This window comes from Cyprinodon tularosa, unplaced genomic scaffold (genome assembly GCF_016077235.1).
Source record: "Cyprinodon tularosa strain WSP-4 unplaced genomic scaffold, ASM1607723v1 ctg73, whole genome shotgun sequence".
Taxonomy (NCBI): domain Eukaryota; kingdom Metazoa; phylum Chordata; class Actinopteri; order Cyprinodontiformes; family Cyprinodontidae; genus Cyprinodon; species Cyprinodon tularosa.
Genome location: NW_024039485.1, coordinates 1,904,389 through 2,036,074, shown reverse-complemented (window position 1 = coordinate 2,036,074; position 131,686 = coordinate 1,904,389). Strand labels below are relative to the sequence as shown.

The 131,686-nt window shown below is 38.4% G+C and overlaps 9 protein-coding genes and 1 long non-coding RNA gene across 14 annotated transcripts; 2 read left to right on the top strand and 8 right to left on the bottom strand.

Annotated features, from left to right (window-relative positions):
* Window positions 1-3,512: 3,512 nt before the first annotated feature.
* On the bottom strand, window positions 3,513-21,250 carry LOC119772822 (ataxin-1-like). Of its 2 annotated transcripts, XM_038269478.1 has the most exons (4): window positions 21,173-21,250; window positions 14,050-14,129; window positions 7,677-9,723; window positions 3,513-7,491 (listed from the first exon to the last, which is right to left on the bottom strand). In XM_038269478.1, the coding sequence occupies exons 3-4, from the start codon at window positions 9,474-9,476 to the stop codon at window positions 6,802-6,804; spliced, it is 2,490 nt and encodes an 829-aa protein (XP_038125406.1). In that variant the 5' UTR covers window positions 9,477-9,723; window positions 14,050-14,129; window positions 21,173-21,250; the 3' UTR covers window positions 3,513-6,801. The 2 variants fall into 2 exon arrangements, with proteins under 2 accessions (XP_038125406.1, XP_038125405.1); XM_038269477.1 differs by lacking the exons at window positions 14,050-14,129; window positions 21,173-21,250 and adding an exon at window positions 13,056-13,411.
* Window positions 21,251-37,935: 16,685 nt separating this feature from the next.
* Window positions 37,936-42,435, bottom strand: LOC119772793 (protein FAM8A1-like). Its single transcript, XM_038269436.1, has 5 exons — window positions 41,971-42,435; window positions 40,204-40,324; window positions 38,914-39,037; window positions 38,669-38,808; window positions 37,936-38,572 (listed from the first exon to the last, which is right to left on the bottom strand). Exons 1-5 carry the CDS (start codon window positions 42,413-42,415, stop codon window positions 38,428-38,430), a joined length of 975 nt encoding a protein of 324 aa, XP_038125364.1. The 5' UTR covers window positions 42,416-42,435; the 3' UTR covers window positions 37,936-38,427.
* Window positions 42,436-45,210: 2,775 nt separating this feature from the next.
* On the bottom strand, window positions 45,211-46,301 carry fabp4b (fatty acid binding protein 4b). Its single transcript, XM_038269553.1, has 4 exons — window positions 46,140-46,301; window positions 45,867-46,042; window positions 45,668-45,769; window positions 45,211-45,326 (listed from the first exon to the last, which is right to left on the bottom strand). Exons 1-4 carry the CDS (start codon window positions 46,210-46,212, stop codon window positions 45,273-45,275), a joined length of 405 nt encoding a protein of 134 aa, XP_038125481.1. The 5' UTR covers window positions 46,213-46,301; the 3' UTR covers window positions 45,211-45,272.
* A 4,679-nt stretch (window positions 46,302-50,980) lies between these two features.
* Window positions 50,981-57,218, bottom strand: LOC119772831. The gene is made up of 3 exons (XR_005279312.1): window positions 57,081-57,218; window positions 51,129-51,504; window positions 50,981-51,029 (listed from the first exon to the last, which is right to left on the bottom strand). It is a non-coding gene; the product is annotated as an uncharacterized LOC119772831 (long non-coding RNA).
* Window positions 57,219-60,780: 3,562 nt separating this feature from the next.
* LOC119772829 (hairy/enhancer-of-split related with YRPW motif protein 1-like) lies at window positions 60,781-63,534 on the top strand. Its single transcript, XM_038269490.1, has 5 exons — window positions 60,781-60,941; window positions 61,102-61,177; window positions 61,291-61,374; window positions 61,509-61,590; window positions 61,680-63,534. Exons 1-5 carry the CDS (start codon window positions 60,856-60,858, stop codon window positions 62,288-62,290), a joined length of 939 nt encoding a protein of 312 aa, XP_038125418.1. The 5' UTR covers window positions 60,781-60,855; the 3' UTR covers window positions 62,291-63,534.
* Window positions 63,535-66,895: 3,361 nt separating this feature from the next.
* stmn2a (stathmin 2a) lies at window positions 66,896-70,596 on the bottom strand. Its single transcript, XM_038269491.1, has 5 exons — window positions 70,438-70,596; window positions 67,981-68,076; window positions 67,653-67,825; window positions 67,378-67,569; window positions 66,896-67,276 (listed from the first exon to the last, which is right to left on the bottom strand). Exons 1-5 carry the CDS (start codon window positions 70,454-70,456, stop codon window positions 67,214-67,216), a joined length of 543 nt encoding a protein of 180 aa, XP_038125419.1. The 5' UTR covers window positions 70,457-70,596; the 3' UTR covers window positions 66,896-67,213.
* Window positions 70,597-74,703: 4,107 nt separating this feature from the next.
* On the bottom strand, window positions 74,704-79,581 carry upp1 (uridine phosphorylase 1). The gene is made up of 8 exons (XM_038269449.1): window positions 79,393-79,581; window positions 79,106-79,159; window positions 78,053-78,164; window positions 77,662-77,820; window positions 77,443-77,557; window positions 76,413-76,622; window positions 76,174-76,320; window positions 74,704-75,714 (listed from the first exon to the last, which is right to left on the bottom strand). Exons 2-8 carry the CDS (start codon window positions 79,144-79,146, stop codon window positions 75,563-75,565), a joined length of 936 nt encoding a protein of 311 aa, XP_038125377.1. The 5' UTR covers window positions 79,147-79,159; window positions 79,393-79,581; the 3' UTR covers window positions 74,704-75,562.
* A 1,946-nt stretch (window positions 79,582-81,527) lies between these two features.
* Window positions 81,528-91,380, bottom strand: gra (granulito). 2 transcript variants are annotated; one of them, XM_038269556.1, is made up of 7 exons: window positions 91,301-91,380; window positions 83,515-83,636; window positions 83,382-83,434; window positions 83,080-83,137; window positions 82,827-82,933; window positions 82,680-82,742; window positions 81,528-81,878 (listed from the first exon to the last, which is right to left on the bottom strand). In XM_038269556.1, the coding sequence occupies exons 2-6, from the start codon at window positions 83,594-83,596 to the stop codon at window positions 82,680-82,682; spliced, it is 363 nt and encodes a 120-aa protein (XP_038125484.1). In that variant the 5' UTR covers window positions 83,597-83,636; window positions 91,301-91,380; the 3' UTR covers window positions 81,528-81,878. The 2 variants fall into 2 exon arrangements, with proteins under 2 accessions (XP_038125484.1, XP_038125485.1); XM_038269557.1 differs by lacking the exon at window positions 91,301-91,380 and adding an exon at window positions 89,886-90,014.
* Window positions 91,381-95,150: 3,770 nt separating this feature from the next.
* Window positions 95,151-102,165, bottom strand: rbm12bb (RNA binding motif protein 12Bb). Its single transcript, XM_038269540.1, has 2 exons — window positions 102,033-102,165; window positions 95,151-97,358 (listed from the first exon to the last, which is right to left on the bottom strand). Exon 2 carries the CDS (start codon window positions 97,334-97,336, stop codon window positions 95,423-95,425), a length of 1,914 nt encoding a protein of 637 aa, XP_038125468.1. The 5' UTR covers window positions 97,337-97,358; window positions 102,033-102,165; the 3' UTR covers window positions 95,151-95,422.
* A 2,362-nt stretch (window positions 102,166-104,527) lies between these two features.
* Window positions 104,528-131,142, top strand: setd2 (SET domain containing 2, histone lysine methyltransferase). 3 transcript variants are annotated; one of them, XM_038269551.1, is made up of 23 exons: window positions 104,528-104,708; window positions 107,836-107,957; window positions 110,169-110,190; window positions 110,295-114,172; window positions 114,262-114,393; window positions 117,054-117,182; window positions 117,332-117,455; window positions 117,538-117,615; window positions 117,712-117,809; window positions 117,932-118,064; window positions 118,203-118,337; window positions 118,438-118,566; window positions 120,015-120,582; window positions 120,679-121,301; window positions 121,387-121,435; window positions 121,518-121,776; window positions 121,978-122,695; window positions 122,980-123,105; window positions 126,342-126,478; window positions 126,561-126,672; window positions 128,831-128,905; window positions 129,003-129,104; window positions 129,836-131,142. In XM_038269551.1, the coding sequence occupies exons 2-23, from the start codon at window positions 107,929-107,931 to the stop codon at window positions 129,995-129,997; spliced, it is 7,818 nt and encodes a 2,605-aa protein (XP_038125479.1). In that variant the 5' UTR covers window positions 104,528-104,708; window positions 107,836-107,928; the 3' UTR covers window positions 129,998-131,142. The 3 variants fall into 3 exon arrangements, with proteins under 3 accessions (XP_038125479.1, XP_038125480.1, XP_038125478.1); XM_038269552.1 differs by adding an exon at window positions 108,862-108,950 and having other exon boundaries at window positions 120,015-121,301; XM_038269550.1 differs by having other exon boundaries at window positions 120,015-121,301.
* The last annotated feature ends 544 nt before the right edge of the window (window positions 131,143-131,686 follow it).

Sequence of the window (131,686 nt, the reverse complement as noted above, 5' to 3'; positions counted from 1 at the left end):
TTACTCTTTAAAATTTATTTGCATTAAAATGGCATTAATGTTGATCTAATGGCACACAAAAAATGCAAATATCTAGTGGTAGAAATTCCTTGAGGCTCCTTTAAAATTTTAAAATGAATTATCATTGAGAAAACTTCAGGCTGCATTTTTCTTCATACTCTTTATTTCATTGAATATATGTGGGGGAAAAAAGTCAAATTAAACATTTTAAGGAGGAATTTAACAGCAAATCTCAACACCATCAAAATAAAGAAACATTATTGGTTCTTACTACATACTGTACTGATAGGACACACCGCATCTTACAAAGAGATTCATCCAAACACACTTCAACTACAAAAACATTTTTAAAGTCTTTGACTCCCGTTGCTTCCTGGGTTGTTTGAGCTGGTGCAAAAGAAAACATCTTAGATAAAAACACTTTGTGTTTTATTTAAATGAACAATGACTATTCAAATGATTTCAAAGGGTCTGTACAAGGGGATCAGAGTCTAGCAGGAATAAAAACAGACCGACATTATAACGGAAGACGTTTGGCTATTTACATTTTTTAACATGTCAAACAGGCAAACTGATGTTTCTCTTAGGTTTTCCATATAGCAAAGTGCAGTTTCAAAAAATCCCCACGATGTGGCACTTTTATTCCGTCCTTCACTTTGTACTGAAACACTGTAAAATTACTAATTTACTGGAGCCAACTTTGATGTGCTTGTGAATATAGATGGTTCCTAATTTATAATAAACCTGCTCTATGCTGGTGTTTGTTTTCAAGCCGTTTCACATTAATATGCACCACCTTAAATGATTTTTATCTGTTCCTTTTTTATATCCTTTTCCAATCTGAAGACTTTACAGCTGCTCACTTTCACTGGTCAGTTTTAAATCCCAGTAGATGTGAAGTTGTCAGCATCAGCTGGGGTCCTTTCATATTAGCCTGGAGAAAAAGTTGTTTTACTGAAAAGAAACTTAATTAGAAAACTTAAGCCAGCAAGCAATCTCTCAGCAAGTAAAAGCTCTGTAGCTTTCTTACTTTTTACACAGGGCTGTTTATATTTAACATTTCATAACAATTAACAGCGTATTAACTCGTGGACCTAAAACCTGCCCCTAGTGCAATGTATCAGAAGCTATAATAGAGGCATCCATTACTCCACAAATGTGGTCATGCACTGACAGAAAAACAAAAGTTGAGTCAGTTTTATTCTCTGGATAAAAAAATCCCATTCAAATTAATAAAAAAAAAAAAAAAATGCTTTCAAAGAACTCAGTAGTGAAGCAGTAATTGGGACCACTAGCTATACATATATGCAGATATCCTAGTTTTATACATCCCGGAATTCTCAGTTTTTAGGTTGATAACTGCATCCTGACCCTTTAGATCATAAATATATCATGATAAAATGCCCAAATGGGGAGGGAGCTGTATGTCTCTAATGTGAAACCAGTTAAAATATACAGTGTACACCTAAGGTCAAACTTTTTTTTATACCTCTGGTAGATTTTGATATGTTTTCCAAAAAGGCTTAATATGACTGAAGGAATCATTATCAGGTAGAGTTACTAAGGTAGGTTGTCCTGATAGAGTGTCTGTAATAAGTGACCTAATAATTAGAGCAATGGCAAGGAGGCGTTCCCAACCTCGAAGACTTGGAGCTCATTACCAAAGATAAATGTTCTTAATACCAATGGAAATATATAAATTATCCAGCTGACAAGAATATAAAAAGGGTTTGAATACTGTGAGACCAATAAAGATTTCTACACTGATTACTGACAATCGGCCAATATATTTCAACATGCCATATTTGCCTTTAAAATGAAGCATTCTTTACTTTTTTCAAAATTTGCAGGCCTACTCCTTGCACATCATTTTACAATCTTTTTAAAAGATTCCATTCTCTAATAGAATGTAGAATTGAATAAACATTTTTAGATCTAAATCTATTAGGGATAACATTTTTTTGTTGTTGGTTTTTTTTTTTTTACCATATATATACTCTGATGCGTACAAAATGTATCACAGACAGTAACATAGTTAGGAAAACTGCAATGTGATTTGTTCTTGACGGCTCATGTTTATATAATCTTCAAACTTTATTTATCAATCTATTTGGAACATATCACAATAAAAATTAAACCACAATGAAAAGAAGAATGTCCAAAAACTAAATTACTTCATTTTTCAAAACAAAAAGAAAAAAAAATACAAACATCTGTAATCAATTTCTAAAGATTTGTATTACAGTTTATTTCAGCTGACAGAATAAAGCATGGATTTGTTTGCTGGCAGAAAACTTCCAGTAACAGCAGACGATGTAAAAAGGTCAACATAGCATCTTGATCCAAAACTCAAGGCCAATGCCTGAGGTTTGATTTGAAATGCAGATGGTAAAAAAGTGTAAAGAAAACTGTCTAATCATAAGAAAGGCTGGATTTCCTTTATAAAACATAAGGTCGGTCATGGAGAGTTTACTGGCTATGTTCAAACCTTATTATTAGTGCAAGTAAGAAATGTCTTGACTTTTTTATAATAAATACAAAAAAAAACTTGATTTACCATAGATAAAAAGTTTTCTGTCAGTATTTACTTTCAGCTCTAATGATGTTAAATTATGAAACGTTCTTTGCTGCAAACATTTATGCAGGGACTTAAGTTTTCTAGCTTCTGTTTGTAAAATCCATGACTCAGATTTTCTAAAATAGCAACATGTTTAGTTTTTACATGACTTTGAAGGAATTTAATAAAAATTGCAAATAAATTAACCAAATGACATTGAATGTGACATAGAGATAAAGCAGTCATTTTTTTTTTACCTTACAGGTTTTCTGCTACGGACAAAATAATTATTTGAATGTATTTTAAACTGATTATAATTGATCTTTATTAATGCATGAATCATTTGTAACAAACATAATTTATATCATGGTATTTCTTTTAATAAAATTTATTTTTCATCATGTGTGGTTTAGCTGGTTAAATTCATTTCATTTGTAGTCAGTGAGCCAATTTCAATGTTTTGTCTCACAGAATATATATTGGCTTGTGCTTTTCATTTCCTTGTATTGTTTTTCCTGCAGTTGTTTGTTGCAAATGAAACTATATATTCTTCAGATTCTAAAATCATAGATCCAGAAAAAAAAGTGAGGAAATTTTAAAAAGGGGCCATCAGCATTTCAATTCCAGAGTCACAGGTTTATGGAAAACACAAAACAACAACTTATTTTTGATGCTACATCTCACTTATTTCACATCAGCCCATAAATGTGTCCCTAGAATTTTCATTTAGAAATAAACACCAGGTCTAATGTATTGGTCCTTATCATAACGGGTCCGCTCTGTATCTAAAAAACAATTACGTTTTGAAAACTACATAGGTGAGCCATGTGAGGAAGATAAAATAGCTATTAAGACAAACAGTAGTTCCTTTTTGTAACAGTGAAGGATATAACACCACATAGTTACAGGAGAACAGTCAGAGGGCAGTGTTGTTTTTTTTAATATATATATATATATATATATATATATATATATATAGCCTGAGCAGTCACACACAAACAGAACAGTCTGATTTCTGGGTATACAATAAACCCCTCCCATAGGAGTTAAATGGCTATTAGGATAAAACTGCAATCCATTTTTCACACCAACTAAACTCTGAGGAGGCCCACCGTAGTGTTGTTCCCACATTCATGAACATTTGATCAATACCAGAGTTGAAACAAACAAGAGCAGAAGTTGTAGGTATCAGTGAGTCAATGGAATGATTGAAGAAGGAGGCGTTGTGGCACATACAGTACATTAAAAGGTTAGATTACACTCTGTACACTCTCTAAGATACAATTTCACTGTACATGACTAGCTTGCTCTATAGCATCTCTGCCTTTCGCTTAATAGTAGCTCTATAAATCCTCAGAAAAATAAAGTTTGTTTCATGTCTGTTTACATTCTATATTGGTTTCTCTCTGTGATAAACCTGCAAAACAGTGATAAGAAACAGTCTCATATCATTATATCTAAAAACTGTGAGAGAGGTTCACCATTGCCATCAAGTTCCAACTGCATGTTCCATCAAAGTGCTGCTTTTCAACACACATAAACATCGATCCACACACATACACGTGACTGATGACATGGAAATACTATCTCAGGCCTTCACTTACACACACACATACATAGCTCAAATACAATCTGTTAACTACGTCCCCTTCCTGAGTATGAATGTAGTATGAATCTTTTTTTTTCTTCTAAAATGGAAACAAGGAAAGTTTGGTGTTTAGATCACAACGCCATTGCTCTAGCATATATCAGGTGTCGACCTGAGAAAGGCAAATTGATGTTAAAATCTCAATGTAAAACCCACTGTACTGCTGTAAACTTCATGCATGCTAAATATCAAAGCCTTGGTGTTTGTTAAAGAGGTACCAATGAGATTAGTCGCCCAAAATGCTGAAATCTTTGTCTTTTTTTAGGTAGCACACACTGCTTTTCTTTGATGTCATTTTTTGGTTAGAACAAACTATAGCAGCAGCATCTTTTTCTCCAGTTAAAATCACCAAATGAAGTACATTTTAACCTTTTTAGAGCTTAATAGAGACAGCAACTGAACCCATTAAAGAAATGTCCTCAATTCACTTAATACAATATTTATCTTTCTATGAAGTTTCCACATGATATGGAAATTAGGAAATAAGCAGTCCAATTAATATTTACCTTGACCACTATTTGGAGTTTCAAGCTGAATTTCATTAGCAGATAAATGGATATAAATATTAACATCATTTCTCATTTTATCATTACAAGATTTGCGTTATTAGCCAAACGTTTTTTTTTTTGCAATTTTTTGCACTGCTCATATTATTTGCTAACTTGATCTAATATAACTTATACTAACCTCTGCTATTAAAAAGTTTGCCACTGTGACTAAATGAATAACACATTAAATGCTGTAAAATTGTTTTAGACTTGTGGTCCATCCGGGTGCAAACCCAACTAGCAAAATGTCAGCTTGTTTAAAGGCTTATTTTTTGTTGCCCGATTTCTGACCCACTGATTGCCTTACTCTTGCAGCAACGACTTTTGCCAGTTTTACACCTACCTTTACTAAAATTCTGCAGCGCTTTGAATATTAATGCTTTATTTTATTTTGTAGGCAGCAGTCAGATTTTTTTCTAGCTTCTTTTCAAAAAAACAAAACAAAAACAAACTTATAAAAACTAGCTAATCACAGAAATATCTAAAATTGGAACATGGTTATGCTTAGTACACCTTTATTACCAGATTTGAGTTCTGACTTCTGAGGCATATGGGCTGCAGTATAATCCTGGTTTATGTAAACAGGAGGCAAAGACACAAGCAAGACCTTTTTTCAAATACAATTTTTTTTCAGAACAGGTATCTATAGAATATGCTATATTTGCAGGTGTTTTATTTATAAGGTGTAAAATTTCTATTTATTTAAAGTGCTAAATCCCTGCTCAACTATAACAAAGATTGGTGGTCAGTATTGATTACATTTTCCTCAGTTTTAAAGCCAAAGATGGCTTGATGTTATTATTTCAAGTGTTTAAGTAGGGATATGACTGTTCCATTATTTCTTCAAGGTCAAAATGGTTGTTCTTAGGTTATTTTATAACATCAGCCATTTTTTTATGATACAAATTGCCCTAGACTATTATAATAAAAGTGAGCTGAATTATATGAATGCTGAGCTAAGGCTCTCCAGTGCAACATAAAGTTGTTCTATAATGGTTAAGAGTCATGGGACATTACTTTCAAACAGTTCATCTATCCATGATAATAAACATAATGCCATAGGAGCGGTGTGAAGAAACCAGACCCCACAATATATTGTACTTCAGGGCTGCTTTAGTCTACTTTTTTATCGTTTTAATTTATTTAGTTGTATCAAAACATAAACACACTGGTAGAGATGCATTGGACTGCAGAATAGCCCATTGTAAGCAGTTGTATGTGCTCAGGAAACATTTAGTCAAGTTAGTAAGCCATATTTCATATCCCTGTAAAATGTTCATATAGCTGTAACTGAACTCATTTATTGGTATTTAGTGGAAATACTGTAGGGATGTATCTACATATAACTGTTAAAACCAGCCTGTTGCGATAGTATTGCATCACACTCAGAGCGATATTCTCATTTTACAAATCGGGTTGTAACAAACAGCACATGCATGACTTGGTGAGTCACTATTTAGGGGATTACATTCAAGCCTTCTTAGTCATGAATTTCACAACTTGAACAATTTTGCAGCTAACAGTATCATCTCACATCCTGTGCTCCATTTGACAGCAAGAACAAAACAAGCATACATGTGAACAGGCAAACACACAATCATATAGAGGAATAAGGCCACCCGCTATCATGATGGTGTGAAAATTATAGATGAAAATACAAATCTCGATTCAGACTGAGACAAAAACCATTGTCATTAAAACACCAAACATCTCTTACTCGACCTTCCACTTATGCCTCAACACACCCCTTTAAACACAACGTCCTGTGCTTTATTATTTTGTAAGAAAACTCATTTCGGTCCCGCATTATTCCGTCCTACAACAGACGTTCCCCGTTCATGATCAACATTTCATTTGCATTCATTGTTGCTTTCAGCAGAAATTGCACTCATCTTGCGTCTTACCACATCAAGGTGCTCTACTTTACTTCTTCCTTGTTTGAAAGAAAACATGTAAATCCTGTAAAAAACTCTATATTACAGTAGTCAGGATTGAGTGAAAAAAGAGAGGCTGGACACAAAGCAAATAACGGGTACTTCAAAGTTCTCCTAACAGTCAACTCTTTTCTTCAAACATCTTTCACTCCCAGCACTCGAGTGGCCCTCTATGCTGATTTTCACCTCATGTGGTAAAAAAGAGGGCTTAGGCAGAGTCACAGGAGGTTCCTCTTCAGCTTTCTCAGTCTGGTCTCGCTCCGGAGCCGACCAGCGTCTCTTGCGAACAAAAGGTCTCTCTGGATCATTGCACTGTGGTTTAGAGAGTGCGGATATGTCTGTTTTTATTGAATCTTGTCTTATTTCTCTCCTCCCAGAACCTGCCACCACTGATGCACCTTTGTACATCCCCTCCACCCTTTCTGGAGATGGTACCAGCCGAATAGTTTCTCCATCTCCAGATCCAGAAATGTTCAGTCTCTCCACCCTGTTGGCAGTGGAAGCCTTCATGAGGAGAGTACCATTACTGCCCGGAGGGTTGGGATTTATAGTGTCTGTCATATTGGGATCAATGCAGTGGGGTGGGTCAGAGAGTGAACCCATTTTCAGCTTGGTTCCCAAAGCCTGACAGTCTGTCAGGGAGCCATTCCTTAAACTGCGTAGGGTCAAGGACACACAGACGTCACCGACGCAAAGCTTGGCACATGACAACTCAAACAGTTGTGTGGTTCTGTCAGGACAGCAAGATGACCAGCCCTGGCCGAAAACAAAGAACGGATACTCCACCAGCACCTCGACACACACCTAGACAGGAGTATAAACACAAGGGAAACAGTTAACCTTTTTCTAAGAGCACACAGCAAAACACACATTGTGAAAATCTGTTTTTAATCTTGTCTGACATGCTTAAATCTTTCTGATATGAAATTACACACATTTCTGTATAATGTTTATATATATCCCAAATAGATAACTTGTTAATGACTTACCTGGGCTTTGAGCTCCCCTACTGAAAACTGAATGAGCACTGCATTGGGACTTTGACCACTGTCTATGCGCTCCACAGTGCTGGAGTCTATCTTTAGTTCACTGCTGATCTCAGCGCTCTGAATAAAGTCTTCTGTCTTGAGGTCCTCTACACGCTTTAATTCCCCATCAGCTAGCTGGATGATAGATCCTCGCATAAAGAATGGTGGAAGAGCCACGGGAGAAGATGGGGAAGAGATGGAGGGGGAGGCTTGGATTGAAGCCGGGGAAGGAGTAGGAACAGAAGTGGGAGTTTGGGAAGGAGCTGCAACCACTGTGGCGACTGGGTTTGTGGGCAGTGATGGTAAGGCTGTGGCCTGTGGTTTGACAGTAGGGGGTTGATTTACGTCTGGGCCAAGAGCTTCACATTTGGACAAAGCTGTTGCCAAGTAGGCATGTGGCATGGCAGTGGATATTTGAGGGGTAGTAGTGGCAGTAAGAGCACTGACAGTGCGACTGACCTCTATTTCTGTGCCATTGTTGGCACTGCTGACTGGTATGAGGAGGGACTGGCCACTTGGGATGACCAGGTGCTGAGGCAGTGCTGCATGGTAACTAACAGTGTGCTGGTTTGCACTGGTAATGTAGCCAATGATAGGAGGCTGGGTGGACGAGTAGAGACTGGCTGGCAGTTCCTCGGCAGGCAGACTGGTCTGAATGACAGCATGAGGAGCAACAGACTTGACCACCTCTGAGGAAGAAAGTGAAGTGAAAGAAGAGGCCCTGGATACAGGCTTCCCAAAACAGATGCTTCCTTTCTCTGTTTGGACCAAGGAAATTTTATTTGAGCCAGCTTCATGTTCCACTCCATGGTTTGGCTGGGCAACAAGCACCAAGGAGGTCTGCAAACCTGTAGGGTTTTGGCCATAGTCAGCAGGTAGGAGGATATGCCTGGCCTCATAGCTCTGTATGGGCTGATGGTTGGCTCCTGAAACTTTGGCTTGTTTGACTACTTCCACTTCTCCATTCAGTACACCCTTAACATGGCCTTCTGGTTTCTTTGAAGCTGAACCATCTGCATACTGAACCAGAAGCTGCGATGGGGCAAGTGTAAGAGTTGGTGGGAGGACAGCTGCATGAGGGTGTAGCTGAAGGTGACCTGTAGATGATGCTACAGCATTTCCGCTTACAGTCAATGGTGCTCTGCTGTCCAGATGGATGTACTGATTAGTTACTTGGGGGGAACCTGGAAGTGTAACTGGAGCCAATTCTGTAGGAGAGAGTCCAATTTGAAACTGCTGTTCTCCTTTGGTGTTGGGAGATATTAGGGCAGTGGTGTAGCCATCTATCTGGGTGCGCTGTCCTACTAATGCAGAGCTGTTAGGGGCAGAACTAGCATTAGCTGGAATGATATGGGAGGAAATATAGCCAGCATAGGGCCCAGAGCTGATGAATTGCACGTTTGGTCCCAGTTGAGCAAACTGGATTGTCCCAGGCTGTTGGGGAAGGGTAGCTGGATAAACTGCTGGCAGAGAGGCCAGGGGCACAGCCGAAATGGGAGTTGCTGGGGAGGGGATAGACGTGGTAGGAGAAGAAGAAGAAGTTGAGGGAACAGGACATCTTGGACTTTCTGTTTCTCTGGACTTGCAGCGTTCACTGGCCACACTTGCAAGCCATGCTAAGTTTTCTGTGTGGGTACTATCAGTCGGCACCACAGCAGGAGGAGTAGCAGCGGCTACTACTACTGGCCTCTGCTCCATTGCCAGGATCTCACGTTTCTTGGGAGGCAGACATCCATTACTCCGCTCTTGATTGGCTTTCATTGTGCCCAACAAGTCTTAATGTTCCTATGTACTAAGGTCTTTCCCTATGAGAATATTTTCTCAGTGGTATTTTTCTGGGGCTTCCAAGAGTTCTCTGTGGCTCTGACTCTTTATGTTGTTACAAATGGACAACTTCAGCTGCCACACCAAAGAAGATGAAGTCCCTCCAGTTCTGAAAATGTGTTCCGCAAACTTCATGAGGAATCATCTTTGATCAATCTGCCTCTTCCACGGTCTCGAAAAAAATCTGAAAACAGAGTAAACTTAATTATTACATTATGTATTTCTAGAACTACTTCTTACATTATTATCTATTAATAATATCCTAAATGTTAAAATGCACAGCATGCCTGTTATAGAAACAAAGTTGTTTGTAAAAATATCTTAAAATTCATCAAGTCTGAAAATCGATCACAAAAAAAAAGGCTTCTACCCTGGGGGTTAGTTCATCTCTCTATACCGCTAGGTAACACCAAGCATCGAGACATTTGACAGTATTTTTTTCATGCACAAGAATACAAGTTTTGAATGTACCCCCTAGGAGGGGTTCAACATTAGTGGACTCTGAAGATAAAAACAGCCAAAAATCAAACAAGAACAACTAATAGGTATTCTTTTTCCTGTCATTCATTGTGAAATTACACTAAACAATGAATGAGCACCTCTATATTTCAATCAATGACAGGAATAGAGAAGACTGGTATACATGTAAAGCAAAATAATCCCATAGCACACCTGGTTTAAACATAGCTCAAAATTCTTGTATATTGATTTTAAAAAACAACATAATATCATAACTAGGGCTGCAAATAACGGTTATTTTGCAATTCGATTAATTTTTTTTCGATTAATCGATTAATAATCGGATAGCCAAAGGTTCCTTAAAGAAGACTTTTTCCAAAATTAAACAAGGTGAAACTAAAACTTTTCCAATTGAGGAGTTCTGGATAGAGCATGTTGACAGACGAAAATATTTTTTCTATTAAATGCAAAATATTTATATATATTTTTTTACAATTTTGATATGATTACTGCTCTAACTGTGTTGCTCTGTCAGTTAAAGGCATGTTTTATTGTCTCTATACTCCACTTTATGGTTAATCGATTACTGAATTAGTTAGACGATTATTTCAGTAATCGATTAATCATGCTTAATCGTATTAAATGTTTCAGCCCTAATCGTAACGGTAGTAGATAAACTCTCTTGATGTCTTGTCTAGTATAGATCTAGATTAGTAGTTCCCAGAGGCTTAAGCTTTCAGCTACTAAAAGAGGGACTAAGACCAAAGCACATCTTAAAACAATCCTGCTCTGGAAAACATCACAGTGGTGTATTGCAACTGCAATCTGAAAAACATTTTAACAGTTGTTATATTTGCATTAGGCAGTTTTTTAGTAGTTGCTGTTCTGTCATATAGACTTATCCGTGCATCAGTGCTCTGAACTCATAGTTGTTCATTAGCCAGAGGCTTCACTTAAAATAGACTATACATATATGGCATGCAAATAGGTGTTCATTTTTTTCCTGTGCATTGCATTTAGAGCAGCTCCAGTTTACCTTTTGACTAAGCTGGTGTGCTCTTTTTTATGTCAGTGGTTCACTACAGAAGGCAACCACAGACATGTTACATAAAAACAGAGGGTGGGGAGGAGGAAAAAAGAAAAGGGTAGGTGATTTTGATCATCTTTTATATGAAAGCATCCAGCTCTAATGATGGTTTTGACAAGGTCACTGCATAGACATGCAGCGAGAACCTCTGTTCAGTTTACAGCAGGAAAGATTGTGCAAATGCAACAAAGGAGGGAAGCAGAAGAGATTGAGAGAACAGCAACAGAAGGAAGAGAGGGAAGGGAAAAGAAAGAAAGGGTGTGCAAGACCCAGAACTCTGCGGAACGGGGAAAAAAAGAGGGAAAGAAAGGTGACAAGGAACGGGGAGGACATGGAGAAGACAAGAGTTCCTGCTTTTCCCTGACCCACATTGAGCAGCGCCTGCAGCATCAGAGCGCCATTGCCCCCCCATCCTCGCCGAGAGATCCCCTGATCAGCAACGCAGCCGCCAATACAGTCTGAGCTTACGCTGCTCTGCTCTTTGGCAACAACCCCACCTCAGCAACACCGTGTCAACACTGTAATGACATCACATCTGAGGCACTGGCATCTCCTGTCTTCAAAGCAGTATTGGCAGACAAAGCCAACTAACACACCAACAGTTTGAACAGCCCGAACGGCACACACAAAGCTCAGCAGCCAAAAAGCCTCTCCAGATTTTCCTGTGTCAGCCTATAATTAGAGCAGCGGCACCAGCACACGTAAAGCTTCCATGTTACTATGGAGAACAAAGGCGAGCCTTCAAGACTGTGAGCCACGCAGCATGGGAACCTTGACTCAGGACTGACACCTCTGAGACATGCACACAGAGGGATGACAACACAGTGTATTGAAGTGGAGAGGACAGGACGTGCTCTGTTCAGCTCATCAATCAGATAGAGAGGGATGGATCACCCCCCACGGCACCCCACCCCAGTGTGTGTTCCATTTTTTCCACATCAGAAAGCTACAGAAACCTCAGAGACTGGTTTGTGCAGCTAAACCCTCTGCCCAGGTGAGAGGCTTCCTAGCAGGGTTGTATCTCCTCGCTCATGCTGCAGTTGCCAGCTCCTCCGATACCACCCACCCCCACCTCTTTCTTCTGTGCCACAGCCATGAGTGTTTACACCTTAAATTGATCAGTTGCTTTATTGCAATAACATTTCCCTGCAGGATGCATCAGGCAGTGGTGCAAAGAGAAAGGAAACCAATTCTTTTTTTTTTCTTGAAAGTGTGCTGAGATGTCACAAATGTGGAAAATGAACCCTAATGTCCCTGATGGGGGCATACCACCTATGCAATATTTGCCACCAGTCATAGAAACAGAGTGATTACCCTGTCCAGAGAAAGGCTATATATAGAAAACAAAAACATCATTATCAATCTGAGCTCCGGCATGAAACAGAGAGGGGAGGTACTGTGCAGCACAATATGTACAGGCATTTAACAGTGAATTGCTGCATATACACAAGACGTCACCTTAACTAGAGTACAAACAAATCTGCTCTCAGTGCCACAGAGTAGATCTATGCTCTGTAAGGCTTTCCTTTCCTATTTTTTCAAAGAGACATCTCCATGTCTGTCTTTGCAACAGCACTGCCTGTACCTTTAAGAGGCGGACCGTCCGTGTGGCAGCAGACAGTAAGAATAGGCAGAGGGGTTCAGGCTGTTTTGTCTTCACAATGACTCCAGAGTTCTGCATCAGTCCTTGGCACACTCCTAATCGCATCGCCCAACCAGCAAGAGATGTGTACACAGATGCGCACACATACAGGCAGGCAGCAAACAGGGTCAGATCCTGCAGCAGGGACTTTGGACTGATCAGAGGACAGATGCTGGGACTCCGGTCTCTAGGGGCTTAAGAGTGAGGGCGCATGAGTGGAGTAGCAGGGCAGAATTACTACTATGCCACAAATCAGGAAGAAAAGACCCCCCCCCCCTTCTCTTCCTCCTCCCCCCCTCCCTGAGTAATAGTACTAAGAATAGCTCACCAGTCTGTCCACAGCCACTGCCTGCAGATCATGTCCAAGGATTCTTCCAGTCAGTGTCAGTCTGCGTCTACGTCTCCTAGGATTCTTCTTCCTGATTCTGTCCTTTGTGCAGCTCTCTGGTGGAGATCTCTAAATTTTGGCTTATGGGCTGTTGCGCCTCTTGCAACAAGGGCTGTTGGTAAAGGAAGTTCGTCAGTGCTGCAGACCCCACCAAGACCAGCGTGAAAGGCTGCTCCAGCAAGTGTTATGCAAGGCCACCACTCCGCCAGCTCCGTCTCTCCTTCTCTCTGCCTGGTTGCTTTTCTGTCTCCTGCTCTCTGTAAGTGAGTGAGTGTTTCTGCCTCCCTTCCTTTCCCTCTCCAACCCCCCCTCCCTTGCTCCCTCCCTCCTCCTGTTTCTCTCTCTCAGTACTCTACTGACACAGCTCCTCCCCCAGCCAGCCTCATCAGCCGCATCAGGTATTCATTCAAAAAAACACACTCCACTTGGCTCTGCGCCCAGGCTACGCTCACACTGAGAGGGTAGGGGCGGAGGGAGCCACAGACAGAGGGAGAGGATGGAGAGAGTAAGAGCTAGAGACTGAGAAGCTTTGCTCAGACAGATGAATGTGAGCTACTGTGGGAGATTCACATTGACATGTGCAGGCCCAGACAGTATGTGTGCATATGCAAACCAACACAGGATTAAAATGCTCTGAGTGCAATGCTTTTTCATGTGTCTTTTAGTACATATTTATTCCCCATCGAGACAAATCCCCATCTTATCTTTCATGTCTCCACTGTGCAGTACCAACGCTTGTCCTTAATAACCCATCTTCTCTCTTTCAGCAACAGGAAACATTCTGCCAAAAGTGTTTCCTTCAGTCAAAACAGAGACCCCCACTCCCTTGTTTATCCAAGTTAGCCGACGATGAAATTGACAACCATCTGGTAGTCCTGAAAAAGAATACAGACAGAAGAAGCAAATCCATTGAGTTGCATAAAACTGGTCTAACCTTTTGATTTTTCATGGTTGTTCAGATGGTGTGTCTCTGGCGACGATCACAGGGCAACACACCAGGTAGTGGACACCACTCTTCAAAAATATGGAAAATAAATTAATAAGCTACATCAGTGAAATCAAACAGAAGTCCTTAAGCATCGGGTTCCTGCAACATTTGGATTTGTTTCTGCTTTAAAATGCAAAAAAAAAAAAAAAAACTCAGGACACTGTGATTAGGGCTCCAATCAGCAAGGGAACTACATTGCCTTCACCTTCAGCTCTGTCTCTCTAGCCCTCCCCTGAGCACTGAGAATCTGGCTATGTTTGTTTTCTTCATTTACTTTACCCTGCTGTGAGATAATTGTGTGGTGGATCTGGGTCTTGATTGCATTGGTGCTCAAAGCCTGCTTTACCTTTGCCATGATAGTGCCTCTTTGCTTTACCTAAAGCTGGGCATACACTGTATGAATTTTTTGCCTTTTTCGGGCCGATTCTCTGATCATGCGAGAATGTTTAGATCGGGCTGAGTTTCAGCTTCATTGTGTGTCGTGCGTCTTTTAGTATACAGGGGGTTATGAGGGGCGATCAGACTCTCACGACCAGCTCCCGATCAGGAAACGTAAGGTCGGGAGAAAATCAAACATGTTTGAAATTCAGTCGGCCATCGTAAGATCGCATCACAGCGTCGGGCCGCACAGTGTGAGAACACGCATCGTGAGCTTTGAACTTTAAAACCCTGCAGTTTCATCGTATAGTTTGAGCTGTAGATGAGTGTAATGATTGAAAATATTGCAGTGTATGCCTGGCTTAAGACCTGCTTTCCCTAGCTATTGGTAGGATTTGGTCATATCAGCCCCATCGAGTTGTGTTGGGGAAGCCTATGGGTAGGTTTGTCTTCCCATGTTGGTTCCTCCAGCATCTTTTCTTCCTGTTTACATTTTGTGAGTCACATTTACTTGCATGCAAAAGAACACCAATGCTTGTAATGGACAAGTGATACGAGTCAGAACCACAACTTCCATGTTCAGAACAACAACTTCCATGTTGGGGTATTAGGTTATGGCTGTCTTTTGATGCAGTCTGTCCCTCTGACATCACATCCTCAGGCAACATTAAAACCAGAAAAGAAAAGAGTGGGATAGAATTTTCAATGAAGACCTTTCCCCAGTAATGTTAAATTCATTCAATTTTACGCCGCAATACACCATCACCCCTCGGTCTTGGAAAGAGGCAGTAATCTCTGTTATTGGAAAAGAAGGTAAAAATAAGACACTTTGTGAGTCTTATTGCCCAGTCTCTATTATAATGTTCACTATAAATGATTTACCTCCATTCTATCCAAAAGACTTGGACACCTTTTACCTGAGTTGATAGACGATGACCAATCAGGTTTCATCATGGGAAGACAAACACAAGATAATATAAGGCGAACTCTTCATATTATTGACCAAATAAACAGACAGCAATTATCAGCAATTTTGATTTGTTTGGATGCAGAAAAAGCATTTGATAGAGTATCATGGCCATTTATATATAAAGTATTAGAGAGAATGCGTTTTAATGAAATAATCATAAGATGTATTCAGTCACTGTATAAAGAGCCCACTGCAAGAATTAAAAATAACAGCCACATTGGGGGAAGCTTCAATCTGTTTATAAGCACACACCAGGTTTGCTGCCTCAGCCCCTTACTATTTGCCATTTACATAGAACCCCTAGCACAATTCATAAGGCAAATCAAGCAACTGAAGGAAGTGAACATTGCAGGAGAAGACCATATAATTGGACTATTCACTAATGACTTAATTGTATATTTATAGAATCCTAATGTAAAGCTTCCAACATTGTTTTAAAACTCGAGGACTACGGGAGGATGTCAGGATAAAAAATTAATATCTCAAAAACACAGCTACTACCACTAAACTACATTCCGAGTAAGGAAATTAGACAAAGGTACACACTTAAATGGGAAAATATATCAATTAAATACTTGGGAGCCACACTTATGCAAAACTCGGGCAAAATTCAGGAAACTAATTATTCCACAATTAACAATTCGATACAAAGAGATTTCTTGATATGGTCAATATTAGAATTGGATTTTTGGTCAAGAATAGAAATAATTGAGATGAATATACTGCCTAGGCTACTATATCTCTTTCTATCATTACCATTTAAGATTCCAGAAGCCCAGTTTAAAATGTGGAACAAACAAATATCCAGATTTATCTGTGGAGGTTAAAAGAACCAAGAGTGACATTTAAGACACTTCAACTAGATAAAAGAAATGGTGGCTTAGTGCTCCCTAGCTTTAAAGAATGTTATTATGCTGCACAACTAAGGTACGTAATCAATTGGTGTTCTCCTGGGTACGAAGCCAATTGGAAATGAATAGAATTAAACGTACCCAAGTACAACTACAAGCCAGGCTTGGGGAAAAAGAAAGAATAAGCAAAATTACAGAAAACACCATTTTAGAAGAAACTTTAAAATATCAGATAATCAGATAGCACATTTATAGAACGGGGATAAGAGCTATCTGCACACTAGTAGTAGGAAGAACATTTAAAACATCGGATAAAATCGGAAGAGAATTTGAAATGGATAACAGAGATTTTTTCAGATACCTACAGCTAAGACACTTCTATAATAATGAGGTTGAGAAAGAATTATCACAGAAAGGAAATAAATTGATTCAATTATTTTTGGACGCATACACGAAAACTACAACTACAATTGTTTCTAAGTTATATAAAAGCCTACAAAAACGAAACGGAAATAGCTCACTATATATTAAGCAGAATTAAAAGTGAAACTGCCAAAGAGTGACTGGCTTTCAATGTGCCAAACACAACAGTCCTACACAAGCTCTAGATGCTGGAGGGAATTTGGCTGCAAAATTTGATACGCTACTTTATTACACCTCAATTACAAAACAAATTACTCCATACTCAGCTAAAATGTTGGAGGCCATGTGGACAGATGAATGGAAGTCACTCTCATAGCAAAGGCGTAGCCAGAACATTTTTATAAGGGTGGCCAGGCAACAACCAATGTACACTGAGGGGAGGCTGATAGTGGATAGACGCCAGAACCTCAGGGTTATTGTATTTTATATACTATATCCGTTTGTTGTGCTGTTCCTTTTACATCTCTCCTTGCAGGTCATGAAGCAGACTGAAGACTTTTTATCATTGTCTCCCTTTTATCTCCTCTTTCTGTCATCTTTTCTCCTTTTTCCTGTTTTTCCTTTCCTGTTCTACTTATATTGCAGGGTCCATATAACCTGTAATACTTCATAATCATAATAAAGCTATCTACATGCATAAATCAGGCGGAACACTATGGCGATAGCCGTACTGCTCCACTTGTAAAAGCAAAATCTGTTGGGCTCTTTTTGATGACTTGCTAGATGACTTGCAGAGACAATTTTATTTTTTATCATTTTACACCATATAACACAAAATGTAGTTCTGAAAAGAGCATGATTTCTGTTCTTTTAATCTTTAATGTTAGTATATTGATCTGCATATTTAACCACAAAAAATTAAAATGTTTTGAATATTCCAATTGAGAGTATTACTGCTGCCACCATCTGTATTAGAGGGAATAAAATGGTAGGGGTGGGCAAAGGGGTGGCCAATGATTGGCTATGGGTGGTCATGGCCACCCCTGGCCCCCCATCTAGCTCTGCCCCTGTCTCATATATTTTGGCAATGTACAAAAATAAAAACCTACTTGGATCAAGCTGTTCAGACTATAGAAGGACTAATAGGATACAAGATACCCAAGGACCAACCGATTGTGTACTTGGGCAGGCTGGAGAATGAAGAGATACACAGGAAAGACATCTATCTCCTCAAAATCTTGATAGTGGCAGCAGAAAAGGCGGTTACCAGAAAACAATGGATCAATAGTAGAGGAAATATTCACAATGGAGAAAATGGCCTACCACCTAACGATCAAGTCCAAATAAATAAAAGCAATATTGGAGAAAGTGGCTTGATTACACAAACCGGAAAGAACTTATCCTCAATAAGACTTGAACGCCAGACAAATCTATATAAGAAGACCTGTGTGACCCCCACCTCCCCTAAACATTGACTCTGTTATACCTTTGTTGTATTTTTGTTGCCCTTCTCTTTTCACTTTTCATTTTTGTGTGTTCTATGCAAACTTCCAGCTTTCCATCCATTTACTGTCACTCTACATTTTAGTTTGGGTCACGAGGGGTGCTTGTGCCTATCTCCAGCTGTCTATATAATGTACCCGAGTGGCGGGGTACCCGAGAGGTGGGGTACACCCTGGACAGGTCACCAGTCCATCGCAGGACATAACAGAGACAAACAGGAGAATTTAGAGAAGCCAATTAAACTAACAGTCATATTTTTGGACTGTGTGAGGAAGCCGAATTACCCAGACAGAACCCATGCATGCTCAGGGAGAACATGCACACTCCATGCAGAAAGACCCCGGTCTGGTAACCAAACCCTGAACCTTCTTGCTGCAAGGCAGCCATGCTAGCTCTACCACTATGCAAACCTGAAAAATACTAATTAAAACGTTTAAAAAAAAACAAAAAAAATACACCAGAAAACACACCAATCGTGCCCGGAAAGAGAGACAAGACATTCCAGATGGAAACCGCATTACACATGGTGCAATCTCCGGAGCTGCGGGTCATTTTTGCTGTTGAAAAGGACTGCATCCTTCTTTGAATAAGCCCTGAGCCGAAAACCTTGCTCAAACACGCTGGTGCCGCCCATTTTTACAAAGGATGCGTTGTACAAACAGGGTCAGTTCTAATCATTCAGCTAATGATCAGTACTTTGTTTTACCCTTGATTTTGTATGACATATATTAATTAACTATAACTTCCAGATCTAGTTATTTTCATATGCTGCTGGTAAAATTGAACAATAAAACCAATCGTGTTCACTCAGCAGTGGGTGCAGTCCGACCGTCCATCCATCCATCCATCCATCCATCCATCCATCCATCCATCCATCCATCCATCCATCCATCCATCCATCCATCCATCCATCCATCCATCCATCCATCCAGCAATTACAGAAAAGCACCTGAAACAGTAATCTGAGGGCCAAACAGCGAAGGGACCACAGACAGTAGCTGGACCGAAACAGACAAATTTTACACAGGCATTTGATAAAGGCACTCTGTATCAGAAGACAAGCAAGAGGTGGAGACAACAAAATAATTTAATTTAGTAACACTTTACAATAACCATCATAACCATCATTTATAGATGGTAAAGACACAATTTATTAAATGATTAAGAAAACAATGTTCGATAATCATTTATAAACAGCATCAAAACCATTTATAAAAAACAAATAGATCATACTGCCCTGTCCAAGTTAGTTTATGTCTAACCCTTACATAAGTGGGCTTCTTGCCTAACCCCAATCTGACTGATTTATATCAACTTGACATGTTTATTCAGCCCTAACACTATCATCAATGGACTTAAGACATACACCTAGCCTTTATTTTTAATTTAACTTGCCCTGCCATAGTGGACTGACCTTTACCCTAACATCAGTGGGCTCAATACCTTAATAATGTTCTATTTGGCTTTTATAAATGGTTTAGAAGGAGCTTATATATTAACCAAGCCTTAATCTTAATCTGTTAATCCTTAATAATTGGTCTCTTTACCATTTATAAATAATGGTTATGATGGCTAATGAAAAGTGTAACTGTAAAATGTTTATCTTGCTAAATATATGGTTCCATTCAAAACAGCTGAAAACAAGGGTTTCAAAGTAGTTGATCTGCGGTACAAGCTGCCTAGCCAAAAATACTTCTCCAACACTGCCATTACACATCTATACTCTGACTGCTGAGAAAACATTTTTCTCAAAAACACAGGTAAGATCCTGATAACACCGAAATTATAATTTGAAAATAAATTATATTATACTTTTGCCATATAGCTCACCACCAGTCTGAATTAATGCTAAATACATTTTTCATAAAATATTTCCACTACCACCTGTCTAAAACTACTGCTTTGTATGAGCTGCTGAGGTAAAACATAAATGTGCACTGTACTGGCACACAGATGCAGACCCTCATTACGATTGCACATACTGTGTTTCCTCAGCTGTTCCACATGACAAAAAATGTGCAGCGTGTTTTTACTGCCAAGCAGCTGCAGCCTCAGCTTCTCCTGTGACTCATATTTCTTCAGGGGAAAAAAAGCTGCCAAGTCACTATAAAACAAAAAGATTTTACAAAACTATACCCAATATTTAGATGATTTTAACCAACATACTTCACATACTCACATACTGTAAATCTATGAGGTTATCCTCAAGTGTTTCTGATGACTAAGTGAGAGTGGGAAAAATAAGGAAGTTTTTTGGTTCTGAAAAGTGGCAAGAAAGTTTGAGATTGAGGCTTTAAAGAGTCAATTCTGTGATGGGGATCAGCAGTGAGGCTCAAGAGAGAACAGATCAAAGGCCACAGCACCTATAATAAACTACCATGCTAACAGTTTTAGAGAACATATATTTTTGACTGTACTCCAACCAGACGGAGGGCTTCTGCTGGTCCAGGTTCATGTGTTTTTTGAGAACATACAACTACAGACAGCAGCAAGTGCTACATTCCACAATATGGTGCAGACAAAATGGGAAAGGGTGCAAAATCATTAAAGTATTTATGTAATTTTAAAATAATGGACAACAACTGAAAACAGCTTTAAACAGCAGAAGGAGTATGGTGGAAGCAGAATTGGCCTGTTTTAAGTAATTAATATCTAATTATGTTTCTTTTCTAAGTGAATGTACGCTTGATTTCTCTGCTCTTTTACATTTTTATTTTTTAGGGAAAGTAAAGTAAAACAATTCCTAGAAACAGATGCAAGCTATGTCACTGTAAGACTACCAAGTCAATGCAAACATAATTACAACTTCCTAGAGGTTGAAAAGTTTTATTAAATCCAATGATTTCATCTCAAATCAACTTTATTTATAAAGCTCTTTAAAATAACCACAGTTGCCACAAAGTGCTGAACATATCAGATAAAGTTAAAATTGTATAAAAAAAAACATAGAGGTTTAGGAATAAAACAAAAATAAATTAATTTGATGATAGATCTGAAGAATTACCTTGAAATCAGCATGTGTCAGATCGATGATTATCCACACACCTCTTCTGGGTCTTTGCACTGCGTCTTCACCATCAGTTAAAGAAAATAAACTGGGGCTGCCAACACTGCAGACATGTCCAGACATGTAAAAGTGATCTTAATGCACATGAGACTAGAGCTTGTGTCATGCCTGTTTGGGAAACATTTCAACAGATATATTTTGCAGGTATAAAACATCTATTTTTTTTTTTTTTTTTTTTTTTTTAAACATCTGGTTAAAGAAAATTGTTGAAGTGTAATTTTAAGAATAATCTAGCTGTTGAGCTTTGGTATAAAAGATTAAAAAATACTCTGACATGCAAACTATGCTTCCCTCACATGAAATATGCAAAATCTTGTTTACATTTTGAAGGAAATTTAACAGAACCTTTCAGGTATTTTACTGTAAATAAATGAAGGCAGTCCCTAATTTGGAAACATGTGAATTTGTTATATTTTATTTCATTTTCTCCCATCCTGTTTACGTTTGATCACTGCTGCACTTTATAGAATGAAAATGTTCTGAAAGCTGTAAAAAAATGATATTTTGTTTTGTATACACTATTCGTATACATTCTGTGTATACACTATGTGCATACAAAATGACAATAAAAGTTGTTTAAGTCTAATGAGAGCTCCCATTTCTAAAGGTTGTAACCGTACATACTCCGAAGGAACGAATACATTACTTAATGCCATTGAATTGGATATAAGTTAAACAGTAATATTTCAGGTGCAGAGCTCCTTGCAACAGGGGACTTCTCACTGCAGCATGCTTTTCAAGATCAAACACACCTACATTAACTGTCAGGTATATTACACAATAGTTTTCAGACATCACAAAAGGAAAAAAAACACTCAAACTGCAGCATAAAATACATCAAATAGTAACTTCCACCTTCTGGTCCTTCACCTTTCATTGGGTCAACAGTAAGAACATATAATGGGCATGAAAGTAACTTTGAACTGCTGTGCACCCCATCAGTAGGAAACGCAGGTAAAGGTTTTGCAACTAAAGAGACAAATACTGAAATGGACGGAGCTGGGGGTCAAACTAGTGAACCTCTATTTGCAGGACTGCTGCATCCTATGTTACTATATCCCTCATACATATCTTAAATTTACAAATTAATAAATAATAAGAACTGCAATCATATTGAATTACTTTATAAACAAATATCTTGGTTGAATATATCAAATATATTAATAAATCAAACTATAATACTTTTCGGCGTAATTGTTTTTATGTTCGTGCAGTGGTACTGAAAGAAAGGCTAAAGTAATGTTGAGTTAGTATATCTAACACAACAGTAGTGCTTATGGTAGCAAGTTGAAGTGTATTTTGTGACATATTTGACACATTTGTGCTTGTGATCACAATCAATTATACTATTTATATCCCATATATAGTACAATATATATATGTATACATATATAAATATTTATATAGTATATAGTGGCTTATTGCTGCTTATAATATGTAAAATTCATTTAATATTTTGGTTTGTATGGGGTGTCTTCTATTTTATGTCTACGTAGTTTTCCGATTTAATTTTAGAAAGTAATCTCAAGACAATAGTGCAACAAGGTAACACAAATGTCACAAAAAAGGAAACATGAAGAAAGTTTGATGTGTCTTGTGGGCTTGGGGGGCTTTTCTGTCGAGGATCTGATGGGGTAAATAGGCCCGGCTCGCTTCTGTCTGCTTGCAGGCCCGCTGCTGCATACTCCACACTATGTGGGGAGAATGTGAAAACGCGTACTGCCATGGAAACAAGAGGCAGCTCCACAGTCTCCAGTCCCCTTTAGGAAGGATGGGCAACAACGTGGCTGCAGCTCAATGGTGGTGTAGCATGACACTCTGAAAGAACCTATTGAAAGCCAGTGAATTCAGCAGTTAATGAAAAGAGTAAAGGGACAGCAAATCTAACAGACAGGTGATCCAGAAATCACCTTCCTTTGTAAAAGGAGGCTCAGAATAGATTTGTGAAAAAATCTTCAATTAAGATTTTTATAGTTTGATGTTTGTTTGTATACTTAACTTTTACTCTATTAACATTGGAACTTTAATATTGAAAAATGATTTGACATATGTAAGGAAGAGTCTGAAGCTTGTCTTTTATAATAAAAAAAAACAGTTTTACCCTCAAAGTGTGCTGCCAGGAAGTGACAATGTCTACTAAATCCTTTAAAACATGATGTTATCTCCCTTTTTAAATTCCTAATGATGCTCGTCTTTTAAACAAAGCTGCAAGGTTTAGATGTATTTCTTACCTCAGGGACTGTATCTTACCAAACATCTATTAGTGCAAAAATGATTCATACAGTAGTTGAGCAAACAAAGCTCGATGTGGAGGAGTAGATCTGTAATATTCTAATCAACCTCAAGCAGAAGGATTATTTTTCCTTTGATTGTTTCCTGCAGACATCCTAACAGTAAGTAGTCTTAACACTAACATCAACATTTTCACATTATATGCTTTAAAAGTGATGATTCCCTGTGAAATTGCTGTGGTTTTAGCCTAGGATACCATTAGGCTGGCTTCTTAAACTCTGTTTCATATACTCTGCTAGTGGTGAGAGCCAAATTCAGCAGAACAAAACAGATTTCATCCTGAGTGCCAAGACTCTTTAATTCAGCTGAAAATAGCAAGCCACTGCTTACGCACATCTCCAGAACATAGTTTAGGCAACTAAAGGATTAGGTGGGAGTGATTTGTGGAGGAGGAACACAGCCGCTGAAGGAACTCTGTTGGGTTGGTTTGAGCACATGAACCAAATGAATCAGACATGTACCAGATTGTATAAAAGGGAAAGAAAGAGCACAGCACAACAAGGAGCCAGGAATCAAAGTTTTTGTTGGCTTTTAATTATAGTTCTTAGAGATGGTAACATTAGATCTGATGAAGGGGTTATAAAAAATATTTTCAGTACGAATAATCTTTTTTAATTAAGTAACAGGAGACCATGACAAAGTTTGCTTTCTAATGTGGGTATTTTCTGTATCTGCGGTCACAAATACCACGTTTTCAATTAAGAGCAATGAGTTAAAGCCTGACTGACTGAAATGACCTCAGTGACCTTGGACCAGTCCTCATCTTCCAGCAGCTTCCAAATCAGATTCAGTCATTACTCTCTCCAGTTGAAGTAAGGTTGCAGCTTATACTTGCATAATAATCAGTTATCCCTGCTCTTTTTCTCCATTTATCAGTCTGTCATACAAGGACAGTTTAACAGTATTTTATTTTATTTATAATTTTTTCTATATTAGATCAAATTACCATCAACTATTGGTTTAAACTCAGGAAGGGAGAATGCTGACACCGAATCACGGCCGCTATTTGCATAACAATCTGCTAAATGTGGGTTTGTTTTTTGTTTGTGTTTTGGTTAACATATAGATGACTGCTTGTAATATAAATGTGTGAAATCACTATTTTATTAACTATTACAGGGAATTTGCTAATACGTCCTACTTCCCTTATTTTTCTTGACAATATAATCATTATCAATCTATGCCACTCAACTACTACTTACATATGCATATTTATATATATATATATATATATATATATATATATAAATATATATATATATATATATATATATATATATATATATATATATATATATATATATATATATATATATATATATTATACTTTTCTAGTCTTCAACTGTGTCACATTGGTACTTTTCTTGTTTGTTGTAGCTCACACTATATAATAAAATGCAAAAAAATACATACAGCTAGACTGTATTAGTTATCTATCTATGTATAGATTCATCTATATATATATATATATATATATATATATATATATATATATATATATATATATATATATATATATATATATATATATATACTCACTTTTTCTGTATTATATGTATTACTTCTCCAGCAAATTACTGAATTCCTCGCCAGCACCACCAAGGGCAGCAGAGGCCTGTTAATAACCCATTTATTAAAGGGAAGCATTTAAATTTTTGTTAAAATACACTTTAGTTCCCCATGACAACAAACATTCTCATGGAGACACGCTGTTGGTGTTTTAAGGAGGAAAAACGAGTTTTATATGCTCTAGTTTTGGAGAACATATCAGCATTGTAGCTGTGTGTAAGTTTTAGCTGAAATGAACATAATTTAGAAGGAAAATGAGATGACATGCAAGCTGTGCAGGGGTTCATAAATTAGTAAGTCAATGTTTTAATTAAACAAATGTTAAAAGGCTCACACATGCATTTGGTTTTAATCATATTTAGATGTTTTAAAAGCTGCAGCATTGCTACTTAAATCTAGTTTAATTCCTTGATTTCAGTGGAGGAGGGAACTTTTCAGTTGCTTGTAAATATTAAGTAGTTATATTTCTGAATTGTTTTTGTGGATGAGTCTTAAAAATTAATCAGACACAAAACACCTCCCATTAGCCAGTGTTTTATCACTTTAAGCTGTATGCAGCCGCTTGTTTTCATTTTTAAATACTCATTATTAGAATACTAAAATACTTATTATTAGAATTAAAATCTATTTTTGAAAATACACTAAATGTTTATGTATTCATTTCACAGGCAGAGGGAAACAGGTGTGGAGCCAATTCATGAAGGATGTAACACGTGCTGGATGCAGCATCTACACTTTAAAATTCATCTGGGCAAAAAAACACCACAAATTTGAGGCAATATCTAAATCAGCACCACAAAAATTGAATGTATTTAAAGTCTTATGTTAAAGTTGCTTATTTTAATTTTATAATTCTATTATCTGATTCTTTGTCTCAAATAATATTTTTGGTAATTGTGAGATTTTTAATTGGACTGTAGTTGGACAGTGCTTATCCTGTGTGTGTCCATGTTCATTTTTTTCTTGTTCTTTGGCCAATATCTAATATATTTAATACAGCTGCCAAACTCGTCCAGAGTCATAGCTCTGTTGAATCATCAATCCCACCTGCTCTTAGCAGCATTGATTTTATGGGATTCTTCATAAATAAGATTGCTTCCATTGAAAATAAGATCATTGACTCCCCTCTGAATATGAACTGTTTATCTCTGGAAGCTGAGGTCGCATCTGAGGTAACCAATCCAGAGGTTCTGAGTTCAAGCCCCACACCCACAGCCTGCACTCTGGGTTCCTGAGCAAAACACTTAACCCAACACTGCTCCCCTGGCGCCACACAATGGCAGCCCACTGCTCCCCAATGGGATGGGTTAAAGGCAAAGGTAAATTTCTCCAATGTGAGATCAATAATGTTCAATTATTATTATTATAGAATCTGAACTGGGTTTAGACTGTTTTGATCCAGTTGAACTTTTAGAGTTAGCAAAACTATTGCTTTCATCTAAGCCTTCAACTTGTATGTTAGATCCAGATCCAACCAGGTTATTTAAGGAAGTATTTCCTTTGATCTCGTCCTCCATTTCAGATGTGATTAATCTATCCCTGTTCCAGGGATATGTACCAAAGTCTTTTAAGGTAGCAGTCTTTAAACATTTACTTAAGTTACAGACCTATATCAAATATTCCTTTCTTATCTAAGACTTATCAATCATTCTTGAGAAAATAGTGTGAACAAACAAGTGTGCGACCACTTACACCATAATGAATTTTTTGAAAAGTTTCAGTCTGGCTTTAGAGCGCATCATAGCACTGAAACAGCTCTGGTCAAAGTCACTAGTAATATTCTCTTAGCCTCAGATAATGAACTTGTATCTGCTCTTTTCTTGTAAAATTTCAGTGCTGCATTTGATACAGCTGATCATTATATTGTTTTAGAAAGACTTAAATATTTTGTGAGAATTAAGACAACTGCACTAGACAGTTTTAAATCTAATGTATCTGACAGATTTCAGTATGTTAACATTAAAGATAAATCTTTGTCCTGCTCCATGGATACCTGTAGAGTACCACAGGGATCAGTGCTAGGACCAATTCTCTTTACTCTATATCAGGCATCCCCAAAGTCGGTCCTCGAGGGCTGCTGTCCTGAAGGTTTTAGAGGTTTCCCTGCTTCAGCACAGCTGATTTACATGGATAGTTGATTAACAGGCTTTTGCTGAACTACAATCATCAGAATCAGCTGTGCTGAAGCAGAGAAACCTCTAAAACCTGCAGGACAGCGGACCTCGAGGACCGACTTTGGGGATGCCTGCTCTATATGCTCCCAATTGGTTGAATTATTAGACAGCATGTGAGCTGATTTACAGTTGCCTTTTGTATCTCTGCTTCTTACTGTATGTCTGCATCTGTCTCCTTGAACCCCAGTCAGCCTCGGTAGATGGCCTCTCACACTGAGTCTGGTTCTGCTGGAGGTTTCTTCCTGTTAAAAGGAAAACACTGTTGCTACAGTCAAGCTTAGTGTCAGGGATTGCTGTCAACTCAATGAGTTGATATAATCAGTTGGTTTTTCATAGATAGAAAACTTTGATCCAATCTGGCTGTATAATGTTATTGAAATATCTGTAAATATCTGTAAAGTGCCTTGAGATGACATGTCTTGTAAATTTGCGCTATATAAATAAACTCAGTTGCACTGAATTGAATTAAGGAATGGGTCACTTTTAGGAACTCAGTGAATTCCAGCGTGGAGCAGTGGTAGGATCCCACCTGTGCAGCAAATCCAAACAGGAAATTTCCTTGTCCCTAAATATTTCACAGTCAACTTTCAGTTGTATCATAAATAAATAGAAATGTTTTGGGAATGACAACAACTCAGCCCTAAAGTGGTAGGCCACGTAAACTGAGGGAGCAAAGAGGTCACCATTCCTCTGCAGTCAACCACTACACACCTCCAAAGTTCATAGGACCTTCAGATTAGCTCAAGAACAGAGAACTTCATGGAATGAATGGCTGAGCAGCTGCAAACAAGCAATACATCGCTAAGTGCAATGCAAAGAGTTGAACGCAGTAGTGTAAAGCACACCACCACTGGACTCCAGAGCAGTGGAGATGCATTCTCTAGAATGACGAAACAAACTTCTCCCTCTGGATGATCTGATGGACTAGTCTGGGTTGGTTGGTTTGCAAGGAGAAGGGTATGGTACTGGATCATTTGTGTCAACTGTAAAGTTTGGTGGAGAGTTAGTTATGGTGTGGGGTTAATTTTTGGTAGCTTTACTTCGCCTATTTGAGTGAAAGACCTCTGAATGCATCAGCATAGTAAGACATTATTTACAATTCCATGCTACCAACTTTGTAGGACCAGTTTGGAGCTGCCATCTCACTCCTCCAACATGACCGTGCATCAGAGCACGAAGCAAGGTCCATAAAGACATGGATGGCAGAGTCTGACTGGACTGGCCTGCACAGAGTACTAACCTTAACTCAATAAAGGATCTTTGGGATTAATTAGAGCGAGAGCCAGGCCTTCTTATCGAACATCAGGTTGTGACCTCACAAATGTGCTTCTGAAACATCAGGACTTATTCAAGCTTGATGAATGTGTTAAATGTATAGTGGAGGATGTTCTTTTGCTGGGTGGATCATCAAAATAAGTGGTACTCCTAATTGTCAATCATTCCAGTGATACGTTTACGTAAGGCTGTCCTCCGTGCCAAAATCTTCTTTTGGAAAGTAAGCTTGTATGAGCGATGAAAACAGCGACTTTTATACAGAGCGTGCATGAGGAGAATTGGGCTTATGCATGCTCTCGCACGTTTAATAGGCATTCCCTCTCAGGAGCGGGTACAGGGTTGTGCATGTGCATATTTCTTTAAAAGTGGAGAAAGCAGGTCTTTTCAGAAATTTACGAAAATCCTCCACAAATACCTTTAAGGTTTGTGATATCACCACTTTTCAGTATTTGTAGGAGGTGGCACAAATACTTTAGGATTAATGTTTTGTCACAACAGAGATGAGAGGGGTCTTTTCTCTCCAACAAAAAGAGATGGACTAAAGAGTGAAATTGTGTAGGAAGTAGAGCAGAGGAATCAGAGATGATGGGTGCATGTTTTTTTTGGTTTGTTTTTTTTTTTATCTCTGATGGACCCCCCTTATGAATTATTTGAACATCTGGAAAATAATTCTAACTGAAGGGGAAAGGCGATTTTTCCCTAGGCTGAAGATTCCTCTTCCTTCTCATGCAAGACAGAAGGAAATACGATTTTCACCCAGGAGCCCTGCCATGCATAGAGAAATCTCCCTACATCCCCTAACCTTTGTAGTTTCAAGTACTGAAAACCACTTCTGAAATTAAAACAGTTCAGAAGTTAGAAGTTATCTTTACATCATTAACCAAGGAGCAGTTTACATTGGTCTTTTTTGGTTTTAACCTGTACTTTGTTGTCTTCTACATTAGGAAAAATAAAGAACTGTTTAAAAAGAAAGAGACCTCCACTGAGACTTGTGGAGGAGGAGAAAGCATAAATATCTCTTAAGTGAGCTAAGTGCATTTTTATAATCCCTATAACTTGCCTTTTGGAGCAAACACACAAAGTCTGTTTATGGCTATGCCTCACGAAACAAAAATAATGCTATATAAAGAATATGCTTTGGATTTCCCCATTGCTACTGCAGCATACACAATTTTCTTGACAACTTAAACTGCCTCAAAGTGAAAGTGTAGTGTACTTAAAAACAGCCAGAGATCTATTGTTATGGGATGGGAAATAGTATAAATGTGCCTCCACATTTTAATGGCTTCACTTACTCTTTCCTTGCACCCCTACACCATTCATCCAGCTTGCACTCATCCCATATTCACATCTATTTTATAACTGCAAAATGAACAGGAGCACAGGCAAAGTCCTTCTGTCTTATTGTAAAGTGCCTTGAGATGACGTGTTGTGAATTGGCGCTATATAAATAAACTAAATTGAATTGAAATTAGAACAGTCTAATGGCTTTCCATTTGTCACAGAGAAATTAGACATATGTTGCCATATAGGGGATTGAAATGCTACAAGATTGTCCTCTTATTTTTTTATTCTTTTTAGAAAGTAATTGCAAAAATTTGTTTAAGCTTTCAATTTTTTGGGAATTATTTAATAGGGATTTAATAATGGAAAAAAAAGTCTAATATTTAGCAAATCTTTTATGCAGTCCCTTACATATGTATATATATCTCCTCTCGTATTTTACAGCCCCAAACATCCATACAGATATACATATTTTATCAGGATTTGATTTAATAGGTCAGCATAAATTAAAGCATTCATGTGCAGTGGAATGGAAATAACTCTTGCTTTTCAAACATTATTTTATAAGAAATAAATTAAAAAAGACTTATTTCTTGAAATAACTGCAATTTTCTTGAATTGAGGGGGTAAGTCAGACACTTTGCCAAAGGAACAATACAAATAACATTAATAAGAAGAAAAAAACTATTGTGTTGCCTTATTTCAGGTGCATTCAATTTAATTATCTTATTTTAAGAGTAAAAATACTCATTCCATCAGCAAATCATCTTATCTACCAACTCAAATTATGGAGAAATACACTTAATTTTTATTTATTTCTAGATTTTTTTGCAGTGTATTGCTTTATTTATTTATGTATTTACTTTGCTGTGTTGGCAATTGCAATGCTTTTCTAGAATGTTAAATTATTTATAAAATAGCTTGAGAGCTCAAGCCGAGACAAATGGGACAGAACATGTTTGTTTCAGACACTCATCTGGGTTCATATCTGGACTTGGACTGGGAATATCTATGAACAGGCTTTAAAGCTACATGTAGTGTAGACTGAAGCAACATGCTAAAGAAAGGCACTACAGCAGTATGATGCTGCCACCGCTGGTAAAAAAAAAAAAAAAAAAAAAAGAGTCCCTATCTGAGCTGTGGAAACATTTGCATCTGCATCTCCCCCAAGTTACCATCAGCCTCTTAGCTCTTCTCTGATGAATGTTATTTTGGCTTGCTCTGTATGTTTAGATTTTAAAAAAATCTGTCTTGGAAGGTTTGCTCTTTTATTCAGTTCTAGGGCATAATTATGACTTCAAAAATCACAGCCAGATTGATATCAGTATGGAGGTTTTGTCAAATGTGTTTCAAAAATGAAAAACAAAATATTATTACAGGTTTAAGGCTCTTTCACAGACAGCGGAGCAAACAGCATGTAATTATCAAATTCACTATTTTGATCAATGGTACCAGTTATGGTAGTAGTAGTAATATTTAAAATTCTCCTTTATTAAAAGGAGTGTGCAAAGCGAACACACACTGCACCCACCATCCAGACTGCTGTGTTTTCAGGAGTAACACAGCAAAACACTAAATATACTAAAAGTAACTTTATGTCTTTAAAAGTAATTTGGAATAACATTTATGCTCGAGGCTCTTTTGAGGATTTGCAGAAAGTTGCTTCTTAGTTTATTTGTTATTCTGACAGTAGAACCTCAGCAGATACTTAATCTGCCTCAATCGGACACTTCTCAATTTATAAAGCCCCGTCGAACATTACTTTTACTTACACTGCTCTTGTTGCAAATAAACTGAGAAGTTGGAAACAAGTTACTTTCTGAGGATTGTTATCATTCAGCTAAAAAAAAAACAGGTTAAAAAAATACTTTTATTTGCAATGAAAGCAAAGCTACAAAACTTTCCTTGTATGGATATGAAGTCGATAGTTCAAACTCCTCTTGGGTGGTCGAACTAACAGGTCATCATGAACACCTCCGTGAGATGTTCAAGTTCAAAGCTGAAGATATTTTTCTTTAACCCAACCTTCCTGTAAACATTACCAAACCTCTGATGGCATAATAGAATAAGCTCAATTTACATTGAGAGGAAACTACAGGCAGGAAATGTTTGTAATTTACCATGGTAACTTGCCTCGCTAAGAATGAATCCGCCTTGGTGGTAACGGAAAGTCAGGGTTAACCCTGAAGTTACCTCGCTAGGATGGTAATCCTGCTTAATGGTACAGGCTTCAGGAAGAAGTGAAGATATGAAATACAGGAATAGGTTTGTTGATAAGATAAATAATTGTTGATGAGATCAATTGTTACCATGGGGTGCATGTAAAGTTCAACCAAATTTCAATTAGGTGAATAGGATGCAAATGGAGTTAGGAAAATAAGTATTTGAACATCCTGCTTTTTTGCAAGTTCTCCCACTTAGAAATCACGGAGGGCTCTGAAATTATCATCGCAGGTTCACGTCCAATGTGAGAGACATAATCTAAAAAAAAATATATATATATGGTAGAACTGCAAATAAGCATTTGGACGCCTGAGAAAATCAATGTTAATATTTGGTACAGTAGCCTTTGTTTGCAATTACAGAGGTCAGATATTTCCTGTTTTTCACCAGGTTTGCACACACTGCGGGAGGAATTTTGGCCCATTCTTCCACACAGATCTTCTCTAGATCAGTCAGGTTTCTGGGCTGGCACTGAGAAACACAGACTTTGAGCTCCCTCAGAAGATTCTCTATTATTGTAGATTTATGTCTGGAGACTGGCTATGCCATGTCAGAACCTTCATGTGGTTTTTACAGAGCCACTTCTTCGTTATCCTGGCTGCTTGCTTTGGATCACTGTCATGTTGGAAGACCCAGCCTCGACCCATCTTCAGTGCTCTAACTGAGGGAATGAGGTTGTTCCCCAAATTCTCGCAACACATGAACTCAGTGCAGTCGCCCTGTCCCATGTACAGAAAAAACAAACCCAAAGCATGATGCTATCACCCCCATGCTTCACAATAGGGAAGTTCTTGGGATGGTACTCGTCATTCTTCTTCCTCCAAACACAGTTAGTGGAATTATGACCAAAAAGTTCTATTTTGGTCTCATCTGACCACATACCTCAGAAACGGTGCTCCCAGCTCTTTTCAGGTCATTGACCAGCTCCTCCTGTGTAGTTCTGGGCGGATTTCTCACGTTTCTTAGGATCATTAAGATCCTGTGAGGTGACATCTTGCATGGAGCCCCAGTCCAAGGGAGATTGACAGTCATGATTAACTTCTTCCATTTTCTAATGATTGCTCTGACAGTGGACCTTTTTTCACCAAGCTGCTTGGCAATTTGCCCTTAGCCCTTTCCAGCCTTGTGGAGGTGTACAATTTTGTCTCTAGTGTCTTTGGACAGCTCTTTCGTCTTGGCCATGTTAGTATTTGGATTCTTACTGATTGTATGGGGTGGACAGGTGTCTTTATGCAGCTAACAATCTCAAATAGGTGCATTTAATTTAGGATAGTAAATGGAGTGGAAGTGGACATTTTGAAGGCAGACCAACATGTCTTTGAGGGTCAGAATTCTAGCTGATAGACAGGTGTTCATATCCTTATTTGAAGCTGTATCTTTTAAATAAATAGTTTAAAAAATCATACATTGTGATTTTTTCTTTTAGATTATGTCTCTCACAGTGGACATGCACCTACAACGATAATTTCAGACCCCTCCATGATTTGCAAAATAGCAGGGTTTTCAAATACTTATTTTCCACATTGTAAACAATCCTCTTTTTACACCACGTTTCCTCTCCCTGCTTTTTACTAATGCACTAATTTGTTTTGTTTTTTGATAATGCAAACCATTGTTGTTTGAGCTTATAACATGAAAAACTGGGGGTAAAATGTCATCTCTCCAAGTCTCTCCAAGTCAGCGTGTCTGCTCTTTCTCTACAGCTCTTTATTCTCAGGCAGAGCTCAGCCAGCCTGTCATTACAGACTCCACTTGAGAAGACTACCAACAGGCACAGACACACTGAGTAAGCAACAAGCAGCAGCAGCAACAACAACTACAGACAGTGTTTCCGCCCACGTCACCTTTCCACCACTTCAAAAACACCTGGATTGTGCTGCAGCTGCTGCTGCTGTGTGGAAGCAACACCCACCTGTTAATTACTGAGAAACCTGAGGAGCAAATAACGACTCTGATGGTAAATACATCATCTCTCACAGAGAATGCTTTAGTCCAGTCAAGTCCAGACTGTTTCCCTCGTCCTCCTGTGTCCTACACATGGCTGTCAGAGGTAGCTCTGAATCCCCCCCGTTCTGCTGGCTGATTCCCTTGTTAAAAAAAAAAGCATGGCAGGAGCTCCGGCAGGACACAGCATCAGCTCCACAACGTATGGCAGGCCATGTGGCAGCAAGCAGTGGGACTTTAAGGCATCAGACTGTCATATAGCAGAGAATGTTGGGGGATTATACCAAGGATTGCACACAGTTGCAGCTCTTTGTGTTTTCATCTTTCTTTGACAACTACTAAAAAAGGGAAAAAGAAAAATATGCTCCTGATTTTTCACCCTTAATACCATATTTGAACACAAAATAGATTCTAAAGAAAAAATGTTTGTCAATCTGCCTGTGCTTTAGCATTTTTACAAATTTTCAGTTGAACAAGATGGGGTTTACCTATATCTCCCAGTCCTCAGAAAGAATCCTCTTGTCTTTGGGTTATATTAAACTAGTTCTTGTGGTATGATGCTTGCCACAGAGGGGGTCACTGTAATCTGGCAGCACCATCTGTGGCTGTCATCTGAATCTGATACTTAGAGAACCTGGAACAATCGACATGTCAACTCTTGCTATCAGAACAAGCTTCCTTATCCTCATTCCAGTAGGATGTCCAATAAAAAATCCCAGAAAACAATGAAGAGTGAGGGAATTGTTTATTCAGGACAGCAGTTTTTAGATTTGAATTCTAAATAATGTCATATAATCATCTGGGATTATATGACATGGGACTCTTGTACAAATGTATTCATCAAATGAAACATATGTGGTCCAGTGCAGTGAAATTATTCCCTAAAATACCTGACTAATTTAATTGTATAAATACTAAATGTACACTAGATGGAGCACTAGCACAAATAAATTTATAACCTTCAGTTTGGGTTCAGTCATTTTTAAAACTCTTTTGAGACATATTGTTTGGATTAAACAATCACGCATCAATTCATTCAACTGTGACATATTTGGATGAAGAAGAAAATAATAATTTACAAAGTGATTTTAAATCTTTAAGATGAAGTCCTCATGGGCATGAGTTTTAAAAGAAATCTTATTTTTGTATTTTAAAGCCAATATATTTTCCTAACAGAAACACAATTACTAAAAAATCATATATATATATATATATATATATATATATATATATATATATATATATATATATATATATATATATATATATATATATATATATATATATATATATATATATTTTTTTTTTTTTTTTTTTTTTTTTTTTTTTTTTTTTTTTAGGGGTAAGGGGTACGTAAATATTACAGATGCAAAGGTTTCCTTTGACTACTTTAAAAAAGATTGATCTGTTTTAGTCTTCTTATTCTTCTTGGTCTAAAAACACTTCTGTTCACTGCCATTTGCAAGCGAGGGACGCGAGTCACATTAACCAAATATGTTTACATTTTTTACGATTTTGTTTGTAAAATCTGCTCCAAAATATGTGAAAAAGTGTCCATGCATTGCCACCATTTTCACCACTGTAAGAAGTGCTTTCAGTGCATGGAATCATTTCATGGGACTAAAATTTGACATCCCCTGTTTAGTGCTTACTTATCTAGCTTTAATGCATCTTTCATTAATTCTGGTTCAGTCGTCTCTACCTGCTGCAGATGTGTCCGCTTGTTTCTATAATCATGGCTTTTGCACAATTTTTGCACCCTTCTGTAAACTGGCAATAATTAAATGGTGTTTTGCCTTTTTGGACTCAGAAAAAGCCTCACAGGTTTGCAGCTCATATGTAGGCTACACTGCATTGACCAATATGGATCTTATTCACTGCATGTTTGGTCTCCTTGCCCCTTCAAAAAGTGACTAGAGGCCACAAGTTTCTCTAATTATTTTTTGTTAAGTTAAACCACCATACTGCCCCTGGTAGAGGAGTTTAAGTATATCGGTGTCTTGTATGCGAAAGAGGGGAACACGGTGCAGGAGATCAACAGGCAGATTGGTGGAGCGTCTGCTCTGAAGCGTGCATTGTACTGGTTAGTTGTGGTGAAGAGAAAGATGATCCATAAGGCAAAGCTCTCGATTTACCGGTTGATCTACCTTCCTACCCTCATCTATGGTCATTAGCTTTGGGTCATGACCTAAAGAACGAGATCCCGGATACAAGCGGCTGAAATGAATTTTATTGATTGATTTGAAACTTCTGATTAGAAGTCTGAATGTAGATGTGAATACGTTGTTTCCTGAATGTCATAATGTCATATGGGTGGTCTTCATCTTAATAATTTGAAGTTGGACAAAACAAGGGCTGTGTTAAATTTTTTTTACATCCTTAAGGAAACAGAAAACTATGAAAAACTGAGTCTCTCACATTGGCTACCATAGAAAATAAAGTATAAAATACCAGGTTTCTGCACATTTTAACATATTTAATTTCCAGACTCTTCATGATACCTTGTTTTACATTTCTGAAATTATTTAATGTTTTGAAACTTTGCCCTTTTGGGGTTTTACAGTATATTCAGCAGATTACATGATTATAATTTGACTTGGAAAACTTTAAAAATAAGCTTCATTGCTGTAATAGGCATGAATGAACTTAAGTTGAATGAATGAATGAATTTAAATTGAATTAACCACATTTGAAAGGTTTCACTTTTAAACAATGAAGAGAATAAAAAGTTAAACGTTTTCATTATTGAAGAACAGGTTTCATCCATGCTTCCTAGAAAGTCATAAAACAAAACAAAAAATTGGTTTTGACTCAAATCGAAGTTTTGATTTGTTTAAAATAAGACCAGATTTTACCTAAATACAAAAAATTAAGTCTGAAATATTTGATATTTTGCCAGACAGGATCTGGAAAACTGTAATAACAGAAAGAGAAAACTGAAGTCTAAGGCTGCAGAGGACCCCTTACAATAAAACAATGCTCAAGTTAAATTCAATTTAGGGTTGTTATTATTATAGCAATGATTTTGTAAAAAAAATATAAATATATTGCTCGAAAAAAAAAATTCCACCTTCAGTGAGTAAACTCAAATATTAGATTGTTCTGCTTCTACCACTAAGATACATTTATAATACCCATCCTCAATGAAAGATTTTTCAAGATTTTAGAGAAAGCTGTAAATATTGTGGAATTAAATAGTTAAAACACAGCAGAAAAAAAAATAAAAAATACGTAAACACTTAGAACTGGGAGTCTTTTCATTTAATTTAGATAAATGCTAAATATTCTTAGGGGTGCAAACTTGCCACACCTCAGCTTTGTCCCAGTAAAGACTCTCCAGGTGTGCACACGGGAGAATTTATGTTTTCATTCAAATACATTTGGTATGTGCCACAAAAAAAATAGCTTTTTTTAATTGCAGTAATAAGCAGTGTGGATCATCAACTGAAAATTGAATGGTCTAAGCAAAAAGCTGCTGAAATAAATCTGAACAATCCTTTTCGAGTCACTGAGTGATACCTAAATACAGAACGTATCGACTTATAAGATATAAATATTAACGGGTGTATTTATAAGATACAGAGCTTCTGTTCCATTTGAAAAGGAACAGGTTGAATTTCATTTGATGGTGGGGGATCTATGCAGCATCCTGAATCAGGAGAAATCTGAATATGAAAGAAGAAAAGTTCAAGCCTAATACCAAAAAACCTCAAAGAGTAATGCCTCAAAAAGGGATTGGATACTTTAGTTGGAATTACTTATTTACCTCCAAAATCTTTTCAAACCCTGTTGGTTCAAATTGAAGTGTCATAAATGTGACCTCTAAACTATAATTCAAACCTAAAGCCACCATTAAGCACATTCAACTTCCACAAAGATCACATTTTTTGAGTTTTTAATACTTTTCAGCAATGCTCAGATGTAATGCATACCATTAAGAAGTATTTTTTTCTGAAATGTTTCTGGTATCAATTAGCATACTTTTTAATTTTAAATATAATAAAATATCTCCTATTTTGGTATTTTTCTACAACTGATGTTTGGGTTTCATTTAATACAGTGAACATGCCTGTGATGCAAAGAGATACTGAGGGATACAAGAACATAAATACATTAGTAGAAAGTCAAACACTGATCCAGGCATGGCTTCCAGCTGTAATAGGGAGAAGATATCAAATAAGGCAAAGCTTGTGTTAACTGAAAGGGAAATGTGTTCACTTTCATTCCTCCTGTGTTAAATACAGCTAAGATTTGGCATAAAACAGACTGCGAACGCAGAACCTCCACGCAGTGATCCATTAGAGAACCTCAGTAAGTGTTCCACACGCAGCACCTGTCCCACATGTCTTCTCTTCACAGCAATGTCACCGTTTTGTTATTTTACTCTTGCAATTTAATTTATCCATCCTCTTCCTGTCCTTCATTACAGCATCATCTGACTCTGGAGCGGTTGACAACTATCGTACCAGCCACCATGTCGTAGACAGTTCTGTTGTGCTGGAAGAAGAGAAGCGTGATAAAGGCTGGGAAAAAGAAAGCTATGGAGAAGTTCTTGTTCAAGGCTCGGACAGTTGACCTGCAGAGGAAGACAAAAGGACAAGGTCATGATTTTAGGCTGAGCTAGGATAGATTAAATACAACAGAAAAAAAAAAAGTTAAAGACGTTGCTTACGCTGACAGGGAAACATTAGTTGCTGGCACTACTAGCACTCTATTGGGCTGAACCAGAACCGACGAATCGCACGTAACGACTCTGAGTCCAATGAGGAATTTCCCCGGAGTGGCGCCTCCAGCTCCCCAAATGCAAATAATCTGAATGCAGACGGAGGAAATAGATCTTCGTCATTTCATGACTGCAATTTGGAGCAACACAACTGGCATTTAGGAGACCTATGGGTGGTCAATAAAGCTCCTCACCTCATAAAAACAAACTAAAATCCGATACACGAGGGCCACAAGCATCATTTTCTGCAGCTCCTCCATTGACGTGTCTTCATCAATTTCCTCCACGATGAAATGCATGGCGAATTTGGAAACATCTCTGAGATGAAACAAAAGACAGATGAAAACAAAATAAGTTTTTCCACTTTGAGAACCTGTTTCATGTTCTCACCAAGAGCACCTCAACAAACCTCAAGTATCTCATAGACAAACACAAAACAGTACATAAAATCGTGAAGGAAACCTTTTAAAACCTAAAAAATTTGAATACTTTGTAAAACCGGTTGCCACTAGAATAACAGCTGCATGTCATTAAAATTTTGCCAACTCATCTTTACAAAATAGTCCAAACTCAATTTGGATGAAGAATATATGTGATGAAATCTCACCATCGATTCTAACATGGAGTGAGGATTTTACTTTTTCTGGTCCATCTTTAAGAATGTGCTTTGATCCAACCCATTACTTAGCAACTATAGCTGTATGTTGAAAGTTGTTTTGGAGGAACAACTCTACCCAAGTTTCGATTGGATGCTTTTTGTAGCAGCTTCCAACAAGTTCTTCTTCCACTGTTGTCCTGTTATTAGCTCCATCTATCTCCCCGTCGCTGCTACGAAACAACAACCCCACAGCATGATCCCACCACCACTTAAGCCGGGCGTACACTGTACAATTTTTTGCCCTTTTTTACCAATTCTCCAGTCGTGCGAGAATTTTTCGATCGGGCCGAGTTTCAGCCTGATTGTGCTTTGAGTAGTGTACAGGGGGTAACGAGGAGGAGATCAGCCTCTCACGACCACCTCACGAATCGTGAGGTCTGGAGAAAATCAAAACATGTTTGAAATTCAGTCGGCCGTTGTAAGCTCGCATCAGTGCGAGAACATGCATCCTGAGCAGTGAACTTTTAAACCCTGCAGTTTGGTCATATAGTCTGAGCAGTAGATGAGTGCAATGATTGAAAATATCGCAGTGTATGCCCGGCTTTAGTTACACCAGGGGGATGGTGTACTGAAAGACATGAGCAGCAATTTTTTTTTTATTACACTGCATTTTGCAACGACATTAAAAAGTTTATGTGCAATTTTTCACTTCTCCATTAAGTCATATATTTATTTTACCATGTCATTAAGTGATACTTTGAGGTAGTCTATCTGATAAAGTGAAAAGGTTATACAAGATGCTGCATATGTTTAAGTTTCATAATGGGATGAACAAAAACAGTAAGAAAAAACAAAAAAAAAACATTTTTTTAAAGAATATACTCACTTAATTCCACTTAAGTGCATGATACTGATAATTATGGTTGCTTTTATGAAAAACAATATGAAGAAATCCACAATCTCTGCCATAAGTCTTTGGAGAGGTGAAGGAATGCTGTACTCTCGACCTGGATAGAAGCAGTAGGAACAATAAATTAGCTTCAGGATTTTAAAGGAGCAGAACCTGCAATCTACAATCAAATTTTATTGTTTTTACTTTCATCCAAACCTGAGAAATAAAAAGTTTTCAAGGAGTAGTTGAGACTTTACATTTTTGGCTTTAAAGGCTTAGTGAACAATAAGAAAATCTCTAAGCAGAGATTATGTTCATTATGTAACCCTAATAATGCAAAAATGTCAGTCACAGAAGCATTGCCTAAATAAATGCAATGTATTTGCTAATGCATTTCAACAGTTTATCTAAAAAAATAAATAACATTTTACAGCTGTTCCCAAACAGTGACTAATACCATCATCCATCCATCCATTTTCTGACACGCTTTATCCAGCTGTCTACGGGAAAGAGGCAGGGTACACCCTGGACAGGTCGCCAGTCCATCGCAGGGCAACACAGAGACAAACAACCATTCACGCACACACTCACACCTAAGGAGAATTTAGAGAAGTCAATTAACCTAACAGTCATGTTTTTGGACTGTGGGAGGAAGCCAGAGTACCAGGAGAAAACCCATGCATACTCAGGGAGAACATGCAAACCATCCATGCAGAAAGATCCCGGGCCGGGAATCAAACCTGCAACTTTCTTGCTGCAAGGTTGCTTCTAGCCACTGCGCCACTGAGCAGCCCTAATACCATCATATAAAGATGAATTAAGCCCAGAACTCAATGCAGTTTCTATAAGGTAATAATTATTGCAAATATGATGGCTTGAAATACTTTTTCTCCTTTCATTTAATAATGCCAATCTCAGCTGGGTGTTACTACTGCTGATTAGGGGTGTAAATAATAATTGTTTTGTATCGATGCATCAATCCAACAGCCGACGATCCAATGCATCAACATGTGCACAGAGAATTGATTCATGTTTTTTTTTTTATTCCTCTGGTCTATTTTTATCTATTTGGTCCTGGACATAATTCTGACTCCCATGCTGCGGTGGCGCTAAACCTATTTTGCCCTCCTACCTTGCCTCCATTAGCCACTACCCGTTTTCCACTTCCTCTAACACACACTCACGTAAACACACAGCTTTCATTGATTTATTTCAAATTTGAACAATGTCTAGCCTGTAAGGTTAAAAAAACAACAACAAATTAATCAAATCGAATCGTGGTGTATTCTTAAGTATCGAAAATAATCTAATTGGTGAGTCAGGAAATCGATACTGAATCGAATCGCCCTGATGGGTGTGATTTACACCCCTACTGCTAATCAGCTTAAAAAATGAATTAGAACATGTAGTTTGTTGTAAACAAAGTAACAAAATTTAGAAAAAATTTCCCTTTTTCCTCAACCTGCCTATTGATGTGAACTAATGCCTCATCCAAACTGATACGGCATAAAGTTAAAAAAGATATAAATGGTGAACTTAATAAAGTGGGGTGCAAAAATAGAATTGTTCTCATTTCTGATAATAGATTTATATTTTCTCTGCTTTGAAATAAGCTGTTGATTCAAAGGCATGTCATGATTGAATGAATGAATTACGAATACGGCAAGGCAAACCGCAAAGTTGTCAGATTTCACTTGTGGAAACTGAACAGGATCTGTAAGTAAAGGCGATCATTATGGAGCGTCCAAAGCTAGCCTTTACCCTGTCTTTGAGCATTCCCCTGATCCCGCTGCTGCCCAGCGGCCGCTGGGGCTCCGGCAGCGGTTTCTCCCGCCCGGCTGCTCGGGAAGCTGGTAGTAGGTGGATAAGGCAACAGTGGCAGACCAAAGGGAGCATTTTGTCCGTTCTGAGCGCTAAAAACAAGAGCAGTGGACGTTCCGCTGGGCTGCTGTAAGCAGGGAGGGACTGAAGCTAACAGCCAGCTCTGCCAGTTCACATATCCACTGTAGTACTGCCACATCCATGCCTGGAGCTTCTCACAGTATTCCGCTGTGGAGCAGCTTTCAGCCGACTGGTTAATAGCTTCCGGACTCCTCCGCTTGTCTGTTATGTGGGTGGCATCGTCAAGCTGCGCCTTCACTTGATTTACGAACGGTTTGTTTTTCCCCTTGTCCACTTCCATGATTGTTTTTTCGAGGTCGGCCATGTTTAAAAGCGAAGCGTCACCTACTGACGTAGAGTTGGATTAGCTCATCCGGAATTAATAAAAATGAACGATATAGCGATGTTACTCTCTATTAAATATCAATTCCATGAAGGTATAAAGAATTGTATGAGTTTTTTTTCATCATCCAATACATTATATATTCTTGAAATATATTTCGCATTAAAAGCATAATGTGACCTCCCCCGCCCTAATGACTTGGTTTCGTCCAATGTGTTATTGCCAATCGACACAAGATGCCAGCATTCTGCAGAATAGAAACTCACACTAACGCTGAGAATGTTAAGTAAAAAACTTCCGTGCATAAAAATGTAATCATTTCTCTGTTTAAACCTCATTATATAAGAAAGCACATATTCCTCTGTAATAATTCGCATAGTACGGCTATACAAGTGATCTGTCTACGTCAGAGGTCTGCAGCCTGTGTCTATTAATGATTTATAAGTGATCTGGCAATGTTGAGTGGAATAAAAAAAATGAGGCAGCAGAATAAAGAGGTTTTCAATTTTTACAGAACTCAATTGACTTTACTCCTTACAAAATATGTTTATCTGCAATATAAAAGATTAGAAACAATTGTTTCTTGTGCTCTGACCTCAGAACAATATTTAATAGAAATATGTATATTATAAAATATGTTTTACCTTCCAAAATCTTGATTCCTCTTAAATTATTCGCTTTAGAAAATTCCTCCAGAGGTTCCATAGGTTTAAGTTTTTGAACTGAGATGAGCAAAGATGGAGGATGATTTTGTGTCTTTGAGTTTGCCAAGACTTTTGGAACAGAATATTCCCACAGAACTGTCAAAAAGCTAAATTTAAGTCTTGTCTGACCAAAATGCTCAGTTCCAGCTAAAGTCTGGCTGTGCTAGGAACAAACTATGTTTCCATTTGTGGTGAAAGGAGAGAAAACAGGTTGCTAGACATTCCTAGGAAAACAGAAAGTTGTGGACTACTAATTAGAGGTTTGTTAAAGACCCTGTTCAACTTAAAAAGTGAAGCAGCTTCTTAGAAAAAAAATGTTTTAGATTTATTTTCCAACAATTTAAAGTTTAGAAATGTAAAATTGTATTTTTTATATATATTGTGAAGGAAAAAGGGTCCCCTAGCTCCTGATCCTTCACCTTTCATAGGGCCAATAGTAAGAACCCTATCATGGGTATGAAAAGAAGTCTGGACTGCTATCCTGAATCCAGACAGTTTTCTACCATGCAGGATGTCATTATGCAGCAGAAGCACACATGGATGATGCAAATCAGAATGGGACCACAGCCTTCTGAAACTAAAAACAATATACAAATGTAGCAAATGGTTGATGCTTCCTTTTATAAGCCTCCCCAAAAAAATTAGAAGAAAAAAAACACAAAAAATGACAAAGGACCTCTTTGTATTACAAGCCACTAAGGGAACTAATGACCTGTAGAAGGTGCTTACTTAATCAGATGAGAGAAAATTTTAGCATCGACTTATATGGAAGGCACAATGTTTGGCAGAAAACTAAGTGTAAATCACCCTTTAACATGGTAACAGTAGTATCATGCTGTGGGTATATACATCTGCAGGGACAGTGAACATAATGGTAACATAGATGGAGTGATGCAAAAGCAAGATAACCTTCAAAGGAAACCTCAGAAATGGTTGAATATTTTTTGCTAGAGTGGCCGAGTCAGTCTAAACCTTGATCTATTTCAGAGTCAACAATTATCTTTGTTTTAAACTCTTTCGGCTCATTTGATATTATAGTCCACCATATGTAATTTTGCTACTCACTGAAACCTGGAATGTAGGACAAATTTGATTTATTTTCTGATGCACTTTGATATGCATTATGATCTATAGACTGCTTTGGCTACCCCAGTCTAAAGGATTGACATACATTTACTAGAACAGACAGCAATTCTTTTGCTACAGGCTCTTCATAGCCAAAGGAGCAGATTAGTGGATTTAGAACAATACAAGAATTCATCAGCTGATAGAGTGATTGTGTTTAAGAGGGTAAAGCCAATCCAAAGGAAGTCTGCTTCCTAAATCCTGCACCCCCCACATGCAAGTCTTAATCCAAAGTAATACCGTTTCCAAAAAAAAAAAAAAAAAAAAAAAAAAAAAAGTTAGGTGGGGAGACAATTCTAACAAACCTCCAACGGAATTGCTGATTTGACAGAATATGTTCATCATGTTCTTCCCAATCAGTGCCCTTATTGTTTGACTACTGCACTGATTCAAGCTCTTAGCCGCAGCCTTTGTGGATTCATGCAGCTACCCAGTTTCAACGAGCCCCAATTAATACCATATTTGTCCTTGCTTCAACTCTCCTATTGGTTCATCCAAGATCGACCTCCTGCAAAAGGGGGGTGGGGTCGTCATGGTACCAACCAGACTAAGGATATGGCCTGCCAAATCCATATTATACAAAGGACTGGGCTTTTGCTTGTCAGCCATACTCCCAGCAACCCATAAATGTTTAACATTGGGCTTTTTCGCCCCATTTGGTTACTATAGAAGTCTTTTGACACAGTTCCATGAACCAATTAGAGGCGGCATTACAGCCTCAAAGCCTTGATTAGGCTTGGAAATTATCCCAGTTCAATCAGCCTTGTGTTAAGTAGCTTTGTAAAAGCAGAATTAAAAACACCCACATCACACATGCACTTGCATAGAGAGTAGAAGTTTAGCTACACCCATAACTGTACTTCAAAAATCTGCAGACCCCTACATTTGAAGCCTAAAAAGCAGCCATCATAGCAAACCAGTTTTCATTAACCACAAATGAACAAAGAGTAGCATCACATTTAAGTTTTATTTAGATCTTCAAATAACTGGTTGCATTCATCTTTGTCTTGTCATGCCGCTTTTTCATAGGTCCTGACTGCAACGACATCGTCCATGATGCATTTCTGTTGAGATAAGAGACCATAAGTCATTTTAAAATTGGTGTAACCCAATGTAAAATATTTTATAATTTAAAGGATTAAAACAGATGCAATAGTTGAGTTTTGGACCTTTATTACATTTCAAAACTAAACTTTGAGCTACACTACACTTTTTTTAATATTTATATATATATATATATATATATATATATATATATATATATATATATATATATATATATAAATAAATTAAACAATTGTGTTAACCAACTATGCTTAAGTAGATGCAAGAAAATAAAGCATTTCTTTTGTGTGCATGATGGGAAACAGATTTGTTAAATTAAGTTTACAATCATTTTACTCACCGCTGTAAGTTTTCCATCATTAACCTCTCTCTCCAGGGTAGTGGTCTTTCCATCCCAGGACTGTTTCTGCACAAGTTTGCCATTCTCAATTGTGAAGATGGACTTCAAAATTAAGAGATAAGAACATATGAGGGCTTGCCATCGTGGAGGGTGAGCTTAGATCCTTAATGATATAAAGAGTTTAAGGATAATGGCTCACCTTTGCGTTGCGACCATCTGCTGTAGTCTCATCAAACTCCTCATTCAGTTTGAACTTAATCGCAGCAGTCTTCAAAGTGCTCTCAGCCTTCATTGAAATAAGCCCATCATCACCAACACTGATCACCAGGTTAGGCTTGGCCAGGTTACCCATCTGACGAGTGGCGAAGCTCATGCCTTTAGACATTTAATACAGAAAATAATATGATTTTAAATTAGATCAGCAATTAGGGGGGAGCACACATGGCTTATCCTTAATTAAATCAACTCTTACCGACAGCCTTCATGTATTCATCAAAGTTGTCGCTGGAAACAAGCGTCCACTTTCCAACAAACTGCTCGACCATGATGCCAGAGAAGGAGCTCAGTAAACCACACAGAGTTAAAGGCAGCAAATGACAATGAACTTTCCAATTTCAGGCCAACATCTATGCAGGCATATAACTCCCAACCACCAATCATATGCAGGTGTTCCGGTTGCTATGGAAACGGTCGGATTAGGGGGCGTGGCTACGACCTGTTTTTTTTTTTATCTATTTAATCATGTGGTGATCCGTTTTGGGTTCATGGCTCTGGATTTGCTGACTTCAGCAATTGTTAAGGCGGTCTGATAATGATGCAGAAGATCCACCTGATTTTTTATTTTTTTTTGCCTGACTGCATGAAAGGAAACATGTATGTAATAATTTATATGTATATATAAAATATTTATAAAATAGAATATTGTAATAAATGTTATTGTATTTTTTTATCATTTATGCTCTAAATAGTTTTACTGTTTTGTTTATCTATTTTTAATGCAATCCTACCATCTAAAACTTGTGTATTATTGTGTATTCTGCTATATGGATATATTTTAACATTAATCTATACTTATTGTAAACATGTAAAACATTCAACCATATTGTAATATAAATATCAACCAGCAGGTGGAGATATTGGTAAAGTAATTCGTTCATTAAATGTGTCTTTATTTAATTGTAAAATCTTCCATAAGCTGTCTCTAAATATTTTTTTAATGAAAAAGCATTTCCTGCTTTAACACTTTGGTCATCTCTACATCCAACTCATCATTCAGTGCCATCTTTTGATTCAAGTAACATTTATACAGATTATTGTAATTTTATATAAAGAAAACTTTAAGAAGCATTATTTTAAAGACATTGTCTGCTTATTATACTGTGTGTTCTAATGGTGCAACATTTTTGGAAATATAGAATGGAAGTGGACTTGATTGGATTCAAAGAAATGCATTATAAAAAAAATAAATGAAGAGATTTCTTTAAAAACAATGCTAATGTTTGTTATGCAGTCAAGGCTCTCCTGTTAACAAGATAAAAGAAACACTTCTGGAAAAATCATGTAGAAAGCATTGTTTGTCTTTTTTGGAACTGTTGTACAAAATCGTTTGGAAGCATATGACTTCTTTCATTGAAGAAATTTGAAAATTATTCTAACAAATAAAAATCTTCTTGATTTAAATGGGAATAAAATGACCATTGCAATGTAGAGCATTTATAGGTTGTTATTTATTCTAAATTTTATATTCACATCGTAAATATATTCATATACTTCTAATATATTGAGAAATGGCCAATTCTCAGATTTTATTATCTATGATTAACATCTATAATGAGACTTTAAAACCAATAAAAACACTAAAGCCATTCAAATTGTATCTGCTCTTGAAAAATTGCAACCCTCGAGCACAAGTTTAATTTTTGCAGTATGACATATGCTCTCTGTTGCTCTTAGATATTGTTTTTATGTACTGGTAAATACCTTGTTTCTGTTGTTCTTTTTTTCACTTATTCTGAGTGTTGCTGAAAATAAATTTGAAAAGAAAACACTTTTTGTGCTTAGGAAAGTATTTAGTCAGCCACTGATTGTGCAAGTTCTCCTACGAGAGAGAATACTACCATGAATCCTGGGAATTTTTAAAGAATAGATTTGTAGATTATTGTGGAAAATAAGTACCGTAATGTGTCACCCACAAGAAGAAAGATGCCTGGTCCTCAAAGACCTGTAACATCATCTTTAAGAAGCTCCTCTGTCCTCTACTTGTTACCTGAATTAATGACACTCGATTGAACTTGTTACCTGTATATGAGACACCTGTTCACAGTCTCAAAAAGGTCAGACTCCAAATTCAACCATGGCAAAGACCAAAGAGCTGTGGGAGGACATAAAATTAGAGGCGGGGTACACCCTGGACAGGTCGCCAGTTCATTGCAGGGCAACACAGAGACAAAGCAACGATTCATGCAAACACTCACAAAGTAAGGAGAGGCCAATTTAACTTAATAGTCGTGTTTTTGGACTGTGGGAGGAAGCCGGAGTACCTGGAGAGAACCCACGCATGCACAGGCAGAACATACAAACTCCGTGCAGAAAGACCCTGGGCTGGGAATCGAACCCGAAACCTTCTTGCTGCAAGACAGTGCAGTCCCCCATTATTTTCAAGATAGCAATTTATCTATAAGCAATTCATCTTCATTTTAACATCATTCTTTCTTTTTTCATTCACTCCAATATAACAAGAATGTTTATGTCCTGTATTACCATGCTCTAAAAGAATATACAAATGAAAGAAAAATGAAGACTAGAAAAAAAAAGAGTACATTCTTATATACTGGGTCCAAAAATGAAAAATAATGCTGGATGGATTTTTTGTAGGGAAGGAAATGACTGTCTTCCAGAAGTCTGAGACAACTCAGACTTGTCTCAGTCTCAGAAGACTGAGACAAACACACCTCAGGAAAAAAAAAAAGAAAAATATTATGTAGATACCTGTTCATTTAGCCCAAACGTATTTCAAAAACTCAGAATGGTAGTTTGATAATATTTTCTAAGGCCCTCTAATAATGGAAGGTGGAAGGTTGCATAGGGCCTTAAGCAGGATTTTGATTTTTGGGTCCCTTTTGCTGTTCTCCACCACTAAGAGCTCCATAATTAAGGCTTTGTGGGATCTGGAAGAGAGGTCCTAACTTTAACTGATTGAGCTTAAAAGCAACTACAGGTGTTTGACCATATAAATTTGTAAACAAACACCAGGGTGTATTCAGACAGAAGCTTCTCCAGATCTACTGTATGACAGACCACCACAGGAGATCCTTCCTGGCAATGATATGATTTAAAATATTCAAAGTATTTCTTATGTGAATAGCCCTCATTTGATCAAGAAGATCAATTGAGAACAACGATAACTTGAGTAAACAGAGAGATTATGTTTAATTTAGTTTTTCTTTTTCTTTTTAGAATTGCCATGGAAACAGGCTCTGGAAAACATGATATTTTAATCAAAGCTCTAGCCTTAAGGGCCTTAAGATACCATATGTGGTTAGTCCCATAGTGAATTCTTGTTTTTTCCCATATTTCATTTTATTGCATGTTGGAAATACTTCCAACAGCAGGATATCAGAGGAATAGAAAGAGAAACGTGTGTATGTATTTATAAATAAATATATATATATATATATATATATATATATATATATATATATATATATATATATATATATGTATGAATGCAATATGTGTTGAAAGGCTGTTTACCAATCCAGTAAGCTGCTTACTTGTTGTTCTGTCGGCCGTGGTTTTCCTGTGTACATACAGGTGCCGTAAAGAAGGCCCAGAACCCATCTAATGAACATGAACTCTTGCTGGCATCCACACAGGACTCCCTTCCTTCTGGTTTTCATCAACACTTTCAGACCCCATTGATGGGAGAACAGTGGCCAGGAACAAAAGCTGAGTATACTGTACAAACACAGCTCTGAGCGGCAGCACACTGACTCATTCTTCAGTGTGTGTGAGAACGGAGGGGGACCCCTTTCAGCCCCTTTGTGTCAGTGTCTGTCAACAGTGTAGTTGGAGGCAGAGCTCATTGTGGTGGCCAGTGTTGCGTATTGACACAGGGCCTCGTTCAGCTTGTTCCCAGGGTCCAACCTGAGCACTCATGAATAATGGAGAGAGGATCCTCAGGGCCAAGGAAGAGCTTCAAGTGCCTGACTGGGCTTTTTGTAAACTGCAACTTAATGCAGGTAAAACTGGGGTCATGGTTGATAATGTATAGTGCTTAACTCGATGAGACTTTGTGTTAATCTGGCTGTCCATCAGAACATTAAAAGCCCCAATAAAAGTATATCCTAAAAGACAAAGGTTGTGTTACATAGATTTATCAGGCACATGGGGATACCTCTATAGTGTTTAACTCTCTTCAAATTTGAAGAGTAAAGCCAGCCACTAAGATAAAAGTTTATCTGACAGTTGTCCAGATAGCAGTCACTGACAAGTGGTCACACATTGTACAAAAAGTGTACAAACATGACAGATAGGGAATTAATACAAATACAGTATTATGCTGCACAGTGTTTTACAATATAACACTATGTACCTGGAGAATTTAAAAAAACAATATGCAGCTGTGAAAATTTTTACAGTAATGGATATGTGAAAAATAGCAGCAACACCAGAGATGTGCAAAATTAAAGCAGCAACTTATTTAACTGACTAAGACAGAAACTGTGCAAAAACTGCACAAATGTAACAACTTATTGAGGTCGTTGGGAACAGCGATGGTTATAATGTCTAATAGCTGCTGGGAGGAAGGATTTCTGATAACGCTCCCTGGTGCGTTTAGGGTGCAGCAGTTTGTCACCGAAGGAGCTTTCCAGTTCTGCAACAGCTTCAGGCATGGGATGGGAAACATCCCACAGAGATGTTAATTTAGTTAGGGTCCTTTGTTTTTCCCACCTCCTGCACTGAGTCCAGAGGGCATCCAATCAAAGAGGTGGCCTTCCTGATCAGCTTACGCAGCCGCATTCTCTCAGCAACAGATAAGCCACTGCTCCAACAGACAGCTCCATAGAAGAAGGCTGATGCCACACCAGAATCAAAGAAGGTCTTTAGGAGTACATTCAGCACTCTAAAAGACCTCAGTGTCCTCAGAAGAAGGCCGGTTAGCAACTAGATGCAGCACCTTTAATAGTCATCATAGTTATGTGAATCCAGGACATAGGCAAACATTGTATCCTTTCTTGTATCAAAATGGAGAAAATATCACAAGCATCTTACCTAAGAGGCCTGCTGCTGGTCCAAATGAGTCTTTTAATCATCGTAAACGTCGATTCAAATTTTATATGACACATTTTTCATCCAGTGCCTGAAAAAAAAAAACAAGAAACCATAACTAGACATAACTATCCTACAGTACATCTTCAATCCTTCTTAACCAAAGAAAAACTGACAATGTGATGCATACCTTCAAGTTTGATGAGTGACATTAAACAGGTGGGTGCTGCACGTCTGGAACCAGTAGGGGGCATCAGTTGAGGTCAGGTTCCCAGCAGTTACAGACTATAATCAGAGAGGCTCACACGGCCTGAATGATGTGCCCTCTACTCTTTGCCTTTCTCTGCAGCTGCAGGGAAAAGCATAGGGGCAGGCGCCAGGCCGTGCTGCGTAGACGGGGTAAAGAGAGTGTGTGTGTGTGTGTGTACGAAGAGGTCAGGGAGGTGCCTCTTGCTTGTGTGCTTTGAGCTTTTTCATGCTTTCCGCTTTGATCTTCCCTCTCATCCTTTTATCCCACACGCTCCCTGAGCCTCGGGCTGCCGGTTTGCAGCACACCGACAGTGGAGCTGCAAGGGGAGAGTTGAGAGAAAAGGGGGGTGACGGTCTTTCCCTCACACAGTGAAGCTGCTTGTTCTGTCAATAAAGCAAGAGGTGCAGGAAAATAGCTGTTCATGGGGTTCAGTCAGTGGGTGAGTGGGTGGGGGTCACCAGGAGCTAAACTGATGTACAGTTCTCTCCTCTTTTATCCGTTCTCAGATCTCCCAACAGTGGGATGAAATTCCTCTGGCACAGTGCTCAGAGGGTGGCCTCCTGACCTCTTACAATATGGGAAAGTGCACCCCTCAGCTGGTAGTTATATAAAGCCCACCAGAGTCATGAGAAGCCTTGATAAATCACTCTGCTTGAAGCCACTCGTGTCTTTCTACAGCTCACAAGAAGTTGTTTTTTTCCATTGGTTCTAAAAAGGCTTGGTTCAAAGCGACGCTACGTAATTGATATGGCAAGAAGTTAGATCATCATTTGACCATGCAGTGCGTCAGGATGGACACTTTTATCCTCCTCCCATGATGATCCTTGCGTAACCTTGAACTCACACACATACACAACTGCTGGTACCTGGCTGTACAAGCGCAGATGTATATGCACAGAGAAGAGCCCCCCTAATTGAATGCTAATTAAAAGGAGGAGAGGGTGCTTATCTTTATTTAGACATGTGGTAAGTGTTGGACAGTGGAAAGAAAGTCAGACATCTCTGCAGATGACTGCACTGAATATTTCATGACAAACGAAAGGGGTGTGTTTGTCTCCGAGTCATACAGCTATCCAGCTAAATAAATAATAAAATTCCCTTCTTAAAGTAGACAGAAATCATGGAAAATGTATTTTCTATAAGCATTACATTTGTGTTGCATGGTAATGTTACAACTAAATCTGTTAATGCTATTTCTAGCCGTGAATAAAAAAAAAAAAAAAAAAACATACACATTATATAATTGCTAAGGGACATATATTTCACCTGAAAAAAATAAATGCAATGAATATACAGAAGGGAACATCCAATATTATTCGATTTAAGATTAGCTTTCCATTCGTCCCTAAAAAACTGAAGGAAAAAGAAAAACAACAGATCTAGAAGTGGGGCTTGCTTAGATTCTGCTTAATGTTTGTGTAACACTAAAGAGAAAGAGTAAAGGGGGCTGTGCTAACAGGGGCTTTCTGCAGATCACTGGCAGTTTGACTGCAGTGGAGAGTAATGGGGCTGGCAGGGCGGAATCAATTACTGGCCGCAACAAATTTTCCCACAGGTCAGAGCTTGGGAAAGCACTACTTTACCGCAGAGCAGACAGCTGGCAAAGAGCATCCACTGGGAAAGGAGCCGGCTCTCTTTTAAAAAGAGAAAGCCTTTTTATTGTATACATAATATTCAACTAATCACAAACTGACCCCCTTCCATGATTTTATTTTGTGCAGGTGACGGTTGCGGTGCCATTCATACAATATCCATCCAGTCTAAAAAAAACTTGAGCGATTTTTGAAGAGAGCAGTGTTTAAGCCAAGGCAAGCTTACTTTTTTTGGTGAACTATTTTAAAATTAGCAGGTACGTGCTAAAGTACTGCACAGAAGGAATGATTAAGAAGGTTAAATAAAAGCAATAAGGATCTAAATAAAATGTTAGTAAAAAAGTAGAAATAAAACCACAAGTTATACACATGAAAAAACAACATAAAAAAGAAGGCTAAAAATTATAAAATCTTTATCCAAATGGAAAAGAAGAAGTGGGTCTTAAGAGCGGATTCACAACTGATTGCTAAAGCAGGGTTCTAAATTTTTGCAGAAAAAAGGGTTTGATAACGTGGAAGCTGCCAAAGCTGGATCTATCCTGAGCTTAATTTTTTTCTTTGGTACGTCTACAAACAGCCTATCTGAGGTAACAAGCAGACAGGGGTGCCACCAGGGGGTGGCCAAGGGTGGCCATGGCCACTCTGTGCAATGCCCTGGCCACCCCCGCTCACCCAGTGTAAATTGTGGTAACATCAGTTTAGCATTTAATCCCATCATGCACAGCCAGCGACATAACAATAAAAATCACACAATCAACCAAGATATGAGTAGCTGTTTACTTAAAGCTACAGTGTGTAATTTTCAGCGACATCTAGCGGTCAGACTGCAGACTGCAGCAACATGAACGTCTCCCCCCCACCCCTTCTCCCCCCCAACAGTACGGCGAGCGTTACGGGACAAAATGTCTTCCACGACGTCCGCATCACCTACCTTCTCAAGTGATGAGGTTTGTTTACATAGATAATTTTACAGATAGTATTTCATTAGTCTGTGTAGGGTATAGATTTCATGTAGACTTAAGATAATAAATATACCCGTTATTTTTTCTACATTGTTGTGACGTTTTGGTGAGCTGCTTTGCATGGTGATATAAACAGATGAAGTAATTGTAGTCATTAGTTTAACAGCGAGATTGTGTTCGCTGGAAGAATATATATTCCCCGTTTACAGAGTCCAAGTCTTGTTTGTTGCACGGGGGTTACAAGGCGAGGAAGAGGGCGAGGGCAGAGAGGCCGGGGTGAGCGTGCAGCGGTGCCAGCGGGGTGAGAGCAGAGGAGGAAAGGCTTGAAGATCTCCAAAGGAGCCGGAGAGAAGTAACCGAGGTATATATCCAGAAAATTATTTTACAGAAAATTACTGAATCATTACCTGTGAAACGTCAGGGACGTTGCTGAATAAGTATACTGTAGAGTAACAGCATCATCACGCAGCATGTTATTGTTTTAGACAGGTCTGAGCATCCTGTACTCCAAAAACTGCAGTGATATTAGACAATTGTGTGTGTAGGATTAATTACCTGTCCAAGAGAAAACTGGCAACTTGAGCGTCACTTTGAAAACCTTTTTCCTCCATCAGTGACTTCCATCGTGTAAATTCCGTGCCAATGTTGATCCGTGTTTTTTGCCGTTTCTTGTCACGCTTGCGTTTATTCTCGTTGTGTTTCCGCTTCTTAGATGACGGGGGTTCGGTGTCCGCCGCTTTTCGTTGTGATACAGAGTAGGCATGATCCTCCATTCGTCTGATGTTTGGCCACACAGTGCCAAACAGTTTGCAAAGTCACTCACGCCTGCCGCCTTGTTCACCTTTCTTGTTACTGAGGCGCAGTATACCTGCTTCTTCTTCTTCTTTGGTTTCAGGCAGACTAAACGCTTCTCAGGCATAATACTGCCATCTACTGTTCAGTACCGTCTCAGTTAATCTCTCTCAACTTGCCGTAGTTATTTTCGAGCGTAATGGGAGATCTCGCAATCGCTAGTTTGTTGCCTCTGCGCTTGCCGTAGCGCAAAGATGTCAGCCCCCATGGCTGCGAGACCCGCTCCTATGTAATTATAAATAACGAATTCTAAGGCAACGCAAATATTATGGTTAAAAGGCTGAGCTCATAGGTGATGATAAATAACATAGTTATGTATAATATATTAAATTTCTGACTTTATATCCCTGTAATTATTACACACTGTAGCTTTAAGTCTTTATTATTTCTACAGGCAGGTTTACCACAATAGTAAATTCAAACCCTGAAATTATGGCTTTTAATTTCAGTGTGCCACCCCAAGGATTTTAGTGGCCCAATCTGGCCACCCCTATGAAACCTGTCTGGAGGCGCCACTGCAAGCAGAGGAGAGTATTGCACTTCCATACAGGAATAAGGAGGGGAAAGACCAAAAGTAAAAAAAAAAAGAGCTCTAAAATGGACAGGCATCACTCCAGAGATGATCAAATGTTAGTAATATGTTCTCTCCTTTGTGTTTCAGTTAAAAGCTGTGTTGCTGAGTTTTTGTACCAGTTGAAGGTGCGGTATGTATGCTATGACTTACTAGATTAGGAATTACTGTAATCCATTTGGTTGCAACAAAGGCATCAATTACTACTTTTAACTACTTTACTGTCTTTTGATAAGAGGCTTTTAAAATTACCCAGTTGCCTTTTGTAAAATAAGCTGGATTGTACTAGTGCACATCCAGTTTAAAGCCTCTGTATGTTTTGAAGCCAATGTTTGTCAAAATAGCCTTTCTTACTCTACCAAATATCCCACATATAAATATAAAAGGAAGACTAACTAATGGCATTAGAACTAAAAATCATCACCTCGGTCTTGAGTGTCATCCGCATAAAACACATGAGTATTATTTGCTTAAAACAACAGTAATCATATGGTTTCTGAAAATAGAGCCAACAGGCAAAATAAGTGGAAAGCAGCCGAGGTGTGAGAATTAGGCCCTGCTGGACACCACACACCAATGGAGAAGGGGTTCTGCAGTCGTTTAATACAGTGACAAAAAGTTATTTTAGCCAACACAATCAGAACCATTCTTGTGTCGTACCTCGGATGCTTGCACAGTGCTCTGAGTGGGAAAGCAGAATGCTATGGTCCACAGGATTGCATGGTTTCCTGAATCTGTTAGTAGGAGGTCCTTAAAAATCCTCAACAATGTAGATTCTGTGCAATGAAGATGTTTAAAGACAGACTGAAAAAGAAAAAAATCAAGCACCCAAGTTTCCTCATGAAAGGCTTCAGAGTGGTTTCATAGAATTTTTTTTCTCCAAAATCTTTAAGAAAGGGGGAAGCTCCACATGTGCAAAGCTGAGATTATACCTTAAAACTCTGCCAGCTGTAACCACAGCTAAGTCTTTCTAATATTTATCAATATTTTCTTTCTTTTAGTTACACTATCTATATATATATATATATATATATATATATATATATATATATATATATATATATATATATATAGTAATACACAAAATAAAACTTGTCTCATACTGAATTGATATGCAAACAATGTTCTTCCTGTGGCAACACAATGTGTGGCCTTATAGGTAAGCTGTCTTCAGAGAACTCCTTTTTCTGGAAGGACATTACACTCTGTCTCCTGCTGCTCTTATTTGTAATCTCCCTTCCCACTATTGTGAACTTACAAAAAGATGAATGGTAACAGGTAGCTGATAATCATGAGGTCGCTGTAATCTAACAGGACTCAATAGAGTTTCATTCGTTTAACCGTTTTTGCTCAAAAAGGATGATTTTCTTCAAAAGTGTCGGTAAAGCTATCAAAGCCACTGAGCAGGCCTGACCTGAAATCTGTCCTTATAAAAACAACAAAACTGAATGAAAAAAAGAAACAAAACATCATGCTAAACAAAGAAACAAGGAAGTCAACATATCCTTCTTGGCTTTACCTATCCAAAAAGCACAAATAGAAAGGATGCCAACAAAGGCAGGAAAGTAAAGAATGAGCAGGCGGGTGTATTGTGGTCAAACAGTGGGAATTGATCCCAGGCCTGCTCTGTTCTTTGCCCGATATAGCGCCTGGGTGCTGACTGGAATAAGAGGGGACAAGCAGGAAGCTGTGGCCCATAGGATAACATTGTTGTACGGAGGCTGTCTTGGAGACATTTCCCTAAGTCGGACGGCTTATTTAGGTCCAACTTGGGTGGCATTTTCCCTGCCTTACATAATTTCATACCTCTTGCGTGCGGCAAAGTTCAGGCTTTTCCCCATCCCACCCCCCTCCTATTTTCAGACCCCAGCTGAATAAAACATGAAGAAGGAAATTATCTCACAAACTCAAGTACCTCCCTGATGGCCTCTCTCCCCACAGCAGCCACAAAATGCAAACTTCACTGCAGCAGTTGCTGAGTGGCAGGTATAAGATGTCGAGATGGTGTGCACACAGGATGCAGGCCCGGCTGTGAGCGTCGCTGCTGCCGACTGCCACAACGGTTGACATAGTAAATCAATCCTGATGGGAGGGCATGTAAGACTAGGGAGGTGGAAGGGGTGGGGGAGGCTGAGAAGGAGACCTCCGTCAGACACACTAAACCAGCCAGGGAGAGACTGTCGACGGGTGGGAGAACACTCGCCGGGAAGTGCTCACACGGAGATTGAGTTACCACAGAATTAGATCAGGGCTGTGGGAAACAGCACCTCATGAACACGCCCACACACTCCCGTTCACACAAACACACGTAAACACTCACAAACACACACCGGCAGACACTCGGGCCGCACTCTTGCACACAAAGAGTCACCCGGGGAAACCTAAGGGAAGATTGAGGAAGGCAGCTGGGCACACGCCAGTTTCAAACAAATGGTTGCTTATACATTTTAGCTTCCTGGCATATGGTTTGAGAGCAGTTTCTTCTTCACGCTGGTGCTAAATTACATCCAGAGGTCACTTGCCAGCCTGGCATGCTGCTAAGGCTGTGCAGCTTAAAGATAATCTAGTGAAAGGTGTCAGTCATAAACAAATGACCCGAAACAAAACTGATCCAAACATTTATGATGATCACCTCCGCATTTCTGATGTCAGAGCTAAAAGGTCAAAGGCTGTGTCTGAACGTACACCCTAACCCCTAAATCCCTCAATCACTATATAGCGCTAGGGCTTTATAGTGATCATGGCGGATGTTCAGACACAACCAAGGTTTTTTGTTAAGATATATCATAATTAGGACACTTTAGGGGCCAAAGGAATGTCGGTTCCAAATGTAGAGGACCTTACCGGTGAGGCGATAGAGGCTTGTGTCCACATAATGGGAGCCACCTGGAAAGCAGCAAAGCTCCATTACTACAATAACAGGTCATGAAAGGTTCACTGTAGGATGATAATACAAGAGATAAGGCTTTGATTGACCGAGCTTCCAAAATTTAGTCTGTTGCAGTTTCAGTGACAGTTTTCCTTTTAGCATAAGACAGACATGTTTGTTAACCAACCATTATGCTATGTGTCACACTGATGCCTAATGGACCTGCAGACATGTTCTACTGCTAATTCGCTCAGTGTGACAGAAATGGGTTCCTTCTTAGTGCACATGTCCAGAATCTGATTTAATGATGAAGTAGATTCTAGTTCAGGGTTAGTATGAACAGGAAAATAGAGGATAGAACAATATTCAGATTTTTAAACTGCTTTCTCCATTTTTTTCTGACAGTTCTAAGATGAATGAAGATCTTAAAAGAGATCCATCCATCCACTGTTGCCCACTGCATATAAAGTACTAATCACAGAGAACTATTAAAAAAAATGTAGATCCAAAAACTGTGTGCCCAGCTATAAACAATTAAAAAGAACAGTTCAGCTTTTTAAAAGCGAGATTCTGTTGAAAAGTTGGGAGTTTTTAGTATCAAATCTCTACAGTACATACATTAACTCTCTAATATCATGCAAATTGACATTTTACTTATGCCTAAAGATGAGATCATGTTCATTTCCAACACTGGACATGGACTTCAGCAACAAATGTTGATGCAAAATCAGATGTATGGGCATTTGATTTTATGTCACCGTTGCACCAAAATGCTAAAGTCTGCAGTTTCATTCCAGTTAGGAAGAGGTAGTCTACATGCTGCACTGTTAATAACCTTCAATGTAAAACATGTTCATCAAAACAGGATCTAATAGGCTGAGGAATTTGATCAGATTAACTTTATAATGTAAAAATAAGCCATCTTAAAACTAAGAGGTATTTCTAAAAAAAATGCTCTTTTATTGAGTTCTACACTGACTTAATGCCAAGAGTTTTTATTTTTAACATACAAGCATATACTACTTCAGCGATAGTTTCAAGGTGTTACTCTATTGTATGTCTCGTACCGTGTCTTTTGGTTGTGCTGTTCTTTTTACATCTCGTTGCAGGTGATAAAGCAGACTGAAAATGTTTTATCATTATCTCCTTTCTATCTCCTATTACTTTCATCTTTTTTTCTTCTTTCTTTTTTCTCTTCTTCTGTTTTTCCTCTTCTGTTCTATTTACATTGCATTGCCCATATAATCTGTAAAACTCCCTGCATAATTATAATAAAGCAATTTATATGCATGAAACAAGTGGGACAATATGGCAATAGCCAAACTGCTTCACTTGTGAAAGTAAAATCTGTTGGGCTCTTTTTGCCATCAAGACAATTATTCTTATTGCCACATTGGCAGACAGGACACTATAATAATAATAAAAAAAAAACATACAAGCATAGGGATTCTGAACAAATCCTTAAGGTATCCAGTGTGTGCAAATAGGAATGTTTATTGTATTAAAAAGGGTTAAGAATAAGACATGTTACAGAAAAACTGTGGAAAATTATTGTAATTTTCTTCGTTTTCTTTTCCTTATGAGAAAAGAATAATGTGGTTGTCTTTGTGTTTTCTTCTATCTTCATATGAGAGACTCGCTTCATGCTGTACCTGAAGTTATGGAAATATCTATGACCTGCTGGGAGCAGGGATTGTTGATCTTAACAGCAGTTGTTCACGGTATTCAAGCTCTCATCTGCACTTGTCCTGCTCCCAGTGCACGCAGTTAACAACTGACCTGATGGAGCAGAAACAGCTGTGTCTCAACAAGGTAGTGGTCTGTGAGACAGCCGGAGGGGGGGGTATTTCCTCTGATGGACTGAACAGACATGTCAGGCAGAGAGCGGGAACCCTACACTATGAACAACAGGTCTTTGATCACATATTTTCATAAACCGGACATCTTCAAAAATAGATGCATTTGTTAAATGTTCTTCTTTTTACAGTTTAATTTCATGTTGCATTGTAATTATGATCTTAATGTTGTTGGATGGTCATGCAAAATATATGCCAAAGCATTTATTTAAATTACATTGCTGCTTTTTTTATATATGTTTGTTTTTCTTTTATATACTATCCCAAGAACACAACTAAAAACGTTAAAATTACTCTCATTTACTAAATAACGGAAGTAACACTTTACAAACTGAATAATGTTTATTTTTATAACTGTCTATTTATTTATGGTGGGGGATTTTTTGAGTGCATATTTATGAGACTAAAGTTTTTCAGTCTTTTCAGGTAAAGTAATGTACTGTCATTTAAAATTTTACCAAAGAATATAGGATTAAAAGTTTGGATTTAACTCTCACAGAATCCGCTGAATAACAGAACAGTGCTTCTCATGTGTTGTCTAAAAACAGAACCTAATCTAAATATTCAAACCACAATCCTGCCTCATGCAGCTGTGCATCTTTGATTTTAAATCTAATATCTCAAAAAACAAAGTTAAAAAAAAACAGTAAATTAAGATTAAAATCTAGGAACCCCCTGTGGTTTGAAAACCAAAAAAAGTAAAAAAAAAAAAAAAGAAAAAAAAAAAAAAGAAAGATGTACAGGGATGCATTTAAGCTTTTCCACCCAGCATATATCTTAAATTAACACGTCATTAAGGTGTTAGTTTGAGGTTGCTCTGTGTTTTTTAGCCACGCCCATCTCATTGAACAGGCCCCGCCCCCTTCAAGCAGAGCCAAAGTAATCCCAGCAGAAGCAGATCCTGCTGATCAAACTGTTGCTCAGACCCTCCGCAGCCAGAGCTCTCTGTGCGCCTGGAAATCAGAATGAAGCGAAGCCTGAACTACAGCTCATCAGACAGCGAGCTGGACGACAATGTGGAGGTGGAGAAGGACAGTGGAGATGAAAATGGGTAGGACATTTTTTTCCCAGTTACCTTATGTTATGTTTGTTTGCTTTGTTTTTTTTTAGATTAAGTATGCATTGTGTCTGAATTACCACAAGAAATGTGTCATATGTAATTTCAATGCCAATCTGACATATATATTTATACACTTGTATTTATCTTTTAGTCAGGCTTACTCTCCAGGATCCATGTCACCCACTACCACCACCACTCAAGTTCAAGCCAGAAAAAGGCGCAGAGGGGTATGCAAAAGTCTAGGGCTAACTTTTCAAATTGCAGACTCATTCAATTTATTTATACTTGGAATTTGTATGTTTAATATAGATATGTCTTACAATGAAATGTTTTCAAACAGATAATAGAGAAAAGGAGACGTGATCGGATCAATAATAGCCTGTCAGAGCTGAGAAGACTGGTGCCAAGTGCTTTTGAAAAGCAGGTGAATTGCCATTAATTTCTCCCAGCCTCTGAGCCTGAGCTCAGGCTGTTTTGTTGTTGTTTTTTATTTAAATATAGGTCACATCCATATTAATCTGGAATTAAAATAACAGCATTAATCTTCCTATTTCTCAGGGATCCGCTAAATTGGAAAAAGCTGAAATTTTACAAATGACAGTGGACCACCTGAAAATGCTTCATGCATCTGGAGGAAAAGGTGAATACTCCTGTGACATTGCGATGCAAAACTAGACTACCTGCTGTAGATTTATGCTTCATTAAAAGCTCTGTTGTCTCACTTGACAGGTTACTTTGAGGCCCATGCTCTCGCGAAGGATTACCGCAGCTTGGGCTTCAGGGAATGCATGGCAGAGACGGCCCGCTACCTGAGCTTTGTCGAGGGCCGGGATGGTACAGACTCCCTGCGGGTGCGTTTGGTGTCCCACCTCAGTAACTATGCCTCACAGAGAGAGGCGCACACTGGACTGGAACACTTGGCCTGGAGCTCAGCTTATGGGACAGCCCCTTCCCCTCTCCCCCACCACCTTCTTCTACAACACCCTCAGGGTAGGACACCTGTGCCCAGAACCAACAGCAGCCCCCCCTCTTCTTGCTCCTCCTCCTCCTCTGCTTCATCCTCCTCATCCAGTGAGGTTTCTGGAACATCCAGGCTCAGTATGCTGTCCCCGTCAGAGTCACTTAGAGTACCTCCTAATGGCTCCCTACCCCTCACTCTACCTGTGTCAGCGTCCAAGTTGTCCCCACCACTCGTCTCATCTCTCTCCTCACTTTCAAGCTTCCCCCTCTCCTTTGGGGGCTTTCCTCTCATCTCCCCAACGGCTGTCAGTACAATAAATCCCTCCTCCACCATGTCAAAGCCTTACAGGCCTTGGGGAATGGAGATTGGGGCATTCTGACGTTGACCACTGGACTCAAGGCAACAGCTGAGCTTGCCAACAGATTGTGTCTTCAGCAGTTCCTATAGCAATACACTACAAGAAAACTTTTTATTTTATTTTTTTTACTTAAAAATACATTTGAGAAGTTGCAGGTGGATGCCATGCCCTCTTAGAAATTGATTTTCTTAAAAGATGACGTTTTTTTATACCCTTCAATAAATTTAAACTGCTATTAATGCCTCCAGGTCGAGGACTGATGTGAAGAATGAATTAAACATCAACAGATTATCGAAGAACTTTAGAGATGCAATCCAAAAATTGTAATCTGGCTACCACCATGGCATGAGTTGGGGAATCTGGCCCCCTGGGCTAGATTAGGGGAAATGTTGGTGCCCACTTATGTTTCTTCTACCTATGCACATTATTTGTAACTATCACCAAAAACTTTTGTCTGAACCACTAATAAAAGAAACAATGTTTTTAATGCAGGATAATTTCATCATCCACTGATATAATTGAGCCAAAATTGCTATAACTATCAGCTCTCTGTGTGCCAATGTTACTCAGTTACTGAAATGCACAGAAAACAAAAGAGGCCTTAAGTATGCTCCTAAAACCTGCTGCTGTTACACCTGATATGCTTGGGGTTGGCTAGATCTAAAAACAGCTATGACATCATTATGTTTAAATGACTGTTTATAGATAGTCAACATAGAAACCTGGATTTGCAAACCAGCCACTTATTTAAAAAAAAAAATGGTGACCAAAATCTTAGGGCACAAGACTACTGGCCTAGTTTTTCCTTGTTTGAGTTCAGCTCAGATGACTACAGATCTGTGTATTTTAAAGATGAAGTTGGTCAATTCATCTGGTTTTTTTTTTGTGTTTTTTTCTTGGCGATATTAAAAACTATGTGCAGAAAAAGAAATGTTATGTTTAATGGCTTACACCCAGAAAGGTAAAATAAATGCCTTTAAATATCTGTCATAATTTTTGTATTTTACAAATAAAGCGGGTCCAAAACAACTTTTTAGTATTTTTCTGTTTTTCATTTGACCCTAAAAATGCAACTGGTTTAAAATGTGTATATTTACCTTTTTATGATTCAGTCTTTACAATTAAAGACCTCCTACATTTATACACATCTTTCCGAACCCTTAGTCTCTCTTCATTCCATCTACTTGCACATCCACCATAAGCCTCAGAACTTTCAATCAGCAACTGAACTCTGTTTACTTAACTTTACATTTAAGTCCCTTTTTTTTTAAAAATCCATCTTTTCAGACTATTTTTTTACCCTGCGTACCCAAATGGTTCTATTGCGTTTGCTTGTTGTGTATATCTTCATATATTTAAATTCTGTTCAATGTAAACTTGATTTACTGATTTTATTGTGGTGTGTTGTAAGATGGCTTGAGTTTCTTGAAAAGAGCCCAAAAATAAAATATAATTATTATAATTCAAGATTCAGCTGTTGAAAGAACTTCTTCCTATTCATCCAGTTACAGGGTTCTTTCCAAATAAATGCTACAGCTGCATTATTCCTACAGTACAATAAAAGTTCATTATAAGCTAATAAAATCCTGGTCATTGACTAGCAGGTCCTCTCCATGTGCCAGGTTGGAGTAACAGAATCCAGAAGCATTGTTGCCCTTTTGAATACCCAGGAAATCATTAAGAGCTGGAGGAAATCCTTTACAATGTTGTCCTGACCTCACCAGCCTGGGTTGGTCTGAAACGGAGACAATAGTGTGAACAGGATGAGGACATTGGTGCAGAGGGAGATTATTAAGTATCACCAACACAGAAGCAGATGGTCTCATAAATTACAATTTGACTCGGGTGGGTTTTCTGGTTTTCTTGCAATCGATTCAGATTTTTACACTGTAGTGAGGAGGAACTACGGTTCTATAGACCTCCAGCTTTTTTATGTGGGGCGGATGTGAACAAATCCAAGTGAAATTGCTTTATCATATGCATTATTAAGTCACTAATGCAAGTGTGTTACTTCCAAATGTTGATCTGTCATGGAGGATGAGTCTGAGCCTTAGTCGGACACTGCCATCTGCTGGTAGAGAATTACACTCACACCAAAGGACGTTCGGGAAATTAATAAAAACAAAGTTGGTATTTTGGCCATAATCACTTTGGATATGGCAGGCTGTATTGATATTTAGTTGAAGCGCTGTCCTCGTTGTTTTTCCAATTGTTGATCTCTAAAATAAGATTCTTCGTGGTCAAAACTACATTCCTACTAGTCGTAACTGTAGATATAGATATCCTAAATTACTTTTTTTTTCCCAGCAAAAATTTAATTTCAAGATGCAAAAAATGTAGACAAAATCCTTGTTTTCTGTTCTGGTGTTTCTGATGTTCAAATGGTTCTATATCTTTAATTCCCTGCTTGCTTTTTCATCCAACTTATATACTAAATAATTAGCTTATCTCAGAAATTGACCACACACATCCTGTTTTCTTATTAAACAATAACTTAAACAGTGAATATTTTACAGTAAAACCTCCTTTTTCTTTAGCAGTAGTAAATTGTAGAGTAAGTGGTTTGTTATGTTGTTTCCCTATCCTAAAGAGGCATTAGATCCAGTGGCGGTTCTAGACCAAATGTACCAGGGGGCCGGGAGGAGGCCAACTTGTTTTCATGGGGGCACAGAAAAGCCTGAAATAAAAAACAGGGCAAGGGATTCAAATATATTAATATATAGCTGCATGAAGTGAAATTTATGTACAAGGTTTAATTAAAATTCTATGTCTTATTAGGTCAATATACATTCATAATTTAGGGATATTTTTGCCTTAATTTGAATCAAAATTACAGTTTTCTATAAAAATCCAAATTAGAACTCAAGACAAACTGATAAATCCAGCTGTAAAAATGTAAGTTTTTTTTTTTTTTGAAAAATCCTTCAGCAGATGAAAATTGGGATCCTATCTCAATACCACTGAAGCTATCATCTTAGTGTTTTTAAATAATTGGTAAAACAGAATTAGTAAAGAAAAAAATATTAAATAGATCCAAAGAACCTTTCAGTAACCATGTCTGTTCCAGTGCATATCATCAGTAGAATTTCTTTGAGTATTATGTCTTCAGTACAGGGACCATAATAGGGGCCAGGACATGATCTACAGGGGGACTGGCCCCTGCTGGCCCCCGTCTAGAACCACCCATGATTAGATCCCTTTGATTTTTATATTTCTTAAGTCAAGTGTTAGTGTTTGATTAATGAAAAATACATTTTAAACTCAGAAATATCTTTGCTTCTCTAAGCTTGTGATAAATGTCATAAATGGGAACAAAGTAATTCTGTCCTTCCGATCAGAAGATCATTCAGACGGATAAAGCTTAGCATACCTAATTAGGCTGCAATTTTGTATAAAATAAAAAATTGAGTGCATTTACATAGTAAACCTGATTTCCAAGAATGGTCAGCACTCCATCATTGAAAGAAAACCACATATAGTCTGGTTGAAATGTATTAGAATTGATAAAAGGAAATAATAAAAAAAGGTTGAATGAATTCTACAATTCTGAAGATGTGTAGATAACTGGTTCTTTTATTTGGCAGTTTACAATTTCCCCTGTGTTTTATTACAGAAACGTAATAGATGGTGCATGCCATATTTACTGAACTCCCAAACCTTAATTCAGCAAAGCTTTTACAGAGAAAAATATGAAGAGGAAAAAACACAAGCAGCAGACTACGCAGGCAGATATCAGTGGTAATACTGAAGGTTAAAAAGAGACTACTTCAGTGGGCTGTATGTAAAGCTTCTTGCATCCATTATCTACCTAAACCTCTAAGGAGAGAAGATGCTAATGGTGCCTATTCACCCACACAGACATACTTTAGGTTCACACTATGAAATATCAAGATGGGAGCAACAGCACATTCCACTGTCCAAGACACTGTGCATGGTACCAGTTTGGTCTCATAACATTCATTCTGTTAGACTCATCTCCTGTTCCTCAGAGATCTATTTATTTGGCAAACGACTGGTTAAAAAGTGGGAATATGCAGATGTACGAACATTAACTCCCTTTCAGGCAAGTACATTCCTTACAATAGAGGAAGTGATCTGAATCTGTGAGTGTTGATCATGAGTGGGTGGCACGGAGGAGATATGTGATTTGCCCAAACCAGTTTTGCAGCGTACATACATCGACTGTCACTCTTCACGAAACACAGATATTACCTCCATCGTTATAATCATCATCATGACATCATCAGAAAATACTGAAAATCGTCCATCAACTGCCAACTCACAACACTGAGGCCTTTCACATGAAAAGGGTCATTGAGAAAAACAAAAATATTTAGGGACAAACAGATAGAAAACTGTAGAGCTGGAGGGATAGAAATCTGGCTAGATAGCTACCTAGATTGCCATCTGTTTCTATACATTCACCTAGTGACTGAGTAGCAGACAGAAAGCAATTTAAGGAGATAGCTATCAACACAGAGATAGATAGATAGATAGATAGATAGATAGATAGATAGATAGATAGATAGATAGATAGATAGATAGATAGATAGATAGATAGATAGATAGATAGATAGATAGATAGATAGATAGATAGATAGATAGATAGATAGATAGATAGATAGATAGATAGATAGATAGATAGATAGATAGATAGATAGATAGATAGATAGATAGATAGATAGATAGATAGAGTATTTACAAAATAAAAGCCATATGGTTGCACTCTGAAAAAAATCAACAGATCTATTTAGTTGTTAAAGGAGTATTATAGATGTCTGTATCACTGATAATTGTGGATAGTTGTGATAAGGTGTGCAGTGCTGCGGTGGTGGTGAGTTTCTTGAGCCTCTCAGCCTTCAGGGCAGAGTGTCTGTTTGGGAGAGGTTGAGGCAGGGATGGATGGAGGGGTTCCACAGACGGACCACAGGAATTGTGTGAAGCTCATGCTAGCTGCTCTTCCCTCAGCAGCTCTTTGTTCCTCCGCACTGCAGCAGCATGCTTCTCCTGAGCACAACAAGACAGCGACAATGATTATTTTGGACATTGTAACCTTTATTTTGCGACACGGTTTCCCACGGAAATATGGCTGTTTCAGCAGGTCTGACCTTCTCCAGTAGACGCTCCATCATGGCTGCCAGGTGGGCCTCGCGGTTCTCCTTAATCTGCTCCATCTTCATCTGCAGCTTCTCCTCAGCCATCTTGCTAAAGTTGCTGTTCTCCTCCATGGCCTTAAGCAGGACATCCCGCTCATGTTCCCGCTTTACTGCCAAAGCCTTCAGCACCTGAGACTCTTGGAACTAAAACAAAAACGTATGTTGTTATTTGTTTTGAAAAGCTTCTGTAATTTTAAACCCAAAGCTGCTGATCAGAGAGAGAATACCTTCCTTCGCTCTTCAGCTGCTTCCAGCTTCTTCTCAATGTCCTCCAGGGAGAGATCCCTCTTGGGGGGTGAGGGGAGGTTGTGGGCTATGTCTGACACTGGAGACTGGGGCTTGAGAATTACCTCAAAGGCTTGCCCCGAGGCCCACTTATCTATAGGTTTAACCTCCATGTCTGTAAATCACACAAAGACAATGATAATGTTCAGAAATCCATTAACATACTAGTACATTAATTACTAATGCCTTTTCTTCCAGCGAAGAGAAAACATCCATTAGGGACCATTTGTGTGGTTGTTCAGAAAATCAATGTTTCAGGTTGATCCATACCTTCAAACTCACAAACCAGCTTGTTGCGAGCCTCTGGATAAAAGCAGGAACAGATGAGAGAGAGGACAGACAACTCCTTCATCTTCTCTTTGTATGCTGTTGGAATATAAAGAAAACTTAGGATGCAAGGAGGAGAGATGCGGGTAACAGCAAAATAGGTCGATGATATTTGATTAAGGTGCTCACTCAGTAAAAACACGTCTAAACTTACAACTAGTAAACAACTGGACGTATCCCTTGACCTTTTCCACATGAGTCGCGGTGGAGTCCCAGTAAGTATTCTGGTTTGATTTCATTGTGGAACCACTGACCCAGTAACACTTTTAGCAGCCTCTAACGGTTTTTATTCAAGAAATGGACAAATGCATTTTATTCAATTCATCTTCCAATTGATTTGCACTAACTTCCCTATCCTTTCTGAAGAAAAACACCCCCACAGCATCATGTTACCACCAACATGTTTTAAAATGTTTTCTACCAAATACCTTTTGTATGTTGACCACCAAGTAATATTAGTGTATTTTCTTGGGATTGTATGTGAAAAACCCAAACAAAGAAGAAGCCTATAGAACAGTAAAAAGTAAAAACATATTATTTTAGTTTTTAACTGTGCCCATTTCTAAAGAGAGAGAGACTTTAAACAGCTTTTATTGTTGTTGTTTGCTTAAAGCCTACATTTGTTTCTTATTTAAACTTTTTTGAGTAATCTCTTACTGGTCTGTAAGATCGTCAACCAATGCCTGGCAGATTTGCATGTGTCACAGTCTATTTTTTCACACTAGGCATTGAATGATGCTCTTGGAAATGTTTATGTTTACCATTTTATAACCTAAAACTGCTTTAAACTCCTCAATACTCATCCTGGAACATGCTGCCTGTGTCTTTGGTCTTTATGATGCTGTTTATTTACTGATGTCCTCTACAAAACTTCTCAAGCCTTCACAGAACATCTGGGTTTATAATGATGTTAAACACAAAGATGAACACTGTTTACAATTTTTTAGGTTTGACATCTATCTTATCTAGATGTCTTAAAGGGCACTGAACACAAATGTGCACCTCACTTCTCATGTTTTCATTTGCTAAAAAATGAATTCTATGCATTCTACTTTGTAAGCATGCACTACTTTGTGTTTCTTCACAAAAATAAATTCCAATAACAACCACAAAGAAATGCTTTAGATATGTGACAAAATAGGAGCTAAATTAGTATTATGCAAGGCATTTCACCATTTCAATATTACAGAATCAGTCATGCATTTCAAGTCTTAAATGTATGAAAGTGTTGTTTCCTCCATTAATAATGAATGAATAGCTGATTTTGATCCATTTTGACAAATGCCTACACTTCCTGTTTAAGGGAACAAAAACTAAAATTGTCATTTGTATGAAAGAAAAGAAAGAAAACAGGTGTCTGTGACAGTTCTGACTCAACCAAATGATTAATGATCCGCACTTTCTTTGCCCTCCTTTACCTTTTTTTTCCCCTGAAAGTACCCACTTGGCTCCTCAGAGAGGACAACAGAGCTGCTGAGCCAAAGGCCAGACTGTGAATTAGCTCTGTTACTGCAGGGCTGGCCTGCCTCCCACACTATGATACACCTATCTGCTTTAGGAGGCTCTCTAGTGAGGCATCCAAACAAAAAACAAAAGTAAAATGGGATGATAAATGCAGGGTTATTGCATTTAGAGGGGTGAGCAGATCAATTAAAGCAATCAGGCTAAATAGCTGGGCCTCCAGGATGGTAAGGGGTGAAGGGAGAAAATGCATGCACACTTTAAAATAGCTAGGCCTATATTAGTTTACATATTTCAACTCAAAAGCCCAATTGCAACACACAGCTGGAGATCCAACATGGAGCTGGAGGAAACAAGAGAAGCTAAAGAATAAAGAAGGCAGAATAATAATAATACGAAAACATTAATACAAAATATAATTCAAAATAAAACAATTGGATGTATACTCTTAATAAAAGACACGCAGGAGGCAGTGCTGGGTAAGGATGTCTGTTTTTGCTGAGAGCATCTTGGGTGGGGTCCGTCTGCATTATGCTGCATGTTGGGGGCCGCTGTGCCATCAAGCAGCGCAGGTTCTGGGCTCCGAATAAAGCCGATCCAGGTTCGGATTGTTTCAAATGTTTGTTACAGAATATGAAATAAAAACAACTATAATATAATAATAAAATAGGTAAAGGTTTCAGGAACATAATAGGCTCCTGGCCCTGTAGGTGAGCCTATTTTTACCTTTAACCGAGACAATAGATAAAAGAATTAAATTAGAGCTTCTGTTTCAGTATTTAATCTTTTCTTTTTAGGTCAAAACATAACGCCAGCTGGGAACTACACATTACTGGTATAGAAAGGATGCACCTCATCCATCCATCCACCCACCCATCCATCCATTATCTCATCCATATAACCTTCTGCGTCTTTTCAGAGCAGGTTCATCACTCTTACCGGTTACAGTTTTAGCCATGGCTGATCTATTTCTCCGCAGAGGATGCTGAAGCTCTGTTCCGATGAGCCGTGATGCTGCTTAAGGCACTGAGTCAGCGAACAGACCGGGTTTGGACCTGGGGAGCAGACAGCAAGAGGAGCGCGAACGGGAGCGCGCATGCAGAGCCTCCCTCTTGAGCCATGACGCGCAACCAGCATCCACCAATAGAAGCTGCAGCCCTCACAGGAGCAGGAATCACTGCAGGATTCATTCAGTTCAATTTAAAACTACATCCACATTTGAAATTAATTAAATGTCTGGAACATGGTATCCAGAGTTTTTAAATAATTTTTTTGTTTTGCTGCAACCTTTAATGTAGTTTTTTTTTTTTTTTTGTGAAAAAAAAAATACATAACCATAAAGGGAAAATAACATGAAACGTAATTCTGTTCAAACAAATACAAAATATGAAAACATTCGTCCTGAGGAAAGCATACCCACAGCATGAAGCTGCCACCAGGGGCAGAGCTAATTGGGGGGCCAGGGGTGGCCATGGCCACCCTAAGCCAATCATTGGCCACCCCTACCACTTCTTCCCTCTAATGCAGACAGTGGCAACAGTAGTACTCTCAAGTGGATTATTCAAACCATTTTAATTTTTCATATATTAATATTTACTTGACAACAAAGATGATGTGGTTAATTATGCACATAAATATACTGAAATTAAAGTACATAAGTACATAATTCATGCTCTTTTCAGAACTAGACTTTGTGTTATATGGGGTAAAGAGAAAATCATGTGTCTCTGTAAGTCATCAAGGAGTCTTTGTCATGATCTGGCCTGTTTGCTCCTCCCTAATTAGTCATTCCTTTCACCTGTCGTTTTCCCTCCCTGCCTCAATTATTATTTATTCCTCTCACCTGTTTCCTCTGCTTTATATTCAGTTCAGCCTGAGCATTCAGTGCCAGATCATTACTTGTCTTTTTGTTAGTCCGTTCAGTTTTTGATTTCATGGTTCATGTCCTGGATCCTAGCAGCCAGTGGAAAGAGGGTTTTTGTGTTTGTCTCGTCTCCTGATCGTCCACTGTTCCTCCCCCGCGGAGTCCTCTGGGTTTTTGGCTCAATATGTGGGGAGGTTCAGTTTTTATTCAGTAAGCCTGGCTCCAGGGAGGAGACCAGTTTAAAGTCCTGCATCAAGTTCAGGTTCTTCGTCCTGTCTCGGCTACCCTCTTCCACTGAGCCTGCCTGTCTGCACCTGATCCTGTCTGCTCCTGTGCGTGACCACCTGGTCATGCTTCTGGTCCCAGTCAGACTCTGAACCCTCCTGGGAGCCTGTGGACGCCTGGAAGTCTGGATCCTGCCACCTGTTTCTGTTCCTGCCTGATCTGGATCCTGTCCCTGTCTGTTCTGGATCCCTGACCAGGATCAGCTTCCAGCATGTCATCTGGAACTGCAGCACTTGGGGACATTCTAGGACTGGACTGTGTCTGACTGTCTCTCCTTGAATACTGGGTCCCTCTGTCCTCGGTTCCTGACAGTCTTCAGTGAAATCATAGATAACTATTTTAATAAAAACGTATTAAACAATGAATTTTTGTGGATATTTTCACTTGTAAATATAATTTTTTTGCCGAATGATTATTGATTAAAATAAGTAATGGCAATGGAAAAGATGTTTGCCCCAGAACTTAAACCTAAAAGAATTGTATCTACTATATATATGCGTCTATTTGTTAGCAAAGGCTGTAGGAAAGGATAGTTTGTCTCCAGTTTGTCACCCCTCAATGTACAGGTGCTGGTCATAAAATTAGAATATCATGAAAAAGTAGATTGATTTCAGTAATTCCATTTAAAAAGTGAAACTTGTATATTATATTCATACATTACATACAAACTCATATATTTCAGATGTTTATTTTGTTTAATTTTGATGATTACAAATGACAACAAATGAAAATCTCAAATTCATCATATCAGAAAATTAGAATATTGTGAAAAGGTTCAAAATTGATGGCCCCTGGTGCCACACTCTAATCAGCTAATTAACTCAAACCACCTGCAAAAGCCTTTAAATGGTCTTTCAGTCTAGTTCTATAGGCTACACAATCATGGGGAAGACTGCTGACTTGACAGTTGTCCAAAAGACGACCATCGACACCTTGCACAAGGAGGGCAAGACACAAAAGGTCATCGCTAAAGAGGCTGGCTGTTCACAGAGCTCAGTGTCCAAGCACATTAATAGAGAGGCGAAGGGAAGGAAAAGATGTGGTCGAAAAAAGTGTACAAGCAAGAGAGATAACCGCACCCTGGAGAGGATTGTGAAACAAAACCCCTTCAAAAATGTGGGGGAGATTCACAAAGAGTGGACTGCAGCTGGAGTGAGTGCTTCAAGAACCACCACACACAGACGTATGAAAGACATGGGTTTCTGCTGTCGCATTCCTTGTGTCAAGCCACTCTTGAACCACAGACAGCGTCAGAAGCGTCTTGCCTGGGCTAAAGAGAAACAGGACTGGACTGCTGGTGAGTGGTCCAAAGTCATGTTCTCTGATGAAAGTAAATTTTGCATTTCCTTTGGAAATCAAGGTCCCAGAGTCTGGAGGAAAAGAAGAGAGGCACTTCATCCACGTTGCTTGAAGTCCAGTGTAAAGTTTCCACAGTCAGTGATGGTTTGGGGTGCCATGTCATCTGCTGGTGTTGGTCCATTGTGTTTTCTGAGGTCCAGGGTCAACGCAGCCACATACCAGGAAGTTTTAGAGCACTTCATGCTTCCTGCAGCTGACCAACTTTTTGGAGATGCAGATTTCATTTTCCAACAGGACTTGGCACCTGCACACAGTGCCAAAGCTACCAGTACCTGGTTGAAGGACCATGGTATCCCTGTTCTTAATTGGCCAGCAAACTCTCCTGACCTTAACCCCATAGAAAATCTATGGGGTATTGTGAAGAAGAAGATGCAATACACCAGACCCAACAATTCAGAAGAGCCACTATTAGAGCAACCTGGGCTATCATAACACCTGAGCAGTGCCACAGACTGATCGACTCCATGCCACGCCGCATTGCTGCAGTAATACAGGCCAAAGGAGGCCCAACTAAATACTGAGTGCTGTACATGCTCATACTTTTCATGTTCATACTTTTCAGTTGGCCAACATTTCTATAAATCCTTTGTTTTTATTGGTCTTCAGTAATATTCTAATTTTCTGATATGATGAATTTGAGATTTTCATTTGTTGTCATTTGTAATCATCAAAATTAAACAAAATAAACATCTGAAATATATGAGTTTGTATGTAATGTATGAATATAATATACAAGTTTCACTTTTTAAATGGAATTACTGAAATCAATCTACTTTTTCATGATATTCTAATTTTATGACCAGCACCTGTACATTGGTTATTGAATGGCCACCCTTAAAAAAAATTCTGTCAACGCCTCTAACTACCCCCCCCCCCCCCCCCCCCCATTGCTTTAAGGTGGAGATGTTGTGTTGAAGGTGAAGTGCAATGGGAGATTGCTGGTGTTGGATGCGAACCATAAGGTTTAATTCCGGTTTTATTTAACTAGAGCATCTTCTTCCTCGTGTTGGTTCCTACATGAATTGCAGCAAACTGCAAGCTTCTCACTTTCTTCTTACCTGTCCTGTGCACAGCTCCTCCCACCCAGCCGGAAATCAGTTCCTCTTCCAAAATGATGATGGGTGCTTTAGGTTACACTGGCTGTGTTTTAAATAACAGCCCTCATTGCTTGGATTGTATTTTTTGGTAGAAATTCATGTTTTTAGAAGGTTATAACAAATTCTTCATTTTCACATGCTTGGCTTAGAAGCTCTTAGAGTTCTAAGCCAAAGTTTGGGTAATCAGGGTAAAGTAGACAAAGCATGCATGGACCCATCAGTTTTCTGATTTGTAAAACCATTATCATAATAATAATAATCATAATCATTGCCTTTTAATTGATAAATTACATATTAAAACCTTTCAAAGTTGTAGGTTGGTCATTTTAAGACTTTTCCAAGACAATCTAAACGCCTAATACACTTACTGAGGATTGAGCATTTTCAAACTGAAAGGATATGTTCCACAGCAATGGATAAACTATACTGTTAGACATAACATTTGGTTTGTATTGTCACTGGAGGTGATTGGTGTAAAACCGATCCAAAATTTTGACATTCCATGAGAGAATAAGATGTTAATTTTTTAAGCAGGATGATCCCATTGAGATTAAGTCCTGGGCGAGAAACAACAACAAATAAAAACACAAAGCTACATAGTTTAAATACAGGCAGCAAATTTTGCAAACAGGAACATGTTATTGAAAGAAACACCTTTTTCAATGACATAGAGGAGAAATGCTGAACTTAGAAAATTTCCATCATCTGCAAATGGCTTTATTTGTTTTGGCCACAAACAATTTCCCAGACAATTACGAACGAATTGTTCCACACTGCATTTGGTGTATCATGTGAAATTATACAATATTAAGCAAAATACAAATACTGCTATGCTGTATAGACAATTACTTTGGTAAATATATAGAAATGTATATATTGTATAAAGTTTCTAGCACCGATATTTGCTATTTTAGGTTGATAAAAACTAACATCAGTGCACATGTTTTTTAACAGGACATAAGCAGACATGCACAATAAAGTCTGGATTCGATTCACAATAATTGGGTTCCGATAAAATCAACAGTAAAATAATATAGAAAAAACACCTGATATTTGTACCATCCCTTTGACACAAAACTGTCAGCAAAATTTCTGTTAAAGCACAGGTGAAGTTCAAGTTTTAAGGATCGGGAACTTAAATATATAAAAGTGCCTTGAATCAAATATTTCTAAAAGAAATCTGCATATCAATGGCTTTAGTGCTCAGTTAAATTATATTTTAAACCAAGCAAAAGGATAAAAAGTGAAACAGCGCATGCTTATGCTTAAATCAACCAAACCGTTATCAATGAATTAAATTAAGTCAAAATTTAAAATGTGAAGACATCCACCAAACACCCATTAGGTGTTTGGAGTAAAGATCAGCTGCTTAAAGCGACTTCACAGTCTTTTCAGTGCTCAAACATGTATAATTTGTAGGATAATCTGTACAAATACTCTCACAGTGTAACGCCTGCATTCAGCTGTGCTCTGCTTTGGCTTTCATCTGCTTCTTAATGTAGGAGCCGACCAGCATCTGAGGACGAAGCTGGTAGTTTTGAAGAAGTTCATGAGAGCTGCTCAGCTGATCCCCCTTCAGTCGATCCAACAGAGTAACACAGACAACGGCCGCTTCAAAACACAACATGAGAACGTTAGTAAACCAAGAGAACTGATGATAAAAAATGTTATGAGCCGATCTAACATTTCTCAGTTAAAGGTGTAGTGGAGGATCTTCTTTTTTAGGGTGGATCATCAAAATAAGTGGTGCTCCTCATTGTCAATCATTCTGTTGATATGTTTATGTATGTGCTCGTCCCCATTTTCAATTACTGTGTTGAGTCTGACAAAGTGTAAAAATTGCAAATCTTCTTTTGGAAAGTAAGCTTGCATGAGCGATGCAAACAGCAACTTTTAAACAGAGCGTGCATGAGGAGAAATGGCATGCGTTTCATAGGCGTTCCCTCTCGGGAGCAGGTACAGGGTTGTGCAGGTGCATTTTTTTTTTCAAATTGGAGAGGTCTTTTAAAAAATTTGCGGAAATCCTCCACTATACCTTTATGGTCTGATGACAGGATAATGTTTTAATACCTCGCAGACCACTTAGTTTGCACATAGCAGCAAAAACGGATGATTCCATCTCAATGTTGCAGACTCCTGCTTCTTTAGCTTTATTGAGGTACTCCTGTTTATCAGCCTCAGTGTAGGAGCAGAAAGCACCATCCAGGCGGGCTTGACCTTTGGATTATAGGTAATAGATATAAAAGACTCTTACATACTGTAAGTTTACAGCAGGAAAAACAGTATATTAAACACAGTAGAGTGCATACCTTCATAAAAATCCAGTGTGCACATGGTGTTACCGATGACCGTCTCAAACTGGTTGAGCTCTTTGCTGCACTGCAGCAGCTCCTGGGCCAGACTTTGATCCAGATCCGTACTGCGTACCACTGTCTTTCCCAGGATCACCTGCTCAAACTTAGGCAGGAAGGTGGCATCCACAGACTGCTTGGTAACGACAACCGTACCAGGCTCAAGTCCTGAAGAGCAATAAGTTTAAAAAAAAATTCAAATCAAATTAATCTGGAATTAAAGAACATTTTGTCTAATAATACAATGCTGACGTTTTACATCCAAATGGTTTAAATTATGTAATGTATTTTTTAGGATTTTCAAATTTAGGTTTATTCCAGTAAACATTCAACAAAGAAGATTGCTTCTTTAGAATGTCTAGCTTTACACTATGGAGTTTGTTTAAAAAAAAATAAAACTGAACAAGTAATACCTACTACATTCATTTGAAAAAACTAAAAACAGCTGTGTTCAACAGTCCATGCTCCTCTATCTGCTAAAATACAAAATGTAAATTCTTAAGCAGACATTAAAACCTGAAACTGCACTAAAGTCCAGCTTATCCTAACTTCCCCTTTACAAAATGCTGATCTTTGTCAAGACAGGACTAAGATCTCCTCTTTTAAATACTTATTAAACCCATAAAGCAAAATTTCTGCTGTCAAATGAGGTCATTTTCACTTTAGTATTTTAAATTATCATGCAAGTTATATACCACTGCCAGCTCTGAATACAATCAGATTATACTAAAGATGTAAGAGGCAGAATTAAGGTTTCAAAATTTAAATATTCTTTCACTTTCTCTAGTTTTTTTTTGCTGCTTTCCTGCTTTTCTTATCACTAACTGACATGTTATTTCAAAAAAGCCACTCCCACCAGCTGCACTTTCTACTCAGTTGCATTGCTTATCATATAAAATAAATTCCCACCTCCTGATTTTACTCAAAGCTGAATCTTATTACACACACATTCACATAAATTCTATAATATATAAATAAATAGCTGTACCTATTCCTCCTGACGTTCCTATACGTATGATTGTAACATCTGTGCAATGTGCATGATGAAGTAGCTTTATGAGTTCATGCAGCATTATTGCAATGGATGGAATGCCCATCCCATGCTGTGAAAGTCAAGCACAAACATATCACAGTAAAGTTAGTAAAACATTAAAACAAATCAATGAGACAAGCGCTTGAAGCCTTACAGTAGACCAGCTAAACTCACGCTGACAGAGAGCACAGGCCCGACTTTGTACATGGCGTAACGATCAGTTCCAGCGCAGATGTTGGGATACTCGGATTTAGGGTCCTCAATTGCAAGCTCAGCAGCAATGAACTCAATGAAGGACTTCATCCGCCAGGGACTTCCTCCAACGCACACAAACTAAAAGACGTATTTTCATACATGAATATATAAATTGATTTAAAAAAATAGGAAAAAAAATCTGCAGTTTTAGTCATATAACCATCAAGGAAAAATGTCAACGCATAGCCTGTGTAAACCTAACATTACCGCAAAGGAAGCCTCATTTGAGGTTTTAAACTACTTTAGTCACAAAATGTATTCATGTGAAAAAACATAATTTTCTCCATAAAAAAGTAACATGATTCTTTACTTTGACGTCACCAAACATGGCTGGTAGGTTATGGCTTCCAGTCCCGAGACTGAAGTGATAGAGGATGTCATCTTTCAGAGTATCCAGGTGTGGGTTGTGAACATAAACAGGACTAAAAGAGGGACAGAGGGTAGAAATGTGAGTGTTAAATTCAGTTTTATTCCAACAATCAGACTATACCAATATCACTGCGCGTCTATTGGTTACGCAAACTCAAAATTAAAGATATATACATCCCTTTACAGAGGTATTTAAGAGTTTGGAAGAAAAAAATTTATTTGAATCTGTTTGAAAATCAGTACCAAGCAGTGACATTTCAAAAATGGTCAACAGAGAATTGACCATTTATTTATTTTAATTTGTTTTTTAACTAGAAAAATAAGTGAGATTTAAAATGGGAACAGATGGAGGTAACTAACCCAAAAATCATGCATTTAAAACACAGTAATAAACTGCTTACTTGCACTCTAGGTAGTTTTTGTGTCAACACATCTGACAAAATAATAAATATTGGTCTAACATGAATAATGAGTGTTTCTGCAGTCTATATATAGTCTATGCTGCTTATTGAAATAAATCTGCAAATCTGTTTTTTTTTTCTTTTTCCAACTCGACACTAAAATGGTTAACCTGGGACTAATGCAATCAAAGGCTCAGTTTATCTTTGCACTGTGAAAAATATTAGGCAGGAACTTTAATTGCCAGATATAATTTATTGGATTTGACTGACAGGTAAGTGAAAACTGTAGCTCTTATATGTTGGAAATTGCCGCTTTCAATGTACCAGTTGGAGATCTGGACAATAGTAATAATTTAAATGCATAAAAAATGCTGGGATAAAAACCACTGAGGCAAATCTGGAAAGGTTTATTTACTGATCAGCGACTGTTTTTTTTCCCAGTAACATTCAATGAGGGGAAACTACTGTCCTTACTTTGTGTGGATTGATCATCATCATGTTACTCCCAGCAGTTTCCTAACTAATGATGATGTAAACCAAAGTGGGCTTCTGCTATATATGACAGAATAAAATAACTATTATTTTTTCCCCACCTGCTGTGCTGTTGGTTTGGTTTTTCTTCCCTCTGGTCCATGATCCTCAGGTACCTAGAAAAAAACAAAAACAAAAAACACCTGCATATGCCAGCCTTTCTAATTTACAAAAACGTTATGGATAGAAACCAAGAGATGGTTTTAAATAAGCTAAATAATAATCAGTATAGTCAAACACTGGTTGCTTTTATATAACCCTCCGACCCTTGTAGTAAAAGATTAGATATACTGCACACACAGCATTTCATCGCAAACGGGGATAAAGAATCAATAAACTCCATATTTACCTTTAGACTGGTCTGATAATGAAAAGCCACGAATGATCAAAAATTAAATAAATCTCTTAGAGCTGTTTAGCTTCGCGTCTGTTTCCTCTGATTTGGACAAATTAATTTCGCTCTGAACATCTGACGCCGCTGCGGTAACCAGAAACGCCGGCCTACCGTGACGTAGTGAATACGTCACGTCCAGACTAGTTTTCCTATTGGCTGGGAGGTACAGGCTTGGTGTCACGTAAAGCTGTAACAAAAATGTGTGATGCAATACCTTTTATTCCAGAAATGTGCAATATGGAAATCCCCAGTGATGATATTATCAGCCCTTTGAGATTTCAGATAAAAATGTGAATTTAATCACAAATGTTGCTACCAACAACATATAGTGGGGACTAGTTTATAGGAGAGGTACTTAAAATACTACAGTAGGAATAAATAAGTTATAACATCTGGTGTTTAAAATTACATATTGACAAACATGTGAAGTAATTTGTAAATTCCGATAATTTAAAGATTGAAATAAAATAAGGGCAAAAAAAGTAATCAATAAAAAAGTAATGATAACAATTCCAGGCAGAAGAAACTTTTCTAAATCAAATTTATTTTATAACATAAAACTTATGAAACCAGCACATCCAGTGACAATATGTACTCCTCCCTGTGTATCAGCTTGACCTCCATGTATCATTGTAGGTTCAAGTAAGCTTGTGTACAAATAAAATAACACCCATGTTGACATAAATATACGTCGTACTGTGGAGAAATTTTTTTAAAATAAAGCATACTTATTATTCAATGAAGTTACTCACCATAGATAGCCAATCATTTTACTTCAATAAGAGTAGTGATATTTTACTAAGCTATTACTAAAGTAAAAGTGAAATAAAACTACTAAAATGTTTGTCGCTGTTACTCAAAGTAAGTGTAACTGAGTTAATGTAAGTAGTGTATACCCACCTCTGCCCTATAACTGGTGAAATTTAATTCCGTTATGAGCAGTAAAACAAAATTTATTTATTTGTTATTATAAATATACATAGATTAAAGCAAAATAGTCAAATTTAATAATTGTGATGCAAGCTTTATATAAAAAAAAATATATATATATATATATATATATATATATATATATATATATATATATATATATATATATATATATATATATATATATATATACATACATAGCCCGAAGATATTCTACATATAAAACAACCGGAATCTTTAAACTCAATCTGAAAAGTTATTGTGGCAAAAACTACCAGACACCAACCTTGTGATGACACTGGAAGTTTCTGGGATGTTCGTTTGCCCCTCGTCTGACTTCATAAAAGGACATTCAGCTGCAACTGCAGCTAAAATATAAACTGAATGATCCTGGGGGCTGGTTTATCACAGAAAAACAAATATAGCAAGCCAAGTTTGGAGATGTCAGACAAAACCGATTTGTAAAAAATTCTGTGGGTTTGAATATCTTATAAGGCTGCTTTCTCTATTTACAAATCTGTTTTATATCTCTTTTAACTTTTCTTCAGTTTTTCTTTTTAAACCAGCAGCATATTTGTTTTTTTGTTTTTTGTTCTTTATCATATAGGCTCAAAATAAAATGTAACTTTTATAAACAAAAAATTTAGAAATTGAACAAAAATCCTAAGATGGAGAAAAAAGTATAATAAGTATACAGTAGATACAGTGGATGTAAAGATATGAGAGTATGTTAGCAAGGCAAGATAATTTAACCTTTTACCACTAGATTTTTTTTAGCATAAAAGTTTATTTTTCTCACACTAAAAGGAAACAGCTGAATAAACATCCTGTAATCACAGTTTCCAGTATATTCCGACGAGAATTGGTAATGACAACTAAAATTAAACGCTATCCTTCATTAAACGCTATCCTTCATTAAACGCTATCCTTGAAAGATAAGTGATTTAACAGACTTGCTCCAGAGCCAATATTAGAGACCAAACAATGATCAGAGAACTATCGGAGACCATTAAAACTTCAAAAGCTAATAGGAAAAGCTTTCATGCACACAAAATGGTAAAAATGCACATATAATGAAAACCGACACTTCTGTTCTTTACGAAAGCAAGACATGAAAAACACAAGCTGCTGCACATTTATGGTGATTTTTTTGGGGGGGGTTTGTTTATTGCCATGACATCTTTTGCATGCATCCAACAGAGACATAGGCAGTGAATTAATATAAACAGGATTTACTGCTTGATTTACACTAAGTTAAAAAGTCACACTTGGGTCACACATTAGGTCAGAAAAAAAAGGCACTTTTGGCTTGCTGTTTAAAGCATATTTTAAACACACAATATGGAGAGAAAAAAAATCACACAGCAAAAACAAAGCTCAAAGTAACATGCAAAGCACACATTCAAAGAGTGTTATGGGTTAAAATAAATTAAAGTAAAGCAACAAACTACAGTGCAAATCCCATTTGTGGAAAACAAGTTTCTGAAGACTTGGAAAGCCTTTCTGCCACCCTAACAAAAGACAAATTTGAAACATTAGTTATCATTGCATTGCATATCAATATGAAGATTATCAAGCTGGCAGTTGGTTCCACATAGCATCTGAGCCAAACGCAGAAGGTGAATCCTTTCTATCCATAAAAATGCCAATAGGCTTTTGTTTTTTTATGATGACAGAAAATAACTTGAATTCTCTGAGCACTTTCAGAGTCTAGAGTGTGATGAAGCTCATCATAAAGAGATAGTAGAGCAGTTATCTTTCTGCCAATAAAGATGAAAGCAAATAGCGCCTTTTCCATAGTTGATAAGAACAAAAAAATCTTCTGCAGTGCTAATTAACTTGAAGCCTGTAAGGTAAATGTTAACATGAAGGGTTAGCTAACTTTGAAAGCATTACACAATTCTAAATAGGGCTTTAGCTTAACGTTTAAATAAAACACTGGCCAACTTTCTGGTTTAGACTCTTTTTCTTCATTAGATTCAAATTAGCAATGCTCTAAAAATGCATTAAAAGTATAGTGGAGGATTTTTGGAATATTTTGAAAAGACCCATCCTCTCCACTTAAAAAAAAAAATGCATATGCACAACGCAGTACCAGCGCCCTAGAGGGAACGCCTATTAAATGCCTATTGTTTTAGAGAAAGAGGTCCTGGATACAAAAGTACACCAGTTGCCATGGCAACAGTGCCAATATCCAAAACTTTTAAGATGTATTAAATCTTCTGCATGTTTCAGTTAACAAACTTGTAAAGTGGTATTGGATCACCACCCCAGCTGTTGTGCTCTTCCTTACAATTTTATAAGCTACTTACTCATACGTCCTCTGTTACTTCTTTCCACTGCGTTTCCCTCAGCTCTTGTTGCCCTGGATCCCTCTGTCAAGATCGTAAAAAAAGAGCTAAAATCTGTGACCCACCGATGAACAAGCATCAAACTTTAAACTGAAATCAACAACTTACTGCCTTGGGTAACACAATGGGGTGGTCTGGGAGGTATTCTGGCCTCTTCTTGGCGTCAGGGCAGCCGGCCAAAGCAATCAAAAAGTCCCTTGTATAAGATATTCTCTCTGCAGAGAAAATGGAAACAGCAGCTAGTATACAGGTATCTGCCCTTTCAACCAAATATGTGTTACAGATAAGTGAGTAGGTGAGTGAGGGAAGCTGACATGCATTTCTAGTTACTGTACATCGTTTGTATTGCTCTGTTTCTTACCTTTCTTCTGTTTATGGAGGTTGAGAATCTTGAGGAACTGCTCTAAACCAACAGTAGTCTGTCAAGTGCAAAGGTTAGAAAAACTCAGTGGAATGTCTTGGTGTCTGAATCAGCTTAATAACTAATCAACGTCTTTAATGGGAATTTCTCATTACAAGTCAACTATAGTACAGGTACCATAAGTGACAAAAAAACAGCAAAAAAGAAAAGAAACAACCACCTGAAAATACTTTTGAAACTAAATATTTCATTGGTTAAACATCCTGATTCATTAGCTATTCATTAATCGATGAATGCCTCACCAGTTCCCCCTCCATCAGGGGCTGGTCACCTGCCGCAGGCTTTGTTTGAGGACCTATAAATAAAAGGACACAACCCAAACTTAACTTAAAAAAATGAAAACTCTGGTTTGTTAGCTGACAGCTTTAAACTCACCAACACTGGCAGGGACACAGCGACGCAGGGGCCTCGCCGGCTCCAGGTGCCTCAGTAGGATCCTTTTTCTTGATACTTCCATACTGGCGTCAGCGGGTCTCAGATGTTTTAAACTTTATGTGCTGAAAAAGATCATAATTACTGCAATGGCTGGTGCCATGTAATTAAAAATTCAAGTAGAAGGAAACAGTTACCCAAACTAACTTACCGTAATTCATGAAATTGTGTCTTAATATTATCAATAATTCTGTAGTAACACACAATCTTGTGAATTAAGTCCGTTTGGTTAACCGTTTCAGGACCCTTCACTTTTAAAGTAGATGTATTCACAGATGAAGATTTGAAGAGGGAAACATCTTTTTTTGTTGTTGCTTTAAGTAGGCTATTTCTTCTGAGATGGGTGAATTAAAAAGATCCTTTACTCAAAACGTAACAAACAACTTAAATGCAAATAATCCAAAGCAACATTAAAATGTTGCAGGTGGTAAATTAAGGTTTCACTGGTTGAATGTAACACTACAGCAAACATTGCAACTGCCGTACAATTTCTGCTTGAAACAAAGTATAATCAAGCTGATACACTCATGGACCACCTTATTACACCTGCCCAACTGCTTGTAACCACCAATTTCTAGTAAGCCAATCACATTGCAGCAACTCATCGCATTTAGGCATGTAGACATAATCAACAAGATCTGCTGGTGTTCAGAGCATCAGAGAGGGGAAGTAAAGTGATTTAAGTTTACCTTGCAAACAAGATGAATTCTCACGAGATTGGCAAAATTCACAAATTTCCAAAAATATATCCTGCCAGAAGCCAATAGATGCATAAGCCTTCAATAAAGAAATGTTTGGAACCAATGTAATGCAGTGACTTCTCTGACAACCAGAAGCTGCAGGCTGAGTTAAAGCAAACATTTCTGTGCTGGTGTTAGCTAGATTACCCTCTGTTTTCTTTTCAATAAAAGAGCAAAGGCAGGTGATTTGTGTCTTAATGGATGGGAAAGATGTTTGTTCGTTCCTCCTGACCAGATGTGGTAAGAGTTTGATTTATCAGTAAACTCCACTAGTTGGGAAACAAATCAAGAATATGACAGCTGCTATTGCTGCAGCGATTGGCTAAATAGGTCGGGAGAAAGGTTGCACTTGGTGATTTACCCAATCAGCTTGCAGATTGGGTATATCTATCCCTTCCTAGTGCAACACTTCTACACAACACTGTGTAGAATTCCAATTGGACTAAACATATTAATCTGGCTTATGCCAGGTTAAATTTAAGTGACTATGAACTTGGCATGGTTGTTGGTGCCGGACAGGCTGGCAGTAATATTTCAGGAAGTGCTGATAACATAATAATAAATAAACTTTATTGATTTCACATTGGAGAAAAGTATCTCTGCTTTTAACCCATCCCCTTGGGGTGCAGTGAGCTGCAATTGTGGGGCGCCCGGGGAGCAATCAAAGTCGAAGAGTGTTGCTCAGACACCCAGAATGGAGCCGCCTCCCTATAAAATTCAAGGATTTTATGCAGAGCCACCTCTGTTGGACCCACCATCTTATGGCTACTTCCAGCAGGATAACACACCATGCCATAAAGCATGAATATCAACTCAGACTGGTCTATGCACATAAGTTCCCTGTGGTCAGATGACCTCCATGGTCACCATGGCTGAGTCTCAGTTCGCAGGCTGTGTCCTCTGGAGGCTGGGTAGGCTGGGTCCTCCGAAGTACGCATCCTGCGAATTGAGACGCAGCTCATATCTCAACCCAATACAGCAACTTTGGGATATGGTGGAATGGGAGATTGCCATCATGCATGTGCAGCTGACAAATCTGCAGCGTCTGTGTGATGCTATCATGTAAATATGGACCAAAGTCTCTGGGGACCAATACTTTGCTGAATCTATGCCACAACCGTTAGGTCAGTTCTGAAGGTCAAAGGGGGTCCAACCAGGTACTAGAAAAGGATACCTAAAAAAAGTGGCTGGTGGGTGTATCCAAGCCATTTAATATGTAAAATAATAATTAAAAATTATATTTCAACAATTCATTGATGCCACTAATAAAAAAAACAGTGCAATGACTACCGGTAATCATCATTGTATTAAGAACATCGTAGGGACATTTTCTATATCCTCTACTCTTTATTTTTGTTTGATTTTTGGCAATGTTAATTATTAATTTAGTTGGGATTAGTACATCACTCGGGTCTATGCTGCCCACTGTTTTACACTTAATATAACTTAATAGCTTTGAGAAAGTTTAACCACTTTAAAATTTCTCACATTCAAGCAGCTTAATGTATCACATCAAACATTTTAATCCCAGAGGAAGTAGTCTGGGTGCATACGAGCAGCAGTCCAATAACAGCTTCATTTATTAAGGGAAATACAGTCCAAACCAATGCTGCACTGTGAGGAAACCTAAATGGCCAATAAACCTGATAACCACTTTCAAATTTCGGCAGCACCAACTACCAGCAAGTATTTTTGAAAATGGCCAGTGAGTCTTTTCAACAGACAAATGTTGGCCTACTCTTGCTGAGCTGTTCAATTTCAGAACATAATGGTATTGAGAATGAAAAGCTTTTTTTAAAGATAATAGCTAGAAAATTGTGATCAAACCGCAGAATTTTTTGCAGATAAAGGCATGTCTGTTTGGATGTTGGTTGATGTGTGCAGAAAGAAAGCATGGCGGCTCAAGTTGAGGTGGGAGGTGGGGGGGTGTTAAAGTGTAATAGTGTATAAATGAATTTGCAAGCCTCATACACAGGCTTTAGGAGAAATATGACTGTTACAATTTCTTATAAAGTGAATATTGCATGATATGGGACCTTTGACAGTGAAAATTAACTCAGCATTTCTATGGCAATTATATGGTTAAAAGGAGTCATCACTAAAAAATCAGACTTTCTGAAATAGAATTTTTGAAATGTGCATGTTGGGTTTCAATTACAGCCAACAAAAACCTAGAGTGTGAAAATGGCTTGTTTTTTTGTTTTGTTTTAGCTTTCTGTGCAAACTAGAAAAGCCCAGAGCTTGCTCTCCACAGCAGTGCATTTCTGGTCCTTCTGTGTTGACATCAATAATGGAAGAGTAATAACATAAGCCACCTTGCTTTCACCTCTACCTTCCTGATTCCACCAAAAAAGGCACTTCAAACAACCAGGTGAGAGCTGCCCCTTTTGCAGAAGCACTGACCTAACATTTTATAAGAGGCCACAAATCGATGGTAAAAGCACCGTGGCAAATTACTAATGCTACGTCCACATGAACGTGCATACACACGTCACATGTGCGCCTCATAGGACAAAAAAGGGTATCAAAATCTTAAAGGGAGATGCTGTTTTCATTATTCATTTATTGAAGAAATATTTCCTACATTTAATAAAATAAAAGATAAGTATAACATTGATAAAATAGATTTCTTAAATTTCATTTAAGTTCATAGTTTACTAAAAAAAGATGATTTCATCCTTTTCCAGTCAGCCCTCTGAGTATGCACTTAATTCTGTTGTTGTGAAAGACCTCATGAAAAAAAGGCTCCATTCCTGATATTTGCAAGGATCTGTCTTTCTATGAAATACCCCTTTAAAGATTACTTCTACAAATAAAACTAAATAAATGCAAATATTTAAAATGTTTATTTCTTCTCTTCTTCTAATTAGTTTTTTCCACATTAAAACCCTGCAAAGGACGTCCAAGTTATGTAGATTAAGCTCGTGTTTGTGTTTTTCATAACATCAGATTTAATATTTACTGAAGAATTTTTAACACTGGCAGGTAAAGTTAGTGAGATGTGTTTGAATACAATTGTCTATTATCAGAGCCGGTATAGTGGGTCAGTTTTCTGCTAGTGTTGTATCATAATGAACAACACAATGTCACTGTGCTGTGTTTTGCAAATCCCCATTGTTACGTGTCATTCCCTTTTAACTCAGTCGGGTTAGGTGGAGCAGACGGATTTCATGGAAAGCGATAACAAAAATCTATCTACTTTAGGATAGAAGTAATGGATTAATGCATATTCTTAACAGATATTATGAGATTTGGGGGTATTTATAGTATGACGAACAGTAAAGAAAACAAAAACCTACTGCCTCTTTTCATCTTTTTCAAGTGCAACCACTGGCACTAGTGACTGTGTCAAAAGTATGGGAAAATAGTAAATACTTTATAAACGTTTACCTTACTAACAAGGTAAATTGTCATGAGATTGTGGATTCACAGACTTCCGAAAATACATCAGGAGCAATGAGGATGAATTAGCCTTGATACAGTAATGTTTTGAACCAACAAGATGCAGTCACATGTATGACGTCAATGCGTCAACCAGAGGCGGAACGCTGAAGCAAAACAAACATGGCTGCGTTGGTTTCAGCTGGGATTCCCTCTATTTCTTTATGAAAACAAGCAAAAGGACACAATTTTTGCCTTTGTGAATGGGAAGAGGCTTTCCAGATCTATACGTATAAGTTTGAATTCTACAAGGAATCAATCTGGCTCTGATCCAGTTAGGTAAAAGTCTAAGATGGTCAGATTTAATCTGTAATTGGGGTGGCTCGTTTGCTGGCTAATCGTTTATGCAAGTTACTATGATAAACAACAAAAATGTGATATTACTGGGGTTAAATTCCCTGGATCTATGTTTTCTTTTTCTTTTTTTTTCTTTTTTGAGGGAAGGTCCCCCTCCCCAAACCACCTGCATAAATACATTCTTTGTCTTATGACCAATTGAAACAAATCCAAAGGTAAATCCTGCTACTAGATTACATAAATGAGGCACACTCATTTTAATTTAAGTCTTCATAGTTCAAAAGACATTTTTGTTAAAATTTAGATTTTTAAAGTTTTTCTTCAATAGATTCTATGTTACGTGAACCACTGACTCAAAATCTGTGAGAAATGGTTCTACTACATTGGAAATATGAGGCATACTCCTTTTTTTTCCAATTTAAGCCTTTTCATGTATTTTTTTGTAATTTTTAAAGTAAAAAAGTACAAAAAAGTAAAGTTCATTTTCTATATGCTTAACAGTATTGTAATACAGTACAGACACACTGCTCATGGAAACACAGGAGACTTAAAGGAATAGTACACCCAAAACATGATTAGCCTTCATTTTCTACTCACCCCCATGCTGAACAACACTCTGGAGTACTTTTTTGATATCTCAAATGCATCTGGAGATCTGGGAGGCTTCTTGCTGTCTGCTGACATTCAAATAATGGAGGTCTATGGTGTCCGAGACAGAAAGGTCCATAAAAGTCCACAAAAAACGTGTCAATATTCCTCCATACTGCTCGTCCAATGTATTCCAAGTGTCCTGAGTGGGTAGCATCCAGAATTTACTCGAAACGAAGTCATTTAGAATGTTTTTAGAGCATAAACAGTAGTGTATAGGATTTCCTGAAAGCGCGCACCTGCGCGTTCACGACGCTACGGAAGCCGGCAGACCAAACCAGATGAAAGTGCGCATTCAGCTCGGCAAAGAACTCATGCTCTTCCTGAACACTGAAGTCACCATAGACCTCCATTATTTGAATGTCAGCAGACAGCAAGAAGCCTCCCAGATCTCCAGATGCATTTGAGATATCAAAAAAGTACTCCAGAGTGTTGTTCAGCATGGGGGTGAGTAGAAAATGAAGGCTAATCATGTTTTGGGTGTACTATTCCTTTAAGCACCAGAGCAATAGGGCTTGGGATCCGCATTGCATTGTGGGATGTGGCGGCCATGTTGAGGGCTAGACCAATGTAAACATAGCTCTGATACAACGTTGTTGAAAGAAGAGACGTAGAAGTAGAGAAAAAAAAGATTTTAAAATCCCGAAAAGGATCTGGAATTTACTGGAACACATTAAATAGAGAAGCCAGGGACCAGTATGTTGACAAATTCAACATTATTAATAATTTGGATCTATATGAAGTTCCAAACAATGAGTGGAGCCCCGATGAGTGAGCGCCTATACTTCAAAACAGTTCAGAAGCTACAAGTCCTTGGAGTCTCATGTGCAGTTCATGAATGGATGGGTTCAGGAGCTGCAGATCATAAAGCCAGCAAACAGTGGGAACACAGTAATCCGTACAAAGGTAAGCTGTGCTCAGATGGGCTCTGGAAACTGCTAGTTTAGTAATTGCTAACCGCTGGTGTTAACAACCACTCACGCATGTAATGTACTCTGAACTAGCTGCTATGTGTTTCAAAGGTGTAGTTAGTAACGTTAACTGCCAACCCTCCCTAAACCCTCCGGGTTTCTCACGTATTTGAGCCTTTTCCTGCTGCCGTTTTTATTATTTCCCCGTAAAAGATCCCAACCTTGAAGGAAAGAAACAATGTAGGCTACAAAATAAAACCGTGCATCTTTAACTTACCAGAATGAAAATGCAGGGAACACATATGTTCGGTCGTCTTACAGCCACGATCCAAGCTAGCTGACAACTCTTTATCTCTGACACTTGGTTTCCGTGGTTGCGCTTCTAGGCAGGAAAGCGGTGGAAAGTTAACCCATTTTCTATGTTTTTCCCATGGCGATGATGTGTTGCGCTGTTACAGCCCACAGTACAGCAACGGTTTACCATGTTTGGAATCAAGTTAAAGTTAAATTATTCATATTAAAACACAGGGAGGGAGTACAGTATGCGGTAGTCGTAGGCAGTAGTCTGAGCAGCAGTAAAGGAGGCCATCAACATGGCGGCCACGCAAAGTAATTATCTCATGACGCCCAAGCCCTATAGAAGACCAGGTCTACCATACAGGGCAAGATCCCAGGTGCAGGCTTTGCAATGAGGCCCCAAAAATAATCCAGCATCTCACATCAGGATGGAAGATACTGGCAGAAGAGTGTACAGAAATATCTGTGAAGAATACAAACTTGATACACCCAGGTTAAAATAGGAGTCACCTCCCAAGGTGGGGGAGAATGACAGAGCTAGGATCCTGTGGGACTTCCAGGTACACACAGACTAAATGGTTGTGACCAACCAATCAGATATTTCGAGCAGCAAAAGACAGTGATCAATGTTTTCATCCAAGATGATTGAAACATCAGGAGGAAGAAAAAAAAACATGAGAAATGGCAAAAATACCAAGGCCTTTAGGAAGAACTGGAGAGAGCTTGGAAGGTGAAGGTTATTGTAGTGCCCATGGTCATTGGAGCACCAGGGACAGTAACCCCCACACTGGAGAAATGGCTCCAACATATAAATGGAGAAATATCAGAGTCCAGAAGTGTGCAGTTCTAGGATCAGCTAAGATACTGAGAGGAACCCTGAAGCTCCCAGGCCTCTGGTAGAGGACCTGAGCATCAGATAAATGTAGAAAATACCTGATAGATAGAAAAGCTGATATTCGATTGCAAGTTACCTCACTTTATAATAATAATGTTACTTTTGCTTTCACAACTTTCATATGCCATGATGTTGCCAATGAATTCTAATCACTACAGAAAAATATTTAAAAAATATATCAACATTTTTTTCCTTTTTTAAGACATAAGTTAAATGATGTGCAGCAAAGTATGAACGTTGCTGTTAAATTGCCTCCAACGTTTGGGAGTCGATGTGGAATTTTAACGGTCAAACTTGGGATTGCCTCAAAACAGTGCAAAACAGTGAAAACAGCAGTTATTTAGTCCCCAAAACGATCGTTACTGATTTCACACTTTAAAAATATATTGTTTAAAGGGTTTCATAGATTGGGAAAGCAGGTCGCTTTGTAAAAAATAAAAATAAAAAATAGGACCTACTTATTTTACACTACGAAGAAGATAACGTATTTCAACATTTACCTCTTGCTCTGTAAAATGTTCCAGGTGTGGGATCAAGTTTTTGGTTTGCTCAGCTCCCCGGCGTCAGCGTGTATGCTCACAGGGCAGAAAATAAACTTCCGGTTTTTAACTTTCACAATAAAAGCTCGGAATCCGACGTTCGATGTCATTGCTAGTAGCGCTCAAAGTAAAACCAGAGCTCTATAAAAAAAAATTACATATATATATATATATATATATATATATATATATATATATATATATATATATATATATATATATATATATATATATATATATATATATATATATATATGTATATATATGTATATATATATATATATATATATATATATGTATGTATTTAAGAGTGATTTCACTCATACATCGAGGAGAAATAAAAAAAATGTCCTGACATTTTATCTTATGATTTTTGTCTGCTTTGCAAGGCACAAAACGAACTTCCGATTTTTTTTACTTATACAGTAAATGCTCGGAATCTGCTGGTAGCGCTTGAAGTAAAATCAGAGCTCTATACATATATTAAAAAAATACATAATGCTGATAACTCATTAATCGAGGGGAAATGAAAAAAAATGAATATTGAATTTCTCTAAATTACTGTAGGATAAAGTATTATGACTGATCATTGTTACTGAGGATGTGATCAGGTATTTAATAACGTTTCCCAGCTCACCTTATGAAGCAAACTTTTTTTTCTAACTTAAATAGAGGTTACTTTAATTCCCTACTCGTGTTCTAAGAGTTGAGAAAAGTTCAGATGCAAAGATTGAGAATCAAACAGTGAACTACTGATGTAATGTATAGAAATTGTATTAATTCTGACTAAAAATCCAACATGGCTACTGTTGTGTTCTCCCAATTTCATTTTTTTCTGGAAAAATGATCTTGAAACAAGTAAATATTTCTTAAATGAAGTGTATTTACCCTTGATTTGAATAGGTAAATGAGATAGTTTGCCAATGGAATGAGTATTACTATTCTTAAAATAAGATAATTCAATAACATAAAAAGACAATCCAATAGTTATTTTTTTTCTTATTTTAAATCGAAATTATCTTGTTCCATTGGCAAAATGTCTCTTTTATCTCATTTCAAGAACAAATGCACTGATTTTAAGAAAAAAGTGACATCTGGATTAGTTAAGTCAAGAAAAAAAGGTAAAAAGCTAATTGAAAAGTTAAAAAGTAAAATTAAAAAGTCAATAAATCTAGTTTACAATTGTATTTAGGTTTCTAAACTAAAACATGTAAGAGTCCGTATCAGCATTAATACCTCTAAAGTTATGTTGGACCAAAAAAAAAAAGTGTTTCTTTCACTCTCAGTTTTCTATGAATATCTTATAGAAGCACTTTTGTTATTTTTCCTGATAAGTTCTTATTACATTGACATAACGTTTTGCCATCAAAATATCCATATTTTTTTAATGTTACATAGGTAATAATTGTCCTGGATTCCAATACCACTATTGGCTTGAAATTTGGATTTTCTAAATTATACTAACTCAATGTGACTTTAACCAGGGCTGCTATGATTGAAATTCCAATTTTTTTTTTTTTTTTTTTTTTACAAAAACAATAGCAAAGAAAAGCCATATGAAATAAGTTAGTTGCAAAGTAAAAAAACAAAAACAAAACAGGCTGATTTGGTTTTTTACAACCCCATTATAAAAAGATGTGTCATAGGTCAGAATTTCAATCATTATTATGAGACTTATTAGTAAAAATCATGACTTAGCATTGTAAAGCTGAAAGTACATTCAATATGAGTTTCAAACATTATTTTTTTGCTGTTATTTCTGCTTGTAGCTAAAAACTAAAATTAGTTCACAATCACAAATACATTAAATGACAAGTCATTTGGCCAGGGCTTCTTTTCTGTTAATGGAAATTACATCTCCCCACAAGACAAAGCACAAGGGGTGCAAGTTTGTGTTTGGGTTGCTGTATTTTTACATTAATACTTAGTACCTTTGTAACTAAGTCAAAAGGTTTATTAAATTGTTCATCTCATTTCTATAATTGTTCATCTCATTTCTATTTTCAATAACGCATTTTTTGCACAAATGCCTATTTGCACTGAACCACTGCAACTTGCACACTGTCTCTTATCCTCTGCAGTTCACACTTTGACCACTGCTGCACTTTTTGTATTTTTGTATAACTTGTGCCATTTGAAATATCAATGCAACGTTCATAAGCTGTATGTAACGCAATTTCGTTCTGTATGCACTCTGTGCATACAAAATGACAAATAAAGAAGTCTAAGTCATTGGGTATCACACCAAATGCTTGTTTCATTGCAACTGAAAAAGATTTAAAAAAAATGCTTTCGGCATGTGTCTGTTAGTAATGTCGACTAAGTTTGGAGAAGTTGTGTTCTCTCTGGTTTGTATATGGGAATCCCATTATTATGTAGTTGGACTGTCCGTCTTGAGGTGTTGCTACCAGCAAGGCCCTGCATCTTCAGGAGTGATGGTCCTCAGCCCTGTTCGTCTCCATCACCATCAGCATCTCAAGTTAGATGTGACTTTTATGCCTCTACCTCGTTGAGGTATTCCAATGTGCATCCTCTATTTTGAGGTTTAATGCATGGTGACCACCAAAAACATCAAGAAAATAGCCTCATTAACTTTCCCAGAGTCCTGAGTAGGCGCAATCCCTTATGTTTATATTTTCACATCTGTACCATTACCTAAAGAATTGTACCTTATGCTTTACCTAGGAATATACTAAACCCATAATATGAATTCCTTATCTTTAAATCAAACATACAAGACTGTCCTAGATAGAACACCTTTCTTATCTACTACTGGATTGTTAAGTCTCCTACATTATTTTTAACATCCTTACATAGAATTCAGCTTAATTCTATAGAGCAGGGTTGTCAAAATTTGTTACTAAGGAGCTAAAAAAATCAGACTCAATGCTTTGTTAACCTAAGATTTTTTCTTCTGTACGAAAGGCTTGATATCAGTAAATAACTAAGCACCAGCATCAACAGACCAAAGCTGTATCAGTCTGAAAAACACATAAAAGATTGCTTCAAAATACATTCTGCAATTCCTATTCACATTCTAACATTTAACCCTTCACTTTGAGTTCAAATTAAAATAACCAAGAAAATCGCGTTGCCTAAAAAGATTAATCAGAAACTTTTGTCTACTTGGATCATGTTTAATGCTTTAGGTTTTTGCAGCTGTGAAATAATCAGAACCAAATATATTTTTCTAGGAATAGATTGGTTGGAAAAACAACTAATCTAGTTAGTTAAAACAAATTTGGTTAGATCAAACATATATAATGATCACAATTCTAACAAGGCACTGGTTTCAGTCCTGTCTTTAGTGATTTGTACTGTTGCTTTCTAAAGATGAGACAGTATATATGTGGTGTGTTACCCTTTAATCCAAAGGTTGTGGGTTCGATTCTTGGTATGAAGTTTTAAAAGTTGTACTACTTAACCAGTATTTTGGATAAAATGAGCAATTTGTATTGGTTTGCCCTTTGGCCAACATAGATGGGGTAAAAACACTGGTTGGTTTAACTAAAAGATTGGTTGAATAACTTCAGACCAGATTAAAACTTAACACTGTGATACATTTGATTTTTGAATAAAAGTGACAAACCATTCATTTTGCTCATCATTGCACAATTTTCACAAACTATTTCACTATGTGCTTGAGCTTATTTCACTAAAATGAAAAAAACAGCGCACCTTAAAATATTCTCTTCTAAGACATTTTACTCAAAATCCCTTACAATGGATTTTATTATACACACCAATCATTAACAATTTCAAGAGAATCGAAATTCAGAGAATCAGATTTTGAAAGGACACCTCACAAGAGTCAAACTGAAATTATTTTTAATTTTGAAAACAATGTATGACATGTTTTTTTTTACCTGTACATACCCCAAATAATGTTTCAAAGAAATGTACATATTCATCAGTGGAAAGAAAAAAATAACCGCCTAGTTTCATGGAATAAAAAATACAAAAATAAATATATGTCAAAGGAGCTATGCTGCATTTCCATCTGTCTAAAAAAAAAAAAAAGTACAAAAAACCCCCCACAAAAACTTATGCAGCTGTTATTTTTTTCTGTATCTACAAAATATTTCAAACAAGTATGAGCTGTATTTTTCTCGGTCCGATCGGCCTTCCACTCAGCTCCCGAATTGCAGTTAAGGCCTCCTGGCGAGACTCGAAAACCAAAGTGGCCGAGCCTTTAGGTTTTCCGCTGGCCTCGTACTGAAGTGAAACGGATCCGGGTATGATGCGATATCCGTAACAGAAATCATAAACCTCCTCAGTCCTGATCTGGAACGGCAGGTTAACCAACTGCACACAGGTGGGACCATCGTACTGCTGAGTAGGTGCACCAAACCTCCCACGTCCTCCACTGCGCCTGTCCCGCGGAGAATGAGCTCTTACCCCACGAGGTTCGGAGTCATAGCCTCCACGGATACGCTCCTCTTGAATAGGTAAACTACCTTCCCTGGATTTCCTCATATCAGAGTATGAAGCATTCTCACCAGATCCATAGTAAGGCTCCATGTTCCTGGCAAAGTTCTGCCCCGTTTTCGGTAACGCCTGCTGTACTTCTGGTTGCTCTTTGGACAGCTGGTCCATCTGAGCACGAGTAATGCACTTCACTGCAACTTCAGAGCCCAGAAACCGCCGTCCATTGAGAGAAAGGGCCCCCATTGCCTCCCTCTCAGACTCAAAGAGAACCAAAGCCTGCCCGACCCCTTCACCTTTATGGTCATACAGAACCCGTACCATGTTCTCTGTGACATTAAACTCGTTAAAAAAATCTATTATCTCAACCTTTCTCACGTCAAATGGGAGGTTCCTTACAAATGCACAGATTTTCTCAGAGTCATAAGGGTCCCTAGTAAAGGAAGATGAAGGCCTTTCCTGATATTTTTCAGAGTTACCAGGTGATCCACTTGGTTCATTTTTAGACTCCAGTAGCCTGATCATGTTCTCTCTTGAGATGGACCGGATATGAATCCATCGATTAAGAAAATGCACCTTCTCCTTACTTATAGCATCCCAATACTCACTGATGCTCTTGAAGAGCACAAAGGCCGACCTGGTTCTTCTGCCAGAATCGTCAGTTAGAAACAGAATCTGATCATTCTCGAGTTTTGCATTACGAAAAAGGTGCCTTATGTCATCTTTTTCCACTGCAAAGGACAGATTGTCCAACAGCACACAGTATTCCTCCTCATTAGGACCAACTGGCCTCGGGCCCACAGGGGATCGAGACCTAGCTTGATACTCTGGGGTTCTCCGATTGCGAACAGGTGCTCTTCCCCTTTCAAATGTCTCCATTGTGTCGTTAGCGGCTTGCCTTCTAGCAGCAGCTTTCCGCCAAAAATCAGCTGTTGTTTGGCGAACATCAACATACCTTGACCCCATGTATTTCCCATCATGCTTTAGGGCCTCCAATGTATCCTCCTTCGATGCAAATTTGGCAAAGCCTTTGCCATTGTTTTGGCCACTTTCGTGTTTACACAAGATAATGTCAACAATGCACAAACCGTGAAAGAATTTGTACACATCTTGTTCTGTTACTGAGAAAGGCATACCATTAAGAAACACAATGAAAGGGTCAGGATTGGTGACTGACGGCCGTTGATGCAGGGAAGGAGGGCTATAACCCGACCGGCTTCTTGATCTTCTGTCCACCTCGGACTCCATGGATCTTCGAGTTGCTCTCCCATTGCCCTCAGGTCGCCCCATCTGATCAAAGTTTGCCTTTTGCGTTGCTCTTTCAAGCACACTCTGCATTTCTTGTTTGCTGCTTAGCAACAATCTCACAGGTGACCCATTAATGAATCCCCCTGACCGTGCAATGGCTCTTCTGGCATCTTCATCTGAAGCAAAGATAATGAAAGCTTCCTCTAGAGGTCCGCCAATTATATGCACACCTCCATCTGGAATTTTGAGGCCCGTGAAGAACCTGCGAATATCTGCAGATTCTGCTGTGACACTCAGTCCCTGTAAACGGATGACGACTGCCATGATGAAGCACAAACAACGGCACCTGTAGACAAAGGGGTAAAGAACAGCATTACTGCCTCCAGAGCCTTGCTAGCTCTGTACAAATATCCCAACATTTAGTTCCTAAAGGACAAATAAATATTCAAAAAAACAACATAAGGGAAAGAACAACTTCCTGATGTCCATAAAAGCCACCCACTTGATACAAATATGAGTGCAAAATAAAAATATAAGAGTCAGGCCTCCCACATTAAATTCTTCTTAAGATACCAAGACTTGGATCCAAGAAAGTGTCTCATCAAATTCAGGTATGTTTTACTGGGCATCATAATATCGGAAGTAAAAATACATCATATGGTTAAGTTCTTTACTTACAAAAATGAATAAATTAATGAAATGATGCCAAGGAATGGGGCCTTTATGAATAGCACTTCTGATTTAAGTCCATTCCCAATATTTTTCAGTTTTCAGAAAATGTTTCATTGTAATCGTCGTTTTTCAAAACTGGTTGTCTATTTTCAAGAGTCCCAGCATTGATGAAAGGAGTCCTTTTGTCGCTCCGAAAGCCTAAATCCCAGAAAAAAAAATGTCTCACTCAATCCAGCAGTATCTTAGAAACTAAGCTTTTTGTACATCAGATAATCTGAAAACCAACCAGATACATTTGTTGAATTAGAACTAATGCAGCCTCAATACTCCAGTCAATAAGAGCGCCACTGACTCCAGCACAACACCAAACACGCACCAACTCTGACATTCTGTAAACTTAGTGTAAAAGTAGCTTTTAAAACAAATATAAAAAAAGACTACTAAATGTCTAATATGTACTTAAATCACAGTAGCTTTTATTTCCAGCTTTAACTACCTTATTCAAAGATGGCGCAAACATTTCCTTTATATTTATATATTTCTTCATCTCACAGCAAGAGTTGTTTTCCCAGAGAGGTGCAGCACAAAGAAAGTTCAACAGGACAGAATCCCTTTGTCCCAACAGGCTTGACACCACAAAAAAAGGTCCATTCAGTGAGGACATGTGCAATGACCATGACTAGGAAGATCATTATATTCAGGGTTTAAATGGATGCACAAACTACTACTCTCAGTGGTTTAAAGTCTTTTGTAGTTCCTGCTGTAACATGATACCCATGCTAAAGTATTTATTGGAACTGTAAAAACTTCCTGCTACTCTTGCTTCAAAATGAATCTTTAATAATTTCTCCAAAGTGAATCACCAGAACTCCAAATTAAACTGATTGTTTTTACTAGATTCAACAAATCAATCCAGTGACGATTTTAGACAAACTATTACAAATGTCAACAATGGAGCCACATCCACCAGTGGAACACCAAGTTGGTAAACTGAAAATAAATCCCATAAATACCAACTGTTGGATGTTACAATGATGTGAAAACTAAAACAACAAAAAAATATGTATTCATGGCATTGATGTTGGAAATTAAACTCTTAATAGAGCCACTAATTCACAATAAAACCTCTGCCCTTTGGCTTCATATGAGTGGCCAGTTCTGGGACTAAGTAAAAGAATTGTCCTGTATACAAGTAAATAACTGGTTAACTGCAGCATGAAGATACTATTGCATGCCTTTTGCAAAAAATAACTTAGAGCAGTAATTATGCTAAAACTAGAGATGTCCGATCCAATATTAATATAGGATTGATATCAGCCAAAAAAATGAATACCGGAATATACCGGCCTGGAACTAAAATCTCTGATATAAACAGGCAACTAGAAATAATCTACTATTACTGCTTTCTTTTTTTTTTTTTTTTTAGTAACCTACTGGTTAATAAATGGGGCAGTAGTTCTCATATATATTGTTAAAAATCGGAAATGGAAAAAAATGGTATGAGGGCATTTCTGGACAAAACCGTATTCCGAATATATTTTGCATTTACAATTAAAAAACTTTGTTCAAAAATATGGGGTTCATCTAAAGCTATGGCGTCAGCATGCTGCCAAAAGTCCACACATGCAATTGATACTCCTATGAGTAACTTTACCTCATACAGTCATTAACTCTTCTTCACATGCATGTTTAGCATGTTACATGTGCAAATAGAGTACCATTGGGACCTAATATATCACACACACACACGTGTGCAAGAAGGCTGTGTGCTTCTGGATATTAAACCACACACGCAGTCTCCCTGCTCCTACATGTGAACCTGTTTTGTGCGTTGATGTCAATTTTTGTCCCTTTTAAGGCGTTGTCGACCGGAAAAGACAACCCGTCTGTGACTTGCTACTTTTCAGGAAATCCAGCGTAGACCTTTTTTCCCCATTTACAGTTAACGTTTCAGCTAGCAAAAACTAGCATACTATTTCACCAGAACCTTTTTTTGTAGACGACTTATAACCACTTTTAGCAGACACCCAACAACTAGTCAAAATCCAGTATTTATCCAGACTGTGTTGCACTGATGTGTGTGATATATCAGTACTCGATTTGTGCTTCTAACATGTTGAGCATGTATGGGAGTCAAGAGTCAGTGATTGTATGAGGTAAAGCTGCTCGTATGAGTATTTGTTGCGTATGTGGACTGGTCAAAACGTTAACTGGAAGGAGGAACACAGTTTATGCTGGTTAACTTGGAAACGTGTCAGAACTGAAGTGGGATTTCCTGAAAAGTAGCTAATCGCAGGCAGGTTGCTTTTTCCAGTCGGTAAAACCTTCAAAGGGAAAAAAAAAAGTTGACATGAGCGCACAGAAAAATATCCACACGTGAGGAGGCTGTGCGTGTGTTTTTTTCCTACACTTGTGTGTGTGATATATTAGGACCCTGTGGTACTCTATTTGTGCATGTAACATGTTAATCGTGCACGTGAGGAAGAGTTAATAAGCAGTTAAAGCTGCTCGTAGCATTTGTTGCATATGTGGATTTTTGGCAGAATACTGAAGCCATACAGAATGCTTAAAGTGGCAAGCTTTAGCTTCACCTGGCTGAAAATCTGCAAAACTTTTTTTTAAAGAACCTTCTGCCCTCAGATTATTAAAAGACTAACTCAAAAATAAATATCACAGCAGATTAATCTAAAAAAAAATTGGAGGTTTTCAAATGAATCAGTTGCAGACAATAAATCACAAAGCATCACACAATAAAATATGATTCATATTTAGGTGGCTCAAATCTCTTATAGGAAGGGAAAAACAACTCAACCATTTAAATGGAAGAGTAGTGTAAAGGAACTTCTTGCAGTATTTTTTTTTTTTTTTTTACACAATCTCAAACAACAATCCGTAATGTACCACTCCAACTTCAACCATCTCAGACAGACATGTCTTTAACTGTGAAAAAGGCAAGTGCTGCCAAGCCAACAAACAAACCCAAGTAAACATGACAGCACAGGAGGACCTAGTCGCAGCCGCTGTATAACATCTGTTTGTTAGAATCCATGATCTCATCCTTGGAAGACAAGAAGTGAAAGTGTTTAGGCATAAATAGTACCAAACCAAACTGAGTGTTACACATTATTACTCTAACTAGACAGTCTAAACAAAAGCCACCCCGACACAAACAGAATCACAATTGGATTATTAAACCAAATGCATCAGCCTGAGAAATACCAATTCCAGGAAGTCAAGTCTGTGCTTGTTAATATCACAGAATATACTCTATATACACTATAATGTGTATATCATTATACCTCATCACATTCCATGTTTAAGACCATCTCAGCCTTCCAACATTAAGTGCTTCCTGCGCTCCATGACAATCATCCATTTATACAGAGGTAGTATATTTTTCCCCCATGTTTAGTCTGGGATTATTTCCATTCAGGATTTCTTTCCCCGTTCCCAAATTATGTTACCGAACAGATTTCCTTAAAAGCTGAAAACATAATATCATTGTTCTTCCATGTTCCTCCTTTGCATTTCTTCGGATTAACCACTTGTGGTACCAAAAGGCTCCCTTCTTTCACCACCAAGAAACTGAGCTGGATCCCCAGATGATACCTTCAATCCAGGCTTGTCTTGGATCAGAGGTTTAAATACTAGGAAAGCGAACTTCCTTATCAGATTGAGCCATTATGAGCAAGAACGTAGGGAATTCAGTCGCAAGGTCTGTAAAAAAAATATTCAATCGATAAAGCCACCAATATGTAAAAAAAAAAAAAAAAAAAAAAAGTTCATACAAGCTGATGCTCACAAAACCCACGCTTCTACATAAATCCAACGCTCTTCAGTGGGACAGAAAACAAAAAGCTTCAACCATCCGTCACGTGATAAACTCACAAGGCGTACTTTCGGTTTAAACCGTCCGGAAAAGTACGAATCTGGGTCACTGACTTTATGGCCTCATTTTTAAGAATTACCAAAAGAGGTAAGACTCTCACTAACCAGTACAAAGTCTTAGAAAATACTCACTAAATATTAGCTAAATGTCACAAAAACACAAGAGTTCCATGGGAACGGCCCAAACAGCCTAGACAAATACGTACACGCCGTTCAATAAGCATGTCGGAACAAAATTAAATAAACCTTAATGTCGAATGCAGGGGGAAAAAAAGACACCCAAGTTTGACTGAGGAGTTTCTCACAGCTCAGCTAAAGATCAAATCAGGTTCACGTTAGCTAGCTTCAATGCTAGGCCTGCTAGCCTGCAGCTTCAGTTCCTTTCATTATGCCAGTGTCGAGAAAAAATGAATTATGCGTCATGCCACAAAGTGGCCAATAAAGCGGGTGTCAAACTTACACAAATAATAACCACAGTCTTCACTCAAAACTCAATGGGAAGATGATAAATGCAGATATATATGTTTAGGTGGACAGTCAGCGTCACGCAGCTCGTATCCGAGAGGAGGAAATAGCAAAATGTTTGTTCCCCTCCCCCTGAGGAGCTGGCTAAACAGGTTTAGAATGACACACTGCCCCCTGCCGAGCTGGCATGGAAATGTCACAACCTTGAAGGTCGGTCTGGAGGACCGAAAATTTCAATGCAACATTATGATATGTATTATTTTATTTTTAAATATCTTTATCTTATATATTTACTATTTTTAATGTAGCATGGAAAAAAAAGCATAGAAAATATAAGATTCCATTTTAGATTCGAAGAGCCCTACAGGCATAATTGATATATATATATATATATATATATATATATATATATATATATATATATATATATATATATATATATATATATATATATATATATAATATTTGCTTCATAAGTCAGTGTATTGGATTGAATTTGTTAATCAGTCCTATCATCACACGTGTATGTTTTAAGGTCATTGTTGCAGTTTTATTGTTAAGCTACCCAAAACTCAGGTTCTGAAAATCTTAAAATCTTATTTTATTTTCTTAATAGTTCTTTTTTGTGAATTGTGCGACTAATATTTATTGCAAAAGTTTTTCACTTGGCCAGCCCAGACAAACGCTTTGGATTGTACCAGGTCCTGTGAAAAGGTCTTTTGATGGAGTTATTTTATTTATTTATTTATTTATTTATTGCATTTCTTTATCAGGGATTTGTAATTAATATTTTTCAGATGTAAAACCTCTTTGGTTTTTAACGTGTCTATTTGCTGCAATGTTTCTTCAACTGTGGCTCTTTAGATAATTTTTTTATGTAAAAACCTCAACATGAGAAAAACTGAGGACCAGCTGTTTTAAAAGGAATATGTTTAAATTCGATCTAGATACAAACTGCCCAAAACCTTACCAAATGTTAAATAATGATCCTTTTGAATTTTTAAAAGACTTTAAAGGGGAACAAGACTGCATATTGGTGACTAAAGGCTTTTTTTCAGCATTGTAAACCTAAAAAGACACAAGACTAAAAGCATCTGCCTAATGTTTTAAGATAAAGTTTATAATATGGATGTTGTCACAACAATTTTGTCCTTTAGCTTCTTCACAGCTCTTGAAATGAGCCTGATGCTCTAATCATTATACTTTCAGATGAGGCAGCAAACAGTCTTAAAAGCTAACAGAAGACCAAAGTAGGGGACTTTATGATCCTACATTTGAACTGTTTTCTGTGTTGGAAATATTCTGTACACTGCTTTTTTTTTTTTGGCCAAACATCTTACCCAAAAGCTATTTCCTATGTTATCTGTCTATCGCCCTCCAAAGTGATACTATCCAGCTCATTCTGGTAGATCCAAGGAATTCTCAAGCCTTAAATGCCTGGATTCTCAATGAGACATTCTTGAAAAAACTATTAAGTGAGATGACCAGGAAGTATCAGAGTCCGATGCAAAAAACACCCCAACTGACAAATTTCAGAGCCTCCCCTGGATAATGAGTCTCATTCCTCTTCTCAGATTTAGCCCTCCAAAGAATGTTCCAGGGGTGATTTTTGGAACCTGGGCTTCTTTTCTACAGCCTGATAGCAAGAATGATAGAAAGATCATAAAAGTTTTTCTTTTTGTCTCATTAGTAGCAGCATTACTTTACATCAAATTCTACTTTTTTAATTTTGTATTCTGTGGATAAATAAATACTGCTTTCCTTAAACTGTGAATATCCTTTATATTTCCTTAATTTCCCAATATTCCTTTAAGACTCCATTCTTTGCTTGTCCTTCCAACCATCCTTCTCAATTTCTCCCTTTCATGTTCATAAGTTTTACAGTTTATCAGTACGCGTTCTACATTTTCTTTTTCTCCACATCCTTCACATTTATGCTTGTTGGTTTTCATTAATTATGCTAAACCACTCTCTAAGTCTGTTTTGTGAGTTATGACACAGATGGAATGTAGTATTGGATGACATAAGCCAGAAAGCACCTCTTTATTTGGTTCCTAAACCCCGCCCACACGGATGGCTCATGAGCGACGTGCGTTAGCTTGGAAATGGTGCTGACATTTTGGCATATCATATATATCTATGATCTTTTCCCATTTCCTGCTCAATCTTTGGCCGTAAAAACAAAAGGCTGCTACTGTTTTGTGTTCAAATGGCTGTTGAAAGAGAAGGCAGCAAAAGGTTATTCATATGTTTCATTCCAGGATTCGCGCCCCGGCTGGACTGTAATCATGTGACGTTAAAGGCATCAGCCTGTAGCCACATTTGTGAGAAATAATGTTGTTTATAAAAGTGACAGAAAACACACTTAAAATAATTCAAACGAAACAGTATGAATAAATATAGAACCACGTTAAATGTCTGTACCTATGACCTCCCCTCCCTCCCAATGACAGCTGTGCAGCATACCGAGCACATGCTAACTCGCTAGCTCCACCGTTCTCCCCGCTGAAGCTGGGGCGCAGCAGCAGCGTAGGAGCCACTCATCCGAGGATCATTTCCGACAGCTCCGTATGGATTTAACGCTTGCATGCGTTGCTTCTTAATGTTTCATAAGGAGATGATTGATAACTTTTAGGATGGGGGAACCTTGTAAACGTAATAACTTCATAAAGTGAGTATTGTGATCAAATTTTTAGCTATCTTTTTGCTTCACTTTGTGCGAACTGTGAGTACACAACAAAACAACAGTTAGCATGTGAGCTAAGCCGGGTTAACATATACCTTTAGGTTCAAGTGTCCATGTTCAACTTTAAATTGTGAAGATAATGAGCTCGGGTGTTTGGGGAAATTACACTTTCTGTCTCCTGAAGTAATAATTACATCTTAAAATACTGGCAAAATTAGCGTATAATAGCCACGTTAGCATACAAACTGCTAGTGCTAATTGCCAGAAGAAGCTAGCATCGCTCGCGCTAGCTTATGATTGATATACCGTCGATCTGCATTTCTGCTCAATGTTTATGTTTACCGCGCAGCTGAGCAGGTGAACCCCCAAAGTGTCCTGTATATAAATATTAACAGATTAAATCTAAGGGAAATATGTTGAGCTAACAAATCGCTCAAACTATGTTCCCGAGCCGATGCGATGCTAGCCGCTGCTATGCTAGCTTACTGAAGATGGCCAAGATTGTTTAGATTGATTGATATACTTATCCTACCTTCACAATTAAAGTTTTACTCCTATTATTTGTCTAAACTAAAACAATTTTATGTAATATATATTAAGGTTATTTACCCACTTTTTGACATGATTTATTTAGCACATCGGAAACTTCGCTCCTTTTAAAGGCCATGTTTTGGATGGACCCACTCCCCCCCCCAGTCCAGGCCATGCTGCCCTTAGATCTGAAATTTTCCTATCAAACAAGCTGGATATTAATGTAGAGATTCAGTTTTTCAGGTTTGTTTTTAGGATTAGTAAAGTGCTGTTCATCACTGAGTGTTTTCGTGTAAAAGTGTTTAAGGCTTCATGCAGCCATGTGTGTGCTTGGGTTTTAGATTAATCCCCCAAAACACTTCAAGAACAGATAAATAAAATCTGGCATGGAGACACGAGAATGTTCTTTTAAAGGCTGCATACTTTTTATACAGTTCAGTTTAGTTTCTTTATGTTGCACCAATGTACAACACATGCCATCGCAAAGAACTTTGAAGAGACAATTCAATTAGATTTTTCAAGTTTTTTTTCTAAGGAAAATCATCTGGTTGCACTCCTAGATGAGCTTGTGGCAACAGTACACATTTGCTTGCATTATGTTGTTGACTGTACAGCGATCCCTCTTACCGAGCAGGTACAGTGGAGAGGAAACAACTCCTTTTTAACAAGAAGAAACCTCCATCAGAACCAGGCTCAGTGAGAGTGGCCTTCTGCTGAGGCCGACTGGGGTTAAAGGGGATACAAGCAGAACATAGAAGCACTCACCCATAAACACTTTCCATGTTAGAAAAGGTAACATAAAACAGCAACACAAGTGGATCAATCTAATAACGAAACAGTTAATAAGACGAGTTCTAAGCTAGTTTTCATCCTGAAAGAGAGCACATACATTTAGTTAAAGCAGTGCCCAAAGCTATATCTGGAAAAGAAACTGGACTAAATGGTATAAAATAGGTTAAACTCTATCATTTATAATTGAAGGTGTTGATGGTAGTTGATGGTACTCTAACTATAAGCTTTATAAAAAATAAAAAAAAAACAAAGCTAAGCCTCACAGACTATAACTGGTAGTTGGTTCCACAGGAGAGGTGCCTGATAACTAAAAGATCTGCCTCCCATTCTACTTTTAGAAATTCTAGGAACCACTAGTAAACCTGCAGATTGAGAGCGAAGTGCTTTGTCAGTAACATTAGGTAAAATAAAATCGCTGATATAAGACAGCTTTTCTTATATAGGGCTTAATATTTTGGATCAGCTGAAACCTTTCCTGAGAAACTGTAGTTAAAACAGTCCAGTCTTGAAATAACAAATGAACAAACAAATGTACTAATCTCAATATTCCAGAGATGAAAGAAGGAAATTCTACAAATGTGTTTGATATGGGATCCAAATGACAAGTCCTGATCAAACATAACATGCCAATATAATACCATTCAATTTTCAATAGTTTAATAAATTGTAAAAGGGCTTGCATTTTTTTTTTACTTATAGTAACACATTTCTAACTATGTTAACACAAAAAAGCTCAATTAGTTTTTTTATTTTATGATTTATTTATTTCAAGTAAGTTTTAATATAGCAAGTTTATAAAGTAGTATTGAGCAACAACGATTATACATTAAGATAGCAAGATATGTTTATCATTTTTTCAGTCCTGCAACCAAATTGGGATGGAGAATTATTTGCAAGTTTGTTTTGTTTTTTTTTAGCTTGAAATAGGGTTCTTAATTTGTAAAGTTAATGAAGATGTTCTGGTACAGGGACATCCAGTCTCTTCCTCTTTATTTATTTTGTTTTGTTTCTGTTTTTTATTGCTTATTCAGGTTTTGAGCCACCAAAGTATATGTCAGGATAGGTGTATGTACAGGTATACACGTAGGTCTGAAAAAGTAAGTTGAAGAAACTTCTTTAAACCATCGCTTAAAAAAAACAGTCGCCAAATCTAAGCCCTTTCTGCATCGCATGACCACTTATCCCTACATGTCATGTAGAAACTTCAGAGACTCGACAGCCACAGCCTGATGTCCTTTACTTTATGAACATCATAATAATATGGCAATGCACCCAATGTAAGCTATATTTGACTAATGGAAAATCAATGGAGTCATTGGAGAGAAATATTAGTGAGAAGGGTGGTTTGAACTGTCCGCTAACTATTTTCCTGATCTTTACAAATGTCATGTTTTTTTTTAATCTTATAACAACACAAGTTAGAATGAAAATACAAAGACATTCCTTTAGTTTTGTTCAAAAAAGAAGAGAAGAGCGAATTAAAGTTGTAACCCAATAAAACATAACCTTTGTACTTTTACATATAAGTCAGCCATAATATCAACTTTGCCTAGATTTGTTGCCCAGCCTTAAATAAAAGTTATGGGACGAATACCCACAAATACATTTTTCAATTGTGTTGCTAAAAGTGCCCATTTAGAGGTGTATTTATCTAATTGCTGTGTTGGAGGTGTAATGTTTGTTTAGCATAAAACACATTTTGTTTCTCACTTTTTGTTGTAATTGTATAATTTTATCAGATATTCCAAAATGTCATTTTAGAATAAATTGGATTTTTTCTTCCTGTCAGGTGTGGCGTCACTTTAAAGGCCCCAGTTCTCTGATTTGGATTATTCCCATGCAGCAGCCTCTTCAGCTCTACTAACCACAGGCGTGTTTCTCCATGGACACTCTGTTGAAGTCAGAGCTCAGGTACAATGCAGCAGAAACTTGTTATATCAATATATAACTCTATGAAAGCCTGGTCATCTCCTTGCTGTCAGGTTTTCGCCTCTTTGTTTTGCTGTCCTCACTCCACTGCTCAAGTCTGATGTTTTGTATTGTTCTGTCTTGAGTGTTTTTTTTTTTTTTTTTTTTGTTGGGCTCCCAAATCAGCTGAGGGTTATCAAAGTCAGTGAGAAGAAAATACTGCAAGCTATAGAAATGTACAATGGAACTGCAGGTGGAACAAGAAATAAGTATGCAAGTCATGAATAAAACCTTCAGGCTATAGAGTTTGTTTCAGACAAAGAACATGCTGTTAAATTACCGTTCTGAAGTGTCAGCAGAGTTTTAGTGTTTGTTTATTCACTTGAAATTGACATAGTTGTGTTCTCTTTGCAGAGGGTTAGGTTTAAATAGCAGAAGATCCAATTTGATGTTAAGTTGACTTAACATGTTGACTACATGGCTTCAGCAGAAACATTCGATTTTTGAGGTCAGAGGGAAAAAAATGAAAACCAAGTACAATAAATAACCCACACATTGCTCATAGTTTGCAAGCCTAGCCGAAGAGAAGCACATACATTTTAACACAATGCAAATTGTTTATTCAAATTCGATGAATTGGAACAACAGTTGATGGCTTCAGCATTTCTCTCTTAGCTGTGGTATAATTTGATGAATGGCGTTTTGTTATTCGGGCAAAACTAGTACAAACACTAGATCTGTTTTTTTTTAGCATTTAAATAAAGACTCTTGAGGCTTGTTCGTCTGGCAAGGGATTGAGATGAAAATAAATGGCACTCAAACTGGGATCTACTTATTTGTTTTACTATTAGATCTTTTTTCTTTATGAATGAATTTTAAAGTGTATTATTATATACTGTCTGCTCAGATTAATCCAAATTCAGCGAAATTGAAGACAGTGCTTCACTGCAGCTGAACAATGGCCTAACTGAAAAAGCAGTCTTGGAGTTTGTGAAGGTAAAGAACTGAGATGTTCTGCATTGGATTTCTCAATAATCAGATCTAATCAATGTGAAATGAACATTCTGAAGACAAAAATTCACATGAAGAAAGCCTCTTAATCACTTGATTAAAGGGATTCAGTTCTGGTTAAAGCTTTCAGAGCTAATTTTTGTGTTTCTATACATTCTTAAAACTGTGATTTCAAGCTCTGGAAATGAAAAAAACAGATTTATTCTTGAGGGCTTAATTTTTTAAAATATCAATTTCATAAAGTTCCAGCTGGCCACCAGTCCGTCTGTTCACTAATCTAATTAAGCAATGTCCAAAGTTAGTCCTTAGGAGCTTGTATGCTGCATGTTTTAGATATGGTCGGTTGGATTAATTGGCTCATCAGCGTGTCATCAGGTTCTATAAAGACGTACTAACTGCAGAAACCACTGACCTAATTTAGTTGTCCATCCATCCACCTGATCATCCTTTACTCCCTCCCTTTATTTGTTTTGTTTTATTTACATTTTATATGTGTATACTTGGTATAAAAAAAGACTTAGACAGCTTTATTTGTCATTTTTTAAACACGAGTGAATACAAAATAAATTTTGTTTAAAACAGCTCTAGACAATTTCATTTTTTCAAAGTGCAGCCTTGAAAAACAGTAATAAATACAAAAAAAAATAAAAAATAGTAATATAAACATGACTGTATATTTACAGTTCTAACTTTTTTTAAATAAATAAAATAACCCTTTCTTTTCTATAAATAAAATAACCCATTTTGCACAACATTCAGCAGTTTAATGGTCTAAAAAAGCATAGCAGTCCTAAAATCAGTGTTTAACTTTTAACACACTGTTCTCCATTTTATTTTTCTCTTGCTGAGCTTCGTAGTCTAATGTTCGAGGAGGGAGGAGGAAATAATTGAATGACTTAAAAAGTCCAATCTAAAACCATTATGTAGGCTGGAAGCAGCTGGTTGGCTTTCAGTTTCCTCTTTCAAAAGCATATGTTAGACTATTATTATTTTTTTCAAGGTTATCTTGCCTATATTTAGGAAAGTGGTTTAATGTTAAAGTCATTTGCAGTTGATGTAGAAGACTTGTTCGGGTACATGTCAACATTCAGTGGATTAGCTTTCAAATTTGTGTGTGCACTGCAGGCGTTACCTTTTTTGTGAATATGGTCTCATATTTTTGCTTTTTCCTTTTCTTTTTCTTTATGTTCTTATTAAACACAGACAGGAAGGGAGTGCTGAGTCTGTAAGTTAACCCTTATTAGTTTTTATAGTTTTGACAATTACAGCACTTTGATTGTTCTGTTTATATTGTTTGTGACATAAGGTTGTGTGCTTTTTTCCCTGCAGGTGAAGGTGGAGGGTCTGTCCACGTCAGCTCTGATTAAAAGCTTGTCTCCCAGAGTCATGCTCTCCAACCATCTCTTGCCAAAAGGAACCAAGATGAGGGTCAACCTGGAAGATCAGGGTCGTCAGAAAGTGTCCTTCAGCTTTTCGCAGACAAAAAAGCCACTGCAAACTTCACTCTTCATATCTTCAAATCCTGAAACGGGCATCTCTGAGCCTCACAATGCCTCTTCACAGTCGATCCTGGACAAGGTCGGAAAGAATACAGCAAACAAAACGGAGCAAAAGCAGGCGGCTTCGGTCCCGTCATCTACACCAGAGACACATTCTCCAACACCTGTCTCTTCTTCAACTAGACTAAAAAAGAATGTGGCAAAGATGCCTTTCAAGAGGCAAATTCTCAGTGATTCTGTTACTGAAGAGAAACTGAAGCCTGTTACATCTGAGGAGATGCTCGCCTCTGAATCAGAGGTTTTACCAGACTCCAAGAGTGAAACTGACTTTCCCACTCCCCCTTCTGAGACCATCATTAATGAGAGCCCCTCTAAAGAGGCAGCCACTGAAGCCTCTGAGACAAAAGAAGATCCCAACACCAATAAACCCCTTTCTTCCTCCGGAAAAGAAGATGATAGTTCCAGCGCTGCTAATCGGGATCACAACTCTTACAAAAGGAAAACCAGGTCACAGTCAGACAGTGCTCCTCCCTGCTCTGAATCTGATGGAGACTTAACCCACACGTCTTCCACTCGCAAATCAGATGATTCGAAAAGCAAAGCAAACTCTGACAGTAGGAACAAAGAGGCCAAAAGATCTTCCTCTGGTTCACGTAGTGGGGAAAAGGAGAAAGCTTCCTCCAAGCGTACAGAGAATCATGAAAGGTCTTCAAGTTACTCCAAATCTGACCGCGATTCAAGAATAACTTCTCGCTCATCTAGATCTGACAAGGATCGCAGGAGGTCCAGGTCGAGATCACGCTCTAGATCGAGAGGTTCTCGAACAAGTTCGTCTCACTCCAAATCTGAGAGATCCAGGTGTGACAGAGTGTCTCGGTCTGACAGATCATACTATCATGAATCCGAGCGACGATCCCACAGGGGTTCTCCTCGCAGGGAGAAAAGACGCTCTCGCTCCCGGACCGAAAGAACCCGTTACAGTTCTGACTCTGAGGACGACCACAGGAAAACAAGGACGAGGACTAGTGGTTCCAGCAGGTCGTCCAACTACTCCAGCTCACATAAAGCATCACAATCATCTTCCTACTCAAGATCCGAGAAATTTTCAAAATCTCTGGAGTCACCGCACTCCTCAGAGGTTGATAGAAGAATGCAATCATCAAAGTCAGAAAAGACTTCAAAGCGTTCCTCAGACTCTGATTCTCAACATAGGTGCTCTCCTGATTTGGACTCCAGTTCCCGCAAATCTAGCAGTCATTACAAATCTGACACTGGTGCCAAATCCTCTTCTTCCAGTACACACAACAAGTCACAGTCGCACGACAAGCACAGGAAAAACAGCTCTGGTGATTCTGAGGGAGAACATAAGGCAAAATGCCAGCCTTCCGAAAGGAATACAAGCTCCTTGGAAAAAAGTAGAGACTCTCACGAGAAAACTAGTAGATCAGAATCAAAACGAGTAACCCCCTCTAGATCCTATATGAAATCCCCTAGACGTCACAGAAAGTCAGATGACTCGTTTCACAGTCCTACCAAAGCACCATTTTGTGCAACCACAGTAGAATCTAATCCTCTGACAGAAAAGGAAAAATCCAAATCGGAGCCAAGTGAGGGTTTACAGGGCGATCAGGGTGTTAAAGAGATGTTCTTATCCACTGAAAAAAGTTTGCAAGAGTCTTTAGGCGAGAATGAGCAAGAAGAGATACCAGTACTTGAATCTGAAACAGAAAATGCCTCAACCACTCCCTTGATTGAGAACTTAAAGCCTATAACCATCGCTCTGGAAAATGTGTGCAATGTGAAGGATGGCGAGCATGATTTGAGTTTAAATCCAGTTTTAAATTCAGTTAAAAGTGAAGGTAGTGTAAGCTGTGAACAAAATAACAAAGTCCAGAATGCCTCTCTTGATGCTAAAGAAATGAATGTCACACTTGAGATCCAGCAAGACACTAATACAGAGTTTGTTGAACCCAATGAAGTTTTGGCAGATGAAAAGCAATCTGACCCTCACAAATTGGATTTCTCCCATCTAGGAACCGAAAATCTGCCGGTGGAAGGACTGGAAAGTAAGGATGTCGCTAAAAAGAGTACATGCACTACCAGAAAGTCTCGTTGGGACATTGTTGGGCAGGACTTGTTTGAAAATGACAATTTAAACCAGGCTGCTTGTTCAGAAAATAATTATAGTCCCAAAAAAGTGACAAAAATTGAGATTGCTAAAGATTGTACCCAACAAGACATGGACAGTAAATTCAATATTCAATCCAGAGAGTCTAAACATTCCATCCCGGGGCCGGACGTCTCTTTAGTATGTGAGCCTTCACAAGCAAGAACCAGCATTGACGTCTTTGGCCTAAATCCTTGTATGCCTCAATCACCAAACCTAAATAAGCCCTCAAATCTTAATGATCATGTATCCCAGATCCACTCAGCCGCATTAAATCACATCCAGAGTAGTGATGCCTGCAAGAGTAAATCCCAGGAGAGTACTCCCAGAAGCAAATCAAGTATGATAACACCCATCAGTCAGGGAGCGTTAGCAATGCCAAGTGATGCCAGTGACAGCGATAACTCTGAGTATGACTCAGACTGTGACAAAGCTATGAAACAGTTTCACTCTGTGGTAGTAGTACCCAAGCATTCATCCCTTATTAAAGACATTGGAAATGCACAGACCTCTTCGTGTTGTCCTTTAGATGTTTCAGATCAGCCCCAAATCCAGATGGGAACAGCCAACCAAGTTAGCGCACAGCAAACACAGCCCACCACTACTAATTTAGTTGAGTCACCTCATATGGGTGTGCCTTGTCAGTCCCAGAGCAACATGATTGATAGCACCAGTCACTCAGAAGGTTCCAGTGCCATCAACAGTCAGCAATCAGCAGCTGGTCCTAACGGTGCCCATGGAGGTATGACAGATCCCACCCTTTTGTTCGGTGATTCTAGACAACAAGACCAAGGTCTGAACCAGGGAGAGCAGGTGCACCTGCAGTACCAACCGAATACATTTTCTGATAGTGTCAACAACATGATGAGTTTCAGTGCAGGGTGGGATTTTTCTAAGCCAGAGCAGCCTACCAGCACATGCCAGCAGCCTGATAGCAGCCATGGGCCCCTGTTAAACACTAAAGCAACAGCAGCCGCTTCTAAGGAGCAAGATGGGAGACTTACTGTTCCATCCGGTACACATCAGTCACCAAACACACAAACTATCAAAATACCCTACCTCCAAACACATGAACATTATCAGGAACCTTCGAGTGAAATACACCCAGACTCCCTCACTAATGACCATGAGGACTATAGGGCTGAAAACTCATTGAGTTGCAGTAAAGCACTAAACACTCCAGGGCCAGCTAGCTCAGTGCAAGGTCACGAAATTAGCAGCAACAGCAGGGGTTCTGCTGTACCTGACCCACCTAGAGAGGACAACACCAGACCCCACAGAGGCAGAGTACCGCCCAAGAAAAGGCGTCCGGAAATCGAGTCGGACTCGGACAACGAGGCTGAAGCTGGACCATCGAGGAAAAAGGAGCGCCAAAGAGACGCCCCCGTCTCTAAGGAAGCTCCCGCAAAGACGGAGGTGGATAGACCATCGCTCACTCTACGCAACTTTCAGGATGCCAGCAGATGGAAAGACTTGGCCAAAACGAAAAAGATGCCACCTTACTTTGACTTGATTGAGGAGAACATGTACTTAACTGAGAGGTAAGCTTGTAAGTCACAGTAACATTTGATCAGTACATTCTCAGATTATTTAAAGCTTATCTGATGAAAAATTTTAACATCTCTTGCAGAAAGAAAAGCAAGTCTCATCGAGATATAAAGAGGATGCAGTGCGAGTGCCCCGTACTGTCACGAGAGGACCGTGCAAAAGGAGTGATGGCCTGCGGGGAGGACTGTTTAAACCGCCTCCTGATGATTGAATGGTAGTTAATGATTTAATTTGTAGACCTTAGAAGAATTTTGCTTTAAAGGGGACATTTTTGTAAACTTTGAAATCCTTAGTAAGAAAAATATTTCTCATAAAACCAGTTCAAATCTCTCTAGGTTCCAGTGAGTCAAACAAACTGGTTACCGTATTTTCACGACCATAAGGCGCACCGTACTAAAAGGCGCACTCTCAGTTATGTGTCCCATTTCTGTATTTAACACACACATAAGGCGCATCGGACTATAGGGCGCGTTTTTTATATACAGGTACATGTCCTCTACTACCTTTAAATACCTCTACTGCGTATTTAAAAATACAGCGGGGGCAAAACTGAGTATGACTGTGCTTTATTCATGTATTTATTACAAAGTATTAATCAAACCTGGGAGCTGGCCGTGAGACAGACACATCGCAGATGACACAGCGCTGTGGTCACTCCTAAATTAAATTAAGATCCTGAAACCTGCCGACAGAATATGTTCGCTTTTATTGCCGGTATCCTGGTGCCTGCAGTTTAAATTATTTAGATGAAAAACACCTGCCAGCCACCGCGTGAACCCGGAGGCTGCCCAGCCTAGAGGCTGCTGATGAAAGGATTTCTACTGTCGGTGCATCGCTGGTATGTGGGGGTCTGAGCGCCTCCGACAGAAATAGATAATCTGGATGAACTGACTGCAATTATTAAGTTTTCAGGTGGACTTTCTCACTTAAAAACATATTAAAACTACTTTATTCCCACTGATCACAGCAAATATAGCTGCAAGATTTAGATTATTTAGATGAAAAAACACCTGCCAGCCGCCGCGGTGAAGAGGAGGAGACCCGCCCAGAGGCTGCTGTTGAATTAAGTTTTCAGGTAGAAAAATAGAGCGGGAGCAAAACTGAGTATGTTTGTGCTTTATTCATGTATTTATTACAAAGTATTAATCAAACCCATCAAAGTCATCATCCTCTGTTTCTGATTAAAACAGCTGCGCTAAATCAGACATGCCAATTTCCCCTTCTTCGCTGTCAGTCACTTTCCGTGCAGCGCGGCTCCTCAGAAATAATGCCGGCTTTTGTGAAAGCTTGAACAACAGAGCCAGCAGACACGTTAGTCCATCTACAATCCATCTGCAAACGGTGGCGTAACTTGCCCGGCGCTGCCTTCCACTTATCCTGAAACTGTGGTCTCCGTGTGTCATCCATCGCTCCCACGCCGCTCGCAGCCTTACTTTGAATGGCCGCTTCACACCGATGTCGAGCGGTTGAAGCTCCTTTGTCAGACCCCCCGGGATAACGGCGAGCACAGCGTTTATTTGATTCATCTTTTTTTCACATCGGCTGTGAGATGGGCACGCAGCGATGGTGATGCGTGGAAAAAACCACCTAGTCTCCTCACATAGCCTACACCTCCCTCAGCCACGCTTTCATCATCTCCTCATCCATCCAGCCTTTTTCATTTAATATCATATGTCATCAGAGCGCTGTGTCTGTCTCGCTGTCAGCCCCCAGATCAGCTTCTCTGATTGGTTGATGCGGCGCTTCCAGCAGCAAAACTTAAATTTTTCCATCTCGAGCAGCAGCAGCGCGTTGGCGGTGCGTCAGATGCTTAAACGCTCCCGACGTGCTGCACCAAAACGCGCTGCGGGACCTTTTGCTGCACCTATACGCGCGTCAACCATTGACTTTGCATGTAAACTCGCTGCTTCTGCTGCACCTGCTGGGTCCGGTTCACACCGATGTCGAGCGGTTGAACAGCGAGCACAGCGTTAATTTGTTTCCCCATGTTTTTCACATCAGCTGTGAGATGGGCACGCATGGAGTTACATATTAACAGCGATGGTGAGGGGTGGAAAAAAAAACACCTGGTCTCCTTACATTCAGCCACTCTTTCATCATCTCCTCAATGAGGTGGTCTCAAAAGTCGCAGTTACAACACACATAGGGCGCACCGCACATTTTGAGGGAAAAAAAGACGTTTAAGTGCGCCTTATAGTCGTGAAAATACGGTACGTTGTAAGAAATTATTCTCAGTTCTTTCTTAGGTCTTTCAGATAGAGATTGATCGATTCAGGGGTTTTTTTTTGTTTTGTTTTTTTTCAAGGCCAGAGCTGATCATTTTAACCAATTCTTGATATGTGCTACTGGAACATTTATCAACAATTCAAAGAAAAAATTAAAAAAGGATAACAAATGGAGGGAGCTGCACGGCATGCAGTTTATGTGCTCTCTCATCCACATATTTGTCAATTCAAGTAAAAAATATCGGCCGAACTTATCAGTTTATTTCTGCTTTGATAAATTCATCAAGAAATGTTTTTTTTCTAAGTTATAGTGTCGTCATTGTGCCTGCATATGTGCATATGCCGGATTCACACAGCAAGTTTTTCAAATCGCCTGTTGCTTTTCAAAACCTGAGATTCCACACATGACTATGAAAAGCTGTGGGTGTAACAGGTTTGATCAGCTACACGGCAACCACAACACACCGCACTCAAGCAGATTTTAGTCATAAGTAATTCTGGTGTCAGACGGGAAAATTCGTAAAAATTCCCACCAGATCAAATGTGATTTTAAAATAAATAAACATGGCAGAAGTCGAAAAAACTGTGGCGGTAGAAATAGGAACTTTTTCATGCTGTTGCATCAGTTTTTCCTTTAATTTCTTCCCAGCTCCTCACGGTGTTTGAATGGAGGCTATTGCTCGAACCGTCGCTTTCAGATGAAGCAGCATGCAGACTTTGAGGTCATTCTCACAGAAGACAAAGGTTGGGGACTGCGTGCTGCTAGAGACTTGGCTCCGTAAGATTGTATTTCTACTGTTTTGCATGTTTTATTTACTCATTTTTTAATTTATTTTTTTTTTAAATCACAGCATCTATTGTGATGCTTTATTAGTTAAGGTTGGCATTTGAGGTTGAAACTATCATCTGGTTTTCATTTAATCTCAGAAACACATTTGTTCTGGAATACTGTGGCGAAGTGTTGGACCACAAAGAGTTCAAAGCAAGGGTTAAAGAATATGCTCGCAACAAGAACATCCACTATTATTTCATGGCACTAAAGAATAATGAGGTGAGTTTGGATGGACCTGAAGGGGACCGGTACCTACAAGAACGAAATGATAATCTACTTGCTGCTGTGTTGGTCTCTGCAGATTATTGATGCAACATTGAAGGGTAATTGCTCACGTTTCATGAACCACAGCTGTGAGCCGAACTGTGAGACGCAAAAGGTGCAGAAACTGAAGGGAAAAAGTCTCTTGAGTCAGTTTTTTTTCTTCCGAAAGTTCTGTTATTTAAAATTATTTCTTTTGACAATTTTGCTCTAGTGGACTGTTAATGGCCAACTTCGAGTCGGGTTCTTCACCACCAAGGCTGTCACTGCAGGAACTGAACTAACCTTTGACTACCAGTTTCAGAGATACGGGTAAAAATTTCCCTTATGTTGCCCTTCTTATATGGCGTTCAAAATATTTGGCATATGTTAAAGTCATTATTCTCCACATTATAATTAAGAGGAATATGTCTTTGCTTTTATTTTCCCTGCAGAAAAGAAGCTCAGAAATGCTTCTGTGGGGCACCCAGCTGCAGAGGCTTCCTTGGTGGGGAGAACAGAGTTAGTGTTCGAGCCGCTGGGGGCAAGATGAAGAAAGACCGCAGCAGAAAGAACGCCCTGACCACGGTCAGTTTACCAACCTTATAACCATTCTTAAACCTCTCTGATTCAACCACGTTTTGCTGGTTTTTCCTGGGGAAATAGAATTTTTTCAGGAAAATTGTTTCAGTTATATTTTAAGTGGAAGCTTATGTTCTCTCACAGGTGGATGAGGAGCTGGAGGCGTTATTGGAGAACGGAGAAGGGCTGTATGATGAGAAACAGGTGGTGTCTCTGTGCAGACTGATGGTCCGAGTGGAAACCATGGAGCAGAAACTCCTCTGTCTCAAGCTCATACAAGTACAGCACACATCGCTGATGCTTTATTCTCATGTATCCCTGAAATCCCTCCAGCATGCCAAATATTTTTGGGGTGTTTTTTGTTTTTTTTGCTGCACAGGACACCCAGAATCCATCTTGTCTGAAGCAGTTCTTGGATCATCATGGATTGTCCTTGTTGTGGATCTTTATGGTGGAGCTCTCTGAGTCTAAAGGCAACAGTGCTAATAACACCAAACTGCAGCTAGAGGTGAGATTCAGGATTAACTTTGTGAAAGATTATAAACTTGCAAATTGTTATGTACAGAACATTACCTCAAATCCTAAATACTATGCTAAGTACCAAAATTCCAAACTCGATAACAGTACCCAAGAAAATTGGAACAAATGCCTAATAATTAAATTATGGATTTACATGAAAATCTAGCCATTTTCACTCTCAACATTGATACTGCTTACTTGCAGAATCATACATTTTAGTATTTAAATAAGGCCAAATATAACACAATTTGACAAGATTTAAAGTTTGTTAGAGGTTATATTCTATCAATGTGAAAATAATCACATCAAAAATTGAAAATGGCTAAAATATGCAAACAAAACTTGTATTTAGTATCGATACCATGACAAATTAGTATTCTATCTGGATACAGCGTTTGAGTATCAATACTATTGACAACCCTAGTCAGGAGGCTTTTCTTCAACATAGAGAGGGAAACCTTGAGCTGCAAGCTGGATTGTTGTGAGATCTGAGATTTCAGTCTCACATCCATCTTGAAAGACTCCTGCCAATACATCCATCTCGTAACAACAAGCAAGTCCAACTAATGGCATGCCAGCAGTGTTTTTTGGGGGCGGGACGTGTAGGAATGGAGACAGTCAGAAGGCCCTTGCTGGTGCGTTGCAAACATGGCTATGCTGCAGGACTCAACTGTCGATACCGCAATAGACTCGGTTTTAGCTGAAATTACATCAAATTCTCGTTTAAAAAAGGAGCAAAGAGAAGCACTTGGTGCATTTGTAGAAGGGGAAAGATGTCTGTGCTTTTCTGCTGACAGGATTTGGAAAAAGTTTGCCCAGCTAGCTGTGAAAACACTCAGGAAGCTGCGATTGGCGGAAAGCTTATTATGGAAGGCAGGTACTAGCTGGCTTGTCACCCACAGTCCGGAGTATCATACTAAACGTCCCTCCTTTTCACGGACAGACTGAATGACAGCCATCCCAGATTGATAAAGTAGAACTCAACTCTGTTCTACACATATCAATATGGATACTACCAGGTTAAATTAGAAGATCTTTCTAACTAGATATGGGAGAAAAACTTCAGCTACACTGAAATAGTGACACAAATATACAAAGCAAAGTGCCCCATTCAAAGTGAAGACCTGAATCCAATTTAAAATTGGAAGCATCTGAAGCAGGATTTAGAAATAATAATTGCTGCCCATCCAACCCTTGAGGAACTCAAGCCATTTTCAAGGAGAGGTTTCAGTGTGGAGGTGTTGTAAGCTGAAAGATTCAACTTCAACTGCAGCAGTATGTGATTCTTAACATACTGTTGCGAAGAATCACAAGATTGAATCTGTAAGAAAGAGGTGGAGGAGTTATAAATGCATTAAGATGGCTTCTTACATGCTGTTGAATGATTAACCTCATGCGGTATCTAAACAACCTGCCTTTGTTCTTCTCTGCTTGTAGATCATGAAGACCCTGGCTGTGCTCCCCATCTCCACCAAGAACATGCTTGAAGAGAGTAAAGTCCTGACCCTCATCCAGCGGTGGGCTCAGACCAAAACCCCGCCTCAGCAGACTGAGATGGACGGCTACTCCAGTGAGAACACCTCCCGGGCCCAAACCCCTCTGAACACCCCTGACGGTTCCTCTGCCAAAATGGTTCCCGAATTGGACGGTGACACTTCTAAACCCGCTGTTTACAGACGCCTTAAGATCATCAGTGAAAACAGTCTGGACAGCGCTCTCTCTGATGCTAGCAAAGCATCCGACGGGAAGGAGGAGGAAGAGGAAGAGGAGGAAGCCGAGACCCTGAACACAGATCCTCCAGATGGAGCATGTTTGAAGGAAGAACAGTCGAGTGAAGCTCCAGCTCCAATAAAAGAATCTGTGGAGGAGTCTGGGAAAGATGCGCCAAACCAGGAAGAGTCGGAAACAAGTTCAAGCATTCTACAGGGACCTAAAGACGTGGAGATGAAAGATGAAACTGAGACTGAGACTGAGCTGAAAATCAAGGAGACAAAGTGTCCATCTGATGAAACTGAGACTGAGCTGAAAATCAAGGAGACAAAGTGTCCATCAAATGAAACTGAGACTCAGCTGAAAATCAAGGAGACAAAGTGTCCATCAGATGAAACTGAGACTCAGCTGAAAATCAAGGAGACAAAGTGTCCATCAGATGAAACTGAGACTCAGCTGAAAATCAAGGAGACAAAGTGTCCATCAGATGAAACTGAGACTCAGCTGAAAATCAAGGAGACAAAGTGTCCATCAGATGAAACAGAAACCTCAAAGGTTCTCTGTGAAACGCAGTCGGGAGAAGAAAAGCCAGAAATTCAAAAAGAGCCAGAAAAGGCTGAATTAGAAGGAGAGCTATCCTCCATTAAATTGGAAGAGGCAGAAGGTCAGTCCAGCCAAACTGTTTCTGTAGATGTTCCAACTGAGGAGCCATCCGAGAGGAAGGAGATGCACAAAGAAGCAAAGGAGGCTGAGAAAATGCCGAGTGTCAGTTCAGAGTCTCAGCCAGGGGACTCTGCCACTAAGGCTCCACCAAACTCTGAGGCACCAGAGGCACCTTTGCCCACGGAGGCAACGCCAATGCAGGTAGAGCCGTCCGCAATAGGAACGCCCTCTCAGGATGAAGAAGAAGGTGTGTCCGATGTGGAGAGCGAGAGGAGTCAGGAGCCCCAACTCAGTGTTCTGGACATAAGTGGCATGGCTGCCAGGCTTCTGGAAAGTTGGAAGGATCTGAAGGTTAGAAAAGATCAAAGCACTTCTAAAGTCAAACCGGCCTTCTCTTCTCTGTCCTGAAATATTAAGGTTCAACTTGTCTTTTTAGGAGGTGTACAGGATACCAAAGAAGAGTCAGGTGGAGAAGGAAGCCAGAGGTAAGAGCTGAAACAACCCATCTTAAATTGTTTTTATTTTTGGAACAGGATCTCATTTGATAGATTTCAAATTTCCTGGCAGATCGGAGCCGTGATCGCGACTTGGCTTTGGCGCCACGCACCACCTCTCGCAGCCGGGAACGTGAGAGAGAGCGGGAGAAGGAAAGGGAGCGAGACAGAGAGCGAGATTACGATAGAGACAGGGAACGAGAGCGTAGCCGAGACCGGGATCGGGATCGACCATCAGACAAAACCCCCCGCAGCTCTGAGCGGCGCAGGAGACGCTCGCTGTCTCCACCTCCTTTACCGTACGAGAGGAGCAGCAGGCGAAATGAGGAGCGGTGGGCATCTGAATCTATACATCAGTGACAAATTTGCTAAATTAACTGAATGAAAAAGAGTAGTTCATGTGTAGGTTTATTAAACATGGTGATGAACATGGCTTGCAGCTAATCATAGCTGCTGTATATCATTTGTTTTTAGACCTTTGTATAATTTTAGAAAAAGCATTCAGCTATAATTTAATTCTTTCCATTTTTAAGGTTTGATTCTTCCAGCAGCAAGACCCAGAGAGGAGCTGGGGTGAAGGAACGCAACAAACTGTCTACGGAGGAGCGCAGAAAGCTGTTTGAACAGGAAGTTGCTCAGCAGGAAGCTCAGAAACAACAGCAGCTTCAGCAGCAGCAGCTCCAGACTTTGGCCTACGATCCGCTGGCCTATGCCTCTAGCCCCGGTTTCATCACCTATCCCCCTGGATACCCTATACAGACTTTTGTGGACCCAACCAATCCCAATGCCGGAAAGGTCCTTCTTCCCACCCCTCCTGTTGATCCTGGCCTCAGCTATGAACAGACACCTCCTCAAGGCCTGGCCCCAAACCTCAGCCTTCCCTCTCCATCCTCCACCTCCCAGGCCCCTCCAGTCTCTGACGTCTCCCAGCACATCACCACCACCAACCTCACCACTGTTAACCCCCAGCAGTACACGCAGCCAACTGTAGCAACCCAGGAGGCAGGAGTAGCTGTGCTCTCTGTCCCAGCCCAGACGGCCCCTCAGGTACAAGGCCAGCAGAGCTACGCCACTCTCTGGGATCCCACCACCCAGCAAGCAGTCACGGTACAGACCCAGCCGGCGCAGCAGTATGCTACAGCGCCGGGACCGGCTCAGACTCAGACAGCCATCTATTACCAGGGCCAGCCTTGCCAGACCATCTACAGCATCCCTACTGCCTACCCTCAGACCAACCCTCCTGTCATTCAGGTATTAATCCAAATGAGAATGTCACTGTCTTAAATAATTTATAAAATTCTTTCTTTTCCCAAACCATATAAATATAGATTAATATATTGTGCAAAGTTTTTTTCGCTTTAATGGAACTTAAAAATACTATTGTCTTTAATCCGTCTATTGGTCAGGATGATGACGTATTGCTGCATCTTTCTAAATTCATTTTTTAGCTTTAGCTGAACGCACCAGCTCAGTCCAACACAAACAGTAACACATGATCAGCTAAAGTCTGAGTGTTGGATTTGTTCTGTTTCCAGGCTTACACTGAGCCCACAGCCAGCTACCTGCACAGCCAGCCGGTGTATCCTGGTCACCAGCAGGGTGTGGTGGTGCAGCAGGGAGGAACAGTCACCACCATCGTAACATCCCAAACTGTCCAACAGGTAAGACACTTGGCCTTAGAGGAGCTTTTTGAATTAATGGGTTCAATTGCTTACTGTTATGCCTTGAATAGGAAGTAGGCCTCTGGATCACATGGCGAAAGATTATCTCAAATTATATTTCTTAACTTTATACGATTCAATCCTCAGAAGAACAGCCTGTCTAAACTTCTGTAAATTATCTTTGTAAGTCAATGAGAAACAGTTTTTCATTTAAAGCAACAAGCTCAAGACGATACATTTTTCCTCATTTCTCAGTCTAAGGTTCTTGTATCTTTCAGTTTCTCTGTCTTTTATTTTTTTATAAGCATATGTCTGATCTAAATCTAAAACATCCAACTTGGATGAACCATTGTTGGCTTTGTAGGCAATGTTTTACAAGGAGGTTTTCATTTTATTGTGGTGTTGAGATCCACAGCTCCCCCTCTGCTTTAGTCTTATTTTTTGTTGCTTTTCTTCTGTATAAAAACTTGCTTTTATTTCAATTTCACGTCTTCTCACTATAAATCAAAACAGATCCCGGCCCTATCTGTTTTTTTCCTTTTTTACACAGTAAATGTTGGCGACAAGTAATGTTCCATAGCTAGGGCCTAGCCATAACGACAATCAATTCATAATTCCCATTATATCACAGGACAGATTCCTAATGTTGCTTTTGTTGAGACTTCGTACCTCTTTTTTTTCTTCTCTAACCAGATGATACAACCAACATGCTTTTTAGATGTTTACCTGAATAATGTTCCACAAGCAACTCATAGTTCTCCCATTCATCAGATGCTTAAATCAGGGATCTTTGTTCATTTTATGAACATGCATTTTGTAACTAAATCTGACTGTTGGAGCTCAGCCCACTGCTGTGCACTGCTTTCAATTTATTGTGCCATCTGTACTAAATAATGACTAAATAAACAAAAAATATTTCCCAGACATTATTAAATCAGGCTTTTTTTCTTTTCTTTTTTACGGCACTAGTGGCTCATTTTTATGGACAGTAGGCTGAGAAGAAAGGGTATATGAGAGGGGGGAGAGACATGTTGGAAAGGACCACAGGCCGGGTTGCCCGCGTCAAGGACTGAGGCCTCCGTACATGGGTCGTGTGCGCTAACCACTGCGCCATCAAAGCATGCCTAAAATCAGGCATATTTTTGCTGAATAATAAATATTTGTTGAAACTGTAAAACATTTATTATCTGAACAATACAGAGATGTTAATCTTTCTCTCAAAGACACCTTATGTCAATCTGACACACTGCTGTTCCTTCCAAGCACAGCAGAGATATTGATGCTGCATCGTCATGCAGCACAGCTAAGTGGGCACTATTTAGGTGATTCTCAATCGATTTAAATTCCTGTTCTAACATGCCCGTCACTATCCGATCTGTAGCGGTAGCGCGATCTGTACCATCAGCTCGTTTGCTCATGGACAAGCAGACATACATCCAGGCCTCCCTCGTTTTTACTTAAAAGACCAAAATTAAAATGTTCTCTCCCTAAAAATACTAAGCGCATTAAACTGGAAAGTATAAAAGGATAATAATTTATTTTCTGAGAATAAATTAGTTTAAATCCATTCTGTTTGTATCACTTAGCTTTAGGTTTATACATACATGTCCTCCTTTTGAGTTTTATGTTTTCCTTTTGTTCTACTTTTATATAATATAGTGCATATTCTAAAGAAAAGATGCTGATAAGCAAGGTTCCGTCATATTTCTATCTGAGCATGTCTGAATGTAAAACGCATCCCATTGTCTCAGAAAAGTCATCAAATATTTTTTATAAGATGTAGCTTAGCATTCTTTGTTGATTTAGGGGTAGAGATTAGTACTTTCGGTACCATAATGGCATTATTTATTTCGACCTGGATGGATATCTGGTTGCAGATGCACAAATGGGATGATATAACGGATCGTGCTTGCAGTATGTATGTAAGTAACAAGTCTCAGCTTATGAATATACGTCGGCACCCTCTAGTGCACATAGGTAACATTACAACCCTGAAAGAACAAAATTTAAATTTGGTGCGGTTTTCTTTACAGCTCTAAAATGAACCAGTTTGTTGTGTATAGATGAGTGTAAATCTCAAGGTCATTTTGGATTTATTGCACCTGCTTCCAGGCTGCATAAATGTATGCAGCCTGGAAGGTATTATTCATTATCAGAAACCGATAGAGAAACATGTTTAAGCTTGGAACTAATAAAGGTCATAATGAAACGAGAAGCAAGATCTACTTTCTCATTCAAGAACTAATCTGAATTTTCATCCTCTTGGATTCTCAGCTAAAAAGATGTTTGCAAGTGTCTGTATATTCATTGTTTAAGTAAACTTTCAGGATCATTTACCAAACCAATCAGTCCTACAGGGAATGTTGATCTTCAACTTCTTTCAGCCGGGTTTGCTCTTACAAAATGCTTAAATATGACGTAAATATGACTGAGAGGAAAGGCATGTTAAATACAAAGCTCCTCTTGTGCGCCAAGCCTCTCAGGATAATTTAATTTAAGTCTAACGTTAGAACACATTATTTCCTTAAATGTGATTGATTGTTATTTCATTTGAAAATTTACATGCAATAAGTAAGTTCAATTATTAGTATGACCATATGGGGGCAGTATATGACTAAACATTTGTTTTCAAATGCATAATGCATTTTTTTTATATAATCTTTTAAAATACTTAATGTTTTGTTGCATATATCCGTGCTTCTTTTGCATGAAATCATTGTGGTTTTTCGTCCTGTTTGACATTAGTTGTAAACATGGGGGGTAAATAGATCTGCAGGGACATTACATTTATGGCTTCTATAGTAGAAACGCTGTTATGAGGTGAGATTTGTGACAGAGGACTGACCTGGCCAATTACCTGTTGAAATTTAAATGTTGTCTACTTTTCTTGAGAAAGACACAGAGCTCTGTGAGCAGCAAATAATGAAAACATTTGCTTTTTAAAAGGACAAGAACACTAGGTAGTAATGGGAGGCTTAAAGGCCCACAACAATATAAATACGGTTTTAAATCCAGTCAGTCAGTCATATGGTTTCATAAGTAAATAGTTTGGTCAGGGAGGGATTAACATGTTGGTTAGCCCTTTTTTAGAGAAATCCCTCTAATCTGCTGGTTTTATATGTTTTAGCTATAAAGAAATAAAATATTCTGCTGCTTTCTTTATCGTTTTAACTAAATAGGAGTAGTTTGATATAATTTCTCCTGATCTGTATTTATTCTGTGGTGTTTATAACCAGGAGATGATTGTACCCAACAATGTGATGGACCTGCCTCCTCCCTCTCCCCCGAAACCCAAAACCATCGTCCTACCTCCCAACTGGAAAGTAGCCCGGGACCCTGAAGGCAAGATCTACTACTACCACATCGTCACTAGGTGGGTGTAGCGGTTTATGTGTGTGTGTTGCTTTTTTTTTTTTTCCCCAAATTGCGATCCTGATGTTTGCATTTGTTTTCAGGCAAACACAGTGGGATCCTCCCACGTGGGAGGGCAATGCTGACAACACCAGTGTGGACCATGAGTCTGAGATGGACCTCGGAACACCGACTTATGATGAAAATCCTTCCAGGGTAATTGTGCTGCACTGATTAGTCTTCATTGTCATCTGTTATAACATGTTAATATAACCGCTATTGGTTACAAAGTAAAATAGAAAATCCATATGATTTCCTCCTTTTTATTAAAATGCTGCCTCACTTTAGAGTTTGGTTCAGAAAAACATTCTGCTCCAAAGCGGCAGTGTGATTATATTGGTTTTTTTGTTTTATGGGGTAATTGAAGATGCAGCACCAGTAATAACCTTCAGCTGTTTCTACAGGAAGTGAAAAAAATCCTGTTGCCTCAGATCGCTCCCAGTTGGCTTCTATAAACTTGCTGATGAGCTCCGCCCCGCCACACAAACACACACACACAATTGCTTCATCAGATCCTACATGGAGACAGAAATTCTTAGTGTGTCCATTCACTCCACCGTCTTCATGTCCCTTAGCCAGAGGGATTTTTGTGGTTTGGGGGGGGGGGGGTGAACTTATCCTCACTTCCGTTGCACCGTTTGTTTTCCCTCTTTGTTTTCTTCCCGTCTCCGGCTATAAAGGAAGCCATCTGGAGAGTTGTGTGCTCATTTCTTTGCAGCCTCTTGTTTTATAGTGTTGGTGAAGCATGCTGCCCTGCCTGTCTTTTTGCTTACTTTAAAAACGGCCTATAAGACTTGGAGGGAAACATTAGAGCTGGACGTGATGAGATGTTTTCCCTCCCAAACAAACATATGAGGACATTAACATCCTCACATCATGCAGTCGAGCAGATTGATGGGTACTCTCAGAGCTTAAAAGATTCAATGTCAAATCTCCCATGTGGGTGAAAAATTAGTTCAGATGTACTTCAGATCTGGACAGTAAAAACAACTTTAAAAGATGTTTTTCTGACTTTATTCTTTCTCCATTTTCTAAACTCTCAATTCATCAGTTCAGCAGTCTATGCATCATTCATCCATTTTTTCTTTTCATCCAGTCGTCATACCCTGTAACCTGGTTTTCTATCCACCCTTTAAATCTGTCCATCCGTAATATAACATAAATGTTAATGTTCAACAAGGTTTCCAATATAGACAAATACTGTATTTTCTGGACTATAAGCTGCTACTTTTTCCCACGCTTTGAACCATGCAGCTTTTCTGTGGATTTTTCCTAACTGCCAGTGGGGTAATTCAAAGTTGAAAATGAAAGAATAAGGGGCTAATTTTCATTTAGCACAGGAACATGCTAGCAGCAGGCATGACGGAGAACAAATGTCCCGAATTCACACATTTTTTGTTATTTATTTGCTGCATTAAAGCTGCCTAACCAATGAAGAGGCAGGGCTCAACCTCTACAGATCTAAAATAAAGAGCCGACGAAGTTCCAACTTTCAATAGAAGCTCTTACTGCTGCGAGCCAACAAGCTAATATGTAGAGCTCCCCCTACAGGTTTGGTTCCAGTTTTTTTCAAAAGATTTTGTGGGCGCGACTTACAGTTAGGTGCGCTACATAGCCTGGAAAATATGATACATTCATAAGAGCTTAATGTCAGCAGGCTAAACATGCAGAGAAAAAAAATGTTTTTTGCTGCACATTGCTTGATCTCTTTGTTTTATTTAGTTTGTTTGATTCCTTATAGATGGTTTTCAGCCTACAGAAGAACCCTGTTATGTTTTACTTTGCTTAGATTTTCAAACTGGCCAAAGAAAATGGCAGCTTTACCTACTTAAACATCACTTGCCGTCTTCGTTGTTCTTTTGGCAAAACTTTGAAACCAAGCTGTTTGTACTTTGCTCGTTATTTTTCTTCTATCAATTTCCTGTTTCCGCTCCTGATCTGATGTCTAAATATTTCACTTTTCTATCTGTAGTATATAAACCTGGAACTCTTAAAATTACGTTTAAAATCTGATATCGCTTAGACATAAAACAGTGTGTTTACATCCTTTGTAGCTGCTTTTTCTACTCTGATTAGTACAGGCTCACTGCATTAAACCTTCCTTTGTTATTGAAGGCTATAGGCCCAGATGGAGCATCCTGAAAGGATACCTCCTGATTAAAACTAGCTGCTGGAGGGTGCTGTTTGATGGCATTATGCACATCTGTTTGATTTGGTTTAGGGAAAATAGGAAACGCCTTCTGGATGATGTAGTGAAATGTTAATAACTGCTGTTTTGTTATTTTAAAAATATCCTTTATTCTTATTGTCACAGTTTTCCACAAAAACGGCCGAAGCAGACACTTCCAGTGAATTAGCTAAGAAAAGTAAAGAGACATTTCGCAAAGAGGTGAGTGCTGGCTGCCATATCCCTGCAGACAAGTCCATCTTTACCCACAGCGGTTCATTTCGTTCTCTTTGTTCTATTCCGTTTTTGTGCCGACTAGATGTCCCAGTTTATTGTGCAATGCCTAAATCCTTACCGGAAACCAGACTGTAAATCTGGACGCATCAGCAACACCGAGGATTTCAAACACCTGGCTAGAAAGGTGAGTAAAACCCAACTAAGGTTATTATCATAACAAAAAATTACAGAAATAACAAAAACTAGAATAATAAAAAAAAAAAAAACCTTTTCGTTGACTAAATTAAAAATAAAAATTAGGCCTTGGAAAAAAATAAAATAAAATGAAGACTAACTGAAACTCTACTAAGAATTTACAGAACCAATTGAATTTTAAAACACAACATGCTCAGTTTTTCTGTGCCTCTATCATATATCAATATGAGATATAGTCAAAAAGCTTGAGAACTCTTTAATCCTTGAGAAATAATAATTTGAATTTAGTGTAATTAGTTGATTCTCTGCCTATTATTAGCTACTGTTATATAATAGAATATAATAGCTGAGCTCCATCCAGGTCAGATCCTTGTTCATCTTAATTTTCTTGAGAAGAATAACAACATGTTGCCATCTTTTAGCTCTTATCACTCTATGCTTTTCAAGTGGTTGCATAGCTCACTGTGGTTTGCATGGATCCACTTCTCACATACCAGCACTCAGAGGAAATGGTTACAATCCATGAAACAGTTTGGCTTCATTCGTCTAAAGAGAGAATTTAATCTTTGTTAAATTATAAGAAGCTAAGCATCTAGAAGAGGATTAACGATCCAACCACTTTCCCAGGATTCATTGTAATTATGTATCATAATTGGTTAATTTACATTCTGCTGGTTTCTGAAACGTTCATAACTGTTCTGTCTCTGCTTCGGGTCGCAGCTAACTCACGGAGTCATGAATAAGGAGTTGAAAGCTTGCAAGAACCCGGAGGACCTCGAGTGCAATGAGAATGTGAAGCACAAGACTAAGGAATACATCAAAAAGTACATGCAGAGGTTCGGCTCTGTGTACAGGCCCAAGGAGGATACTGACGTGTACTGACCAGAACCAGGCACAGATGTCCCTGCTGCCTCCGCGCTCACACTGGAGAGGCCTTCCCGTTCACTCCTCCCTGTATGTTCTGGCCAGTCTGGACAGTGAAGTAGTTTCTTTTCATTTGGTATTTATGTCGAAGCATTTGCACTGCTGCCCACGAATCTCTCCAGGCTTTGTGAAACGCACAGAAAGCCCCAAGATTACAGACTTTCAGGTGGCTCGCCTGAGCGTGACGACACAGAGGGGTGCTACAGAGACAAACGTGTCCAATGACTGTCTCATTTTAAGCTTTTTGATGTTTTTTTTTTTTTTTTTTTAGTTCTTAAATGTTCCTGAGATAATCACCTCTTTTTTTTACTTTTTAAATACTTTCAGGCCCTTAACAAGGATTATTTAATAAGGAAGTGGACCCTTGTACTGTTCAAAAATGAATCAGTGACAGATCAGTCCAGATGTTCTCTTCCCAGCCCACTTCCACTGGTGCTGCTTTTAACTGGGCTGCTAAGGGTCCAAGCTCTCGCTGTCCAAACCCTGCTTACTTTCCCGTAAAAGCCTGCAGCCTCCTTAGTTTTCAGAATGCATGAATAGGCCGAGGTCTAAGCGATGTACCCACACTGGAGTTAAGTTTTATTTGCAGTTCCCTGACAGATCAGCTGAGGACGAGCCGATTGGACATGAGGTGAAAGGTCTGTATTTACCTGATGATTTTATCAAGTTAGAAGCTTAAGCAGGGATGAAAGTTGTTTGTTTTGCTATTTAAACCAAGGCGATGTTTTTAAATCTCCATCTTTCTCCAACCTGCTTTGCTTCATATTCTTACAGGAATACTAAAGAGTGTAGCATTGCAGTTTTAAAAGTTGCTAAAATGTGTTTTGCTTTGGGTATTTTTACTAGTTAGTTCTCATACAAGACCCTTTGCTTGGTCGACTTTGCTCCATGATCTCCATTAATTTAGCATATTTTTACTGTTGACAGTAAAGGTTTGTTCTTTAGCATTAGCTCACTGCTTTTTCAGCCCATTAACTTGCATTAAACAAAGTTCCAACATATGTAAATTGCTTTATATGTGAATATATTGAATAATAGTTTTGGGAATGTTTAATGAGCAAACACTTTGTAAAAGGACTATCATTTCTTGAATAAAGTGTAAATATTGTGTTGAAAAATAAAAAGTACCAAAGCTGTATGTAGGAGAGAAGGGCCCAGAAAGCCCCTCCATCCTCACCAGCTCAGTCCTCCTGATGCAGTTCCCACTTCAGCCTGTCTAACTCAGTTTTCTTTGTTTTTCACTGACCAGGGAGGTAAATGTGTTTTTTTTTTTTCTGTAATTGTTGATGGTGTGTTTTTTTTTTTTTTTTTTCTATGTACAAAGTAAGTTCCACCCTACTCTACTGTAAGTATTGTGTAAGCACATTGTCATAACGAGTGTACAAACATTTTAAAAGATAATAAACTTCTTTTTTTAAAACAAGGTCTATTTTTGAGTTTTAAATCTTTAAGTACCTTGTAGTGGATAATGTTATTACAAATAAAAATCTAACTGTTGTGTGGAGGCTTTTAAGGTAGCTGTAATTAAACCTTAAGAAACTGTCTCTTGACCTAAATGACTTGGCCAGTTATAGACCTACCGGTATATGCAATCTTCCTTTCTTATCTAAAATTCTTGGGAAAGTAGTTGCCAAACAAGTGTGTGAT

What these genes read in the sequence shown, in the direction of transcription:
- fabp4b (XM_038269553.1), bottom strand. Translation starts at nt 46,212, where the DNA reads ATGGTCGAGCAGTTTGTTGGAAAGTGGACGCTTGTTTCCAGCGACAAC. An exon ending in TGAATACATGAAGGCTGTCG is followed by an intron (nt 46,043 to 46,139) that starts GTAAGAGTTGAT and finishes AAATGTCTAAAG; the next exon opens with GCATGAGCTTCGCCACTCGT. An exon ending in CAGATGGTCGCAACGCAAAG is followed by an intron (nt 45,770 to 45,866) that starts GTGAGCCATTAT and finishes TTAATTTTGAAG; the next exon opens with TCCATCTTCACAATTGAGAA.
- setd2 (XM_038269550.1), top strand. Translation starts at nt 107,929, where the DNA reads ATGGACACTCTGTTGAAGTCAGAGCTCAG. An exon ending in TGGCACTAAAGAATAATGAG is followed by an intron (nt 117,456 to 117,537) that starts GTGAGTTTGGAT and finishes TGGTCTCTGCAG; the next exon opens with ATTATTGATGCAACATTGAA. An exon ending in CGAACTGTGAGACGCAAAAG is followed by an intron (nt 117,616 to 117,711) that starts GTGCAGAAACTG and finishes ATTTTGCTCTAG; the next exon opens with TGGACTGTTAATGGCCAACT.
- LOC119772822 (XM_038269478.1), bottom strand. Translation starts at nt 9,476, where the DNA reads ATGAAAGCCAATCAAGAGCGGAGTAATGGATGTCTGCCTCCCAAGAAA. An exon ending in TAGGGGAGCTCAAAGCCCAG is followed by an intron (nt 7,492 to 7,676) that starts GTAAGTCATTAA and finishes ACTCCTGTCTAG; the next exon opens with GTGTGTGTCGAGGTGCTGGT.
- upp1 (XM_038269449.1), bottom strand. Translation starts at nt 79,146, where the DNA reads ATGGACCAGAGGGAAGAAAAACCAAACCAACAGCACAGCAG. An exon ending in GGCCTGTGCTCTCTGTCAGC is followed by an intron (nt 77,558 to 77,661) that starts GTGAGTTTAGCT and finishes TGACTTTCACAG; the next exon opens with CATGGGATGGGCATTCCATC. An exon ending in CAAACTAAGTGGTCTGCGAG is followed by an intron (nt 75,715 to 76,173) that starts GTATTAAAACAT and finishes TGTGTTTTGAAG; the next exon opens with CGGCCGTTGTCTGTGTTACT.
- stmn2a (XM_038269491.1), bottom strand. An exon ending in CAGCTGAAGAGCGAAGGAAG is followed by an intron (nt 67,570 to 67,652) that starts GTATTCTCTCTC and finishes TTTTTGTTTTAG; the next exon opens with TTCCAAGAGTCTCAGGTGCT. An exon ending in TGGAGCGTCTACTGGAGAAG is followed by an intron (nt 67,277 to 67,377) that starts GTCAGACCTGCT and finishes TGTTGTGCTCAG; the next exon opens with GAGAAGCATGCTGCTGCAGT.
- rbm12bb (XM_038269540.1), bottom strand. Translation starts at nt 97,336, where the DNA reads ATGGCAGTCGTCATCCGTTTACAGGGACTGAGTGTCACAGCAGAATCT.
- LOC119772793 (XM_038269436.1), bottom strand. Translation starts at nt 42,415, where the DNA reads ATGGCCGACCTCGAAAAAACAATCATGGAAGTGGACAAGGGGAAAAAC. An exon ending in GGGGAATGCTCAAAGACAGG is followed by an intron (nt 40,325 to 41,970) that starts GTAAAGGCTAGC and finishes GCTTCTATCCAG; the next exon opens with GTCGAGAGTACAGCATTCCT. An exon ending in ATGCACTTAAGTGGAATTAA is followed by an intron (nt 39,038 to 40,203) that starts GTGAGTATATTC and finishes GTTTCATCTCAG; the next exon opens with AGATGTTTCCAAATTCGCCA.
- LOC119772829 (XM_038269490.1), top strand. Translation starts at nt 60,856, where the DNA reads ATGAAGCGAAGCCTGAACTACAGCTCATCAGACAGCGAGCTGGACGAC. An exon ending in GACAGTGGAGATGAAAATGG is followed by an intron (nt 60,942 to 61,101) that starts GTAGGACATTTT and finishes TTTATCTTTTAG; the next exon opens with TCAGGCTTACTCTCCAGGAT. An exon ending in CAAGTGCTTTTGAAAAGCAG is followed by an intron (nt 61,375 to 61,508) that starts GTGAATTGCCAT and finishes CCTATTTCTCAG; the next exon opens with GGATCCGCTAAATTGGAAAA.
- gra (XM_038269556.1), bottom strand. Translation starts at nt 83,596, where the DNA reads ATGGAAGTATCAAGAAAAAGGATCCTACTGAGGCACCTGGAGCCGGCG. An exon ending in CTGTGTCCCTGCCAGTGTTG is followed by an intron (nt 83,435 to 83,514) that starts GTGAGTTTAAAG and finishes TTTTATTTATAG; the next exon opens with GTCCTCAAACAAAGCCTGCG. An exon ending in CCTCCATAAACAGAAGAAAG is followed by an intron (nt 82,934 to 83,079) that starts GTAAGAAACAGA and finishes TTTTCTCTGCAG; the next exon opens with AGAGAATATCTTATACAAGG.